A 121,896-nucleotide genomic window follows, 5' to 3' on the forward strand; every position below is an offset into this window, starting at 1 on the left:
TCTGCTTTCACAGCATAAGAAACCTGCCAGTCCCTGTGCAGTGAGGGCTTTTGCAGCACAAAGCTTCCACTTCCCTATGTCTGGTTCCTTTTACCTCTCCAGAAAGCCAGTCTGCCACTTTAATCACAGTTGAGCTGTCAGCCTGTAAATCCCCAACTCTGCACACCTGAAATGTGTTCACTGGTGAAACAGTGCCCAGGAATTTCCTGGCAATGGTTGATGTCAAAGGAAGAAGTTGCAGAGTTTGCAAATACCCCGAGGTGGCTGCTGCTGCAGTCAGTTTTTCCAGCGTCTGTCCCACATCCCTTCCCTGGCATCTGCCCCTAAAAGCCTAATGCAAATCTACAGCCCCTTTTACAAACACAGAGGGCCAGGTTATGCCCCTAATTTCCCCATTTTCCCACACAAAATACAAGTTCAGCCACATACCTTCAGACCTTCTTATGCTCTCTGCTGTTTCTTTACTTCTTTTCTCCCTCCATGCGCTCTCTGCATCCTCTTGTGGTGCTCTTCCCCCCACACAACACCTTATTTAACAGTCTTCTCTGGAGAGGAGATAAACTTTGTCTCTCCAGTCTTCACTCGGTGCCACCTGTTGACCTCTTGGTCTCTGGGGAATGCCACCAGATTTTCTCCTTCAAAGCACTTTAGGAAAGGAAATATTTCCAGAAACAAGTGGTCTTACTGATGCTGATCCCCACGGCGACCTCATGGCAAGGCCTTGGCTGCTATTGTCCAACTGGTCTTCAACACATTGCAGTCCCACACTGGGGCCTGATGGACCTGATAACCAACACACAGCTGGGAGCACGTTGAGATCTCTCCTGTCATTGCCACATTGTGTGAAATGGATTATCTCCACCCACAGCTGCAACTGCATGCAAGTGAAGGCCCCAGAGTGGCCCAGCCCCATCGCCCCATCACCATGCTCAGGTCTCTGCACCAGCAGGAGCTGCTTGCTCCTCTGCAATGATGCATGCCAATTTGTCAGCCAGAGGGTGTGAATGCAGGAAGAAAAACCTCTGATGCTAACAGATCCAAGGCTGGACATACAGGAAAAACCAAAATATCTCTTAATTACCTCTGTTATTGATCCTTTTCCTGGGCAGAGGGGAAGGGAACGAGCCTTTTGTCCAAATCTTTCCTTACAAACAGAGCTTGGCCACAGCATTTGCACACTTTGTTAAGTCTGGAGTTTTGTGATGTTGGAGTTTTTTCTCAGGCTGGCCTTGTCTGAACATTTTGGGAGCAGTAAGACTGAAACAGTTGCCCTCAGAGTCAGAAGAGACTCATCTGTATGAAATGTGTGTATGAAAAACTTACTGCACGTCCTTTTGAAGGGCTCAGAATTTTGCTCAAAGCCAACAACAAAAAAAAAAACATGCAAGTGAGCCATTTCTAGGGCTTTCCATACAGGTGTGCTGGCAGCTGTTCAACCCATAAGGTGGGCACAGTTGGTATTAACTCCAACAAATGCAAAGCAGCCTGCTGCAAGCTGAAAAAGTGTCGTCCATGATGTGTGGAGCTGTGGTCAGCTTGCACAGTTGGCTGCAAGTCCTGCTCCAGGCCTGGCTACAGACATGGTGGGAAAACTCACAAGAAGATCCATGCAGTTGCATTTAGGCTGGGAATTATATCAGGAATTATTTGTTTTTCCTCAGAGAAAAACAAGATCTTATTTCCAAGCTGTTAATGGAAACAGTCATGCAGTCTGAGGCTTTTAAAGAGAAAAAAAAAAAAAAAAAAAGAAAAAGAAGAAAAACACAGTTGTTTTGCTAATATGAGTAATGTTCCTCAGCATTTGTAATGAAATTAAGCTTCTGATTGCTTCTCCATCTAGAAAAGAGTAATTTCCACTCAAGAAGTGCAGAGAATAGCATTTCAATAGACAGCAATTCATCAGCATTGCTGAGACGCTTGCTTTTCTGCTCATTTCCAGAATCTCCTTCCAGTTTCCTTTTTCTACACACAAAAGGCACACCTCCTTGTCCTCCAGCTGATGCACAGCAGAGGACATGCAGCGAGAACAGAACAGGTTCCGGATTGGGCAGCCCAGCCTCACTGGGGATTGCAAGAGCCTTGGGAACAAACTCGCCAGCACAGACTCTTGGCTTTCGTTGGAGGAATACTGAGATGTTATCCAAACAAAGGCCCTCTGCTTGGGCATTCAAATTTGAAAGCATTTTGAAGGTTTTGGGCCAATTGATACAGCCAACACTAGCAAGTCTGTGGCACAGGCAAGACAGGAGTTTCTGATTTCCAGTGCCTCACATCTATTTTTAGTTCCAAAATCAGATAAACAGTAAGAATCAAAAGCAAACTGAGAGAGAACCTGTTGGAAAATAGCAGCTGTGTACTTCTGACTTTTTCCACAGTAGCTAGGCTTTAAGGAACAATAACAAAACTGCAGTGCCAGAGACACACAAAAAATAAATCAGTGATAAACTATTTTTACAGGCTTCTCATTTGGCTTTTTAGGAAAACTAAATTTTTGCATCATGTTCCCAAGCAGTTCCTGGCCATCTGAAGGCAGGAGCTGTGTTTCTTATCAGATGTCTCTTCTGCCTTGATGCACCTATGCTAGTTTTTGATGAGCAGTAAGGCTATCAGCCTGCTTGCCCTTTTTAAGCTTATTTTGCATAATGGCAACTTCTGCGTTCCCAGTAAATTACAGTAAAGTTTAAGCAGGATTATTTGACCTTGAGGCTTGATATTTTTCCTCATTGCCCTCAGTAATAAGACTACCTTTGGGTGACCAAGAAGCAGCTTTTAGTAGTTCAAAGACAAATGTTTACCTTGGAATAAAAAAAAAAAAATTGCATTTGTATTGTCTAGCTTGTGCAGGCATTTCAAGAAAACATATTCCTGGGCAATAAATTGGTCCCAAGCAATGGTAAAACAATGATAAAATCAATAAACAAAGATGTGCAAAATTTTCAGGGAAAATATGAATATTTGCTTAGGTTAGTCTACTACAGCATATATCCTGTGGGGAAAAAAAAATAGAATTTGATCATAGCTTTTAACATCTATCACGATGTGGATATATTAGGAAGCTGAATTTTCTTTAACGTTTCCTTTATTTGTTGTGATTTTAATGGTTTTTTTAATTTGTTGTGAGGAGGGGAGGAAGACAATGAATCTTTTGATCTTTAGACGTAGCGTAGACATACACAGAGTGCACTGTAGGTCAGAAAAACACACCAGGATGCAAACATTTATTTTAAGCTATGTTGTATTTAGGACTTTACAGAGCACCCAGGAATGGTTGGTTGCCTTTTTTGTTGCAGAATCACAGTATCATTTAAGAAAGACTGGAACAGGGATATGGCGAATCACCTTGAAACTGGACAGCAGCATGGAATTCATTGCAGAAAAAAAGCCCCTAGCACTCAGAAATGTATTCTTACGTCTTGGCTGACAACCTGAAGTAGCCCAGAGCCAATGTTTTTATAGACTCTGTTATCTTTCAGACTTGACCTAAAAGCTTCATAAGAAGCAAAGTTATTTAGAATAATTTGATTTATAAGTGATGTCCATAAACCACAACTTTGCCACAAGCAATTGCACAGTGACAAGCAGCACTGGCTATGCTGTCATTGGTAAATACTTTGCAAAAGGAGAGGACTTGTCATTTTAATACCAGCCTCCGAGTCAGTATATTGAAACTAAACCCTAAAGTTAAAAACAAAAAAACACAAGTTGTGGGAGTGAACAATTAATTACAGTAATTTTTTTTTTCCTGGAAATCAGAATAATATGCACAGGCTCTTATCAAAATTTGAAATAAGTATTTTGGAACAGGTAAGCTTTCTGCTGGTAAGACTGTGTATATGGATACTGTAAAATTGAAATTTAAGATGTTTCATATCATTTATATCTCTGAATGATATGTTGGAAGTTACAGAAAAGAAAAACAAGAGAGGTATAGCAAGACTCCTTAGAAAGGATTCCTCATGAATTTTTAGGACTTTTAAACAAGCCTTTGGCATTCTCTCTTCAGAATACTGTTTTCTCCCAGAGGGCTCAGATGCCAGGGAATCAGCACTTCCATCAAGGTCTGCAGGGTTCTTTCCATGGAAGACATTTGAAGAAAATGATCCTCAGCAGCACCAAGAAACATGCTGTCTTTGAACAAAGCTGCTTCTTGAGGCCAGACACAATTTGCTGACCTACTTTGGACAAGGATTTATTGACATCCTGGGCTGCAGCCTGCCTCATGTACCACTGCCAGGAGAGCTTGAAGCACAGCTGCTGACGGGACGGTGATTAATTTGATTGTCACCAGCACTGCTCTGAACATAAGGCTTTCTCAGGAGGCACATAAAAGGAAACTTAGTGCAGTCACTTGGATTTTGCTGCTAAGGGAGTGAGGGAAGCAGAAAAACAAATCCCAGCTCAGTTTAACAAGGCCAGCCCTTCCAGCTCAGGGCTCTTTGCACCGGTCTTCTGTCACTGGGTGAGGTACAAGCAGCCAGCGGAGGCTCACAAGTAATACACTGCACAGTTGGCTCTTCAGTGGGAATGAAGCCATCATTCCTCATCCAGAGTGCAAAAAAGACAGTAGGATCACCAGAAGCAGTATGTCATTGAGATGTCCTCACCAGTCTACCAACTGGTTATTTCAAACCACCTTGGATGTTTATACTGGTAGACACCACAAAGATGTGCTGTACAGCCACGTGACAAATGCAACATGATGAAAACTGTGAGTTTTTGAATTGTGATGAGCTATACTTTGTGCACATCAGTCACAGCCCGTGATCTAGGCAAAAACAGCATGTGTCAAAGGATCAGCCACTGTCAACTGGAAGTAATTTCCTTACAAGCTACAGAGGTCTGCAGGTGAAATTATTACAAGACTGCAACTACTTGGTGGCAACTGCAATGACAGTACAATGGAGACCTCTGTAATTTCTAACAAAGTCATTTACAATACTTAATCACAGGACCTGGTTCCTTATTAACTTGCACTTCTTGTCATCATTTGAAACCTCCCCAAAGAGACTGTACAATTTGCAAAATCATCTTCTCATTTAATTTCCTGGTAATGTTTATTCTCGTTTTGCACAGCACTGCTCCAACTGGAATACGATAGAAATGCTTTCCCAGCATTTCCTGCACTCTAACTTTGTAGCACAAAACTGTGTGTCCAAAGGCACATCTGAAGGAGGTACCGTGATGGCGGTCAGATGAGGTTTCAAAATCCTGTAATGATTAAAGGAAGACTCATAAAACCAGGCCAGTCCAAATCTCTTGATGGTGGAGTCACACGTACAGAAAAAGCTCTTCCTACAGAACAACCAGACATTATCCATGCTTTGGCTAAAGTTGAGAAGAAAACAGCTGACTGGCAAAGTAGTTGGGATAAAATGTTCTCCAGCAGCACCTACTTACAATGCTCACAGAGAAGAGGTGTAAAGACAGCCCTTTAGCCAAACCAGGTCTGTGGCAGGGCTCTAAGTTCAAGATGAAAATGGGGAACAGTGTCTTGGAAAATTACTACAAATTACAGACTCTTATAATAAATAAACATTTTTGCCATGGATTATTTCAGCCAACATGAAAACAAAAACAAAAACAAAAAAAGAAAAAAACAAAGAAAAAAGCCAGAAGGAATAAGACTATCTTTCAATAATTGTAATACCTGAAAGGCATCACATGATTACACCACTCAAATCTAGTCTAATTCATAAAAAAGTGGGATTCATTTTAAGTGTGAAAATACGTATGTCTCTATGACAGAGTTAGTCCATAGTGTTTACCACTTTTCCTAAACCTTTGAGTGAGAACTGCCTGCAATTGTATGAGAGAGGCTCCTTGTTTACCTTACTGGTTCGGATAACAAATTGGCTTCCTCCTGAAATTCATATTAAAAAAAACTATAATGCTGCTCTTTGTAAATTATTATCAAAAGATAAATCAAAAATCATTTTCCAATTAGAATTTTCATGATTCTTTTCACTGTAAATCTTGGGTTTCTCAGGGAGCAATTATTATGCAAGCAGTGATGTTCTGAACAAAGGCTTCAACAGTGCTGGATAAGTTCTACAACTATTATTCATTCTATTAAATGGAATTTTGAATTTATAGAAACTCCATCTCCTCTGGCTGGCACAGTTTCCTTACTACAAATTAATTTCCTGCCAAAAATGGTTTGCTTTTATCTGATGATCCAAAGCAGTTCCTTTGATAGAAAAGTAAAATAATTTAATCATTTATTTATTAAACTAACCCACAATTTGGAAGAGGAAAAAGAAGTAGGCAACTGGTTTCTTGCAAGTCTTCAAAGATGACGCACTTTGTTATAATAACCAGATACTTGGAGTTCGCTCAAGTTGTTACCATTTAAACATTAAGATCTAATTAAATCTTCTAATTTTATGGAAGATCTTTTGGCTGATTTCCCAAAAGCATGCAAGGCTCCTATGGAAAACCAGGTAATGGGAATCTGTCCAAGTTTTTCCCTTACAGTAATATGATTTGGGGAACACAAGCTTAGCTGGGGGAAAATATTCAAAGTTACAGTCAGTGTAACCACGTACAATAGCACAAATACATTAGACTCAAAATGAAAGGTGTGCATTACCTTCTTGATTTTACTTATTGATAAACATGGCACTATGTTTGTGTTCCGTCAAGTAGTGTTCGGTGGTGACGCAACATGGACTCTCTCCAAAGTCTGAATACCTCTTTAACTTCAATAAACAGTCTTACATTTTCCTACAGTCCAGTCTCCCCCACAAAACAGTTACTGAAAGTGACCTGTCTCCAATTAACATGTCTCTCTGAATCACGGCCTCACAGTAAGAACTCAGTGAGCTCAGCTTTTATAGAGCTGAAGCTGTCCTGCAGACAACACCGAGATTTGGCAAACACAAAACATGGGCAATGATAGCTAAGTGTGGAATTTAGTTCTTCACATTACCTCTCCTTCACACATCTTTTCCTTCACACTGCCTCTTCCTTTAACACTGGAATCAAAGACCAGAAACAGAACTTCTCAGTGGGCTGCTAATTCCCTGAACACTGATAAGACCACAGTGATCCATTGGTTATACAAACAACTTAAAATATATGTCATAACTAAACCAAGGCTTCGCTTCTACCTCTGCTTTGCTTTTCAGATTAAACTCTTCCTGTATGTTCTATAATCTTTTCTGTATGTTCTATAATCTAACCCTGCACTATGCCTGTTAATGTTTTTACATCTTGTGTATTTTCTCAGTTTACTAAAATTGTTTTTCAAAAGTGATGCAAGCTTTCAAAGAGATTAGAGGTTTAAATCTGCAAGGAGAGATGTAAACAAAGGGAACACCGCTTGAAAGAGAAGGTAGAATGTTTATATATCCTGGCAATATCCAAGAAGACACATAAGGTTAACGGGCTCAATACACAGCATTAAAAAAAAGAAAGAAAAAGAAAGGGAGAGAAATGGTTTCCCAACAGGTTGCCATCTCAGACTTCTAAGTGTAAGCCAATCTCCATTTCTCTTCAGTCTTGAAATGATTTGGCGATTGTCTACTTCTTGCTCTATGTTCAACAGATGAAAATCACAGAGAATAGAGCAGATGCTTAATTAAACTATTTCCTTTATTTTACATAATTTTCAGTTCCTGACCTTCTTCTGAATCTGTCTTTGCAGCATAATCATAATATAATCCTCTTTCTTCCACGTATTTCCTCCTTTCTGGCACTCTTAAGTCCATTTCATCCAGGTTCCGTCCCATGGTATCTTTCTTATTCTTTTCTCAGCAGGCTTAAGCTCATGAGTCTTGGTTTAAGAAGCTTCACTATGCTTCCTGGAAAGATCTGTTTCACGGGCAGTGTCCTATCTTCATCTATAGCTATTTGATTCCTACAGAATGGGTGGCAGCCATTCTAAGCACTCACAAGCAGGTTTCTGCTGTCCGGTGAATACTCCTATGTTTGAAAACTCTTAATATTACAGCAAAAATTGCTAGACTGTGTAAAACAAAATTGCTCCCATTATGATCACTTCAAGTTCTGTGAAAGTTTGTTGTTAAAACGGGTTGAAGCATTTAGCCCAGTCTCAAAAGGTTTCCTGCAATACTGGCACACCTTTGCTTTGTGGAAAGTTTACAGCACAGCTATTTTCTTGGTCTGTTTATAAATCCATTGCAAAACAAAAATATTCCACAAATCACCCTCCTCCAGCCAAGTTCTCCACAAAGCCAATTCAGTTCAAGTGTTCAAATTGCTGTCAATAGGAAGTGATGACAATGTACTGCAAAACTCCGAGGAACTATAACCAGATAAGAGCTTCTTTAATGGGTACACGCACTAGAGGAACTGTAGTAGCAGTCTGTAATAATTGTCACTTCTGATCACCATGGGAACCAAACAGAGGTCTGCTTTGCTGAAAACACATTAGTAGTGACTCACCTACTGCTTGGGAAGCATGATTACTGAGAATCACTAGAGTTGTGTGGGTGACAGAGAACAATATGCCAGTGCATTACTAAAAAAGCTGATGCCATTTCAACCGTACTTGGATACAGCAGATTCCTTTGCTAGAGATGCAGGATGAAATCAAGTAAATCACTGCTTTTTGTTTCCGTTCAATAGTAACAAACCCCCCCTTTATGTTCTGCAGTTTCAGCCCTGTGTGGCCTCTACTATGAGAGGATTTTGCCCTAGTGAACAATGTCCCCTATGTCACATTACAGTGGGCTTTACCAGGGTATTCACAACCTTCTTAGTGATGGATTTAATGTTTGAGCAACACAAAAGTTTAGCTCTATGTTGCATCCTCTGAACTGTACTGCAGGGTGGATGGCACACGCAAGATGAGCAGTATCTCTACCTGGGCCATGCAGAGACTGAGAAGTTGAGTCCTCACAACTAAGCTCCAGGTTCTGCACTCAGAAGAAAGCAAAATAAATAAACTGTCCCATTAGTGTAATTCAAAGGGCCAGCTGTCTTCCAGGTGGAACAGTTTGTGCAATGAGACAAAAATTATCACCTAAGAAGAAAGCACAGCTGTTTTTTCAGCAATGGCAAAGTGTGGTTCCAAACCTGTGCTTAGGAGGCCTAGTATTTTTCAAGATTCAGTTGTCTGACCTGAGATACGTGACTTCCAGAATAATATTTCTGCCGTTTGAAAGAAGCCCAAATTGAAGATTCTCGGATTATGAAGCCTGAATGCACTGTCTTTGCTAAAGTACTTTCAGAGTGCAAAGATACTTCCTCAGCTTTGGCTGGAGAAAGAGTGACAACGTGAAATAGCACTACAGCTCAGCATTTAAATGTTCCTTCTTTACACATGGTAATTCAAGAAAGTTTTGACAAAACCAAAGCGTATTCCTTAATAATAATAACTCTGCCGTTCAATGGCTTCTTGTTTTCTGTTTGCAATTCTCACTCTGAGCCATCAATGAGAGCCTAAATATCTTCCAAGGGTGCCATCAAAAACGCAGCTGTCAGCTGGCATATAGGGTTTCTTTTATGTTCCTCCTCCTTACAGAAATATCCATAGATTGTAAGTTTTGAAAGAGTATGCTCATTTCTCCAAGAAATGTCATGTGCTTTCATTAACAAAGGCTTAGGAAATGTTACTCACCATAGAGGAATTTTGATGAGCAGACAATCAGTTTCTTAAGTGGAATTTAGCCAAGACAGAATACAGTGCACTGTCATAAAGTTTCTACATCTCTGGGTCCTTGGGAAAACAAAACACAAGAGTTTGCTAATCTAAGGCGAGTCCACGGCCCTAGCTCTCCAGTTTGACAAGATCTACTACTGAGGTTTCAGCCCATAATACTGAAACATATGTCAGTTGATGGTAAGCTTTTGTGGTGATAAGATACAGAGGAACAAAAATACTAAGAAAGAAACCACCGTACCTCCCACACATTCAGAGGACGATCGTTATGAGTGTAGTTCTGCAGTGCGCTCACCTCTTTGTAGCTTTGCACGAGAAAAATCAGGTGAAGACGTGTAACAGGAAAAAGTTTCAACTGCCAACAAGTTTCAACTCCCTCATCTGTCCCATCACCAGCTCCCGGGAGTTATTCTTAAAGCCCACTTTGTTTTGTTCTCAATCCACACAAGGGACTTCAGATGTCAGTAACAGAACAAGAGCTGTTTGAATACAGCCTGGTCCATTTTTTCAGTGATTCTTCCCAGCAAGGGAAGGAGAGATTACTGGTGTCTTCCACTGGCTTTTCTAACTGAACTATGATATATCCTAGGATGACTGGTTTCTTGTTGGTTTCTGGGGGGATTTTTTTGTTTGCTTTGTTGTTTACTTTCCTTTGGGAAAGGCAATCATGGTTAGGTCAGACATGGGCCTTGCTGTTCTCTGCTGAATAAACTTGTGTTGTTCAAACCATTTGGATTGTTTGTGGAGCATGTGATATGGAAACTATATCCTTATGCTCCGGTAAGCTGGCAGGAAGCAAAACTGCACATTCATTACCCAACACTATTTGAGTTCTCATCAGCTTGGCTTGTAAGAACAGGAGTCTGCAGATGTAATTTGCAGACAATCATTCAAAATGAGATATTTTAACACCAACTCTTAATCTTCAAGTTATTTCAACTTGGTTCTAGGTTGAAGGGATCAAGTATGAACTGTATATTTGTCTTTAGGAACTGGAAGTTTGAGAGCACTGATAAGCAAAGCAGCAGAGTTCTTGAGAACAGAAGAAAATATTGCCACAAACACTTAAAAGGTGGCAAGCAAGAAGTATTTTTATATACTTCTCTTTACAGACTCACACTAACCAAACTTCTGCTTGTTTTAAAGCTGAAGCTGCAAGAAATCATGCTCAGTAATTGCTTATTTGTCTTAACAGGTATTGGTGAAATGGGCAAGGATTTCAGGGTTCTCAATGTTCCATTTGATGCCCAAGTTTCTGTTTTGCTTTTGCTTTTTATTTTAAAAGATGGTTGTTAATCTACTGTAATACGTGAACGTGGTGGGGATTTTTTTTTTTTTTTTTTTGGTGTAACATTGTGTCTTTTTTAAAAAGTTTGACTAACAAATTATGCAAAAAAGTTTTAATAACTATAATACTTGTTCAGCCATATGGAAACATGCCATCTCATCTGATTCATGTTTTGTGAAAAACCTCCAGGTGTTATAAACGCAATGAATTTTAAACCCCCCCCCATCCATAACTTCATACATTAATACGTGGAAATAATAACACCACGGATTCTGTTACTATTTGCCATATTTGAGATGACAGGAGATAAGCTGGAGACACAAAACTCAAATAGTGATCAAGCTCACTACATTTCAGGAGGACACAAGGCTGGATTTTAGTCCAGCTATCTCTGACAATACCATCACTTCACGCTCACTCAAGGAAATGTCACTGTAATATCACATAGAATGGAAAACATAACATAATAGTTTGGTTCATTCATGTTTGTTTTTTTTTTCACATAAAGCTTTATAAAAGAGATAAAGCTGAAGAAAATGAAAACAGACATACATATTATGATGAGATACACTGTCCTTATTTAAACAAATTCCCTTGAGCAATGTATTTTTAAAAGGTGAAAATTAAACGCTAGTATTTGTTTCAATGTATAAAAGTGATGGTAGTAATTATAAACAGCCCAATGGTCATTTGCCTATTTCATCCTAGTAAGTTTTCACAGCAAAAATAGTAAAATTTGCAATATTACCAAAAAGATGCAAATCTGTTAAATATATTACTCTGAAGTAAATTAACAATTAATTTATAAGAATCTACCATAGGAACTATTAAGTGGACAGTAATAATGATTTCCTATATAAAATCTATTAAAAATTTTTGGAGAAAATATATGAAGCACAGCTGATAGCTGATGAAATCTGCAATATGGCCACAGAGAAATAACTTGCAGATCATCAAAGTTAGCTCTTGTGCAGAAACATCCACCATGAGTTCATTAATTTCATTTTCCTCTGGAGAACAGCAGGAGGTTTCCATAATGCAATCACCATAGCAAACAGATTCAACGTTGTACTTTAAGCTTTACCCGTAGTTGGAACTTGCAACAGCTTAGGTTTTTTTGGTGCTCTGATCTGTCTTGCTCTCTGGAAGGCTATGTAAATATTAAAATCTTCAGCAGAAAGACAACTCTCTCTAAAGTACTGGTAACTGGTCTTTGCAGAAAACTGCCAAAAACATAAAAAAATTAGGGATAAAGAGATTTAGCTGAACTGGTAAAGCTACACAGCAACACTACATACAAAGCAGTTAACTAGGTGTCTGTTAGAAGCTGTGAGATTTGAGGACTATGCCCTCTAGACACACATGGACATAAATTCTTGGAGCTCACTGGAGACTTTGAAGCTTTAAAGGTGCTCAAACTTTTTTCCATAGCCCGAATGAAGGCAAGCTTTGATTTTGCACCAATGAAGTCAAAGAGCACTTTCAACTATTTTGAACAGCAAAAGAACTCAGATTCCAGTCACCAACCATAAATGGAAAGCCCCAACCTCAAGAAGGTGCCTCCACCTTGCTCAGATCAAGCATGATTGTGTTCTTGGCTCAGACACCTTGGCCAGGTTACTGAAATTAGTGTGATGACCAACTTCAGTTCTCTCTGCATGTGAGGGTAGAGCCCATGGAGCTTTAACTATTCACATGATTAAAAACAACCAGTATAGTTGTGTTCTGCTCTACCGGCTCTGCATCCAGCACCAAGACCAGCCAGAACCGTTTCTGGTTCTTCATCTAAATTAGAAAAGGGTTCTCCTTTCTGTAGGAAATGTTGGTGGCTTTATAATTCCCCCTCCACCCCAGATGAGCAACACAGTTCTCTTTTGAAATCTGTCTATGTTTGTTCAGTTCACATTCTGAATGGAAGATAAGCTTGTTTTGTTTTTCTTCAGACATGAATTTGTAAAGGACTTCTTTTAATTAGTCATTTAGTTGAAACTCTTAAGTCAGATCCTTTTTTCACTGTCCTATTCTGGCCAGCAGAGCACAAAGCACCACAGATTCTCTCCTAACAGGAGGAAAGCTCTAGTGTGTCACATACTGGGTGCCTCACGTTGATCTGCAAGGTGGCCCCAAAAATAGAGAAATATTTGACTGCAGGGATCATGCTGATTACATGCTGCTGAGTGCACAGTACCCATAGCAGGTCTCATACTGCTGCAGGGCCATCCACAGTGTGGTTGAAGGGGAGTACAAAGACATTCGATTTTTATTCATACACAAACAGGAAAAGATGCAGTTTCCTTGCTTCACACTTCTCATCAAGAAGGTGGCTTTACCCACTGCTTCGTTTTTGTCTGCACCACTGAGACTTGACCCTGGTTCAGCCCTTAGAAGTCACAGTGCAGCTGGAAACACAAGCAGGTGATCCCCAGACTCCTGACAGCAGCTCACGGAGCACCACCACCTGGTTTCCTTCCAACTACACATCCCAAACACAGAACAATAATTAAGCCATACTGACCTCCAGCTGTTTTGATCTTGATGTGTTTATTTCCTTCTAATCTTAATTAGAAAACAAAAGGTAAAGAAGGTTAAAACATTGTAACGTATAACTTATATAGAACACATTTAAACAAAGCATGCAACAGAGGTACTACTGTTCCAAAGACAGTTGCTATTATTATGACAAACAGTGTTATTTTTCTTCATTTTTTGTTTTGCAGCACATTTTGGAAGCTCCAGTCAGTGACTTAGCTCTGTGGTGTACATAAGTGACAGCAGCATTTTGTTGTATTAAATCTGAAAAATATTACACGATCTTATAAATATATTTATGGCTTGTCTACTAAGTATTTGTAAACACAATGTTTTATTTCCCGCTGTTTAAAAATATAGCATGGAAAAGACACAGTTTGCACTAGGTATCATTTAAGAACAGAAGCAAACCTGAAAGCAAGCACTCACTAACCGTTATTACTGAATTTCACCACAGTGCAAGTAAACATCTTCAAATCTAAAAATAGTGCCAAGGCTCTGCAAGTGCATATATCATCGCCTCTTAATCCTAACAGTATTTTGTTTTCCTTGAATTCACACAGCACTCAGAGCACAGAGAAGCTGTTCAGAAGACAATGTACCACCCTGGCACCATCTGCTCTATGATTCTTCAGCAGAAGTTGGAATGTTATAACTTAAACGGGAGCAATCACTTGGGTGATTATAAACAGCCCCACTGCCTTAAGAGAGCCCAATGCTGTTAAGTCTGTCTGAAGTAATCACTGATTTTTAAAGGATAAATACATCTTACTAGATAAAATTTAACCAAGAAAGTGGGAGAAATGCAATGCACAACCTTACAATACCTTTTGGTGCAGTTTTCGTCTGACTGGAAACCATGGCAGCCGCATCCGATGGCAGACCAACGTACACACCCCCATAGTTCCTGATATGAAGAAAAAAAGTAACAGACATCAGAGCTTAAGTGAAACACTTCTTCCAGTAGCATAAATGTCACACAGCAGTGTTACAAAGACCATGGATGGACAGAGAGGATGCACAACCACAGAAGTCCTTCTTTCCCAAGGCTGCAGGAAAGGTTCTTCTAGAGACCCAAGAGATAGATAGTCTGATATCAGAGCATAGCCCTGAGACCACAGAAGCACCTCCTTCTAACAATGCATGCCAACTAAACAAGACTTTGACCTCTCCTGATTAATAAATAGGATCTACACCCCCTTCTCAGGGCCATACTTGGAGAACACTGTAAGTAAGAAGATGCATAAGTGTATTAGATACTTTTGTATTCCAACCCTCTCCCTTTCATGACGATAAAGAATGTATTTCCAGCTCTGAAGTCAGTATAAAAAGCAGGAACTGATGCAAGGAGGTGGAAATGGGGTCCTTAAGAATCTCTGCCATACTTGGAGCTAATTACAGAGTAGCTTCTCTGACCCATTAGGTACTAAATGAATCACTTCTCCTCCAACTCCTGCATCTCTGAGTTGATTTCTGATTTGTTTGATGACAGTGTTGTACTTCCTTCAATTTCCAGCCCAACAGAGATCTTCCAATGATGCTAATGCCATCTGTGGCAGGGCTGTTGTGATGGCAGAGGCCCCTGCCCATTATGGAGCAGATTACTTACCACTGTGAGATATGTGCTCCTCTTGCTGAAAAGCTCCTTTCCCCAACACATTAACAGGGGTGACGATCACCAATTTTGTGTTTTGCACGAGATTTCCTACTCTTTTTTGCTTTGCTCTGATGGTGTCAGTGGGAATTAATATGATGCACATCCAACAGCAAAATTCAGTGCAGTCAATTCTAAATAAAGCAAGTACAGCACCTACCTCCTTTTGTCATCATCTGATACAGATTCTTCTGCTCTGTAACACCAAAAGACGTAAAACACATTAGCAAATAGTTTCTTTCAGATACTCTGACCATCAGGGTAGATTCAGGGGCAAATGAAGAACGGTATTACTACTGATCCCAGTTTCCTTCTGATCATCCACAATGCTATAAAGTACTCACAAAGGCAAAAAAAGGACAATTTTCCAATCTAATGTATGGAAGAAAGAAAAGGATTGAGAGCAGATGTAGCTTACTTGCCTTGATTCCTTCCAGTGATGCCTGAAACTAGGCTTGGGAGCTGAAGCTGGTAAATAAATATATTTCCTGATTGAGTCCCCACATAATGCACAACAACATAAAATCTCTGAACAAAACAGAAACAATTATGGGCTGTTCTTCCATCAACAGAGGACCAGATGAGAGTGCACATCCATGGCATAAGAACAAGGATGAAGAAAGAAACCTTCACAGTAGCTGTGCCACAATGTGTTCAGGAACCCCTATATAAAGTGAGGTACTGCTACTACTGAAGTCAGAGTTGTTTCCCAATCAACAAATTGCAAAATTAATCCCTTATAAATGGGCAATCAGTTTTTTTTTATTGTCTGGGTAAAATGGATAAGGAGTCACTGAAGTTTGACTACCCCTCCTTGAAATAGTGCCCAGTGTAATTGAACCAGAGCAGAGGATAAAGATAAGAAGGCAAATGTGGTTTAAAAAAAAAAAAAGAAAAAGATAAAACTGTCAATGTGATTCCTTGTGGGTAACAGTACCCGTGCTGTGCTCTCACCTCTGAGAATCACAGAACTGTAGAGGTAGGAAGGGACCTCAAGAGATCATCAAATCCAACTCCCTGCTCAAGTAGGTTCCCTACAGAAGGTTGTACACATAGGCACCCAGATGGGTGTTAAATATCTCTAGAGAAGAAGAATACATAACCCCTCTGGGCAGCTTTGCTCTCTGGCCTTCTTGCCAATGCTCTCTAGATGGGTAAGAAGCATATCCTCTGCCATCACCCAGCCTCAGCTCTCCTTTACACAGCCAGAAAAAAAGCAAAGACCCCTTTCCTTGAGAGCTGCATGAAGTTGCTTTATCACTCTGCCCAGCTCCAGCAGAAGAAAGAGGAAAGCATATGTTTATCAATGGGTAGGAGTGAGCTGTGTATTTTTAGTTTTTAAAAAAATGACCACGCTTTTAGAAAGGAACTTTGGGTGCCAGGAGATCACAATCAATCATTTCTGTTGAACCAACCAAATGTGTCACCAGATTATCTCATACAACTGGAAACAGTTTCTATAATCCAGATTAACCATTATGCAGAGAAAAGAATCCTTTTAAAGCACTGACAAGTTCGAGAGTGGCTCAAAGCCTCTAAAATGGAGTTGTAAGAATAACAATCAATATTGTCCAACAGGAAATTAATGTCAATGTTTAAAAAAGCTTCTGCCAGGCAACAGGGCTATTTTGTTCTGTTCTAGCAATGTTCCGTTATGGGGCATCACTGAGCAATTACTGTCATTCTCTCACCAAAACAAATTACCCAGGACTATGATTAAGCAGGCTAGGTTTTTTTAAACATTTTACTTTCCTACTTCTCTCTTAATAGCTACAAATCAAAGTCTGATTTTAAAATGCCTTTTCTCTTAAATTCTCACCAGCGAATATGCTCAGAACAGACAACAGTTCTTGGACTGGGTGATGGCTGGATTCAATCTGCCATACTGCTACCACTGAGCAGACAGAGGAAGAACAGAGAAGTGTTCAGAGGAAAATAAAGAAAAATGTGGACACTGACACTGGAAGAAGAAGCCATTTTCCACCTTTCCAATGGCTCATTTCAAAGCACGGGAATGAGCACTGCTCCAATTTACATATTACGCATTTTCGCACATCTCTTGCCTTCATAAACTGTAATCTCTAGTTTAAGGCACCATTCTGAAAGGTGCACACTAATTTCAAATGTTTAAATTTCTAGGAGCCAGCTAAGGCCGATGGAACCACTGCTGCTCATGCACCCATGCTGCATGAGCAGTGGTGGCCTCAGGGAGTGAGCTGCAATGGTGACACTCAGCCACATAGGAATAGGAATGAAAGGCAGTTCCCTTGGCTTCAGCAGCACACTAATTGCTGCACCTCCCAGGCTCACTCTCCCCTCTCCTCTTCTGTTAAGTCTCTAGCTTCCCCTTTTGATAAGGATGAAAGAAGAATCTAGCATAAAAAAATAACCTATAAATATCTCATTTTGCATCAAAGAGCCTCTATTTATGGTGTCCTCCAGGCAGAACAAGTTATGATATGCCTTTCTGCACCAGGAATGGACAGTAACTCAACAGCTGGACCAGACAGTCTGATGTGCTTTGCAGTGATCTGATGCTGTGCCACTGCACCTTCCCTTAGACACTGTTGATATCTGCTGCAAAGAGGCTGAGATCACATTTTTCAGCAGGTGACGTAGGTGGAGTCCTGCAACTGGTAGGCAGATTTAACAGCAAATTCACATAACAGCATCTATTTTCAGCTAAAATAAATGTTTCTTTTGGTAAGGATTTGTCTGTCCCATGAGGATTCCTGTCACTCTCTTAAGTCTGAAAAATATTCTTGGTCATCCAGCTGTCAGTTTTCACATCCATCAGTCCTGAGTCCACTTGACAACATACAAACTGCCATTTTTCACATAGTGTTTTAAATACAAAATGACAGGCATTCGCATTAATTCATCCCATCCACATTTTTCTTATCTCAGGTTTTATGGCTTCGTCCACGTTGACCTCCAGTATTACGCAGACTCCTTCTAGTAGTGCTCAGCAGTGCCACCAGAAATGACTCATTAAACTTTGCACAAGTAACAGATTGTGTCACTTTAGTTTCCCAGTATTTCTTCAGACCAAGGGACAGGGACTATTAATTTGTATTTGATGGATTTCTCCCCAGTATTTTGAAACAGGCTAAAATTATCGTATCCTTTCCTTCCTACTGTTACTAATCTTCATCTGAACCTAGGCACACTTTCAACAGGCATCACACTGTTTTGCAGTGTATACTTTATCCCTTCCAAGCTTTCCCAGATAGCACCACGTCCTTCCTTTAGAAGCATGGCAAGTGATTTGCTCGAAGCTGGCTGACAGGTTCACCAGTTATTTGTAAGTGGGAGTATACAGGAGGAGATCACATTCCCAGATAACACGCCTGTTTTGTTCTAACCTCAATCTCAAGAGAACTTAGCATGGACAATTACATTATCATCCTGATGTTAGTAGTGGAGCAACCCAAGGTCAAACATGCCCAATCTAAGGCCCAGAGGGCCAAGCAGCTTCCTTGTGGTCACTGGTAGGCTCCGAGCAGGATCCAGCCCTCCTCTGATCCACCCAGCTGCTAGAGTCCCAATGGGTTGCCCTCAGGAAACAAGAAATCTTCTCAATTACAATAACCAAACCTGTGCTCAAAAATGTGATAGAAGTGAGAACACACCTAAAAGCTTTTCTTGACCATAGTGAAATAATTTCTTTTTTCCAGCGTTCTACTTCTGTTGTAAAAATCTGCTGCTAAATATTAGGATGATTGATCTAGGACTTTTCTGGTTATACTGCTGTTTCTCTCCCTTTAACAGATCTGTGTTTCTAAGGCCTCACTAGAAGACTCAATTATACTATTACTCACACACGTTGTTCTGCTGGCCCCACTGTACTTATTTGTACTAAATAGTCTAAAGTTGTACGACTAATGGTTCCAGGACTAACTCTCTTTCTTGCAGACAGCACTAAAAATTTGGTTTTTTTCTAAGTTATCTTACTACTTTTTTGAAACTTGACAGATTATCTGTCACTAAGTATCAACACAGTTCTACATGTACCCATAGCTTCAAACACAGAAAAGTCTACTACATTCTTAATTTTAACAGTGCTTGCAGATTTTGAAATGTAAAACTATTCAAGAACAAAGAAACAGAGGCAGTTGTACGTAGTTGTTTAAATTACCTAAATTGCTTGAACAACACAAGAAGACCCTAATATAAATTGAAAACAGTGTTTTTGGATACCTAGGAGTGTTGAGCGCATGAATGCTGCAGGCTATATCAAAAGGGCTTGCTCATAAGCCTGCCTTTAGCAATTTGCTTATTGTCTGAGACTGAAAATTCAGATCACATAGGTAGCACAAATCTCAAGAGTACCTGTCACAACAGCATTCATCTCCCAAGTGAGACCCGTCTTTAATTCTAAGCCATGCTCTCTAATAGCAAGGACAAGCCTGTGCTCAAGATCTTCTCTCCGGGTATTTTTGACAGCCCTTATTTGTACACCAGGATTCTTCTGTTCAATTACAGTAGATATTTAAAATGAACTAAGTAAAACCCTGTTGCACAATATGAAAATACATCCCCAGTTCCTCAGTCTCAAACTCCAGAGGCAAATAATCATTCTATGAAATAGAAGGCAAGACCTTGGGACACCTTCTTTAGTGTTTCCTTTCATAGCAAAATAAATTTATGTCTGATTAAATCTGTCCCTGCACGCTTTGCATCAGCAAATGAAAAACAACCTGAGAAGGGCTAATCCTCTGCTGCAGCTTTTCTGAAAACCAGAAACTGGCAACAGGCAGCAGGGTAACAGAGGTTCAGATCTTCCATGTTTGGAGAAAAACAGGATGGGTAGGGCTGCCCCCTGCTCCTCAGCAGCAGGGATAAGAGACAGAAAGAGGAATGATAGATGCTGTCTTCAGTTCAAAGACGGCAAAGGCCATAACTTTCCCTAACAAATGAGGCCTCACTTGCAGCTAGTTAGGAAGGTGAGTGCTTTCAAAAGGAAGTCTGGATGGGTCACCAGGTCTCTGGCAAAGTGGGAACATTTGCCTAAGTTAAAAATCTCATTAAAATCTCCCACAGAGCTGAGCGGATGCTCATGTTTCACTTCATACAATGACATGCCCCTTTCAGAAAACTGTACTGGCACGTGATGGGGAAAAATAGTCTAAAGTTGTACGACCAGCTAAGGAAGACAACTTTCTCAATGGAGGCTGAGAAACAGAAGGGGAATGAGTCTATAGAATAGTAAACATGAGGTGGTTTTGAGGAGATGGAAGTTGTCACCAATGACAGTAAACACCTGACAGTGTTGATAATACACCAGGAACCAGATGAATCATTACGTGTGACTAAATCCAGTGTAAGACTAGCAGGACTGAAAATAAGTCCAAGGTTACATGTTTGAAAGGGCAGAGCAAGTACTTACGCATCTTTAGTAGTCCCTGTGGCACCTAGAATGAAAAGGAAAAAAAAAAGAAAGTATGTTTACAAGATAATGGCATAATCCTTAAACCAACTGATAGTACAATAAGCATTTTCCTCTCTGTCTTAAACAACTTCCTTACGCATACTGTAAAAGAGAGATACATATAGCTTTTGGTGATTTTGTCTGCTACAAAGTCACTGCTGCTAACTGAGCAGTTACTCCTAGATGCCTACTTATTTTGAACATGTGCCATTTGATCCAGCTGCAGATTCAGCACTGCATCTGTAAACACTGCTCCATTCTTCCTGCCAGACGAACACAGCTTCATAAAACAACTAGACAGAAACACTATAAACACTGGGACACAATCCACCCAAAGCTCCAGTCACCTAAACACATCAACCACTCCCTAATTCATCTTCATGTTTAACTAAAAGCAAAAAGACAAAAGCCACAATTGGGCTGCCTGATCTCAGTGATCGATTTTTTGGTGACTCAGAAGCTTCTCGCTGGGAGAGGCGCATTCACTCAAGTATGAACTCTTTCTCATTCCTCCCAAGTCATTAATGCCATGTTGCTATTACTGGTATGCCATTCACCTGAGTAATCAGCAAAATATTCCTCTTACTAATTACAATGGCTAGAGTAGACACTAGAAAACGTTTCACTTCTCTTTTTTCCCTTCCTTTCAGTGTTTAGCAGGAAGATGGCATCCGAGCTCACTCTGCAGAAGCTACAGTTATCAAGCCAATAGATACTAGGGTTGTTTTTTTTTCAGCTCTGCAACTTCATTTCTTGTAAAACTTTGTTTGCTGCTGAAAAATATCCGTAATGAACAAACACCTTTCACCTTACTCCAGTATGTGATAATGCGCCTTCTGCACCTTGGCTTCAAAACCAGAGGAACAGAACTTTCAAGGCTTGCATGGCTTTCCAGCACTGCCTACCTGAATGGATAGCTGGAACAGAAGGAAACATCCCTTCTTACTGCTAACTCTTGAGGATAATTTCACTCCTGTATCCCCTTTGCCTAGTAACACTACAGACTCATCTTGTATTGACCACACAGATTTCTTTGAGAGTCAGCAAAATCTCAGTTCTCCTGTATGTATCAGTAGAAACTCTTAATTAAGCTGAAGGATGCACCTCTATGAGTAGACAAGCTTTAACTAGCTTTTAACATTCTACCAGGCAGCTATCTGAGACTTTTGGCTCTGGAGGTGCATCTACATGGTATAACACAGAAACCCTCCAAATTAATTGTGTCCAGATGGAAGGCTGGCACTGCAGCACCACATGCAAGCCCGCTCTTGGCTGATGTGGGAAGATATCTTTTGCTACTACCCAGGCTAGTTGGCTCCGAGTCAGCCCAGCTGTGCGTCTCCAGGATACCAGCCTGCACATCGAGACAGAGCCCAGGCGTCCACAACAGCTCAGACAGCAGATATTTTGGGAAGTCTAATCACATTGCTGTAGGCAGCAGGATTTTTTTCAGTAGAAACAATTATTGTGTTCTGAGTCTGTTCTGCACTAGAACTACAACCTGCTTATTTTCTTACATCAGCTAAGCTCACTGCAAACAAACTTGATTTCTTCAAAAAGGCTCACGCTCTTTTGTGAAGCCTTTGCTGAGCTCTTGTCGAGTTCAAGCCAGGCTCTCAGCATTTTGGGTCTTGGTAGGACAAGGGGAAATGGTTTCAAACTAAAAGAAGGAAAATCTGGACTGGTTATAAGGAAGAAGTTTTTAATAAGAGTGGTGAAGCACTGGAACAGATTGCCCAGAGAAGCACTGAATTCCCATCACTGGAGACATCCACAGTCAGGATGGAAGGGCTCTGTGCACCTGATCTAGCTGTAGGTGCCCCTGTTCATTGCAAGGAAGTCAGCCTAGATGGCCTTTGACAGTCTCTTGCAACACAAATGATTCTAGGATTTAAATAAATTAAACCTTCCTTGCAGGAAACATACCAGAATTGTTTGATACGTAGACTGAGACCTTAGCTGGGTGGGAAGAACTGTCGGCCTACAGCACTGCAGCATTTCTGAATGTAGAGACACAAGTTCCAAACAATCATCAAGCACACTTCAAAGCCAAAACCATGCTCAATGCCATGCCCCTTTTCAGAGCATTACTTAGATAACTGTGCATCACCTCTCTTCCCACCAGCAGCATGGGAGCCAGCTCTGGACATAAGAGGGGTCAGCTCACGGCTGGAAGTCCACATGGCAGGCAGGCATTAGGGTACAAATATACAAGTACTCTGGGACAGAAGCTGTCTCAGACCCTTTAGCGTGGGGTTCATGTCTGTGTTGGAGAGCAAAGCAATGCTGAGTGCTCCCAATACCCAGCAACTGGTCCCTTTGGCATTAGGGACTGAGCCACAGCTGGAATTCCCTGCAGCTTTTTGAAATGCTCCTCACACAGAAACACTGAGAACTAAATATGATGAAAACAAATTCACTTCTTAAGAGGTAATTTTTACTGGCTTGCTTCCCTTCGTTTTTATAAGCACAAAGAATTATGTTACCCTCACCCCCGTTGATGGGATTCCATCACAGTTTCAGTACTGTAATTTCTCATTTTCACTAGCAGAAGTGAAAACAGAATGTAGTCCAAATTCACTTGAGTACTACTAAAGTGTCTGAATAGAAACCTGTTAGTGCTTCCAGTTCACAAAACATTTTCTTGCTGGCAGTGCTGTGCTTGAAGATGAACACCACTTCAGTTAGGCGACTCATAACTTTCTCTGTGTAAAAATTCATAAGGTTTTTTCACTGGGGAGCCTGAACAGCCCTTATACACAGTTTTTATTTCACAATGGACCCAATAACGTTGCACTTTGCAAAGACTTGTGTTTATTTTGAAGTCCAGTCCACTCACCCTCACTCCTATTACTTCACCAATATGTTTCTTTAACTCTTCCATATTTTTTGTAAGCAACACATTACTCCCGTTTCCCAAGTTCCTCCTGCCATAAGTTCAGTCAAAGTATCTTGTTTAGCAACTGTTCACAAATAGCTCTTCCACAACAGCAAGACTTAGTACTCTTGTAGCCATGACGATTTAGAAATATGACTTGAAAAAGGCTTTTCTGAAAGCTTTTCAGTTTTTTTCAATTACATCGGCTTGCCCTAAAGAAAGGCAGCACTTGACCCTACAAACCTTGTCTTCATCAACTCACAGTGGTTTTGCCATGCAGCAAATAGGCAAGCTCACTGTAGAGGCAGTAACAGCAAAGAGAGCTGAACCCTTCCTGCACCATGCAGAGTGACTGGGGATCTGAGGAATCATGAGAGGCACCGTGTTGCTCGCTTAGCAGATTTGTAAATGAGCAAATCCCAAAGCATCCTCCTTTCAATGAGAGGGGGTCTGAACTTTCAAAACAAAAGCAGGATTTCAGTAACTTCAGGGCAAACACAATAGGTGGTTGAGAGAAATTGGTAGCCAAAGAGTATATTCCTCCATTTTCAAACAATATTTTCTTGCAAATACTCCAAATGATAAAAAAAAATGCAATAAAATATTAAAAATCACATATACATGCATGCAACACATCTGAAGTTCTCTGTCATACGCTCCCTTTTGATTTGTGCCAAAAAACAGCAACATGGAACCAAATCCTAACATCACAGGAATTCTTTGTTGTGGGTGCCCCATCCCTGGAAATGCTCAGAAGCCAGGCTGGATAGGGCCCTGGGCAGGCTGAGCTGGTAGGCAGCAACCCTGCCCATGGCGTGGGCATTGGAGCTGGATGGGCTTTAAAGTCCCTTCCAACCCAAGCCATTCTGTGATGCTAAGATTCTATTCTGATCTACCTTTTTTTTTTTTTTTTTTTTTTTTTTTCTTTTTTTTTTTTTAACAGAAATTGATTACTTCTTCAGCTCCTCAAGCGGTACTTTGGTACATAGACATCACGTCCAATCAAACATTAATTATTTTCACAGCAGAATGGTTTCCTTGGTATTCCACCAACTTGATGTTAATAAGTCTGTTTAAACTTGGTGTGAAAATTCTCTTTCATCCTAATTTGGCTAATTTTAAGCTTCCCATAGAGTAACAGCTTGTCTGCCTATTTAAATCAAGGCTAGACTGCCAGCTTCTACGGAATGCCATAATTCAAGGCGTTGTCATTCCTACTACAATTGATATAGAAAAGAGTAGGTAGTTAAAAAATTCTGAGTGAAGCAATGCTAGTATGAAGGGAAAAGCCTTAATGCCAAAAAAGGGGGAATTAATGGGTAAAATGATGTATTTTAAAGCCCAGAAGAGCTGTTTGGATTTCCTGAAGCATCAGGAAATACCATGAAAGAAGGATATGTAAAGTGAAATAACAAAACATCACAAAAATTTTAAAAAATGATAATAAAATTATTTGTTATTGTTAATAAAAACCTTAATGTGATTCTTTTTTTTCCAAATAAATATAATCCACAGTTAACATTAAAACAGCTGGTGGTTCTAAGAAGGATGTGCACATATCAATTTGCTCAGAAGTCTCCATTTCTCAGCTGAGGAGCCTTTAAGCCTCACATCCTTTTGTCTGATGCCCTGGAAGGAAAATCTGAGCTCTGTCAGTTTTACTGGCATTCTGGAGTGCTGCACCACAGACAGAAATGTTATTCTAGATCATGAATATTAGTTTAGACCTTGCAGACCACAGGACTGAGACCTCCTCTGATGTAATCCTAGCCATGCAACACAGCTAATGTCATTAGCTGTACTATCATTATGTATATGACTGCTTGGAAAAAAAATCTAGCTGGGCTACAATTGAAATTTTACCCAAGCAAGAAAATGGGGACTGACGAAACCCAAGTCTACTCAGCTCCGTGAAGTATGCTACAACATTATCCTTAGTGGCAGAAGTATGACCAAGAGTATCACAGGTTAATTATATGTACCTCTAGCTTTGACATCACTGGCTGTAAAATAGTCGTAACTTCAGCATTAAAGTTGTAGCCATGCAGTGCAAGCCACATAAGTCATTTGTATTCATATTGTACTTATTGTTAAAATGTTGAGAATTACACTTTTCTTAAAAGGTCTGCAATCCCGATTGCCAACAGTGTGTCTTCTCCACATAAATCATTTTTATCAGACACAGTATGTAAGGGGTGCTAAACTGCAAAAACAAATTAGCTATCAGACAGCTAATGCCTTACTTCTGCTCCCAGCTGTTGGTGATTACAGAGCCATTGACTGCACAGTTATTCCTGACTTATATCAGTGAAAGTGAGAGCTGCATCTTGTGGAGAGCCAGACCTGTTTTGGAAAGGTCTGTCAGTGCAGCAACAATAATCACATTACATTGATCACAGATTTTATACGGTGATGTTGTTTTTAACCTGTGCTAAGCCACTGGAGAACTGTGGATTATTTCTAAAGAGTGTGCAAGATGCTGCAAAGAAATGCAAACCAAAGTATTTTGTGAGTAACAGTGCAGGCACTTTTAGCTATCCAAGAGCTGTACATCATTGAGAATCTTTTATGAACAGGCCAAAATCTGTCAAAAATAGCTACTGTTAAAGCAACAGTGGGCATTTATTTAAACATACACTGAGTTCAAAGTAACGCACTGCATAGTGCCACAGTTCATTCAGCGCTCGCTCATTTGTGTCTTGCAGCGAGCTCTGCAGGGTGGTGGCCACACCAATGGTACCACAACGGCCACCACATGGAGACAACAACCAACCAAAACTTAAACTTCCCTCCGAGCTGCTCTGATGGCTGCCACGATGCTTTCACCCAGCAAACAAATCCAGGCTGTGAGCACCATCCTAGCAGCAGAAAGCAACTTCAAGGCACGGTGATGGGGAATCAACAAGTGAAAGAGAATTCATCTGATGTTTAAGCAAATCCTACAGTGCATTCCTTAGAGATGAGGAAGGTCTCTGGTGTATAAACCTCAGACATCATTTAAGAGAAATCAAGTAAACAATAATGGTATTAAAGCCTCTCCTTATGGGCGCGAGGCACAGGACTGAGAAAGGCAGCCACACATCACAGTGCATCCATCCATCCATCCATCCACACACCCTGAAGCCCTTCCACCCAGGCACAGTGCCACATGCTAAGGCCAGCACTGAGCTCTGGCTATGGGCAGTGGGCTCAGGGCTGAGCCCTCGCGAGCTGCTGCTGCTCTGACCGCAGTTTTGCTGGGCGTTTTCAAGACGTTGTGAATTTAATAAATGTATCTGAGAGACTCACGCAGGGATTTAAATAGATGGCACTGTTTGCCGAGTGCAGTCAGGATGAAAAATGATTTATAAATGCTCGCCTTTATAACGAGGAGGTCAAGGTCCATTTATTAATTTCCATCTATTTTCCCCTTTCGCAGGGGCTGGGTGGAGAGGGGGAAGGAAGACACAACCGCACCATCTGCCCACACCTCCCCTGCTCTGAAAACAGCAACGCGCAAAGCGGGGAGTGGAAGGGGGGTTAAGGAAACCCCAACCTCAAGGCGCTCCCCAACTTCTCCGGCCAACAGAGAGACGGCACAAACCCATTTCCGAAGCGGCCTTACAGGGACGGCTCTCACACCCCTGCCGACCCCCAGCCCGGCCCCGCCGCCCCCCCAACCTACCCGGGGCAGCCCCGGCGCGCCCCGCCGCCGCCCCTACCTCTCCCGCCCGCGCCGCTGGCCGTAGAGTTGCCGCAGCCCATGGGCGCCGCCTGGGCCGCCCCGCGGTGCGGAGCCGCGCGGAGGGGAGCGGCGGCGGGAGGCTGCAAGCAGCGGGCGGAGCCGGGTGGGAGATAAAGCCGCTGGGACCCCTCCTCCTCCCCTTTTCCTCCACCTCCTCCTCCTCCTCCTCCTCTCCCCACCCATCGCCCCGGAAACCGCTGGCCCTGCTCCGCTCCTCCGGCGAGTTCCCGCTGAAAGCCCCGCACCTTCCCGGCCATCCTCGATAACCCTTTGGCAGCTCCGGGACACCCCTCATCCGCTGCGGTGGCACAGGGCGAGGCGGCAGAGCCATTGCTGCTTCCTCAGATGGTTGCTTTCACTGTTTCTCTTCTGACAGAAGAGGCTTCTGGTTGCCATTGGGACCCACTGGATTGGGAAGAGCTACAGATTCACTGTTACCCGCTGATACTAGAAGCACAGAGAAACACGCAAAATGAGTTTACAAACTCTACAAGGATTCTTTTCTGGGGGGGGCAGCCTGATCTGGTGGGTGATAGATCCAATGGTGGCAGCAGAAGGTTGGAAATGCATGGCCTTTAGGATCCTTTCCAATCCGAGCCGTTCTGTGATTCTATAATTACTTCCCTCAAATAATTTCTCTCTTTTTTTTTTTTTTTCTAACTCAAAACTTTCCATCCATACAGAGCAGTAAAATATTTTCAAACTCTGGTGATGTACTCTTGCTCAGTCATAGAATCATAGAATGGCCTTGATTGAAAAGGACCACAGTGATCATTGAGTTTCAACCCCCCTGCTATGTGCAGGGTCACCAGCCACCAGACCAGACTGCCCAGAGCCACATCCAGCCTGGCCTTGAATGCCTCCAGGGATGGGGCATCCACAGCCTCCATGGGCAACCTATTCCAGTGCGTCACCACCCTCTGTGTGAAAAACTTTCTCCTAATATCTAATCTAAACCTCCTCTGTCTCAGTTTAAAACCATTCCCCCTTGTCCTATCACTATCAACTCATGTAAGCAGTTGTTTCCCCCTCCTGTTTACATGGTCCCTTCACATACTGGAAGGCCACAATGAGGTCTCCCAAGAGCCTTCTCTTCACCAAGCTAAACAAGCCCAGTTCCCTCAACCTTTCCTCATAGGATAAGTGTTCCAGCCCTCTGATCATCCTAGTGGATGGACCAAGATGCTCCAAGAGCTCTACATCCTTCTTGTGCTGGGGGCCCCAGGCCCGGATGCAGCACTCCAGATGGGGCTTCACAAGAGCTGAGTAGAGGGAGACAATCCCCACCCTCTCCCTGCTGGCCACCCCTCTTTTAATGCAGCCCAGGATACTATTGGACTTCTGGGCTTGTCTTCTACCAGGCGTGCATGCATAGTCTTCTTTACCACATCAGCCCCAAAGCACAGAGACTTAGATTTTGCTGCAGAAAAAAATCTCCCAAAGGCTCACAGGCACATCTATTTGTTGGCCAATTTTCTGAAAATCACATAGAGAAAAACAAATTTTCAGGCTGAGCTTTCAAGTGCCAAGCATCAGCCCAAAGTCAATTTTTATGGCAGAGTTATGAAAGAAGAATGGGTCCTATGAAAGCAAGGCTGAGAGACATGATTAAGAACCCTCATCTTTTTATAATATGAAAACAAACAAAAAGTCCCAGCTACCCATGGTGACCATAAAGTTGCCACAATGTGGAATAATCTGTGAACCTGGTTCATAGATCCTGGTAGGATTTAGGACAAAGGCAATGTGGTTCTGTGTTCCCGGGTATATTGTTAGGGACTGTAATCAGCCAGGCTCTCCTGGTTCACTTAAAAGAAGTGCCCCAAGGCAAAACTTTCTCTCTAGGCAGCTGTATTGCAGGTGTCTCCTATTTCATTTGAGAAGACACACTTCACTTTCAACTCTTCCCGCACTCTACACAAAATGAATATTTCAGTTTATTGCAGAAAATCCTTCTAGCAAAATACAGTCACATAAGCAAGTTTGCTAAGTGAATGCTTTACATTAACAGAATGGAGTCTTCAGAAAATGCTTTCCATGCATCAGTGAGCTTTTGATGCCTGCAGTCGCTCATCCTGCATGCTCCATCCCCTCTGAGGAAGACTGGGAGATACATGGGTATGGAGAACTATAAGTATTTCAGTTGTAGTGTGAAAAAAAATTGCTATTCTTTCCCTAAATCAACCTCAAATGTACCCAATTGAGAAAACAGGTTGGTTAACTGGATTATCCAAATCTGAACATCCAGCATTTTTCTTTTTTTGGACATTTTTCTTAGTCTGTGTTTGACACGCAAACAAACGACTTCTGTCTGTCAAGCTGATTTTTGAGTATATGGATAATATTTCTTAAATCCCATAGTTACTTTTAAATCTCATAGTTAGAAAACCATCCTTATATGTACAAGAATGTATGTTTTCCTAAATTAATTTTATCTAATAATTCATATTAGAACATTCGCCCATGATTTTTTTTTTCAAGGAAAACATTCTCTTTCAAAAGTTTGTATCTCAGCTCATGCAAGTACTGAAAAAAAATAACACTGCTAATTACCCATCTTCTGGATTTTTTTCTATCAAAGGTTATCTAATACAGATTTTCTCAAAACCACAGGTGTCTGGGAAAAAACAACAACAACAACAACATTCCTCTATGAGAAGTTACCTTCCTGAGAATATTTTTTTTTCAAAATGATAGATTTGGAAAACAGGAATTAAGTAAAACTTTCCCACTTCAAGAACAACACCCAAAACATTTATCGAAGTTAAACAGCACAACCAGTTTGTTCTGATAGGTTCTCAGTTCCAGTGCTTTCAGGTTGAAATTCTAGGGCTTTCAGGACACTGTGGATTATGTTTCTTCTTGGACAGTTTCATGGTCTTATCACAACGCTCTTCAATAGCTACCAACCTTGGTTAGTTGTTTTCTCAAAATCATGGTGCTGTGTTGACAGTTGTTATCACGATCATTTAGCCATGGAAGTTGGCTAGTTACAGCAAGTAACAGCTCAATTTCCCAGTAAACCTACTGGGATGATTCCACTTGAAAAAAATCATGGTTGTAAACAAGCATGGTTTCTATATATTTAGCAATCCTTTAACAGATTCTCATATGTGAACCTGTCCCACCTGCTCTTCAACTCACATGAACCCTTGGCCACCCAAGCATCCTGCACTGCACTTCTCAGCCACATCTGATCTGAAGAACCCCTTTGTTTGCCTCAAGCCTGGCTGCTGCTCATTTCAACTGCTGCCTGGCTGTTCTTTGCATTAGGATAAACACTGAAGTGAAGAACCAGTCCCCCACTCCAAGTCATTCATGCTTTTTGTTCTTCATAGTAGAATAAGCAGCAAGGAATAAAGCCACCATTCACCCACACTACTACTAATCTGTCATACTGTAGTCTTTAGTTAGCAGCAGTGATGATAAACTGTCATTTCTTGGCTGCTGTTTCATCACGGAGTTAAAATACTCTGAAAGAGTATTCAAATTAAATCAAAATGATGGCTTCTTTTATTTAAAGAACAATTACAGTAGATCATGGAGGCTGAGTTCAGAAATAAATCATTTACACTCTTTAAATGAAAAAGAGCATGTATCAAGAACAGGAGCATTTTTCTTCCTAAGGCAAGATTTTCACTCATCCATCTGTTCCAGCTTTCATGGAAATCACAAATAAAATTCTCATTACTGTGCCAAATTAGTCAGACAGAATCAACTAAATCAGTGAAAGTATAGCATTATTTAAAACCTGGCACAACTGAGCAAGAACCATGATCATGGAGAAGAACAAGCAGATCACTGAGGGTAGGGCCATGAAGTGTGGAAGAAATGTGAATACTCTGTTAGCAAATACACCTGCTTATACAAACAACAAAAACTACAACAAAAACCCAGCTCTCTTTCAGTAATTAATTTTGTAATACTTCCTGAATGTGGGTATTGTTAATACTGATGAAAATCTACATGTTTTTTAAAGCTAAAAGTCTAGGACATATGATTCTTAGCTGTTTCACACAGTAAAATGGAGTTCAAGAGAGAATTTTTTAAAGACTAGTTCATGGGGAAGAAGTGTCGTAATTCAATATTACTATCTTTATTCTTCGTATGAGTGTCTGTTCCTAAAAATGCTGAAGTTTTAGCACACAGCCTTTGAAGAATTTGCTCCTGAGCTCAGTTATTACCTGCTCCCTGCAAGATTTTTCCTTTAGAGCCATAGGAATGATGCAGTTTTGGGCCACGTATCAGTCTCCGTAAACAGCTGCATCCATATTAGTGACAGTGATACGTCGTTCCAGCATCTGCAGTGCATTCAGGCCTAGGAGAGGGAATTACCAGCCTTGAAAATCTGATCACAGCTGAGCCATTGGAGTCATTTCTGGGAAAACTGGAGGAAAACAAGAAAATGCCAACAGAAATCTTTACTGGAATGCAAGTTCTGACTGCCTATGTCTAAGTTCTTCAGAGTCGCAGTCAGCTAACAACTTCACCTTTTCCCACTGCAGAAACAAACAAGATTTCAGTGACTTTCAATGAATACAATTCCAAATTCATGGACATGTTTTCCATAACTCCCTTCCCTTCCATTTGAAAAAGATGCTTGGTTTAGTGCTGGTTTAATTGTTGCTACAATCCACGGTAGGTACCCTTGAAACTAGCAGATGGACAAATGCTTAAATTGCGTATTCAGAGACAGTTGGCATTCTTTCTGTGACCAAAAGGTTGATTCATATGCTAGATTGTGTATTCAGAGACAATCTGGCATTCTTTCTGTACCCAAAATGTTGATTCAAATGCTATATTAGAAGTCTTGCAATGTAAGACTTTTTATATGCTATATTAAAAGTCTTTTAAAAATACAGAAGGTACTTAACAATGCTTCTTACCTCTGAGGTCACTCAACTGTCATCTTATGCTGCTGATAACAGCCAGCCTCCGTCCCAAATATCTACTCTGTGAGAGAAAAGCATCTTACTCTGCCCCTTTAATATGATATGCAGACAGAGTAATCTCATTCTTATGTATCTCACTACATAAATTAATTAGCAAAATGCAGCTAAATCAGCTTTTACAAAGAAAGGATCAGAAAAATAGAAATAAGAAATGGAAAAAGGCTGGAGGACTGTTATAGTGATCTTTGATATGCCTGTGCAGAAAAGCAGAGCATTCCTTCTGAAGTGTAGCAGATTTCACTTAATCCCACCGATTTGTACTTAGCACTTGCACCATTTGATAAGCTTAAACCACTAATTAATAGTGTGATACAATCTCATCTAGATCAGTGAGAGAAAACTCCCCCTGCCTCAAAAATGTCTGAGGAAAAGCACACTTCTCCAAAGAGAGGTGCTCTTCTCCCCCAAGGAGAAGAGGAGCTCAGGGGAGATATTATTGCTCTCTACAATGATCTGAAAGGAGGTTGTAGTGAGGTGGGGGTTGGTGTCTTCTCCCAGGTAATAGTGATAAAACAAGAGGTAATGGCCTGATGTTGTGCCAGGTGAGGTTCTGGTTGGATATTAGGAACAAAAATACTCTCAGAAAGAGCTGTGCTGCAGTGGCACAGTCTACCCAGAAAGTGGTGGAGTCACCATCTCTGGAGGTGTTCCAGAACCGTGTGGATGTGGCACTGAGGACATGGTCAGTGGGCATGGGGGTGATGGGCTGATAGTTGGCCAGGGTGATCTTACAGGTATTTTCCAACCTTAATGATTCTATGAATTTATAAACCTACTGATCCTATAAAGTCGCAAACTTTCTTTTCAAGAGAGGCCCCTTTGCACATAAGGCTCTAATTTTATTAGTATTACAGGAAGATGTTATCCCTCCTTTATTCTCCTTTCATTTTTGTGAACTTTTTCAGACTTAATTCTTCCTCTGAAGAATCACTGATGTAGATTTCCATTGCAGTGTTCCTCACACAGTAATTGGTTCTGCCATATATTGCTTGTGAGGCCAAATAACGCAGTCACTGCCTCTTTTTTGTATGTGGCATACCTGCAAAATGTAGAAATGGGAGATATGGCCTTGTGATTAAAACTGTCTTTATCAAATTCAAGTATTTACCTGCATCTGATTGTTTAACAAGTTGTGGCCTTCTGATACTTGAAAGGAGCATATGAACAGGAGGGGGAACAACTGTTTATGAGAGTGGATAGGAATAGGACAAGAGGGAATGGTTTTAAACTGAAACAGGGGAGGTTTAGATTAAATATCAGGAGGAAGTTTTTCACACAGAGAGTGGTGACTCACTGGAACAGGTTGACCAAGGAGGCTGTGGATGCCCCATCCCTGGAGGCATTCATTCAAGGCCAGGCTGGATGTGGCTCTGGGCAGCCTGGTCTGGTGGCTGGTGACCCTGCACATAGCAGGGGGGTTGAAACTAGATGATCATTATGGTCCTTTTCAATCAAGGCCATTCTATGATTCTGTGATTCTATGATCTTTTGAAGACCAAGATAGGCTAAATTTTGCCATTATTTTTACAATGGCTGTGTATAACTCACAGTGTCTATATATAATTCACACTGGGCAGGACTTTTAGAACTTGTCTGTGCCATTTTATTTAAAAAATGAGATTCTGCTTTAACAAATATTGGCCAGATTTAAAAGACAGAAGTATATGTCTATCAAAACAGCACTTCTTCCTACAAATGTGCATTTAGTACTAGAGGATGCTAATTATTTAGATTAGCTGCAGCTGATGTCATGTTATGCACACAGAAAACAGAAGTTGTTCATACGATTCCCAACATGGAAGCACGGTGTTTTAGTTTATTCAAAAAAGGACGATTATATTATTTTGCACGACTGACAAAGATCAAATTATGTTTTTAACATTGAATTTTAATCAGAATGTGGTTTTTGACAGACATAAAATACAAGTAAATTTTAAGCACTTAAAGGGCTTCTTTTTCTGCAGGATCTATGAGAGCAGAGTATTTGTGCAATGCAATAAAATAGACTGTAAGCAATCAGTGAGAGATACAGGATGTTCTCACAAAAGAGATCCTTATAGCATCTGCATAAAGGGGACAATGTCCTCACATTTATATTAATAGCAATGAAGACATTCATTCTTTTTCTGACATGAAATAAACTTCTGGACTCACAAGCAGAAGTAAATGGTAGAGAACCACAGAAACAGAGATCATGAATCATTTTATCTAGCTTCATTCATTTCAGGTTTAACAACTCAATGGAGACAACACACCAAAACCCAAGATGAGCTGTTCCTCAACACATCCCTGGCATTACATCCCAAAACACCACTGTTTTGTTTCACAGTACTTGTACATGTAAATCTGTTCAAAAATCAGGGCTTTTGACTCTGGAAATATATGAGATTTCATATAAATTATGAACTTAGCTTCAAATAACTGCTGTGGAGATCGACTTCTTTGATTTCTGATCAGTGAGCATTTACATTTTGGGGCTTGTCTTTGCTCTTCCATCCACAATAATAAGGAGTGGTTCTTTTGAGCAAAAATGTAATCTCTCTCATGACCACATGCAGCAAACCTGCCCTGAATGGCAATGCATGCCATCACAGCCCTGAAAGCCAACCATACTCTTCCTGGGCTGCATCAGAAGAAGCATGGTCAGCAGATCAAGGGAGGGGATCCTGCCCCTCTGCTATGCACTGGTGAGACCTCCCCTGGGGTACTGAATCCAAGTGTGGAGTCCTCAATACAGGAAAGATATGGACCTGTTGGAGCACATCCAGAGGAGGGGCACAAAAATGACCCAAGGAATGGAGCACTTCTCATGTAAGGACAGACTGAGAGATCTGGGGCTGTTCAGCCTGGAGAAGAGAAGGTTCTGGGGAGACCTGAGAGTAGCCTTTCAGTATCTAAAGGGGGGCTGTAAGAAAGAAGGAGGTAGGCTCTTCAGCAGGGTCTGTTGTGACAAGGTAAAATGGTTTCAAACTAAAAGAAGGGAAATTTAAATTGGATATAAGGAAAAAGATTTTTTGCATTGAGGGTGGTGAGGCACTGGAACAGCTTGTCAAGAGAGGCAGTGGATGCCCCATCCCTGGAGAAACCCAAGGTCAGGCTGGAGGGGCTCTGAGCACCTGATCTAGCTGTAAGCATCCCTGTTCATTGCAGGGAGTTGGACCGGGTGGCCTTTAAAGGTCCTTTCCAATTCAGACAATTCTATGACAAGCAGATGGTTTCACTGAAACAAAGCCTTTGTTTCTTGATGTAGTTTTTAAGATACTCAGCATTGCTCCCTTCTGCAATGCCGTGACACAGTGGAAAGCAAATGATATGCACTGTATACACAAGCAGTTCCATTCAGGTGAGGGCTGAAAAAGCTCTGCAGACTTTCTTTTGTCATAGATCTCTCTCAAAGCAATTACGTTAGTTTAAATGTTGATGAGAACATTTTCCATGACGTTATTTCTGTTCTCCCAGTCATGGGTTTGCATTGCTGTTCCTCTTGGGGCTTTTTTTGTTTTTGCTATTTCACACAAGTTTGATTTCAGAGAGTGAAAAACTAATTAGGAACCATGAGTCCCCCTCTAAGAAAACCTCATGAATATAATTAGATCCTATTGACTCTGTCTGCTGTACATGTTGTCCACATGCTTTGTAGTTTTCACAAAGACAGATGATTTCTGACCTAGGATCTTGTCAGCACTTATGTCTAGAGAGTATTTAAAGATAATGACTCTATGTGACCATTGAACTAAATGTTCTGGTTTTAAAAAGTGAAAGAAAAACAAGGATAAGCAATGTATTACCATAAATGAATTTGAAAGAGCTGGAAAACTATTTACTGATCCGGCCAACATTAATATGCCTGATTAATCTCAAAGAATTTGGCAGGCCTGATATACACTTTTACATTTGTAGGATTGGATCTATGTAGCCAAGCATACAGGTAACACAAAGAAACGTTGCAGGTGTTACAGAACTCCTGCCTCTAGCACAAATCTTAAAATAGGAAGCAAAAGGAAGGGCAGCTTCCCAGCTATGAGGCAGATTCAGTGGGACTTGGTGTAAGATGCTCAAGCAGTAGTATGTGGTGAACTGATTATGGCCAGCAAGCTGCAAGTGGCCTGGTGGGGTAATTCGTCTTGCTTGTAGCTTGCTTGCAGTGGCCTTTCCCCTGGAAAAATTCTGTGAGCACACAGAGATTTGCCAACAGGAAGCATTACAGCAACAGCAGCAGCCTGGCCTGGCTGTCACCCCTCCCAGAAACCACACTCTTACCCATGGTGTCAAACCCATACATCTCAGACAAGAAAGCCCAAGAGCTACAAGGTTATGACAGGTAGTAGCAGTAAGTGGCTTGCAACCTCTGCTGTAATCATGCAGCTATCTGCACCCCTTGTAATCCTGATGGGCTCCCAGGAAAGAAGGCCACCAGCATGCCAGAGTGACAATTGTGCTACTGGCAACAATGCTGCAGCATCTCAGCACACGCTCTGAGATCAGGTCCAGCAGGTCTTCTCCTCATCCAAAGGAGAGGAAAGGGTTCCAGTATTTATTTGGCTTTCTCCATACAGCTTAAGAGCTTCTAAAGGACTATCACAGGAAGAATAATTGGAAAGTCTGTTCTAATGAAGCTGGAAGCCTCTGAGCATTTTGGAAGAACACAGAGCTTGGTGAGATGGTTCCTGTTGCTCCAGATTGAGGTGTCCAAACCTTCTGCCTGGGCAGAGGGCAGCACTGCCTTCTCCTGGTATGGCTGCACTTGTTTATGTACCCATGTTCATGACACTGCCCTGGCACCCTGCCTAGAGGAGTCACTCCTCTTCAGGAAATAAACAGATTGTGGTAGCACTGCCCGTACAGGCGTTGCCTAGAGCTTCCTCCCTGCTTTCTGTCTCATCCTCTCTTTTTTCTGCTCTTTCTCTGCAAACACAAAATGATGTCCTGTGGCACCACCATGTCACAGAACCGCAGGGTATGACCCCTGAGTCTGTCTTCCCAACCCTGGCTCAAGCAGGACGCTCAGCACTGGGTACCCAGGACCACATCCAGGCAGCTTCTGAAGGTCTCCAAGAAGACTCCAAAGCCTCTCTGGGCAGCCTGTAGCTCTTCACTATCACAGCATTTATATACACAGAATAAGAAGACCCCAAAAAGCAAGCAAGAAGGCCAAAAGGGATACACTAATGCACTTCTAATAGTCTCCACACTTAAGATATATTCTAATATTGATATCTAAATTTTTAACTTTAAGTAAAACTAAAAGTTTTAACTTTGACTAAATCTGAATATCTCTTATCAATCAGTTTTTTTAGTTTAAGCAGGAGTGATGCCAAGGGAAGATGAATCAAACTGAGAGATCCAAGCTAGATAATATGAACTTTTCAACTCTGTCGTTCAAAACAGAGTGCAGGGCCTGGTTTGTTCAGATGGCCTCGTGATAAAGAAAAAAAGTCTGAAATCTGACTTTAGACACAATGACATTAGGTGCATTTGCATGTGCCGTCTACATTCATGTTGTAGTTTAAAAATGATCAAGGAAGGGCTCTAAGTAAGTATTGCTCTGAAACCGAGGTGGCAGCCCTACCTGCAGAGCGAACCTGCACTGGCAACACGGTGTTTTGGCCTCTGGTAACCCTTACAGCAAACAGATTAATCATTAACAATTCATAAAACAATTATATATCAGGCATTACATTTCTCTTGCTTTAATGTACAAAATTGTACCACGTGCACATTTATTTGACAAAATGCTTATTTTTCTGTATGCTACTTGAATTTTACAGCAAGATTTTTCTTGCTACCTCAGATACACAAACTCCATCAGATTATCACCTGGAACAGGAGAGATGTTTGCTATGCTACTTTAGGGAGCAGTACAGGTAAAAGGAGCCTGTAGCATCTGCCCAAGCACTGCAAAAACTGCATACAGAAGGTAATACTAGCTTAAAGAATTTCAGTACTTCCTTCTACCAATGAGCTGCCCATCCTCTGCTTGCTCCTCCTACCTGGAAAGCAAATACAAAATGGGAAAGCAGATACCCTTCAGCAGTCAGGCTGCAGATAAAGAGCCACGTGGACACCAGCAGAGGCAGTGAGTGATGGGTGGAGCGGAGGCAACACCTCTAGCAGGCACTGTCATCACAGGCTTGAGCTTTTGAAACCACGCTCTTATTCTGGATCTAGATGGAGGCTGCTGCTGCTGATTCAAGTACCTGGTTACATAAGGGAACTTAATTGTACTTAAATTACATGAAATTAAGTATGGCAGTTACACCCTTCACCTTTAAAGAGGTTTTAATTTGATCCATCCCACTCTCAAGTACATCTGTACATCTCCATCCTGGCATACTACTAATGTGTTTAATGGAAATAAGCAAAGCCATGTGTTTTACATTAACACAAAAAGCATGAGATCTTGGTTGCATGGCAATTAATAATTTCAATGGAATTTTATTTCAGCCTGGTATTATCTTGCGGGTCACACACAAAATCACAAGACACTCTCTCAGTGTCCAGGAGTTCTCATGTGCAATAGATGCCCTATTATTAATCTAACCAGCAATGTCTTTACATACTGTTAAAAATTGTTTTCAGATGCTTCTGGCACTGAGAGTAATTAGACTATCTTTCAAATACTTCATTTGCAAAAAATTAATTTGAAGCAATTTATTGCAACTATATATACACCCTCTGCATTATATACCTTCTGTATTTATACAGGGCAACTACACAACTTAGGGTAAACTGTTGTACCTCTGAAAGTCATCCGTAGTTCAAAGGTTTCTTTGTCGCTGTGTTAAATGCACAAATAGACTGAGCTGACTTAGCAAACATGTGACTAGCACATTACTGCTCAGAAATTTCTTGTAACATACAAGGTATGAAGCCAGAAAGGAAATATAATGCAATATGTTCTTTAAAGTTATAATGAAACATACGAAAAAGAAAACACAGCGCAACGTGACTAAGTCTGTAACCAGTCTAACTGGAAACAAATAATTATAGTCAGCTCTCCATTAATTCTGGGTGGATTATCAAATTTGAAAATAAATTAGGCTAAGGATGCAGAACAGCTGCCCTGTTTCCAAACCAGTCAATTAAGGTTGGCAGGGCTCAGTGACTCACACGCAGCACCACACAGATTCAGCATTACAGCTTCCAGCCCTGACGGGGCAGCTGGGTGGTTTGTTACCAACAGACATTCCTCACCAGCCTCAAACTAAACTATCACGCATAAACCCCCAAACTTAGGTTTGAAGACACACTGATTTCTGCCAATTAGCATTAATGTTGTAAGTTTTCATGTCACTTTGCCAAGAGATACACGCAGCAGGCAAATCTCAAGCTTACGGATCAATCCAAACTTTCTTCTTGCCTTTAAAATCTTTGCTTTACTCAACTATGAGATCCTTGAGCTACATTCAGGCTTTTGCCATTTTTTACCATTCCTACTCAGAAACAGTACAGTTAGTTCATGAGATGTGTTACTTCATCCTCAACACTCAATTATGTATTGATTTTATTTGATGTCACTAAGTCTTATTAGTTTTATAAGCAGTGCACATCAATTTCATTTTAGCCATTACAGGAGTTCCACCTCAAGCCTTCACATTCTAAAAGGCATTTATCTTAACCTAATCAAGTCATCTGTGGCTTTCAGAATGGGCATATGAAAATTCATTGGACTGCTTACTGGAACTGTTTTCCAACTCAGCTCATGCTTTGACAGGTTTTTGGAAATAGAAAGTACATTCCAGTGACTGGTTCTAGGTACTCTGTTCACTGCTTCCCTATTCTCTTTCCATATGTACAATGTTCACCATAAATATGTCTTCATGGAGTAGCTAAGAAAATCCTTCTTCAAAGCTATCAAGCTTTGAAGAAGTCAGCCTGAGCACAGCACTGGTAGAGGCACCATAGCGTGCTGCAAGCTGGCATGTACCAAATTTCTGCATAGTATGGCTACAGTGGCAAAAATAGTCAAAATCTTCAGTGGTAGCACAATGGATTATTTTAGCTATTTTAAAAACAACAGAGTTGTCAAGACTGGAGAATAATTCCTGAGATCTAATCAAACTGGCTGCTCGGGAAAATAATTTCAATTCACAGTAATCCAAGGAAAAGATAATTCCAACAATTCATAGGCAGAATGCTATTTTTTATTCAAAAACATCTGGACTGCACTGGGGCAGTGTAATAAAAATGTTCTGGTCGCTATCATAGAATCATGTAATCACAGAATGGCCGGGGTTGGAAGGGACCTTACAGACCATCCAGTTCCAACTCTCTGCTGTGAGCAGAGCTGCCACCACTAGATCAGTTTGCCCACTGTGCATAAGAAATCAATAAAGTGAATAGACCTGTAAGGAATGGCAAAGAAGAACGTGAGATACTTGCTAGTCACTTTCCAATAGTTACTGAAGTGCTTTTAGTTTTATTTAAGTGAGACCTGTTAACTGTCCTCAATTTTGAAAAGGTGACAACAGGATTCCACATATGACCCTTACACTAAACAAAGCCATCGAGAAGAACAAGATAAGATAGTTGTTGTGAAGGAAGACAGCATGAAATGAAAACACAAACCATCTTTAGATCTCGTTGGTGGAAGAACAACCTAATGGGGAAGAGCTGTTGCTGAGCTATTTCAGGACATGGGGATGGGAGGGGACAGAGAGAAATGAGGATAATTGTAACAAATATTTGGGAAATATTCCAAAATGCCCTGAAGCTACATTAGCAGATACAGATATATAAAGCATGGACTTCTCTTCCTCAGTGAATTTTAAATAATGTTTTCAAAATCTTTGAAGAAAGAAAAATAAGCCTTTAATACAGATTGACAAAACTGGCTCAGAAGAGGTCACGGATTCCTAAGTCTAATGCCTAGCTTCATATTCTATACACACAAAAAAAACCTCTGACTTCTTTGCACTATTCTAAAGTTCTCTGAACCATTATCATTATAAAGCCATACCTATTTTTGTTTTCTCACTGTGTAAATATATACTGTCCATCAAACTTGATACATTCAATCCTAGCTAGTGATTTGCATTACTGCTCAGCGTCTTTATTCAGGCAGGAGAAGGAGACTGAACGTGAGAACTCTGTTCCTGCTGTAGGGGCTGGAACAGGGAGTCCAGATTCACGACTGCTGGAGTGGAGTCATACCACAGCAGCATTGGCACATTGGGTTAAAGGTCCTATCACAAGCTTCAGAATTAATACCAATCAATGTCAGACCCACAGAAATACCTTAGCCACAATTGCAGGGTTCAGTGATCATTTCTTACATAATTAAAGAAAATGATCATCCAGCTGATTTGTAACATTTTTCTAAGACTGTATTTTAACTGAATCGGTCAGTTCAGTTCAGTCTTCTTCAACAAGAAGAGCTGTATTTAGCAGTCACCTTTCTTGCCATATAAAATGCTTACTATTGCTTAGGAATAACAGAAGTGGAAAATAGAGCAGGATTTAGATGCAAAGTGCGTCCACTTATTATAATGGCAAAACAGCAAATGCTAACTGTTTGGACTTCTTTTACAACTCAGATTGCATGATTTCTTTTCCAACTATTTTTCTTCTTTCAAAGGAGATCAGCAACATGAAGTATCTGGAGGTGAGCATTTTTTCTAAGAAGATAACTTCTCATTTTGCAGACAATATTTTTGTTTGCATAATCTGCTTAATAGGCAAGGCTCTTCAGAAATGTTTGGGTTTATTTTAAATGGGATTTTATTTTTTATTATCTTTAGTTTTGCCCTGAACCAAGTGGAAAAATGAAAGGCTACACATGGCAAGTATGGAGGAGTTGGACTTGATGATCCTTATGGATCCCTTATGACTAGGGAAATTCAATTATTCTACTATTCTAATTGATTTTCAGTTCAGGAACTTGAGACCGTTATAAAAACTGAGGCATCTAAAACCGGAGGCCACTCTCCAAAAAGTGAAGATAATGAAATACCCAAGGGTCAAATGACTGCTGCATTTGAATATACTAGACTTGGTATAACCTACACATCTGAAGAAAGCGTTTATGTTATCCAGCACATTTAAGACAGCAGTATGTCGGTAATAAAACCATGGCTTTGTACACAAATGAGCAGTAAAGGAAAACATGTTCCTTCCCATATCCCCCAGCAGAGGGGTATAGCTGAGCTGGAAGTGACACACCTGAAGCACTCCGCATTCCCTAATTCTGCTTGCAAGTAGTAATCCACAGATAAGAAGAAATGCAAGCACCCCAGACGAGGACTGCCTGTGAGCATGCCTGGCTTAGCCATAGAATCACAGAATGGCTGAGGTTGGAAGGGACCTGAAAGACTGAGCTCCACTCCCCTGCAGGGTTGCCATCCGCTAGAATGCCTCCAGGGATGGGGCATCCACCTCTGTGGACAATCTGTTCCACTGTCTCACCAGCCTCTCAGTAAATAATTTCCATCTAACATCTAACCTAAATCTCCTATCTTTTAGTTTAAAGCCATTCCCCTGGTTCTATCACTAGCACACCATGTTAAGCTGCAAAGAGGTCTCCCCACAGCCTTCTTTTCTCCAGGCTGAACAAGCCCAACTCCTTCAGCGTTTCATCACAGAGCAGGTGCCCTGGCCAGCTGAGCATCTTCACGGCCCTGCTGTGGATCTGCTCCAACAGCTCTGCATCCTTCTTGTGCTGGGGCCCTGGACCTAGACACAGTACTCCAGATTGCTCTGAACCCAGAATGGCACCCAGGACTCGGGGTGCTTCCCAGAGCCTGCAGGGACAGTACATTGCCTGAGCACAGCAGGGACACCCCAAGGAGCACTGCAACGGGACAGAGACTGCCAGAGGCCCTCAAGCCCCCAAAATGAGACACTTTTCCCCTCATTGCCATCGCGATCCTGCTCCCTCGCAGCCAAGGTGCATCTCCCTGAGCTGAGGGGAGGACCCAAGCCCCTTCTTGCTGTGTGAGGCACAGGGCCATGAGCGGAGCACCTGGGGCGGAGAGGAAGGGGCACCCTCTGTCTAGGAACTCCGGCACCACGCTCCCCGCAGCCCGCTGGCCCCCGAGGAGTTAATGGCGGCAGGAAGCCACCCCCTGCCAGCCCTGCCCCGTGACTCGCTTCCTCCCACGGACGGGAACTGGGAGGAGTGAGTGGCTGCGGCCCCGCCAGCGCAGCCAGCCGCCCTGACCCGCAGCCTGCGGACGGACGGACGGACGGACGGACAGCCGCGGCCGCCCCCGTGGGGAGGGACGCCGCAGCCGAACCCGGGGCCCGCCCACCCTGCACCCAGCCGCGTCGCTAAGCCAAGATGCCCGCCGTCGACAAGCTTCTCCTGGAAGAAGCTCTTCAGGACAGCCCGCAGGTAGCGGGAGCCGAGCCGGGCCGGGGGGCGCGGCTGAAGCTGTGCGGTGATGGCGGGCGAGCGGGCGGGGAGAGCGGTGTCCGCGGGCAGAGCAGGACGGCTGGGGCCGGGGGGCGGCTCCCGACCGGTGGAAGGAGAAATGGGTCGGAGGGGTTAGCCCGTGGGTGCGGGGGGAACAGGGATGCTCTGCGGCTGGTGGCAGCCCTGTGGCGTCGGGGGAAGGCTTTGACTTCCTGACAGTCATCTGTCAGGGAAAAACAGGTGATGTCTGCGTCTGGCAGGCGCTCAGGAAGAGGCTGGCTGTGGGCAGGTCAGGGTGCGACGCCTGTTCTCGTTTCCTTGGCTTTTCCCTCACTCTGCCCTATCCTGGAGGTGTGTTTGGGCACGGCGTGTTGCCCTGACTCCCTCCTGGTACGTGAGGGAACAGAAGTAGGCTAGTGGATGTGGCTGCCAGTAGCCGTGCTCCTCTGCTCCTTGTGAAGGGCCCCAAGGGCCGTGCATCAGATACAGGGGCTTCCCTCGGGGATAAGTGGGCTGAATCCTGCTGAAGGTGACCCCATTCTAAATGGGGCCAGGAAAGGAGGGCAGGCAGTTGTCACTCTTTCCTCCTCAGTCTCTGCAAGCTCTGTGCTCCCATGCCTGCATCTGCTCTTCACCGCAAAAGCGTCCCCTGAGCAGTGTGGAAAACCCATAGGAGAGAACGCGACATGTCAAGATGGATGTGGGCGTTCCAGGGGGGTGTGAGGCCTTGGGAGCTGACAAGGGAGGGTGGGAGGAGGGGTGGAAGAAAGAAGTAAGGGGAAAGGGAGAGTGGAAATTTCTCAGAAGGGTGGGGAAGGTACACTTGAGGTCAAAATGCAAAGCAGGCAGAGATACAGAAGTAGTGGGCGAAGCAAGGAAGAAGAAGGGCAGGGTGGGTCTGCATGGGTGCTGCTCCCAAGTATCCCAATATCGTAACTCAGACTCATCTGCTGATGGACTAGGAGGAGGAATCAGTAGGTAAACTGTGGAACAGATGGCTAAAAGGTGTAAAAGAGTCTGTCATGAGTCATTTGAAGGAAAGATTGGACTTGCACCTGTCAGGAGTTAATGAGTCTTAAGGCTTGTCTTGAGCTGTTCTTCTTAACCCATTTTCCTGTGCTTTCATGAAATCCCATCCTAATAAGAATGATTTTTATTAAATGTTTGTGTGTCATGAAATCTGAAAGCTTGTGTATTTTCAAAACTCAACTGGGAACAGCTTTGAGGAGCCTGATGCCTGCTTTGAGCAGGGGCTGGATCAGATGGCCTCCAGAGTTCCTTCTGAACTGAACTGTACAATGTTCCACTCTGTACTGAATTGTGCTAGATTTATTATGAGCAGTTATTAATGTTTTTAATAGCAACCTCCCCAGTGCATTGTGGAGCTGAAGAACTTGACACACAGGGTAGGTGAACTCATTTTCCTCTTCAGTCAACGCTTCCTTCGATGATTAAAAATGCAACACTGAGTGGAAGCTGCTGAACAAAGCACTGAATTGAATTTGGAGGTCTTAGTCTTTCTTCTGGCCTGAAGGCTGCTAACAGATCCTTTTCAATTACTGGAAGTAATGGGCTGTGCCTAAACCTGGCTGTTTGCAGGCAGTTTTGGCTTAGGTTGGTCATCACTTTTTATTCAAGTTCTGTAACTTTGGACAAGATGGGCACTGCTTAACTTTATGCCATGGTCCATTGTTGATAAAATTTAATTTTTCATACAGGGAGACATATTTTTTTTTTTCCCATTTTTTTTATTATTATTTTTTTGTCTCTTGAGTGGTGGACTTTACATTCACAGCTCTATTGGGTTCTTCCATGAGCTGGGTACTACAAGATCAAAGCAGACAGACAATCTCTGTCCCACGGAGCTTGCAGTGTAGCTGCTTACGTGATCATACCTCTGCATAAAGTGACCTGATTCTCTTCAGCCTTGTGCAGTCACTGACAGAGGGGTAATAAAATGAGGACATAACCTCACTCTTTTTAGGAAGTGCATGAGGTATGCAAATTGGTGCAAGGCAGAAGATTAGACCATTGCTGTTTCTTCATCACTTTTCTGAAGCTTGATTTTCCATCCCCCAGCACTTTTTTTCTGATTTGTCTCCAAGTGCTGACCGAAAATGGCCTTAAGAAATGCCTTAATTTTGAAGTGCTTGGTCAAAGTGTAGAAGGGAAATTTACTTAAGCTGCCATGCTAAAACCAAGGGAAATACTTAAGTGAAAATAATTTTTTTTTTCCTGTGTTTCCAGCAACCAAGATGGTGATGCTATTAACAGGGCCTCCAAAATTGTTAGCTTATACATGGATTTCTGCTTGGTTTCAGCAGCAGTGTCTGCCATTCCAGAACTTGTCAAAACAGCAATAACAAAAACTACAGATGCTGGAATTTTGCTGCAGTAATTTAAAAGTGTTCTTCAATATGAAATTTTCCAAGCTTAGCTTCCAAGCTGCTTAATAATTTATTGTTTTTATTATTTTTGATCAAAGCCCCAATAACTGAGACCAAGACTTTCAGAAATGCTTTCCCAATGCTGCTTTACCCATGTTTTGACATCTGAAAAACTGAATGTGCAAAAATTCAGTAAGATTTAGGAATTGGAACAACAGTTGGGTTTGTAAACCTTTTCCAGGATGCAGAAACATCATTTGTAGTCTCATTCGTATAGCAGGGTGGCTGGAATGGGGTGGTCTTAATGGTTCTGTCCAACCCAAACCATTCTTTGATCTATGATTCAGTCAGCTGCTTTTTAGTTTTTCAGTCTTAGCTTGAGATCGGCCTTGATCAACATTATATGTCAAGTTGTTGTGTCATTTTTACCTTCCTTCGTTTTATTTTTTTTAACCATCCTTACACCCTGTGGAGTTTATCTGCTTTTCTGATACACAGCAGGGAAAATAAGCGCTGTGTAGATAGGAGATAGGTTGATGGCTTTAGTTTTGCTGATTTCAGTTAATGCATTATTGAAGATGAAACTTTTAAAAGCAGGTATTTTTCAAAAGCAGTGTGTTTTCAATTACAGAAATGATAATTAAATGCTGAAAACTCTCAGAATCATACCACTGTCCCTGTTGGGAAGAGAGAACATTCAGGACAAAGTTCTTGAAGGATGCTGATTTTGAGTTTTTCAGGACCAACAACATCTTGATGGATTTGCAAAAAATAAGCATCTTGGGGAACTACTTCTTCTTAATGTAGTGGGGCTATTTAAAACTGTGTTGAGACTCTAAAATAAGTTTACCACATTGGTACCTGGATGCTTCAGCAGTATTAGAAGGTTCCTGTAATAGGAGGATGGAGAAAACGCTCACTCTGTCAGTAGTAAAATACTGGAGTTTATGGGTGCCCCTCAGGTAAGCAGATGAATCTAATTGGAGTAGTATGAATTAGCTGTGCAGATGGGAAGACATTGCCAGTTAGCATCAAACTCATTGGATTTACCAACATTAAGACCAAGGATGGATCGTGACTTTGTTAAAGGGGCTCTGTCACATCTAGTGACGTTACGATATTGAGTTGATCCGGCAAGTTCTGGAGCTCAGTGTTATTCTGAGATAATTTTCTTTCCCATCTGAGAAGCAATGTAATTCACAGTTCCCGATGATTCCACCAAAACAAGCCAAGGGGATTCATGTCTTTAAGATAATACTTATGGCTATGCTCTTTTTTCCCCTCCATTTGCTGCCAAGGCTGAACTGGCAGAATGGATAAAGTAGGGGGGTATCTCTGAACACGTGTACGCTTGCTGCTGTAGGCGAGCACTCAGTTTAGTGTGGTTATGTCCCCTAGCTTTGTCAGTGGCCCTTTAAGTGTTGCTCAAGACAGTTGAGAGTAAATAATACTCTGTAAATTACCTAATGGAAAGGAGTGCTTGTGATGCAGTCTGATGTTAGGGAAGTAAAGTGAGCAAGCACTGGTGTTTGACCCAGAGTCCTTAACGTGGTTTGGATTACTGTAGTCAGCAGGCAGATATTCAGGATTTTTTACATTCCTGCTTATGTTGGAAGGAATGCCTATTAGTTAGAGTTGGAGTCAGGGAATCAGGAGCTGGCCATAGCTTTTCTATCACTTTCCTTCTTACTGCCTCAGTTTACCTATTCCTATCAGAAGGACTAATTTCTACATGTTTTGAAATTCTGAATGAACAGAGCTATACAAAGTGGGAGGCTGATTGTTTCTGACTAATCTGTCTTTTTGCTACAACTTATTAAAGGAGTCTTTTGTGAATCTTTTAAATATTTTCCCTTGAGACTGAAATTGTTTGCTTTTTTTCTCTTTTGGAAGACTCGTTCTTTGCTCAGTGTCTTTGAGGAAGATGCAGGAACCCTCACTGAATACACAAACCAGTTGCTTCAGGCAATGCAGCGAGTCTACGGTGCTCAGGTAATTTTTCATTCGTTTTTCTTTTGTTATATGGGCAGCAGAAGATAAGTTACTATTCTGATGCTGTTATTTATGTGAAAGGTGCCAAATACCTGCACCTCTTGTAGCTTCGGGAGAGTCATGGGTGTTTTCCATCTGATGGTTCAGTCCTCTCTCACCTGGAAAAGTCTGAATGAAAAAAGTCTTCACCTACTCTGACTGCCTCCATACAGTTCAGAGAAGAGATACTGTGGTATGTCCTTACTTTACAGTATATTAGAAGGCCACCCTTTATAAAATTGCTGGCGTGCACGTAGACACAATACATCGACAGATATTCACACTGACCTTGGGCATCTAACTTTGATGCTGTGACTCACCATCTTAAAGAAAGTCTGTGCACATTGATTATAGAGAGAACATATACTTTGAGTCATACTGAATGTGAGTACCTGAAGTAGTTGGTGTGAAAAATAGGAGAGCAGGAGCAGAACACCACTTTTTCAAGCACTTACACAACCTCGGTGATTGAGTCCCTTTGAAAGTAAAACTTGTCACTCATATCCAGTGCTTCCAAAAATAAAACAAACCTGGGTGAGAGTGAAACTAGGGGTTCCTATGTGCATAGAACAGACGTTTCAAAGTACCATATCTAGGTCTTTAGAGATGTACCCAGTATGTCATGGGACTTGCGCAAGCATTCGTGTAAGTTGGGTGCCTGAACTCCTTAGAAACAACACTTCTCTTCTTAAAGCAGTGCAGCAGAGAATGTGGAAGGTGCTGGGGTTGCTGTTTGGACTGGCTGGTGGTATGACTTGGAAGAAGGAGCAGTCTGGCTACCTACATCATGAAGATGCAGCTTTGAAGTCTATGTGTTAATGTCCCGGATCCTATGCAAATGCAGAGCTGTCACAGACTTAAAGTACAGCTCAGATAGTTGGAAAGCAATAGAGCATATTGGCAGTGGTGCGAGAGGAGGCATGAAATCAACACTGTGAGTCAGTGATGGGTGTTATGGAAGTCTCACTGAGATTTAAACTTGTGGGCCTGTTGGGTGGTGGAAATCTGAGACCAAAGAGCAGGTGGGATTGGAATGGGAAGGAAATCAGAGGGTAAATAAGGTTTGATTTTTAAGTGTCCAGTTCGTGGACTGTGTCCCTATCCGCTGCTGATGCCTTTTTCAGATGCCATTTTAGGAAGTGGTGACCTGTGATTCACAAAAAAATGCTTTGCTTTTGTTTGCCTTTTCGTTTCCATCTCAGTTTTTAGTCGTCTTTTGCCCCACTGTCATTACCTCTCTCATTATATCGGTGCATTTGCCCATCTGTGCTTTGCGGTACGACTGAGTCTTTGCATTTTCCTGGCACTTCTTGGCCACTTCTTCCTGTGCAGCTCCTGCTTTAGCTTGATCTGAATATTCAGTCACTTAGGAATGTGTTGAGATGTGCGCCTTGAGATATTTCAACAGATAGCTGATGCCATTTGGAGTTGGGGGCACACAAGGCACACAACTGTTGTTTAAAGTCAAGCTTAGTAGGGGTGCACAGGAGGGCTCTCTGCACCGCCACGGGCTTAGGAAAATGCAGGTTTAGTAGCCTGTGATAAAGACTTGGCCAAGCTTGTTTGCTTAGCAAACAAGAAAAAGATCAAATTAATTATGTAAGTGTAATTATGTAAGTGTAAGGGAACCAAAATGTTTTTTCCCCCTGTCTCTGCTTTAAAAAGTCTTGGCATTTTGGTGTGAGATTATCCTACGGTTGGGATAAAATTCTGACTTTTAAATAAAAATTAAGAGGAATAATTAATTCAGCCATATGCTATGGTTAATTCCACACTGCTGTGTAGGATAACACTGATTTTTGACTAATTTTACCAAGCTTTGCAAATGGTGGCATTTCCTTTTAAGGAGCTGTTTCTGAATATTTCCAAAGAATACATGCTTTCAGATTGAATTCACATTCAGTTTTGGAGCTGCACACACCCTTTACTACAAAATGTTATGATTGCATTTGCATCAGAAGGAGAAATATGATGCCGAATTGGCCACAAAACGTGAGTGGGAGGTTAAGAAATATCAGTGTGTAATATTTCTTTTCTGCTTAATCACAACTTTAGGGAAAATATTTTTTTCCTGCTGCTTTTGTTAGGAGACTCAGTATCTGGGCCTCACTGGCTGCCTGTCAGGATGTGTTCCGAGCATCCTTCAGGGTTGAGAGGGAATGAGATTTAGTGGAGAGAGTGTAGAAGTTGAGAGTGGTGAGGAGACAGATTCTGAATTTCCTTTTGCTTTATTTTCCCGACTGCTTTGTCTTTGCAAAGTCGCTGCCATTCAGTACTCTTACTTCCTTATCTGTACAATAGGAATCACAGGGACTGACCTTCTCTGAAGCAGTGATAAAAGTTCTGCTTGCACAGCCATAAAAATGGCCGTGATCACAGCCGTGGCAGTTAGACTAAACACAAGTGGGTTGTACCCATCCACAGTACTGAAAAATCAGAGTTTTTTTGCCCCTCGAAAACAGAACGACAGTTCTAACATTGTAAATCATTTTCTTTTTGATTATGTTCTAAACTGTAAGATCTCCCAGATTTATCTCGGCCATATTTTCAACTTTTTTTGGATACGTTCTCTAGAATGTTGCTGTTTCTTTGTGATGAAAACTTGGCTTGCCATGTAATTCAAACCACTACTGCTTGTGCTCCAATAACAATAGTTGGTGGTTCTTAATGGACGCACTGCAGGGTCTCCGGGGACTTGCTGTCAATGCCAACTGAAAGCTGTTAATTACCCTTGTGGATACACACAGATATTTGTCCCAGGACACTGTTTTGTGTGCGTTGCCACAGTAAGTTTGCAAACTGACAGTGAAAGCTGCTCTAAGTGCTTGGATCAATGCATTTGAGAGGAACATGAGACAGAAGAGGTTTTTAAAAACACTTGGAAAGTAGGAATTTTTTTTGAGAGCTCCTTTTTTTTTTTCTTAATCCCTAAGTTTTTACTTTGAGCTACAAAATCCTGCTAGGTGCTGGGGATCTCACTTTTCAGAACGATACATATTCCAGCAGAACTTCATTTTGCCTGCAGAGCAGGTGCAGTGTGTGACTGCTGTGTTCTGAAGAAGGTCACAGGGACCAAATGTGTGAGCTGTGCTCAAGGAGCGAGGTTCAGATCTGGCAAAGCCACGTGTGTAAATATTGAGAAGTATTTTTATATCTCTTCTTCAAATAAACCTTATTGTGTTTCCTGCTGTAGTTCTGTTCTCCAGTTGAACCCCTGAAGAAGTCTGTCACGTGGATGGTCACACAGAAGAAGTGTTCCTTACAGGGTTTGTTCTTCATCCTTGCAAGCAAACGTCTGTGCTGCACCTGGCATTACTGCTGTCTGTGTCTGTGAGTGCTGTGCTCACTGTTCTGCTCACTGTGCTACCTGAGCAGCAGGTGATGCAGCTAGCAGGGATTGTTACAAAACTTTGCTTATTGAATTGTGTGCTGAGGTTTCTGTGATGGTGGTGGGCAGCTCACATTCCTGACTTCCCACTGCCATAGGACGTTTTTGTCAGAGCTTTGCCATCATCTCTGGTTTTTCATCATACTGCAGAAATGTGTGATCTTCACTTGACAAAACAAAATGCCATTTAAAAACTCTGGAGACTTGTTGTGTCTCTACAGGCAATAAGAAGCAATAAACAATTAAGCAAGTTAGAGGGGAATGGGATGGACTATTTTGTCCTTGGAAAGAGGTTTCATCTCATTATTTCTGACGGATCTGTCTAGATACTGAAAACAGTGGTGGCATAAAGGGAATCAAAATAAACCCACATTGCCTTTAGCAATATATCCAGAGGGAAAACAGCGTAGGGATTGTGAGGAGGAATTGGGTCAGTGTCAGTTGTCTCTGTGAGCAGTTGCCTTGTGATGGCAGTCGCATGGGTAAGGCAGCAAGGTGCTGTGGGGCTGGCTGCCTCTTGATGGCCAGATCCTTAGGGAAACTCTCAGCAGTTAGGAAATAGTCTTGGTTTGTGTGCACTGCTTTACTAGGTAGTGGGATGATCTGTCCAGGGCTAGTTGAAATAGTGCCATAACAATGTTATTTCTCTGCCCAAATTCATGGCACTTCATTTTTCAACAGTGCTCCTTGTTTCATCATCCTGACTGTAAATCAGTATATATCAGCCTGTAACTGGTAGATTATGTCAAGTTCTCTGGAACTCGTATGGATTTTGAGGTTTATTATGTCACATAGCTAACCCCAAGAGTTCTGAATTATTTAATTAGTTTGTGCCAAAATAATGAGTAAACACTGTTTCTTCCTTCTTTTAATTGCTTTAATTCTGGTTAAAAACAGCCGGTGAAAAAGCTGTGTTGCCTTGCAAATCTTTTGAAACGATAAACTTTGTTAGCATTTCAGTCTCAAACAGAAGTTTCAGCAGAGTATCAGATTAGACAAACACTGAAAAAATTACCTTCAGAAGTGACTTCTGTGAAATACTGTGTATATTATTATTGGTCCATATTCATTGTGGGTTTGCACCGTGAGGTCTATTCACCATATGCTACTGACAGGTAAACAGAGTGTTATCACATGAGAACTAATGTATTTACTAAGCCCTGGGAGTTGCTTTTAATACTTACGATGAAATTGGAGTTGACATCATGCTTGAAAGCAAGCCAGCAGCGCACTAAGAAGAGATCTGAGTGCCACAAGTAAGCATCATACATAGATGCCCTGCTGATAGTAGTTATTTTGCAGGGTACTGAAAAGAGATTCTTTCCATATTAACTAGACATCCTACGGTGGCTGCTTCTGCTGTTCTACAGCAAAATTTTGACCAGTGCCTTTCTTTTTTCCAGCTGTTAGATGATCCTTTGCTGAGTCGTTCATATTTGTGAGGACTGAACACCACGCAGTGACTCAGCAGCAGAGAAAACTGTTTTTTTGCCTGGTCTTGTAACGTGCTGGGCAGCCTGAGTGCACTGGTGAGGCTTGGCTTCATTCAGCCTTGGGTTCAAGTTTCCAAGCCATTTAATATGGAAACCTAAAAGTGTAGGGCTGTAACGTATACCAGGCTGCTGGAGAATTGTATTTTGTAGTTAGGTAATGAGTGTGTGTAGGCAGAGATGCACGAAACAGTCGTACCAAGACCCAGTTCTCTCTGTGCCGTGTGGTTTTGAAGGTAAACGTGCTCCCTGCTTCTGGAAGGGTGAGAGGGCTGCAGCTGCTTTCTGTACCTCTTTCTACCACTTCACTGTTTTTTTCTTCCCTAATTTATCAGACATTAAGCCCAATGTAAGCCAAACATTGCTCTGTTCCATTCTGTACAGGTAGGCTGAGTGAATAAACACCTTTTCGTTATCTTGTTTATATGAAGGAATGCTTAGCAGTTCTGCGTGCTGGTTACTTGCAGAGTTTTAAAAATGCCAGCTTTAGCTAGAGTAGGAAAGTAGCTTTGCAGAAAGCTTTATTATATTGGGATTGGAAGTAGACATGATGGAAGAGCTCCCTGTCTTGAGAAGTTAATTTATAGCTCACCCTAATCCTTTACATGACCTCAAATCTGAAGTCTGCTGGAAGACACTCTGCAGACAGTTGTCTGACTTGAATGTATTGGTTTTCTGAGTCTATTTGGGGAAAATAGAAGAAAGAAATTCTGAAAACTGACGGAGTGCTTCACTGATAAATGGTTAAAGCAGTGGAGATGTGTTACAAATGCATAATAGAAGAATCACACTCTCTTCTGATACTGGCAGCTTGGTGAATAAGAGTGATAATGAAGAGAGAGGAACCAGCCCAAAAAATCACGTGTCTTTACTCTGGCATGAGATCAGACACCAACAGTTGGACGTTTTGTAGCTGACTTGTTTGAAGGCAGGATGAGGCACTGAAGTAACCCCAGAGCTGAACTGAATGCTGTTTAATCTGTTGGTTTTTCGCTTGTGTTCGATTGGTGCTAAGTTCAGCACACCACTCCCATGACCTTACTGATGTGAACTGATGTCAGTGAACTTAGAAAAATGTATTCTTAGGGTTTGCCTTAGCATGCTAACTGAGCTTTTTGCTTTGTTTTTTAAATTTGAGAAAGCACGGGATTTGATCTCTGGTCATAACTGTTTGCTTGGTACCTATTTGTGCCAAACCTTTTGTCTTTCCTTCTACTGTACTTTTTTTCTTTTTTGCATTGATATTGCAGTGATGTTTTTCCTGGTGTGTACAATCATCAACTGAAAATTAATATATTTGTGAGGCCCAGTGCTGTTTAATTTTGCCTTCATGTAGAATATCTGGATTTCTGTTGAGGTCTCTGTTATGTTTCTGCCTGAAAGTATTACTTTGTCAACAGTCCTCCCATTCATCAGTACCTGATGAATTCTGAAATTTCAGTTGGAAGAGATGCTGAGCAGGCAGCTGGGACTGGGTAATAGCTTTTCTTTTGCTGTTTGCTGAATTTCAGTCAGTTCAGGATAAAGGAAGTGAACATTGCTGTAATTCTGTAGCAAAACATTTAGGAACTGGGTTGAAACCTATTAAAATGATTTCCCTGGATTCAGTGGATCTGCCAAGTGAATAAATGCAAATAGCTTTTAAGTCTTGAGACTGATTAGTAGTGGGAGTTGGGGAGGAGGGGGGGAGGAGAAGGCTGATTAGGAACAAATGGAGGAGGATTAACCAAACTTTCCCAGATTAATGTGTTTAGCAATGCAGTATTATCACTAGGTCAGCAGAGCAGTTTGCCTTCTTCCTGTTCCTTATGCAATGTGACTGCATTTTAATTTCACTGGCTCAACGTGAATTGTTTTACAAGTGTTTGTGTTGTGTGTGTGATGTGATGGAAGCACCTTTGCAAAGTCTGGCACGGTTGGGAAACAGGAGGCAAGACCTGGGATTCCGTCCTCTGTGTGGGCAGGATTGAGTAAAGGGTTGGTGGTGTTTTGGCACAGAGAATCAGTGCAGTAAGAGCCATCAGAAATGTGTCCTGCTGGCATCAATGGGGCAGAACTAATATGTGGCAGAATAATATGTGGAATGGTAGTCTCCAAGTCAGCCCAACTTTCTGTGGGGAAAGAAAAGGGGGGAAAAAAGCGTGTTTCTAAATGCAGATGATTTCAAAAGATTTCTGACATGCATCCAGCTATAAAAGTAGCACATAGCACCGCAGTTGCTGTGCGAGGACTTGCTGTTCTTACAGTTCTTACTCTGCTTTGAGGTTGTATTCATGGCTGAGATCCCAGTCTTGAGAACTTCTGCTGCTTTCTGTAGTCTTAAATTCAACTTTGGGCTCCAGCCACACGCACGCAAACAAGCACACCCTTTTCATGTCATCAGTCCACACGGAGAGAGCCTCCTCCTGTCATCAAGTCCCTGCTTGCCAGCCAGCTCCCACTCTGCAGGTGGCAGAGTTTCTTGGATGTTGTGCTGCCTGCGGATGGGCAGTTAAAGCTTATTCCCATCCTTCCCTGAGCTCTTAACAAGGCTGGTTAACTAGTCACAACATCCTTATCCATCCACTGGCTTCGGAAATACTTATGTGCCAAGTGGTTGTGTAAAGCTTTTTCATGTTAAAACCTTCCCATCTGTATAACCAACCTGCAGATCCAGCATGAATCCTGAGTATTGCTACTTAAAGTGTAGTGATTGGTCTGAGACAAGAAACAAGTTCTGATCCATCATTGTGAGAGTGGTGAGAATAGTCATGAGGTGCACATGATCTGAGTTTGGACCAGATTAATTCCAGCTCAGACCCTGTTTGTGACTTGGAAGGCCTTTGCTCTGCTATCTTCAGCCTCCTCTGAGTGTTACCACCACAGTGTTCTAAGAAGGTCAGAGTTGTCTTTCTGCTGCGCATTCACATACAGCTGCTGCAGTTAGTTAGGCTGTGGTAATGCCTCTTTTTTCTTTCTGTGCTCTTGTGCACACCTAAGCCTGGCTGAATGATTGGGATGAGCCTGCTGTCTGCATTAGCCCTCCTTTGTGGCGTGCCACGGTGGTGCAGGCACAGCAGGCTGTAGAGCAGTATGTCAGAGGTGGCATGAGGCCAAAGTTTCAGAATTTCTGGCCCAGATGGCTAGCTCTGCTTGCTCAGAGGGACACAGGGAGGGAACACACAAACTCTGTCCTAGTTTTAATCGTTTTCTGTACCAGCCCCAGCATAATGCTGTTAAAGCAGTTCAGAGATTGCCGTGAGCTCTTTACAAGCTCTACGTGACCTTCACACATTTTATTTCCCCCTCCAAATATGTAAAGTTTTAAATGAAAAGTGATGAGTTTTGTATTTTACCAAGGAAGAGAAGGATCTGTCAAGGTTTAAAGCAGACCTCATTTCCCCGTGCTCCATTTTACTTTTTTATTTTTAAGTCACTGCTAACAAATCAGGGCAATAGCAGTTTATATACTGGTGTTGTGAATATGTTAATTAGAAATTGGCATATCCAAATGCTTTTCTTTATTTTCCAGCTAGTTCAAACAAAATTATACATTCTCCCTACAAGTCTTGCTTTGTCTCACTCTTAAGGGTGTGTATACTTTCATTGGGTTTACCTGTAAGAATACAGAATTATGCACTCTTTTGTAGTCCTGCATCAACTTCAGGCAGTTTAGTTAAATTTTAGTACATTCCCTAAGCAGGAATACCTTATGGAAGGGCTATCTACTGATTCTCCTTGTTCTTATAGATTTGGGGGAAAGGTGACTAACCAATATGAATCATTCTTAGGATGTTTCAACAACTTACATATTTAAAGTTGTTCTGAATCCATCTTGCAAGAAAAAAATCCCAACAAATTGACCTCTATTCAAAGAGTTTAAACTTAAAAAGCTGTGTTGATTACGCCTTTAGTCTGTCTTAATTACTGCTTTTCTACACAGGCATTTTGGGAATGTTCATGTACAACTGAACATCAGTGTAAGTAGTTGCAGATTTGGTCAAGGAGCTGCTCATGAAATAGTATTAACAGCAAAGCTGCAGACTTTCAAGTACTTCTGTTAATATGTAACTTTTGTTTGTAGAATGAGATGTGTCTTGCCACACAGCAGCTTTCGAAGCAGCTCCTTGCCTACGAGAAGCAGGTATGTTCAACATCTTACCTTTGGTTTACCCTTCAGCACCTGCAAAGAAGCCTGTTCAAAAAGCATTCTTTCCAGAAGTGCTTAGCCCACAGGATTTACTTGATTTCATGTGAAGGGTTTTGCAAAATGCCCCGAGATGTTCAACAGTGTTAAGTCACTTCTCAGGATCTTTAAATATAAAAGAAAGAAAGAAACAGTGCAAATTATTAGTTAATGAATTTATGAAGATGCAAGCTAATTGGTTCCCACTGTGTGACTATTATTTTAAAAAGAGCCTAATAAGCATTCATTGCATGTTGTCTAAAACCTATTACTTTTGAACAAGAGAAACAGAGTATAAAGAGATGTATAAAGTTGCTATTTTTTCATTTAGTCGTACTGTAAAATTATCTTTTACCTATGTAGTAAAACACTTCTTATGTCAGTTTTGTTGATACTCACCAAAGGCATGTTTCTATTTTCAGCATTTTGCCTTAGGAAAAGGAGATGAAGAAGTGATATCCACCCTTCATTACTTTTCCAAAGTTGTGGATGAGGTAATTTGAACTGCCAGTATTCTGTTATTACAATGGTAATGGAACATTGGAGGCTTATTTCTTGTGGTCTTTTCCGTTTTGGTTCTGAACCTTCCCACTGAAGGTGAGATTGTGCCTGGGTTTTACAGAGTCATTTAAACAGAGGTGGAAAGAAGTGTAGTACTGCCTTTTAGTAGTGATGCTTTTAGCTCTGCGGGGCACCAGAGCTGGATCTGTGGCTTCCTCTCATCTGCTGTTCTCAAAGCAAATCTCAATTTACTAAATAGGGGGATTAGAAGAGAGTCTGAAGCACGACATGTTTCAGATAGACTGGAAATATTTTTAATTTCATTTGATTTAAAAATGGCATATACTTTTTCAAGCTTTAAATGCTTTAGTTTGACCAGAACTGCCCATGGATGAATGCAGGACAGTTAAAAATTTGAAGTGCTGTGCTCACCCCATGAATTACTCTAAGGATACAATGAGAAGAATCTTACAGGTGAAGTTTGCCCTTAGCCTTCTGCTGCGCATGTGCTCTCAGGAGATAGCTGAAAGGATCATTTACTGCCATGAGCCTTGTATTTGTCTTGTGAAGTATGAGCAGTTAAGAACTAGCACTTTCTCCTTCCTTGATATGAGAGAACTGCTCCCTTTGTGAGCTGAAACCAGAGAACCTTGCTGCTCAGTTCTTTCAGTCACATTTTCCCTCACAAGAGCCTTCTCCGTTCCTCAGCCTCCTTTTAACCCTGTAAGCTAGCCCGTAAACCTTTGTTCCAGATGTCCTGTCTATAGGTGTTGAGTTGCTCTCATTAAGGTCTGTATTGTCAGGTGAGAAAAGCTGACTTCATCCTTCCTAATCTGCCTGGAGGCCTTCAGAATGATACTGTGAGCAAGTGCAGGGATTATTGTGTCTGTATAAGGCAGAATCCCATATTAGGTGCTCTAGCAGTGTGATTGATAGTTGTCACAACCCATTTAAGATTCGGCATGCCATTGCTGAAACAAGAGCCTGTCCTTCATCCTAAACGATGTCAAACATGCTTTAAAATATGTCTTCATCTGCTGAATTTTAGAGACGCACAAAGGGAAGAACAGGAAAATGCTGTGAAAGTTGAATATTGCCCCTTGTTGTGATTGTGTCCTGGGCAGTCCTCGTGAATGGGGAGAGATTGTGGTCGCAGAAGTGGATTTGTTACTCTGAGCTATAGGGACTAACCAAAACTGGTCAGCAAGGGCAGACTACACATGCAATCTTATTTTGTTAATGACTAGAATTAATGGTGAAGTGCCCTAACACAGTATGTAGGAACTGGAAGGTTCTTGGATCCCTAGAAAACAGTAGGCAGGAATTAACCTGGGGCAAAACCCCCATCTGTCTCTCAAAATTATGCTTTAATCACTGAAGTACTGGTCTGTAGCCACGAGTGTCATTTTTCTACTAATTTGATCAGCAGCTGAGTTTTTTAGGTGGTGTTAAGGTGCTTTTGACATGAATTTCCAAAGGAACCAATGTAAAGGCCCAACAGCAGAATAAACCACTTGATGTTTTCTGCTCGTGGATTTTTAGTGCCTTGGAAAAGGCTTGGGTAAGGCCAGAACAATTAATAGTGTAGAGGCGTTCATCTGTGAAGTTACTCAATACCTGACTTGACCTGGGCCCAGGCAGCCCACTCTAGCTGACACTGCTTGAGTTTGAGCAGATGATATCAAGAGATGCCTCCAAACTAAACAATTCTGTAGTTCTGTGAATAGTAGTGATGCTTGGCAGTCTTGCTGCAATATTTCTGATCCCAAATGGTGGAAATATAAATCCACCAGAAGACCTGACATAATTTTTCTTGACGAAAGATTTGCTAAGAACTTTTTACTACTTGTGATTAAAGTTAACAAACATGCCTTATAGCCTGTATCAACACTGGCTACAGAGAGTTCAACACAGACAATGTGTGTTACTCTTGTTAATTGTGTTGTGTTTTAGAGCATTCCTCTGTTCTCTGTTTTAGCTCAATGTTCTCCATTCCGAATTGGCAAAACAGCTTGCAGACACAATGATTCTCCCAATAATACAATTTCGGGAGAAGGATCTCACAGGTAAGTTGTATTGTAAATTTTCATTTTCCTCTTGGTATTTCTTCTTGCTTATTTTGTAATAAGCTGAGGCACAGTTGTAGAGTCCCATATAAGTATTTGTTCTTTTTGATAATCCACGCTGAAGTTGTGGGGTTTTTCTTATTTTCCCTTTTTTCCCTGCTGTAGAATTGCATTGACATATACTTCTACTCAGACGTAAACAATGCAATTTCACCACATATACATTATGCCTTGGCTGGGTGAAGTTTGGAAATACACAACCTTGTTCTCTGTTGTGTCACTGCACTTTTACACAAGCATACTTTCGTTGATGCCAGTGACAATTTGGTTGCCTAAAACGGAGAAATTTAGCAGTGAATCTGGTTTGCAAACAACATTAATCCCTCTGCAGAAGTCTGGGATTGTTTGAAGAGCACAAGCAGGAATATTTGCCTAACTTCACAGTATAATATGTCCCCTCCCTTTTAAGCAGTTAGTCCTCTTTAAGTCCCTGCCATACACGATAGTTCCAAGTAACTCAGTTGCACGAACTTGGAAATTCCGTACTTAAACAGCAAAGCAATAGTGCAAACGTTGGGTGGAATTTCAAGAAACAAATTCTTTCAAGGACACTGTAACCTACTCATGCAGCAGGAACGTGAGTTCTTACTGCAGAATTAAAGAAAAAAACAAGCAATTCTCATGCTAAATTTACTCTCCTGCTTATATGCTTCTTAAAGACATCATGAGACGGGAGACAGAAAGCAACCCAGAACCCTGCAGCTAAATAGTGGGTAGTTTAGTTTTCTTATATCATAGAATCTCATTTGAAACTGCAGAGACATCAAGGTTGTTATAAAAATGGATGTGTTGTTCACAGTATAGTGTCATGAATATGTAGCAGTATTTGGATGGTAAGATGTTGGCTCTATAAAGGCTTTAACACCTCCTTAATGTGGCTTCAACCGATACAGTGAATCTGTTCCCATCTGTAGGGATTTTGTTCCTTGTTCATAAAAGAAGACAGAAAAGACAGAAACCAAAGCCTCAGCTGCTTCATAAGAAATAATGAAAGCTTACTTAACTTCCCTAGATGTCAAAATCTTATTCATTCTACCTGTCCATGAGCTGGTCACTGTTTTTCATTACCTGTAGAGAAGCGTTTTTGTTAGAGGACTGGTCATGTTGAAATTTCATCATAGGATTAAATGTGGAAACAGAGAAGATTACTGTGGTGGGGTTTTTTTTGTGTTTTTTTTTTTTAAACTTCTGATCTTGTTATGAATTGAATATTGTAGAAACCTTTAGGTGCAAGTTAGTCAGACCTGGAAGGAATTTGTATCATTCTACATTGGAATCATGTGGACGTGTTCTGGGGAGACAGAGCTGGCATGAAGCTGATTTGTGAACAGACTGTTACAAATAATCAGAGACCATGACGACATCCTACAGTTGTACCATGTTTCTTTTCACAGTTGCATAATGTCATGTCTTCTGAATGTGTTTGCTTTGTGGCCTTTTGAGAAGGATTTTGCCAGTTACAATGTACACTGAACATGAGCACTGAGAGCAGTTTGTACCCTGTGCTTCTCGAAGTTGAGTCACCTGAGTCATCTCTTCTACCTGCCTGAGAAACTGGTGGCCAATGTTTGCCACATCAACATCATAGGTGGCAATCAGATGTTTTGGATAACAACTTATTTTCACAGAGAGTAGCAAAAGAAGTTCCACGTTGATGGAGAAAATTACACACATGAAAGGGGCTTAGATCACGTGTCACTGGGACTGTGTTAAATTTCTTGATATCGCGTAAACTTTGTCAGGATGTTCAGAACTGCTGATAGACATGGGCTTTTTGTGGTAGCAAGCATAGTGAAATGGTGCTTCTTTGGGTAAACTACACTGACAGATATGGAGTCTTTTTCACTGTGACAACTTTCTCTATCAAGTAAACTAACTCAGCTCTTACGTTCCTGTCTGCCTGTTTGTTTGTCTTGCAACTGATCTGGTATATTATAATTTTGAAGACAGGCATGACACTCTGCTTTGAAAGGGTTGGAATGACAGGCATTAAGCATGCCATCAGTGATCTCAGTTGAACCAAGTGTTTACAGCAGTTTCTACTTTGAATATTCAATTTCTCTTTTTCAGAAGTAAGCACGTTGAAGGATCTTTTTGGCCTTGCCAGCACTGGTATGTTTCCTAGTTTCGTTTGTTTCTAATGATATGCACCTGTTATATCACAGAAGACATTTTTAATCTATGCACACACACATCACATTTCTAAAAGAATAATATTCCTTGTCTACAGAACATGACGTGTCCATGGCAAAGTATAGCAGGTTACCGAAAAGGAAAGAAAATGAAAAGGTAAAGAACTTGAAAGGGAAAAGGAGAAGTTTTCATCAACCGTTCTGTCTTCATCACTGTAGTGAATTCTCACATAAACTTATGAACTTTGGAGAGTTCATCAGTTAAATTCACAGTAGCTCTGGAGTACTGGTGATCTAGTTTGTAAGCAGACACAAAGCTTTTAGATGTGAATTCAGCAGTTATACCTGTTTCTCCAAGCTAGGCAAGTGTTGCTGAACTACAGCCCTTGCAGTCCAGAAGATCTCTTCAGGCAAATAGCCAAATGACTATAAATGGACTTGTATAGGCCTACTGTTTTACAGCCGATGTGGTGATGCTGTATCACTGGGTGCAATTCATTGCAAAGAGTGTCTCAAAGCCTTGTGCCTGCTATTTATAAAGCATCCCATTGTTCTACATCTGCCTGTAAGCTGTCACTTGTGGCACACCAAACTGTGTTGGTGGGGTTGCTCTACGTTTCTTCTTCCCTGCCCACTGGACCACTGTTCCAAAATAATGCCTCTATATGCCAGAAATGTGTGATGGCCCTATGCTGAGAGGGCTTCAGGTCTACAGGATGGTCCTTCAAAGGGTGTGCATTGCAGAACAGAATGTGATACAGCATATTATGAATTATTCATCTCTGTGTTCTGCATTTGGAGGCTTGGGTTGTGATCTGAGCTGCAAACAAATCTCTTGCATTGAGATCAGATCCAGAATATTAGTTGTGGTAGTTTTGTAGTTGATAACCACAGGGACTGCCCAAATGCTTAAGTATTTTTACAGAGCAGGGCTTAAAGTTGATTTGGGTTTTGGATTTCTTATGTTAGTTTCTCATCCTTCATGTTAATGAACCTTCTGTAATGAACCTTGTCTAAAGATAACTTGAAAATGATCAGTAAATGTATCCTTAGGCACAGTAATAATTTGTCAACCTACTTACCAATTTTTGTTTAGCATAAGGCAGAAGTGGCAAAAGAAGTGGCGAATGCAAGGAGAAAGCAGCATCTTTCATCTCTGCAATATTACTGTGCCCTTAATGCTCTGCAGTACAGGAAGAGAGTGGCAATGATGGAACCTATGCTAGGATATACAAGAGGACAGGTATGGACAATAAAACTACAGTTAGGCCTCTCCCTGGGAAAAGTAAAACACTGCAGCCTGGATTGATCAATTTACAAGAACTGACAAATGAAAACAGAGACAAATAACCCAAAACTTTATTCACCATGCCTGGGTTCTAACAGCTGTTTACATTTGTGACAAGTAGTTCAGTGTTTAGGTATCAAAGAGAGATACCAGTGGGGGGGGGGAGGGGACATACTGTACACTGGTATGCAAAATCTGCCTGGAGTTAATTCTTTCACAGCTTTCAGTGCAACAGCATTTACTTCTGCTGTTTAGTCAGTGTCTGCACAAACTCTCCTATGTAGCATTCCCCCTCCTGGCACATAACGCTCAGCATACTGATGAGGAGCGCACACCACAAGGAACAGAGCAGAGCATGCCCTGGAGAACTAGAAGAACAGAACAGTAGGGTGGACTGAGCATAAGGCTGGGAAATCCTGTGTCTAATCTTCATTCTGCCAGCAATTTGTTGTAATGGCTGAACACACATTTCTCAAAACTGTGAGATGAGGTATTAATACTGTGAATTTGACTCTCCAGGATGTTAGGAGGATTAATAAGCCAGTGCATTTTTGCTGGTAATGTTCTCTGTATAAAATAGGTATTTAATGAGAATTCAGTCACTTTTCCCACCATGGTAGTTGATTCTTTGTTTTATAATTGTTTATCCTGAGCAAAAGAACTGCACCAGTTTCCCTTTTGTGGAAGACAAACAACTTCCTTTATCTGGAAAAACTGCCATATCCCAGTGCTTTGTGCAGGAAAGTCTCAGGTTGTCATGGGAAAGGCAGAATGGCCAGAAGCCAGTTGATTTTGTTGTTTAAATCATGATGTTTAAATGAGAATCACTCTTCAGTTTTTAAACTGTATATTTTCTTTATGAATGATTCAAAACATGTGGCTAGTACTTCACATTTCCAAAGAAAGAGCAGAACATAAGGAATTTTTAGAAGTAATGGCTAATGTACAGGATTTACTTGACTGAAAACTGTCCTCAAAGTCTGAACTGGACACGCCAATCCCTCATTATGGTCAGTGGAATGCAGTGTTCTTCCCTCCTGCAGTAGGCTTCTGAAATAATAGGTGAAGCATTCTTGAAGAGAGTCTGCTTTCTCTCCTTTGTAAAGGGAGTCTGTGGCCAAGCATACACTTGCAGAAATCTGAGATGTGAGTAAGAGGAATCCTATGACCCAGAATTAGGGAAAATGAGTGGAATCACGAGTAGTGTTGTGTTAAATAAACTGCTTAATTGCAAGTAATTGTTTTGAAGTTTCTGCATTTCTTTCTAGAATAGTTTGCTAAATGTTACCCATGAAACTAATTAATTACACACACACACCACAAGCCATATTCGTGTTCCTAGTGTGCCCCAGAGCAAGAATCCAAGATAAAGCCTACATGGAACTGTGTGGCTGCGCTGTTGAATGCTGGCTGAGCCATACTGGCAAGGTGAATGCAGCTTCCTCAGTAAAAAGCACACTTTGGTCTTTGTGGCTTTATTTTAGTTCCTTTAGTAGAACAAAATCCGTGGTAAAACTATAGAACTGATTGCTCTGGAGATGTGTGCTAGCACAGCTACACTTCATCATTTTCCTGACTGGCTTCAGAGATTTCCAGGTTGGTCACTAAATCTAATGGATGATTCACATCCCATTCCTGTTGATAAGGTGACGTTGCATGCAGTGTGCAGTGGACTTATAACACCACAGACCCAATTCTGCATGGTGCCAGTGTGGGAGAAGGCTGCCTGTTCCCTCTTTGTGGTCAGTCAGCAAGTTCATTGCAAACATACCTTCAGCAGCCAATAGCTTATGTGCGAAAAAGGGCATACGAGAGCGTGGAAAGGTGCAAAAGAGAAAAGTACAAAGAAAGGTAACACGGTTGTTTTAGCCATTATTTTGCCAGCCCAAAGCATCAGTCACAATGGGATCAGTGTTAACGCAGCCCCCACAATCTGTTATGTGTCTGCCAGAACAGAGATGACTTCCAGTGTCCCTTCTTTATATTTTTCAGATCAACTTTTTTAAGAAAGGAGCAGAGATGTTTTCCAAAAGATTGGACAGCTTTTTGACATCTGTTTCTGACATGGTTCAGAGGTGACATAATACTTTTATTTCTTTTTGTTTGTTCCTTTGAGTTCTGAGTAATAGCACTGTAACCTTTCGCACGTAATAGATAGTGCCACTGTTTGTGACACAGGAGAGTGCTTCCGTGCTTGTGCTGCACTGTTGGATGTGCTTTGGTACAGCAGCAAGTGGAAAGGTGAGGGGATGTTTGTGAACATAAAGGAAAGTACTGTCAGTGCACTGAGGAGTATTTTTACAGTGTAGCCAGGGAAGCATTCAGATGCTTTCCTATACCACAGTGTCTCTTCATGAACACAAAAGCATGACATTTGGGCTTGAAATGGGTTAATAGAATTAATACAATGAAGGGAAAGTGCATTCTGAATTAGAGGTATTTATACTTTTTGGCTCTTCTGTAATAATAATCACAGATTGTTATTACAGCAACCTTCTGAATAAGCATTTAGGACTCGTAGTGTTTGGTGTTGTAGCTACACAGGGTAATTAAAGCTCCTTGCCCTAGAGACAGAACTTATCACATCCAGGCTGGGCTGTGTCAGCTCACTGCGTTCACCCTGCTTTGTTTAAGTACCTACTGCAATAAACTGCCCCACTTTTGTGCTTCTGCTCTCGAGATCCTTTCTTCCTTGTTCCCTCTCTTTGTCATCCTCTGTTCTAGTGAAGATTGACTTTAATTATAATTAAGTCCTTGTAAATGTTGTAAACTTTACATTTAAAACATCATCACATTTGAGAGAACGCTCATCATTTATTTTAAATCAGCAGGAACACTGAACTGAACTCTTTGCTTTATAGCTTCATACCTTTCATACTGGAGTGTATCCAAATCATTACTTACTCTGACTTGGTGGCATTTTAAATAATGCATTCTTGTTAATTTGAGAACAGTGCTATAAGTAATCTCCCTGTGTAGGAGACTGTCTTTCTCTAAATCATTTTTTATACCCTATAACTTTATGCTTATTTATGTCTCTTTCCGAGCTCAATTCTGAGTTAAATTCCTCTACATTCTGCATAGTGTTTGTACAATTTGGAGGGTGGGCTTTCAGCTCCCTTGAAGTAGTGCCCTTCATTAAGAGCAGGCACGTTGCCTGTGCCTTACAGGCACGGGGAGAATCTCACCACTGGATCATCACTGTACAATAAGCACTTGTTGAAAAGTCTGGCATCTGTGTTCTAGATAAGACACGACACTGAATGGAAGCAAAAATAGACTGCTATATTTGTCTGGGTCTGGTTTCGATGTTTTTCTGTTACACAGCAAAGCTGGAAAGGGCAACTCAAATGTAACTGGTGCAGTTGTGTGACGTCTTTGGAAAACCCCAAAGAGGAGCTCACGGAATTGTGAATGGCTTTGTGCAGCTAAGCACTTACTGACACAGGACATGGTTTCATAACTAAAGGTTATACAGCCACTGAAAAACGTGCTGCCCCCTCCTTTCCTCCTTTACTGCTGGGGATCACAAGGCCTCCATGAGTCAGCTCTGCTTGCTAATCAAACTGAAAGCTTTTTGTAAGATTTGTTTTCCTTTGGAACAAGCTGAGGAGAGCCACTGCAGATAGAGAATTTCAGCACTGATGTAGTCTTGCGTCTGTTTAAGCTGACTGTGAAACTGACTCTTCATATTTAGAAGTATATTAATCTATTTAGTAAATACTACTAGCAGTGTCAGAACACATTAGAAAGGATAAACTATTGGAATATTCTCACTAACCATTTGGGCTAGCTGCCACAAAAGTGTATATGGAATTGACAGCTTTTCCTATCTTTCTATCCTGAAGATAAGAAAGGTGGGCCTTAGGAAGAGGATTTCAGTCTCAGGAACTCCAAAGATGCTGGGGCAGTTTTGTTTTTATGAAATACAGGCTCTGTACAGCCTGTATCACATACTCATGTACTCCAGAAGGGCAGCAAATAGGGGTAAAAGATGCTTAAAGCATAGGTGTCCAGTCTTAAATGCCTTCTAAGGTGAGCAGTGACAAAAACTCTTATCTTCCTACCCCATAAGTTTTCCTAATATCCTAGGAACCTACTCTAGGGAATCTCTTTTAGCAGCAGGAGTGGAGTAGATAATCTCCACAGGTCCCTTCCACCCCTTATGTTTCAGTGACTGTGATAATTTTGGTAAAGTTAAAAAAGAAATCAAACATTTACTGGTATTGTTTGTCTGGAAGTCCTAGGACAGCTGCTGCAGTGTGGCCCTTGAGAGGTGAACTCATCCGGTCACCTGCTGAGAGCAGGACCTGCTTGAGCAGAGTGCCCAAGGCTGTGTCCAGTTGAACTTTGAGTCGCTTTCTATCTCACATGTACAGTATCTTGCTACAGCTTGTGTCCATTGTCTTTCATCTAACACTGCACACCTCCAAGAAGGGCTGCTTCCATCTGCTTCCATCTGTCTCCATCTGCTTTATTCTCTGTCACTAGGTTATTAAGCTAGCTCCTCTTCATCTTCATGTCATAAGGCTGGAAAACAATTCTACAGCCTTTTCTCATGTCACGTGCTCTGCTTTCCTGACTGTCTTGTTCTTTGTTTCTAATTTTCTTGTGCTGGGGCACCAAAACTAGACACAGTGTCCTACGGGAGGCTCACAAACCACTGGATAGGTGGGAATTATGACTTCAGTGAGCTGCTAACTGTACTATTGCTCATGCAGCCCAAGATGTAGCTGGCATGTTTTTTTTTTCCTTAGGAGCATGGTGCTGGTTTGTGTTGCAGGACCTTCGGTCCTTTGCTGAAATCTTTCTACTCACATGCCTCCTGGTGTTTACTGTTGCATGGGGTTTCTCCATCCCAGACAGGACTTTGCCTTTGCTGAACTTCACGAGGTTCTCATTTGCCCATTGGGCAGCTTGCCAAGGTCCTCTTTATACATTTAAATGGATTCATATATAATCTCAGCTGATATTTTTTGTTCATCTTGGGTCACAGATGTTATCTGTATCCTGCTATGAACTGACTAATGGTGGCTCTGAATTTGTTTTGTTTTGTTTCTCAGCATACAGGGAGAGTTGGATGTCGAAGCTGAAAAAATGAGGATATCCCAGCAGGACTTAATTTCAGTTAATGAGTCTGTTTACACCCCAGACTCTGATGTAACTTCACCTGCTATCAATAGGAATCTCATCCAGAAGGCTGGCTACCTTAATCTTAGAAAGTAAGACAGTTGTTGCTGCCTGCTGCTTTCTGTAATTGCTGACTAGTTGCTTTGTTATTGGGTTTTTTAGGTCTTCAAGACTGCTCAGATAATGATGCTTTAGGCTCCTGAATCGCTGTGGTAGCTTTATCCTTCAACTCCTAAGTGTCTCTGTCACCTCCGAAAACGTGTTTGAGAAGCTTAAACCCAATTAGAGGCATTTGATACAATTTCCCCGAAAACAGAATTTTACTTCTGGTTGAATTTGCCTTCGGGGATGATTTTCTGTGATTAGCTGGGTAAAAGTTAGAAGCCTGTATGTCTGGGCTCAGATTGTTCCCAGTTCTTAGGGCTCAGGAAAACAAACTGGTTACAGAGAACAGCTATCTTTTGTATTTAACATAAGTTTTCATAAGCCGCCTCCTTTGCATAAATACAAGTTTTATGGACCATACAAGTTAAATGTATGCCATACATAGAGTTACCTCTGCAGATTTTCCAAATAAAATCTTCCAGTACCTTTCAGAGGAGCTGTGTATACAGCAGCAAAGTTAGGGACATAGGGTGACCTGGTGTTTGTATCTGAAAAAAGAAGTTGATTTCTGTCTTATTTATAATATTCTTTTCTTGTTTTTCTTGTATTGGATACTTAGGATTTCTAGCAGCATTCTGAGTGCTGGGTTACAATATAACAGAAGGGATTTCATACAAGGCAGATAAGCTTTGAGATTCTGCAGAAGACACTTACAATGTCTCTGTTCCAAAATTGCTTGTGCTGCTCATCAGCTTGAAAATAAATACTTTTTTGATTTTTTTTTAATCAAGCTTGATAGTATTTCATGTTAGCTACCCAGTGCTAACAACTCATGTGTTCCATAACTAGGAGATACTGCAGAGAATCTTCTTACCTTGGGATGTTTAGAATTAGAAAACCCCATCCAGGCCGGATTGAGCAACTTGATCTGGTGGGAGATGTCCTATAGCAGGAGGGTTAGAACTAGATGATCTTAAACATCCCTTCCAACCTCAACCATTCTATGAGATTAATTCTTCAACTTAGATTAAGAATTAATCTCTGCTAGGAATAGGTGTTGATTTTACTTTTCATCATTAAAAATTTTGCGCGCCTGAACATAAAGTTCAGGGTACCTTTGAAGTTTCTTTAGGCCACGGGGAGTCATTTTTAAATAGTAATGAGTTTTTATCATTGCATCTTCTTTTTAGTAAAACAGGGCTGGTGACTACAACTTGGGAAAGACTGTATTTCTTCACCCAAGGTGGCAACTTGATGTGTCAGCCCAGGGGAGCAGTAGCTGGAGGATTGATTCAGGACCTGGACAACTGCTCTGTTATGGCTGTGGACTGCGAAGACAGAAGATACTGCTTTCAGATCACTACTCCTACAGGCAAAACGTATGAGAGACAGGCTCTATTGAGGACAGCCAGTCACACCTGCCTGATCAGATATTGTTTCATGTAAAACTTGCTTGCTGTAATAGCAAGCCTTTCTGGGTTTCTAGAAAGTTGTTAACTAAGAGCGTGTTCATTCCCGTCTTCCCCAACAAGTGTCTGAAGGGCAAAGGCAGCATCCTTTAGCTGCAGCCTGTTTGTGACTTTTGTTCCTTTAAAAATTAATGGAGACATGGTCTATTGACACTGTAAGACTGGGAGTCCTTCTGTCCACTGCTAGCACTGATACAGTATGTTTGAATTCTAGGGGTATAACTCTTCAAGCAGAAAGCAGGAAGGAATACGAGGAGGTAAAAATATTGTCTAAATGTTATCATTCTTGTATGAATGTGAGCGCGAAGTGTTCAGCTTTCATTTTTTGCCTTCTAGTGGATTTGTGCCATCAACAACATCTCCAGACAGATCTATCTCACCGACAATCCAGAGGTGGGAGATTGTTGCCATTTTTCAGTCCCTTCCTTACCATTTGCTTTACTGTTGTTCATTACGTGACAATGCATCCAATGTTGCTCTGTTCTGTTTTGTTTTCCTAGGCAGCCGCAATCAAGTTAAATCAGACAGCCCTACAGGCAGTGACTCCCATTACTAGCTTTGCAAAAAAACATGAAGCTCGCCATCCCAGGTACTGCACTCACTTTCATGGACATGAGACTGCTGCCTGCTCAGTCACACTCCTTTCATGTGGCAGCAGTCACCCAGGAGAAGGTCCTGTCTAGTCCCTGCCTTTACTATCTTATGTGTTCCAGCAAGTTCTTTCTGAAGCTACCTGCTGAAAGCCAGAAGGGATGCAAAGTGTCGAGGGTAACTTATTGTTCCACAGCACAGTAAAGGAACAACTTGTGATGTTGATAATACAGCAGAGCTCCCATTGTACACTGAAATATTCTTGCACATTATCTCAACTAATTCCTGTCAGTCCGTCACAGGAGGATGCCTCACTGTGCTGTCAAAATAATTGCTGTTGTTCTCATGTGCTCATTCAAGTCAGTCAGTCAGTCTTTGAAGAAGATGCAGGAAGAGATCTGTATGTGACACTTCTTAATTATCGCATTGCTTGTGGCCATAAAAGATCTCAAAAACTGGCCAGGATTCACCTGTTCAGAAATAAGTCCGGATCTCTGCTCTTTGAACTGGTCACCAGACTGCAAATATGGCCACCAGAGGGCAGGGAGGCAAACAGCAGCATGTTCCTGGCAGTCAGTTGATCTGCACTAGAGTTTAATATACCAACGATTTATTTGTTTCTAAATAATTGTAGCTATAAAAAATAGGACAGATTTTACATTAGACCTCAGTAATACTCGTTTATGTCAATGAATACTGCTTCAATCCACTTTGGATCTTGGGATAATCTTGTCTCCCTTCCAAAGCACAGATGTGGCACTGATTAATTTTTTTTTTTTTCCCCTTTTTAATTTTAGCCAGAATGTAAAGAATACAGACAATGGTAAAACAACTCCCAGTGAATCAGCTGGCATTCAGGACTCCACGCAACTTATTGCTCTTGGAACACCGATTCAGTTTGATATTGTACTGCCTGCCACAGAATTCCTGGACCAGAATAGAGGTGGCAGGTAAGGTCAGAGATGGTGATTTCTCACGTTAGCAGAGTGATTTTTGGAGGGGAGTATCAGGTGTTACAGCATTTATATGTGGTGACCAGAATCTATCATGATAGTTTCCATTCTTCTTTCACAGGCGTGCAAACCCATTTGGGGAGTCTGAAGATGGTAGCAAAGATGAGGAGGAAGGTCAGTGCTTCATTTTCCCAGATAAAAGCAGCCATGATCTCAGGCTTAATTCAGCCCTCTCCAGTGTCTCTTAATGAAAGCACGTGGCATCATGGAGCAGGAGCAGCAACCCATAGTATAGTTAAAGCTGGTTGTGTTTCAGAAGCCTGTCTGTTAAATATCGCTGCCTGTGAATCCAAACACTTTCCTCTTCGACAGTCCAAGCTGTATTGCAAATTAGGTTTATTTCAAAAGTTTACAGGCAAAAAGATTTGGTCTCCTTAGATCTGCTGGCCCATTGCAAAGTAGGATGGCTCACAGAGGAGCTATGAGAAGCAGGCACCTCTACACCATCAGCAGCAGCAGCACCTTGAGCCGCTGCAGGACATGGCAGTGTGCAATGCCTGGTGCCTGCTGTGTCTCAGCTGGATTGCCATAGCACAGCTGAAGTGTAGCATTCTTTGTGATGCTGCCACTTGAGGCAGCTTAAAACTGGGTCAGAGCAGCACCTGGCACATAGAAGGCAATGACCACCCACATGTTTATATGTTTATCTCTGTTTTTCCAAGGGGAAAGAAAGTGACTCCATCGATATTTCCAACTACTAGGAAATGGAAATAGCACATGAGAGAAGTTATGCCTTTTATCTTCCAGATTCGCTCTTGCAGCAGATGTTCGTCGTTCGGTTTTTAGGATCCATGGCTGTTCAGTCAGACAGCACAAGTGAGGTGATTTACGAAGCCATGAGACAAGTGTTAGCTGCTCGTGCGATCCATAACATATTCCGTATGACTGAGTCTCATCTCATGGTCACCAGCAAGAACCTGAGGTACTGCAAAATTGTCATTACTTATCCCATGTCAGTATGCTGTTTTCTTCATGAAACTTGGGATGAGGATTTTCTCCCTCTCCAAGAAATGCACCTTCAAGGGAGAGAGACCCTGAGATTGACTTCACTTAAAAGAATATCCTCCTGTCTTCAGTTCTAAGAACATCCTGCCAAAATGTAGAGGGGCAGTGGGGCTGTAAAATCCTATGAATGCACTGGGGAAAAAAAAAAGCATTGAAAGATTCTCTTACCTTACATCTAGTAACAGCAGAAGAGCAATGCTCTGTCCTGTTGTCAGTATTGTCACCGTAGAGTATGTTTGGACAAGATTTCAACTGGAGCCCATGTTCGTAGCACACATACAGCATTAGCTTCTGCTCACCAAACTGGTGATTCCAAAGGTCGATGTGACCAACACGTTGTACAGCTGGGAGTTGGTCTAGAGTTATTCTTTGCCATTGACTGACTTGAAATCACAATAAAACATTTGATGCCATGCATATGTTTCCTCACCAGTAAAACTGATACACTGATTGCCTTATAAAGCACCTTGATGTTACTGATAAGAATTGCTCTAAAAACATCTACTTTTTTTTTCCCCCTACACGCAATTACAGATTAATAGATCCTCAAACGCAAGTTACACGAGCCAGTGTAAGTAACTTTGTTTTGAATCTGCTTTTCTATCAGAGCATTGAATGCTTAGGCCCATGAGCCTGAGCTCTTGACCAAGCCAGCTACCTGCTGATTAAAAAAGGCTTTTATTACAATTTTCCAGTTTGAACTTGCCACTGTGACTCAGTTTGCTGCTCATCAGGATAACAAGAGACTCATTGGTTTTGTGGTCCACCTCCGTGAGACCCCAGGAGAAGAATCCATGAGTGCATATGTTTTTGAGAGCAACACAGAAGGAGAAAAGGTTTGCATAACGTTTGTTAAAATACTTTGTTTCTATGCAATACTACAGTGAAATAGTATTCTGCCTCTCCTTTTACACCCCTATTTAAGTTTGCACTGATACTTCTGTTTTAATCCTGATTAAGCAGCAAAACCAGTAACAAAAACCTGAACTTTACGCACATTTCTGATTTCAGATCTGCTATGCCATTAGCTTGGGAAAAGAAATTGCAGAGGCCCAGAAGGTAAGCATATCAATTCCTCACAGATGTGCTTGTTTTGCTGCATGTTTTTTTGCTTTTTCCACCCATTACTGTTTCATTTCTAAGTTAGAACTCCCATTCTTTTCTCCTTTAGGGAGGAAAAAAAAAACAACCACAAAGGTTTTCCATTTAAAATAGATGGCAATGTTACCCAGCCTGTTGTATGAACACATTCATGTGAAGATATGACACCGCTGCAGTAACATTTCCTGCATGTTTTCACCACTGCAACTGTAGAACAAGTTGGGGGAATGAGCTTTTAGTCACGTGCAGTAAGCACACTAAATAAGAACTGGGGTTTTGTTTTTGTTTTTAAAGTTTTTTCTCCTTGTTTTTCAGTAATTATAGCAGTGGCAGGTAAGAAAAGCTCAGAATAATGACATTTTTACTTACCTAAGAGGTGTTCTTCTGAAAGGGATTACGTTTCAAAACCTTAAGCCACAATTATTCCCAATAAAACCTTTATGTTAAATGTTGTCAAAAGGAAAAGAAAAAAAAAACAACATAAAAACCTCAAGTTGCAAAGCATTAACATGTGCTGGAGAAAAGGTGCTCCTCTAAAAGATTGCTTTTGCCTACTGAACTTTTGCTTTCCTTCAGGACCCAGAAGCATTAGCTCAGCTGATGAAGTCTGTGCCCTTCACAAACGATGGGAAGTTTGTGCTGCTGAACGATCAGTCAGAAGAGGATGGAGCCACACGTGAAGAAGGAGAGGAGTCAGAAGCATGAAGAACTCTTGTCGTTTCCTCCAGCCTGTATGGAAGCAAGGAGAAGCTGGGAGGCTGTCCAAGAATCTCTGTTTTTAAACCATCTGCGCACACGTGAGGCCACGGCTTCTGGCACCCGCTAGGGGGATGGCAGCATCTTTGCAGAGGTTCCTCGGGCTTTGCAGTGAACAACAGCAAAACTTTGGCCTTTGGAAATTTTTGCATTTGTGAATGTGTAGTGCAGAGGTGGGCCTGGGACACTGGCAATCTTAGGCAATGTTCCAGCATGAGCCCCTTGCTGCTGGCAGCTCAGACGGCACAGCTGTCAGCCACAAAGGGTTAACATCACTTCCGCAGGCTCACGGGGAGCAGCCTTCACTGCTGCTGGAATGAGCACGAGTTGTAAGCTGTCAGCTCCTTTAGGAAATGCATCAGGCCTAACTTCTTCCTGTAGTCAGTTTTTATAGTTTGCATGATTATGTGCATCTGAATGAAGGTTTAAAATGCACTATTTACTTTATTTTCAGATGAAGTTATTTTTAGTCTAGTTTTAAGCGTAACAAGATTTATCTTTTGTGCTAGCCTATTTACAGAGCAATTTGTTAAACACTAAATTTTTTCCTATTAATATAATCTATTTTTATATTGTGCCTGGAATAAGCTTACAAAACAAATCTAAGTGCCTACTCTTACCTTTACGGGGACCGCATTCACATTCCATCATTGAATAATGGGCAGAATGTACCCCCTTGGTTTACTGCTCTAAGTACATGTGGACATCAGAGGCAGTCAGCAGTGGGGCACAGTGGCCAAGCGCGGTTTTTTCTGTGGTTAGGGATCTTAAAATTAAGAGAAATTGTGGAGACAACTTGTAGGACAAGTAATTTTATAATAAAGAGTTCTTTGTATTCTTAACACGACAGTGGCACGCAGCATTGGAGCCTACCAGCAATCTGCAGTTTTCCAAAGCTGAGCAATAAAACGCTAGCAGGCTGCAGCACAAGGACTAGTTTCACTGCACATTCCTGACATTAGAAGCCATACATACCAGCTAAGAAGTTTAGATTTTCTTTCTCCTTCCAGCTTAACCTGAAGACATGAGAAGCTGTACTTGGCAAGAACAAATAAATGGGAGTTACTGAAGAGAGAGGTGGGGGAGGCCGTATGGGGCATGGTTTATAGTAGTGAAGATGGAACAAACAGCTGAAAATTTGCAGCTGAATTTGACTCATCTCAAGCACTTCATAGGAATGTAGGTTTTCTGTAAGCAATCTGTGCTAGGGCAGCTGGATGAGTACAGCTTGCAGTGTTTGACATGTAATAAATTCATTGAGCTGGTTTGCTGACTGTAAGAACCGTGGAAGAAAACTGCGGTAACGGACACAAGCATTCCCTCCTCAATAAAAGTTGAAGCTGTCTTATTAAAGAAATTAAACCCTCCTGCAGTTCTGTTACTGAAGACGCTAAGAGTGAGGTTCTGAAAATTACATTTATTAACAAGTTTTATGTACATTAGGTACTCTACTCACACACCAAAGAGACTGAGGTAACAAAATACCCTTCTGTACAGTGAGTTAGGAAACATGGTTACATTTGGTCCTTTGTACCTGAGAAGCTGAAAATAGCTGTTGTTGACAGACATCCGATGAAAACTCAAATTTACTTCCAATTACAGACTTCATTAGGACATCTAGAACCTACCCTCCAAGCAAAGCAACCCAGACATAACCCAGTGAAGCACAGGGCTGCTGGGACCAGCACCCTCTACACCACCAGTGACCAACACCTTTTGACCTCAGGGCAAATGTGACTCTGGGCATCAGCTGTGCTCTGCATCCCCTGTGCAGCCCTATGGCTTATGGCATAAAAGGGCTCTGCTCCATCACAAACAGGCTGCAAGGCCACCAAAGGAGCCACTGCCACCACTTCTGCCCCCAGCAGCCCTGGCCCAGGACAAAGCACACAGGGGCTGCGGTGGCAGCTGCCTCCTCAGGAAGGCAGACTCCTTCAGCCTGTTCCGTGCCTGCCTTGAAGGAAAATAACAGAGATTCATTTTACATCCCTGCAGCAAACTTAATCATCTTCCCTTTCCTTCATCACCTCTGGGAATTTCCAGTGAGCAGCAAAGTTCCATTTCGTTTAGAGAATTTTATTATTTTTTTCTTTTTAGATCCATCCTCATCTCCAGCCAACCCACTGGGTTCCATTTTGTTCCTATAATCAGAGCAGGAGGGTAAAGGCAATGAAAATAGCACCACAAAAATTCTGCACCCTTTCCAGGTAGTTGGGCAGGGGCTGGGGGGAGAATTTGATGTGACTCATTGACACAGGAGCACCATCCCAAACCAGGACCCACCTCGTTCATATTTCAGGTAACAAAAGCTTTCTGCATATATATGCTGCTACATGACAATAAAATGTAACTATAGTAAACTACAGTCCTCTATTAGCAAGAATAGCTCTATTATCACTGCACGTATTCATATGAATGTATATACTTTTGCCACACACAGTATACATTCAGGTCCCACCGTCCATAGGGGTTCTATAAAAATAGGCTTTTGTCTTTCCTGTAGAATTTCCATCACCAGAATGACACGAGTTGGTTCAGCACACATAACGAACTGCAGAGTGTTACTTAGCTGAGATCCCATCGGTCCAAAAATCAGAAGGGAAAATATAAATGTGGATTTTAATAATTAGAGCACAGGTCATGGCTTGACTGCATCTATCTACCTAGCACATCCATCCTGAAGGAAAACAAACGCTCTGCGTGGTTCTGCCATTGCTAGAGAACAACTGGAGCTTACATGACTTGAGGTGGGACAAGACAAGGATATGGAAATGCATATGTTCCTACTGCAACATGATGGCAATCAGCAGAAGCACTGAGACTGCTGTTCTCAGCAATCCTACTCCAACTGTTCAGTGCGGGCACAACTTGGTCAAAAAAGAAAGTGCACGTAAACTATGACCAAAAAAAAGCGAAAAGAAGCAGTGCAGAATTAGGGCAGTCTCCGCAGTTTTAACAAAAGTATGAACAAGGCCAGCTGATTTAAACAGCTTACAAAGCTTCTGTGTCAAGTTTTCAGAACCAATGAAAGGACTTTCTTATCAGTCCACTCTGTCCAGTTGCAACCAAAACGTTCGCCCCAGTTCTCTAAATACTGAACTCACCGGCAGGAAAGGATGAATCAAAGCCTGCCAGGAATTGTCTCAGCCAACCCATGGCCAAAGAGCGAGCAGGTGGAACAATCTGAGCCATTTGTATTAAAACATCACCTTTTTTCTAATTAGAGGAGATGAAAAAGACTGTCAATTAAGTACAGTTAAGAGGGCCAAAAAAACAAAAAATTATTCTCAGACTGACTAAAGTAGTTTATTCTAGCTAGTAAAACCTCAAAGTGTTTTATATTCCAGGAGATTAAAACACAACTGAGTCTTTCAATGGAAGTGGAATTCAGAATTCACTGTTAAGCTAACTTGAGCTACTTACGTCAGGAATCTGAGCAACTCTTGCACAATCTAAGAACCTCTGCTCACAGGCATTAACAGATGTTAGATTTTACACAGAGTTCTCACAGTGTTCAGCAGCTTCTGAAGCCTGCAGTGCAATTATTGTTAATAATCAGGAAACTAAGACTATATTAACGACACAGAGTGCAATGGACCTACAAAGGCTGAGAAAGACAGGGTTGAGGCTGAAACTTGCAGTTAGGCACAACATATTCATGAAGTGTAAGATCACTTAATGGTCACAGACACCCATCACACAGTGTCTGGTCATGGAAGGAAGAGCTGATTGTGGTTCTGTCTTGGCTCCTGACTTCCTTACTTCTGTGGATGCAAATCAGACTTTCAGTATGAAGTGAAAAAATAATTTATTACATTAATTTTTCTGCTTTTCCCTTTCTCTAATAAGGGAGGAAAAAGGAACAGGGGAAGATAAATGCCTGGCAGGACCCTGATTCCAGAGTGAAAATAACATGCTAATAATACAGTTTCATAGAAAAAAAAAACAAAAAAACAAAAAACACACACATTCATGAGAACTGCCATTTTGTGTAATAGCTTTAACATACATTCACAACCTACACTGTCACAGCTACAGTGTAATTTGTGACTACATCAAATACAAAAGGAGCATAAACATCTGGACAACAGATAAGCAACGCATCTTCCTTCGATTTTCTTCTTCTGGTTGATGAGATGCACGGGTCTTTTTTTTTATAAATGTTTTGTTAGAGATGCAAGCAAGCATCTAAAAATTAAAGATTTTTTTCTTAGATATGCACAACTGTAATTTAAAATAATTACCTCCAAGCTATATTTTATGTAGTTATTTTTCAATCTAGAGAAAGTGCTGTTAGTAACGTAAATAAATAACTCCTGAAAAATAGAAGTTTCTATAGGGAAAACAAACAAACACAGACCTAGCCCAACTGGGTGCTAGTATACTATTGTACATTTTCGGCTAGGTTTAATAGAAAAAGTCAAATGAAGAGCTTTCACCACTCCAAAGTGTTAGAGATAGTTATTCGAGTAAGTAATTATCACCCCCTACCAGCCACATCATTTCACAACAGGATCTGCAGGCGTAGAGTTGGAAAGACCTCCATTGCTTGCTTTAACAGATTCTTCTATAAAAATAGAAATCGGAGACATGGATTGCAGTTAACATTTGACTAAAGGCAGTAAGAACAAGATCTTAGCCTATGTACAGCATGCTGATGTCACAAAACATTTGATACACTGTAACCACGTATGCTAACTGCCCTCCCAGCACAAAGGATCCCTGCCCGTGTTTGGGGTGAGAGGAACAAGTAACTCCTGTCCTACACATCTTCTCCTGAAGAAGCCAAGGCAGTACATCTGGTGTCACCACAACGCTCCGAGATGGCTTTTTGAGTAGGACAGTTACTTGAGAAACTCCACAAATATAAAGTATGAATCCACACTGAAGACCTCCTTCTTAGCAAACTGCTTTGGCTCAGTGATCTGGGAGGTAACCATGATTTACATCCCTGTCAAAACTACAGAGAAAAACTACTTGCCAATCCCATTCTTTAACATACAGCTACAGTCAGCCGTGAGAGACCCAAAACTCTAAGCAACTTGTGACTGAACTGCATTTCTACATCTTACTCCTCTCATTTCTTGGAGAATAGTTTTCCCATACGCAGGAAAGTTTCCGGTAATTCATGAAGGAACGTACATGGCATGCACACAACTTGTCAAATTCCCATGATGCCCAAGTCAAGAGACCATAGCACAGATGGAGATCTCACCCTCTGAATGTAACTCGATGGTAGACCAAAACACTTCATAAACATTAAACACACAGAAGTCATGCATGCAGTATTTGCATTATCTGTCTACATAAAGTGAAAAATAGCTACCAAATGACAACTGAGAAAACTAGTTTATATTTCACATCAGCAAAGGTTTTGCAGAAAAGGCTGTCATTAACAAAAATCAGGAATTAAGTAGGTAAGTATGATGCTGAAGTCACTGAATTTAATATTACTGCAAGTGTGCAGTTCTCCCTGCCTTCAAGTTTTGTTCTCAGAAATCCATTTTGAAGTTTCACTTTTCCAAAGAAGGTCTCAGTGTGGTGCTCTCAACTCCTTAATCATCCTCAACCCTATAAAACTCCCTCAGGAATACTGATTCAACCCAATAGCAAGGAAGTGGCTATGGAAGAAGGCATTTGCCCTATGAAACAGACCCTCAAGAATCAAAGCACTCCATATGCACTCACTCACCTTCTCTCTCTTTCTTTTCCTGGTTTTCTTCCGCTGCAGTTTTATCTGCTCTGAAAAATATTCTTGCACTACTTAACGAAAAATAAAGGAGTTCAAATTCCTAAATAAAAAGATACAGAAGAGGAGTGTCAATGTATCACAAGAATGAATTCACATACAAATCAGCGTGACTCTTCAGAAGCATCAAAAGCAATTAGATGTCGGTATCAAAATCATTTCCCACTCATACCCCATTTACACCCATCTTATAGGGCACGAGTCAGCCAGAAACTTGAAAGAGTAACTTAAGTACAGCAGCATCACTGCCATCTGTACGCTACTGAGGCAGAGTGTGAGATTTGCAGCCACAGTGAAAACGTGGAACTGTTTGCCCACAGAAGCAAAGCCCAAGCAACCCATAATTTAAACAGCTGCATGCTCAATCAGTTACTGAACAAGCAATAACTATTCATAAACCAACACCTGCAGATATGTCCCACAGCTCCCTCAAATCAAAAGCAAAGGGGAGAGAGAGGAGGCATTTACACCTCAGTCAAACCTAAACATTCAAACACATCTTTCTTCTTCTGCTTGACAGCTGGTGTGCATCAAATGAACTCAGAGAATTCACACCCAAGAAATTTGATTCATGGTGTTTCTTGTAACAAAAATTTCCCTACAACATTTTCTCTTACCTGACCACTAAGGTTTCAGTTGTGTTAAGAGTTCTGCCTAGCAGACAAAGACTTCTAGCCAACCACCTTGAACTCCTGACTTACACAAATATCACAAATGCTTATGACACTGTGGCCTTCCAATATCTGAAGGGAATGTACAAACAGCAGGGGTTCGACTGTTATGAGAGTGGATAGTGATGGGACAAGGGGGAATGGTTTTAAACTGAGACAGAGAAGGTTAGGTTAGAAGGTTATATTAGGAGAAAGTTTTTCACACAGAGGGTGGTGATGCACTGGAACAGGTTGCCCAAGGAGGCTGTGGATGCCCCATCCCTGCAGGCATTCAAGGCCAGACTGGATGTGGCTCTGGGCAGCCTGGTCTGGTGGTTGGCAACCTGCACATAGCAGGGGGGTTGAAACTAGGTGATCATTGTGGTCCTTTTCAACCCAGGCCATTCTATGATTCTATGCCATCCCCTTCAGACAGCACACCACCTGAGTCTTCATGCTCATTTTCTGCATTTTTTTGCTAGGCAATGCTTTATGCTGTCTCAATGTTATTCATTCCTGATAAGCTCCTTCACAAAATAGCTACCAGAACTGCACTGACACAGAAGAGAAGCAGACCCGTGCTCTACCTGTAAGCAAACTTCCAGTCGCTTGTGGGTGAGGTTCATAGTCTGTAGTAGTTTTTCATCTTGATTAATTGACTGCACGTTCTGTTGCTTAGCTACTGCTCTGATTTCCTTCACATACTTCTCTCGAACAGATTGGAACCAGTGCAGCGAATCAAACTCCTGGTACTGATCCAACAGCTTCAGAATGTAAGCCACACCTACGGTCATTAACAAAACATGTGCCAAAGTCAACTTGCAATTTATAAAACATTTTGTGAGTGTTATTAATGGATCAGTTTAAGTCAATAATTCTCATGCAATTAGAATTCAAACTGCAATTGATTTTAAATTAAATCTAATGAGAAGAAAGTCATAATAAAGAATATCCAAAGATTTGTATAAATTCTAATCTACTGCCTGCAGCTTTGAAAGAAATCAGGGAGTACCAATGTATGACCAAACCACCTGCTGTCAGAACTAATTATTCCACGCTAAAGACATTCTGAGCCAGACAGCCCACAAATCCATTGTGCTGGAGCCAAGGCAGTCCAAATTTAAATTAAGGGAAATGGGAACTCACAGAATTAGAAAACTATTCCTGCTAACATCAGTTATACTTGCTTACTTAAAGACCCATCAGCATGATGCTGAAACTTACCCATTGCAAACCCATCATCAGTGAAGGCTGCCCCACTTTTGTTCTTCTTGTTCAATTTCTCCTTGCAACTGATTGAATGCTCTACAAAATTGAGGGTCTGAAAAAGTGAAAAGCTTGGAATCATCAGGAGATTTAACAGTATTATAAAATTTAAAAAAGATAATCACATGTCATTAGATACAGAAGTAGCTGACCAAAATGTCCAAAACTATGACATTTTTGCCTCTCATCATTAGGCATTTTTGTATGAAAAGACCCCAAAAACCTAGAAAAAGGACAAGCTTAGATTTTGGGAAACATTTGCATATGCACACGTAAAATACTTTCGAGTTTAACTGCACTGAAACACATTTTAAATGTAAAATGGACAGCATTTTCCTGAAACTGTACTTATGAGAAGGAAATCCCACATATGGGAAGGAAAAAAAAAAGAAGTTTGGGTCTTAACCCTTTCCCATCTCTCATTTCTATCACCATGATGAACTCATCCTCTCACAGTTCAAAACTTGCAACACTGCCATTTGAAAATTAGTTTCTTAATTGGTGCCCTTGTTTCAGCTGGAGTAGAATTAGTTTTCTTCCTAGTAGCAACTATGGTGCTGTGTTCTGGATTTAGGATATGAATAATGCTGATAACACACCAATGTTGTAGCTGTTGCTGAACAGTGCCCAGTACTTCTTGGCTTCTTACACTGCCAGAAAGGAGCTGGAGGTGCAAAAGGAGTCAGGACAGCTGATCCAGAATGACCAAAGGGATATCCCACACCACATGGCATTGCGCTCAGCAAGAGGAGGGAGACGTATTTGAAGTGATACTATTTGTCTTTCCAATAAACTGTTATGCGTGATGAGCCCTGCTTTTCTAGAGGTGGCTGAGTATCTACTTGCCACTGGAAGCAGTGAACAAATCCCTTGTTTTCTTTGCTTTTGTGCACAGCTTTTGCTCTACCTACTGAAATGTCTTTGGCTCAGTCAATGAGTTCTCACACTTTTACCTTTGCAATTCTCTCTCCTACGCCATCGTGTGGGAGGAAGCAAGCAGCTGCGTGGCACTGAGCTGCCTGGCAGGGTAAAACCACAACAAATAGGATGTCGTGCCATGAAGTGAAGCTGTTAAGACCACTTAGGCTTTCAAACTGTACTGCATCCACTCAGTTCAGCTTGACTCACAAGAAAACTCATTAACAAAGGCAAGTCTAATTGCAGTAGAAAGGGACGCAGTCTCACTGAAGAAGTTTCTGAAGTTACTTTTTGAGTGCTAACTGTGTGTAAAGATAAGAAACACATGGCTATGGATGAATGCTAACAAAGCCATGCTTGAAGCAATTCCATTCACAATCAGGAACAGGTTGCCCAAGGAGGCTGTGGATGCCCCATCCCTGGAGGCATTCAAGGTCAGGCTGGATGTGGCTCTGGGCAGCCTGGTCTGGTGGTTGGAGACCCTGCACATAGCAGGGGGGTTGAAATTAGATGATCATTGTGGTTCTTTTCAACCCAGGCCATTCTATGCTGCTATGAAAAAAGCATAACGTGATCATCAAACCTGTACCCTCTTTTTTCTTTTTTTTTTTTTTTTTTTCCCCCCAAAGTGCTGGTACACCCAGTAACACTACTCACCAGTGGGGGAACAATAATGTAGAAGTTCCTCAAATGCATATTCTTTGGACTGCGGAATTCAGGAGCAAATACATCCACAAGCATTTTAAAGTACTCCGTTCCTTCTGCAAAGTTACGTGTGAGGTCACTAAGGACAGAATCCAATTGCCTGCAAAGGACAAGCAATGTGCTACCTGCTTTCTCGTAGAAGTTTCTTTATTTAAGTAAAGTCCCACTCTTCATCCTTTGGCCACACCTACAACCCAACATTCCAACCTGATCCCAAGATTACAACCCGCCTCTACAGCCACCTTCCATCATGTAGTCTGATTTTATTTCCACAAAAACATCCCATAGAATAATTGCTTATTTTCCCCTAAGGCCCTAAATATCCAAGAAGCAGACGTCACATGCAGTGAGAAATACCTGTTAGCCATCAAATCAAATATATTATCAAGAAACCAGGTTCTGAAACAGGACTACAAGTGACACTTCATATTCTTTTTTTTTGTTTTGAAAGAGTATACTTCATTTACTCTACTTTCAGCAAACATTTTTGCACAAAATTAGTTCAACTTAACACACACAAAAGCAACCAACAGTTGCACTTACAGCTTTAGAATTAAAACCCTTTCCTCTCAACCCTGGCCAAGACCCCAAAGTTGATGTTAGGGTACCTCGCTGCTTTCTGAGTTTCTTCTGAGAGTCCTTCTTCTTTCACCAGCTCTTCAAAATTAACAATATCTTCCAGATCAGGAACAAACCTGAAAACTTACTGTTTGTTAGCATTACATTCAACTGGTTACATTCACTGGAGCATATACCATAATTTATAATTAAAATCGTCTGGGCTCAAACTACTTTAAATGATATCATTTCTGCCATACTCCTACCTGAGTGCCATTAAGCCCACTTCTCAACTCACACAAAGTTGTTTATACTTCTGCTTTTACCAGGCTACCATCTGTTCTTCCTAGTCCTTGCCCTAGGTAACTACAAATTTACTAATATTTGCAAGAAATCTATTTCTTGGTACATATGGTCACTAGTTTTCAATGACCTGATACAAGCACACAACTCTGTGGAAAGAAGCATCAAAGAAACATTAACTTCATTTTTAAATTCCTCATGTCTTGCTCCTTTTTCCTTTAACGTACCCTCTTGAAGTAATTAGTATCAGTATCATAGGTTGAAAATCACAAGGTTGGAAAGGACCTGTAAGATCATCTTGTCCAACCATCCTCCCATTACCACTGCTACCACAAACTAACCCATATCTCATAGCTCCTCGTCCAGGCGCCTCTTCAACACTGCCAGGGTCGGCGACTCCACCACCTCCCTGGGCAGCCATTGCAGTGCCTGGCCACTCTGAGAGAAAAAGTTTTTCCTCATGTCCAACCTAAACCTCCTCTGGTACAACTTGCAGCCATAAGTCAGTAATTACTGTTTTTTTTTGTTTGTTTGTTTTTGTTTTTAACTGTAGTTAATACTGACTTAATTAACAACTAATGACTTACATGTACAATTAGCTCCTTCACAGTGTATTTCCATGTAATTTTGAGGGCTCTCTGGCATCTTATGACAATGACTGACCAAGTCTGAGTTCAGGCTCTATTTCTGATAATTCCACTTCAAGAAAGGCATAAAAATGGACTTCTTAAATGTATCATGTAATCACATATTTATGGCAGATGGGTGAGAACTTTTCCAAAGAACATCAGCAAAAATAGGAAGTAAAGAAAAAAACCCAGAAGTACCTAATTGCACTGCTGCAGCAGTGAAGACCACCAGATCTTATCATTCGTACGTAGCCCATAGCATTGCCTTCAAAAACAAGAGGGAAAAAAAAAACAGGGAAAGAATTAATCTTTATTTAAAGAGAGAGACATAAACATACACCTACTTCAGAATTCCTACAATATCTGAAATGTAAGTTGCCACATGGTCTCAACAAAGAAATTGCTTTAAAAACCAAGCAAAATAAAATATTACACTGAAAACCAATGTCAATAGTCTGTCCAGAGGATTAGAACCCAAATCCATAATCTAGCTGTGTTGAGTTCACTTGCATGACAGCCTAAGGGCCAAATTCTCTCCATCAGGCACATTAAACACTTGCAAGTTCTCATCAGTCCTACATATCAACAGTATCCATGGCCAAAAATGCTATTACAGTGTCAAGCGTGACTTAAAGTTACTTCACTGGATACACAGCCTCTGCCTGAAAAGCACAAGAAGGTTTGGCTTCCTTTTCTGGGAAATACACTCAACCTGGATAGAAGTCATTTCCATAATAAAGAGGAAAACCTAAAGGAAACAGGCTTCTGTGCAAGCTGTCTTAATCTAAAATGTGTCAACATGCAAGACCCATTCCTGTGTAATTAGATGAGACTATTTATTCTCCCAGGCTACAGGAGAAGTCCATTCCATCTGACTAGAGTTGTATCTAGATTTTAGCTTGTGCTAAGAGTTCAGTTACTAGACAATGAAGTCCCATTTTCTAACATTCATTCTAAATGAATTTCCATTTTCTAACATTTATAACACTGTTTTAGATAACATTTCATACCGATTTGACTTATGAGTTGTCTGAACTGGTCAAGGTAGCTCTGGCCATCTGGAGTTATTCCAAGTTTTCTGATGCCTCGGTTGAATTTATCTGCTCTTTCAAACGGATACTAGGAAAATATATTAATTTGTAAAGAACTGTCAGAGTTGGCTCTCTGTAAAAAGTCTATTTTTTCATCACATCAATACATTTGTATTTACAGTGTATTCCATTCTCACGCCATAGCTTCAGCTTAGTTGTTTATTTTTTAATTATATGCGTTGCCCATCTCTAACAGTTTGCAAAAATCATCTGACTGAATCCCTTTCCTAATCTGGAGAATGGAGCAGAATCATTGCTGTGAATATGAAAGTATTCCTAGAAGAAATAAGCATCCAACATGCAAAGAGCCCGACAGCATATTTTACTGAACTATGTCACATTCATATTTTAAGAAATCTGTCTTTCAGCATAGAAAATTATACTCCAGTACCCAAATCTTAACATATTTGAATAAATGCTATGTCTTCACATCACCTTGGATTCTGACAATTGTTAAACATTATTTGAATCTCAATTTTAGTGTCCTCCAACAGACTACAACTGCATCGAATCATTGTTTTCAAGTCACTGATGGAATTATTTTTGCCAATTCCATGGTAAAGAAAATAATCATGGAAAAAATAGAATGAAACAAAGCCAACCCGAACATGGAAATACAAAACATTCAATTCTGCTAGGAAAAAAAGTTGCCATTTCATCTGGAAACACACATATAAATAATAGGAAAGTTCTCAAATGTTATGGCTCAGTGTACCTTCAAGCACACGAGACCATCACTATTTTTTTTTTTGACAGGTTACTCTCGAGTCTTCAAAAATTACTATACCTTGTGATCATTTTGATCCTTGACTTCCCTGAAGAATCGGATGTCTTTGATAAGCCTGGATTTGATATGTTCATCGTACATGAACTGGCTAAAAATATAAAATTTTTTCCTCAAAAACTGGTAAGTGAAGTTGACCTGGAATAAAATAAACAGTCAAACCAAGAAAGTTGTAAAAGCAACATGCATCTCTAGTGACCTCTGTTCTATGACTTACAAAGTAACTTGTATTTATGATAACGTAGGAAACTTGTCAATTTATTTCAATCTGCTATTCCCAACTTACCTTCCTAATTTCACTGATCTAAAAGAAAGAAAAAAACTCCCTCCTCCTGGAAGGCCTCCAGAAAGGGCAAAGGGACCAAGGAACACAGTAGCTATTTCAGCTTGCTGACCTCCCCACACAGCCAACTATTTTGCATCTGGAATATCCTGAAACTGTTCTTTTGAAACAATACAAACATTTGAAGTTGAAAAGGGCATCACACGTGCTCAATGTCTTCATTCAACTCATGGAATCTGTACAAACACTCTGACAAACCTTTTTGCTTCCTCAAAATGTTCTAAAGTACTCTACCATGAAATAAGAGTGCGCCTTCACCGTACACATCTCTATTATTTCTCGTGTCTGCATAAACAGCTTTACTGGTGATCTGAAGTTAATAAAGCACCAAAATTTGCATCACTAAGAAATGAATGAAGTAACAAGACAGTCTGAGTGACCAAAGCCCCCAAGATTATTTCACAAACAAAATCACTCACAGAATAGAGCAAGGGAAGTTACTTCTCACAGTGCAAAGAAGCATGAAAACCTTAAGGCCCTAACAACCACTTGCATAGCTTGTGCCACACTTTAGGTTTTGGCTTCAGTGATCATAGATCTTCCTTTGAGAAACCAAGTCTGTTGAAAACTGATGGAATTCATACGGCCACAAGGATGAAGAGCACGTTGTCAACAAGTGGCCAGGTTTGTAAGGAGAGCTTTCAACTAAGCTAAGCAGGGGAATGGGGTGAAGCTTTGCACAACAGTTAAGAGTCTTTGGATGCTGACCTACTAGGAACCAACAAGGAAACACTTGAAAATGTCTCAGAGAAATTTAGGCTTGCTCCTTTAAAAGCAGGATACAGTTGACAGCCTAACAGAAGCACCTCCATACCAACACACAGCATTGGTAACAAATAAGGGGAGCTAGAAGACGCTGTAACTAGAAAGCTATGATCTAATCGCTGTCACTGAAGTCTGGACAGACAAATGAAACAAACTGAAGCACTGCAATTCAGGACTACAAACTGCTCAGAAGGGACAGACAAGGAAGGAGACTTGATGAGATTGCCTTTTATGCCAAAAAAAGAAAAAAAGGAAACAAATAGATTTCACAGACTTGTCTTTGAAAAGCAGCAATGAACAGTTGAGAAGTTATAGCTGAAAATTTGAGGGCAAGCCAAAGGAAACATCATAGACAGTGCTCAGTATGGGCCACCCTATCAAGAGGAGGATGCTGACAAAGTTTTCTCACATCAGCTACAGGAAGCACTACACTTGCAGGCTCTGATCCTTCCTGAATACCAATATCACCCCAATATCTGCTGGAAAAGCAGCACAGCAAGCTATAAGCAGTCTAGGAGACTCATGGAGCAGGTCCCAAATAATTTATTAATCCAGGAGATAGCCCAATCAGAAGAGAAACATCATTGGGCCCACTGTTTACCAACACAAATCAACTAATTAGAGAAGTTAACATTGGCAGCTGTGTGTGCTTGCAACAATCATGTCCTAGTGAAATTATGGATCCTGAGGAGAATAGAAGCTAGGCAAAGAAAAAAGACAATTCCAGGCTAACAAACTTGCAGTTTAAGGAATTAGTGGAGGGGAGTCTCAGGGAAACTGCCCTCAGGTGACAGAGAAGCAGAAAAGACCAGTCAGCTCTGGACATTTTACTTACTACACAAGAACTGTTGACTCCCACGGATAAGAAACCAGGTAAGGAAGACAGGAGATCAACACAGCTGCATAATGTTAAACTAAAGTTTGGGAAGTAAACACACAGGCAGTGGAAAGCTACAGCACAGAGATGAACTTGGCAAGGCACGTCAGGAATAATAACATGCCACTAGGAAATGCAGGTGTTCAACCTTCAATGCTTTAACACTCATGAAATTTGCCTTTCATGCACTGTCAGAAGTGGTATTCGGAAATGCAAACAAAAAAAACACAAACTACCAGCTATGCAATAAATACTCACTGTTGTGTTCATGATTCCTGTTCCATGAGTTCGAATTGAGTTAGCAACGTGTCGAATATTGATAGTGTTCAAGTGTTTGTTGTTACTAGTTCTTTCAATGAAGATCTGGGACAGGGGGAGAGGAAAGTTATTTGCTATACCCAAAACTACTATGAAAAATTACCAATTTGGGTAGATCACATCCTGTTTTCTAAGAGCAGCTAGTAGGTGCTGATTAGGGAAATAACAAAGAAAATAGAGCAAGCACATAATGAGCTTTATCTGGTATGTGCCTCCAGTCCCTGGAATGCTGTGATTCAACAATTCACAGGTGCACCTAACTCTCTTCTTTACTGAGACTATAGTCCATTAATTGGCCCAAACTCTTCTGACACTGTTGGTACTTTTGGTCCTACTGTTTATCACGGCAGTGAGTTCCAACATCAAATTTAACAATGCCAGAAAAAGTACTTCCCTTTCTTTAAAACAGCTACTTATTTTCACAGAGGGTACCCTCATTCTCACATGAGGAAACCATAGAGTTGATCCCTGTACACATTTCATGTCATTCACTGCTTCAAACTCTAACAATCCATCCTCTTATATTCCTTCCCTCCCCCCCCCCCCCAAAATCATGTATTTCATACATCCTTTTCTAGCAGAAAACCTGCCCTGCTGCAGCTGCCTAGCTTCAGAGCTTTTGACATTGAGTGATCTTACTGGCACACGATAATCAAAGCATGTTTACTGAACATTTTCCACGGTCTAGATTGAGTATCCCCAAAGATCTTCTAAAGCAACAACAGCTACTGTGCAGTTTGTCACGACATATTCAGCCTGGCTTGTGGTCTTAAACGTACAATTTGCACTTGTCTTCAGCTGGAGCCAAATTCAGAAAACAAGTATAGAACGCATCTTACCTGATTATTCAGATTGTAGAGGTAGCGAGATACAAACACATGAATATTTCTCATGATTTCCAAAACATCCAGACCCTGAAACATCACATATTATCAATTTGTATCATGATAATTCTCAAGAACCACTGACATGCCTAATCACCAGGACTTAAAAGCACTACTTCTGCAGTTACTTGAAAGCATTTTAGGAAGCAATGTTTTCTGTTTTCAAAATGAAATCTCTCCACAATTTTAGTTCAGTGCCTGTAAGATGACGCACGGAGGAAAAAAAAAAGAAATTCAGTTCACATTTGAAATTTACACTTCCGCCTGTTTCCATTTCCAAATTCTTCTGAAACCAAGGGATGCACAGCTCTATCCCACAAACACAAATTTATTTTTAAAATTCTGCTCTTCTCAGATTTCAGGAGACAACTTATCTGTGTGTCCATAGAAACCTGGACAGTTATCTGTAAGGACATAAGCAGCTAGCTACTTTCTGATGTTATTTCATCCAATATGTCTAGAATACTAAGTCTGAAGTTTTATATTAACAGTGCAAGTCTGAAAACTGCTTTGCTTGATAATCCCTTGAATAACTCCTTTTTAGTATCGCTGTGCATAGAGAGGATACTGTTTAATCTACACATTTTTCACTTGTGCCAACGATTGTGCCAGGATTTTGTGGGGAGTCAGGTACACGTGTTTGTGTGTGTATTTTTGTTTTGAAGTGAAGCTTATACAAATGACTGCTAGGAAACCAATGTTGTGAAATGATTTAACTCTTTACAACTACATAATGAACAAACACTATTGGCAATAGATGCCAATAACAAAAGCCAGAAATAGAAACCATCAGTCACAGCACTTTTGTGCTGAGTAGATATAAAAAAAAAAAAAAAAAAAGTAGTTCAACATTGTCTTTCAATTCAGGAATAAAAAGCCAACTTGAGCATTAGAGGAAAAAAAAGAGGCTGTCTCTCTAAGAGCTTTCAGTAGTGCAAGTGATGATGTGAAGCTGTCTAAAATATCAAAAATATTACACTTTGGAGGGAAACAAATTGTACTTCTTTAGTATCCACCCCATAAACAGTGAGTGCCTATATCATTGACTTGGTATTAAACAGACAGTCAATATGACAGCTTAATGGAACAAATGATGCAGCATACCTGTTCCAGAGTCTGACTGGGAAGATGTGCTTCAGTCATACTTAAACCATAGCGCTGAGTTGCTAGGTTTCTCATTTCACTGTAGGTAGCCCAGTCATGTAGAGCCACAGTTGTTAAGTTGTAGAAGGTCTTGTCCAAATAGTGAGTTACATGAGCTGTAAACACATAAATAAAATGATCTAAAATTCACCCTTTCAATTTAGTTACAGAAGCAAGGAAAAAAGTAAAAAGATACACTCAACCAAATCACAGCAGAGGTGAAAGTAAAGATCAGGAAAATGTACAACAACTCACCTTTTATATCAATGAATCGATTGAAAAAACGTATTGGGTTGAGAAAGAAGAAGTGAGCTAGATCCTTCATACCAACTCTGAAGGGATTTCTGTCATCCAACTTTAGGTGTGTATGAACTGACAAGCGCAGGTCCTTCTCTATCTCTTTACATAATTTGTCCAGCAAGTGCTACTCAGAAACATAAAATTAAAAAATAATTAAAGAAAAATCATTCAGTCCCTTCAGAACTGCCATCTCCTTTCTAATATGTTCTCAATCTTCTCATCTTAAGAAGAAAGATTAGATAACCAGACCTCATTCAGCAATTTGGACTGATTTTCTGCAGAACACATAACATTTGCTTTTGGACAAGCCAAAAAAAAGCAGTTCAGAGGTTTCAGTGGGAAATCTGAACTTACATTTGCTCTCTGTCAAACATTCTTTATAATTCTAGGTATGTCACTAAAGAGGTCACCCACATTCATAGTGCCTCTACTACTAAAAGCCAGGTATATACGCTAAAAACAGTATTACACGTCAGGCATTCATACAAGCAGAAGCTGATCTGAGAAACTGCACTTCTCTGCCCACACAGCTGAAACTGTAACTCAGATTTTGCCAGCTTATATAATTTAGAGGGCAGCATTTTCAAGTTCTTGGACAACACAGATACTACTAATAATACGCTGTAAATATTCAAGCTGGTAAGGGATCATTGTCTCAGCTACCTAAATGCTTCACACCACCTCAAGGTTGCTAAGATATTTTTATACAATACATGAGGCCTGGTACAGTTGATGCCAGTCTAAAAGATACTCCAACCAGTGATGCATTCCATTTCCTTTTCAAATAAATTACCTCATTGAGCACTTCCATGATTTCTTTGTCATAGCACTCCAGAAGCACCTCATAAGATTCCAAATGTCTTGCATACATCATAGCAGGAACACAGTCCCTCAGTGCACTAAACATATACTGAGAAAAGAAACTTTTATGCTTAACCAACAGATTAACAGACACATCAACACCTCAAATACTGAGTACTCAAAGCTAACAAGCAAATCAAGCCCAACAGCATTCCCACTTTTATCAAAACAAGACTTCATTTACTACTACAGCTCCTTGTCCCTAACACGCCAACCTAAGGTACTTAGTTGCTGCTGATCTGCTCCCAGGAAGGTTGTAATTATTAACAATTTCATCTTCAACAATCTGTACTACAATCTATATGCTATAACTGACCATGGCATGCACAACAATGGGTCAGACCACTGATTTTAATTAGCATTAGTGCGACAAAGCGTGATTCACTTCTACAGCAAGAACTTAATACTGCAAAGAGAGGAGAAGTGGAGTGGAAGAAGCTACAGGTCAGTCATCCCTCACTATATCACAGAATGTGGTGTCAGGTGCAAACAAGGGCTTAAAATGCTCAAGTCTAGCAAAAAGTGTTAACTTCAAATTGAAGTGAGTGGAGAGAGACACTTTAAAGACAGATTTTTAGAGCGCTAACAGGGCTCTTTGGATTTTGAGCAAAAATTGTCTTTTCAACCTGGAGGACATAAAAACATTTCCTTGTTATGTGTAACTCATCTGAGTTTGGCCTTTTTTTTCCCCCCTCCCCACATTATTTTCCTTGTTTGCATACTAAAACTCTTTCCTCTACTCCTTCGAATCCCTCTCACTACTAGCATTATTACTTACATGCAGTCTAGCAGAGTCAACTGCATTTTCATACACATCATCTAAGTAGATTGGAAAGACTGCTCGATGCCAGTATAAGAAACAACAGTCACATTGTGCTCGAACTCTAGAATACAAGATTACTAATTAGACCAAGAATTGGAACAAGCTCTTTTTCTAACACAGCAATATATAAATATATACACTAGTGTGTTTAAGCTAAAAACAACTACTCTCCAAGCTGATTTTTTTTTTTTTTTTACAGTTACTTTAATGTTCCAGGTACAATGTTCTTCAAAAGCCCTTGAAAAAGAAAAAAAAAGTACTCAGCATTTCTGTTTTCAATTAGTCTATTTAAAAAGATATATCTCATTTGCAAATAAGGGCTAGTCAGCCTGTGAAAAAAACTAAGCCTTACTCCACAGCAAAATTTGAAATAATTTTCTTATTGCATGCAATTAGAAGCTTAGAAGCAAAACATATATCCTAAGCTTCTGCTGTAGACAAATAAAAACAGAAACAGGCCCCTTCTGATACAGCTTGCATGCAATACTTGCCCCACGATAAATTACTTTATCCTATAAGTCATCCATTGGAGGTCTCCATAAAATATACACAGTACAGATATTCACCTGGCTTTGAGATAGCTAACATTATACAATGAGTGCCCCTAAAATTACACCCACAGTAATAAAGCCACGGAACTGTGTGTGAATTTACAGCCTGGTATAATCTCAAAATAAATTCTTAAGGAAAGCCATCTGATGCCAAACGTAGCTATAGCAAATTTTATGTTAGAGAACTGACTATTTCAGTTTGCCTAACAGTCCAAGTACCAGTAGTTCTAAAAGCAACCAGATTCTACACATAAATGCACTTGCAGTGACATTTATGGCTATCAGGTGATTATAGCTTGAGTTAATAGGAAGGTTTTCATTTAACATAAAGCCTAACCAGCTTCATGTCTTCGGAAGTGACACAATTTCAAAATGATCAGAAGTATATTAGTCTAGCCAGCCACAGTTAAGTAATACATGACTTGTGTTTCCTACCCAAAGATTAGCAAGCTTCAGGTGTATGCCTAGAATTCTTTCTGTCCATCCCTGGTCTACAACATGCAAAAAATCACAGCATGCAGCCACCAGATTTTGCAACATGCCAAATGAAAAACCAGCTCCCCTGCCTTCTATGCATCATAAGTCACTGCCTACCTCTCCGTAAGTTCACTGATCAAGTCTAGTTTTTTCAGAACTAGCTGGAGGGGAAGGAGTTCTTCATCTTTGAAAGTTCTCTGTTTGAAAGAAAAAGGCTTTGTAAGATACAACACTTGGGATCTCTTTTCCAACCTAAACGTTTCTGTGATTTTAAACAAAGGTCTGCAATAATCACAGCACTCACCATCTGTGTTCCCACACTTAACGCAAGGGAAACAATCAGTCGCCTCTGTTTTGTGCTGGGCCCATTGAGGGTGTTCTCAGCCAACACCAAAGCAGAAAGGACATCCAGGCGTTGCTCACTGTACTTTTTATCAGAAATGACTCTTTTCTTTATGATGGAAAGACACAGAAATTAAGAGAAAAGTTAGCCCAAAAGCAATAGCTTACCTGCCCTTTTCAAAGTTTATTTGTTTACCATAAATTGGGTATTTCTGACAGCAAATCAGGTTTTGTGAACAGAGCTGAGTCCAGATTCACATACTGTTCGTTCAGGGGTATTACATAACTATAAAGTTGAAATATGGGTGTGGTGATACAGTACAAAAATACTGCATAAGCTGCACTATGACTGTATGATAATTTTTGTTCTAAGGTACATTAGAAGTTGGGAACCTCTTCAGCCGTATAAATACATATACTTATGTCAAGTATTTCACATATATTTATATACAGAACAGCTTTTTAGAAGTACTGTTTTGAGAGGAACAGATGTCAGACAAACTGAGATTATTACAGCCAAATTTCAAACACACCAAACAATTTTGATGTGTCTAATTTTGGCAATTAAAGAAATCTATTCTTAAAATTGTAATCTATCCTGTCTTACGTTTGGCTGATAAGCAAAATGTGTGTTAAACTCTTATCTTCCCATAAACAAATACGTACATATATTGGTGCATCACCACCAGACGTTGTTCTGCGTCACTGAGTTGAGCAGTGAATTTACGCTCTCGCAAGAGTCCTGTAAGCCATCATATTAATCACTGCTTTTCACTAAGTGGATAATGACTTCGTAAATAAAAGCCTTCTTGCTTATATTTGCATTCAAATGCTTTTTGAATGTAAACCAGAGATGACATTGAAAAAAGAAAGTCATTCTGAATATCACTAGAAACAAAAACTGAAGTGAATACAATGAGAATGCAGGAGTTGAGAGTAAGGACCCCAACTAGGCAAAAAAAAAAAAAAAAAAACCAAAAAACAGAAAGCCACCATTTGTGTTAAGTTTCCAGGATAAAAACTCTGATTTACTGGAAAGTTTATGTATATACCTATCAGTTTTGCAAAATCAAGAAAAATACTTCCACTTGACATTAAGAGTTTGAGTTTCTTTTATAAAAAAAAAAAAAAAAAAAAACCTTACATAAATATAACAACAATTAGAACTTGGGTTACATACCTTGGCTACAGAAATGGAATGGAGAGCCTGATACTGCAGATGCTGAGAAATGTGTGTCACAGAATCTGCCACAACCATACTTCGTCGGTAAAACATGTGTTCTATTGCCTTAAATCAGTGCCAAAACACAACAGTTGATGTAGTTATCAAAACTGTCACCTTCAGAATTTGCTTTTATGTTGGCTGATTCATCCACACATACAGACTCTTTACCTTTCAAAACGTATTGACAGTTGCAGTTGCAATTAACTCTCAGAAACCAAGAAAAAAAAAAAATCAAGCCATACAAGAGCATAAAGAGGTTTTGTTTTTTGTTTCAGGGTCATTCGTCTGAATAATCCAGCTCTGCTCAACAAAATTTTAGAAAGCAACTGCAAAGCAGACTATTTCCTTTTGGAAAAAGGCTGAATAGAAAATGCCAACTAAGGAAGCAGGTTACAAGTTACACCAGTCAGTTCTGATCTCCCAGTCCTCCTGTACAAACCCAGTCTTGAAAAAGAAACCATGCAAAACTACTTCCTCATTCAGGTTCCCCATTTCATCATTTCCACTCCCACCCTTTTTTTTTTTTTTCCTCCCCTTCATTTTAAATACACATGATATCTGACCAACAGTTCTCATCCAGTGACCTACCTTCAGAAGTTCCACAAGTCTGCACAGAGCTTTCACTGAGGTTTTGGTCATAGGTTTTTGCATTGACATGTAGAGATTCATCGTAGTTTTAATGATGGTGCTAAGACTATATGCATAAAGAAAACCCTAAAAATAAAGTAAGGACAGAAAAAAGTTTCTTTTTTCTCCACTACATATTATTCATACACACCAGACAATTAAACTTTTACCCCTAAAAGAGAACTCCCACCTGAGTTGGGAAGTCTGAGATGGATCTTAAAGCTGAAAGACCAAACCTGCCTAGCAGTTATTAAATAGTATGATCATTAAACTTTCTTGGAATCTTTCAAATTAAGCATAGGTCAGTAAATTAGTCAGTGAAGCTCTGTCAAGTTAAGAGAAATACTTAGAAAGTTTCACAATCACATATTTAGTCAGATTCACTTCTGCCACATGCCATATGGGTACGCACCTTTTACAGGTTTACTTAAGAGAGCATCAAATAAGCATTTCAAGTTTTAGCTTACTTCTAGTAACACGATGATCACAGAACTTCAGTGATTTTTTTTAACTAACAGCTTATACAAAAACCATCTACTTTTTATATCATTTTCCATATCACCACACTCAAAGATTGCACACCTGAATGAAGACATTACAGCGGTTAGAAAGATCTTCAGCAAACTTATCCATGCGTTGCTCTTTTGACAAGATAGATTCCATCTTTGTCATCCACGAGCTCACAAAGACATAATATGACTGCATATCTCTGGACAGGGAAACAAACAAACTGTGTTTAAGGAAGACTATCAGAATTTTCTATTTCCAAAGCCTAAATTCCTCTATGGGAAATACACTACTAAACATTTTTAGGTTCAGTCCCCAGAGCTCTCAATTCCTGAAAGCACCTGAATCTCATTATAGCATACATTTCAGTTATCTATAGATAATCCTTATCCTATCTATAGCTAAGGATTAGTTAATCTGTCCATTATAGCTGTGCAAGAATACCCCAAAGAGCCAAAACTTTCTGTATTCTCTTCTTTCAAGAGAACAACAGTTCTTTAAGGAGTACATACACTGAACTTCTTTAAAATTATATAGTGAATAAGTCTGCTAAAAATGTTTCTAAATAGTAGCCAACAAGTCCTCCATGAGTTGCTAATTGCTTCCCTCTAAGTTGAAATTTTTATAATGTATCATAACTTCCCACATCCAGGCCATTTCTTAAAAAGCATACTTCTCCATAAGATAATCTGCCTTAATTATACTAGTTATAGGAAGAAGCAGACTGAAACATAAGTAAAACAGTAGTGAAAAAATAATTTGCTCAAAGACAACATAGGCATGGAATTCATAGAATGGCTTAGGCTGGAAAGGACTTAAAAGCCTATCCAGTCCAAATCCCATGTCATGGGAGGGCTGCCACCCCCCAGCTCAGGCTACCCAGGGTCCCATCCAACCTGGCCTTGAGCACCTCCAGGGACAGGGCACTCAGTACCAGTGTCTCACCACTGTGAGTAAGGAACCTCTTCCTAACATCCAATTTAGTTTCCTCTCTTTTAGTTTAAAGCCATTTTTACCTTGTCCTCCTATTATGAGATTGTGTAATAGCTATCCCTTTGCCTCCCCACAACCCCTCCTCTGAAACCAACCTCCACATACAGGGTGAGAAGTAAACCTCTGAAATTCTAGCGTTTATTTCTGTCCCACCAACCAATTTCCACCCTCTTGGATTGGTTTGCAACAAAAACAGATCTCAGCCCTGTTAAGTCCCTATGAAGTGCAGAGCATTCATTGTTCATAAGACTGACAACTCAGAAGTTTAAACTCAGCTTGTAACAGATCTTTTGAAAGAAATTTGAGAAAGAAATGACTGGCAAGTGACACACACAACACAAAAAAGAAGCTGTTTGACAAGTACAATTTCACAGACCATTAAATAAGCAATGATGACATAAAGAAAATAAAAGCTTGCAGAGTAGAGAAGAAACCCCTCCATAAATTACTTAACCTATATGGGACTAATGTCCATGGACACACAGAAACCAGAGAGCCTTAAGGGGAAAAAAAAAAAAGGCAGCTCAGGTTACTAGACATTAATTTTAAAAAAAGCTTAAAGTATAAAAAAAAAAAAAAAAAAGTTACCTGAGAAAAATTAGATACTTAAAACCATCAAGAACTTTGTGATTTAGGTCAAGCAATAACAGTTTTTCCGAGAGCATGAAAAAACATTTAGCTCTGACCAACACTTTTCAAGCAGGATTGTAGAAAGTGCACCAACTTTTTTCTTGCTACTTAGTGTACTAATGTGTTTTGTAGCACTGCTAAGTTTAGGAAAGAATAGGGAAACCCACATGTTTACAAACAGCACAATGAAGTAATATTTAGGTAGCATACTTGGTAAGTGACTGAGCCTTCTGCTGTAAGAAGTTTTCCCTTTGTGTTTTAATTGTATGAATACTTTTCTTATCCAGAAGTTTGGCAGCAGCTGGTATCTTCTGAATCAGAAAGTTATCAGCAAACCAGATAATGTTTGCAGTTAACGTGATGGCTGGTACCTGTAGCCAAAAAAAAAAAAAAAGGGGGGGGGGGGGCATATTAGAAAGTGTAGGGAAAGGCAACAGCAGATAACCAGTTCTAAATTATCTGAAAAAGGGTGATGGAATGGGTAAACAAATCTTTCTTTAAGTGGATTGTGACCAAGGATCAGGGCTTATCAAGTACTCCAAAAGGAGGATCTCCAGGTAAAGAACCTTCCCTCATGGCAGCCAGCTCTTAAATGAGGCTTAGGGAGGTGAACTGCTTTCACCTGTGCTCCCTGGGCTCGCTGTGTCCCTTCACTAGGTGCTCAATCAGGCTGGTTCAGGCTATGACTTCAGAATTAATAAACAATGAATAATAAGTAATTACATGAAAACACTATGGCACTATGCACACTTATGAAACATCTGCTTCTCATGCCTCCTGTCAACCACAACAAACAATTCAGCTTCTTTTATATCTGCATAATCAATTTCAAAGTATAAATGATCATATTTTAAAAAGTCATCAAAAATGTTTTCCTCTAGAAGTCCATTAAGGACATTACAAGCAAAGCTGTTACCACTCTCAGTGTTTCCTTTACAGTGTTACAGAATTTAACCATTCCTTAATATTACCCAAAACTAAAAAGCCCTGATCACCTTTAACTTAGAGGGCTTTCAAAACATGCGTGCAACCAAGCCAAATCCCAGAGCATTTATTCAGTGCCACGATGTTCACACTTCAACCAACAACTGTTTGTCCTCACTGCCGTATTAAACTTGAGAATAAACATTTTAATGATAATTTTAAGTTATTTTACATTGCTGCTTACTAAGTATAAAACACAAAGTGACTGCACGGGCTTTAGACCGTCTTTTAAAACAAAGGAGAGAGGGGAGCATGTTGTAAAAAGGCAAAAAGTTTTGAAGTCTGTTCCCTGACTCCTTTCGGTAAACTGTGTTCTTTCTATTCCCAAGTCTTAAGCACACTACACAGCCAACAAAACTAAGCCCTTCATTTATACAGACTATTCCTTTCCTCTTAATTATTAACAAGAAGAGCAAAGCACTCACCTTTTTGCAGACATCCAGCAATGACTTGTAAAATTTCTTGTCTACGGTCCGAAAAATCTGAAAATGCAGTACAAAAAGGCCGCAGATGCCTACATATTTATCCCTCTGGTCAATCTCTGAAGGTTCACCTGCAGAAACACACACACACACACACACACACACACGAAAGTCCTTTTAGAAATCTACTCACATGTTTAGAAACAGTGAACCTGACAGGAGAAACATCAGTTTGCATTACCAAGTTTGCCTTCAACATTTGCAAAGGCTGTGCGAAGAGTGTGAGCAAATTCTTCAGCAAACGCGCTGTTCTTTGACACAGACACTCCACCATTTATGGAATCAAACTGCTGTTCTATACAGGCCTATAGAAAAAAAAAAAAATTTACAATGCTGTGAATTTCAGGCCTCAAAGATAAAAATCTGCAAGAGAAGAATCATGCTAGGGTTCATTGGTATATGTCATATCGTGCTTATGTGAAGTCACAACCTTACACTTCACGTGGATTTTGATATATGTTTAGGTTGTTTCATATACTAAACCACACAGGAAACATTAAAAACCTCTCTTACACTTAGCATTTAAAAAAAACTTAATGATTTAAAATTTCTGTCATGGGGCACTTATAAAGAAATCACATGATGTGCTGCTACCAAGAAACCAGATGCACATTTGTACTAACATTTACTAATGCCCATTACCTAAACAAGACCACCCTATGTATGATGCAGATCACGATCTCGTAGCATGAAAATACTCATAACCACACAATAGTCAAAATGCAAAAATATGAAGATTTTAGACTGTTTCTATAACTGTTATTATAATCTTCAGTAGGATTTCATTTGAGAAATTAGTCACGTATGCTTGTTAGGGAGGGGTGTTGGCAGGACAGGAGGGGAAATGAATGAATAACAGAATCTAAACCGATAATGAAGCTTTTGTATAAAAAGTCAAGATGAAAAAAAACCACATAGTTGGTAGCAGCATCCTTTGAAAGGAAGGGACAAATTATGTTTTATCATTTAGCAGTTTAGCTGTAACTGGAATTAAGTGGATCTATACATAGCCTGAATAACCACTATGAAAATTTCTGGATGAAAAAAGAATGTCCTTGAGAATACACAGTCCTAATGCCAAGTTTTCTGTGTTTCTTTCATTCTACACAACAGCAAGCATTAACTGCATTCAAGGCCTGGCACAACTCTAGCACGAGGGAAGCAGAAGGAAGGATCATACAATAGATCCACTATCTGGAACAAACCAAGCCAGCAAACAACAACAAAAATATACAAACACACAAACACACACGAAAAAGAAAATACACACAGACGTGTGGCATCCTATTAAAAACTATATTATAAACAGTCTCACTTTACTGTCAGTTTTCTCTACCATATTGGTGAACTTTAATTTTGTTACCTGAAATATCATTCCATCAAGCAACTGGCATTCCAGTTTCAAAAGCAACTTTTCAAATGGCTTCAGTTTATCTTCTTGAATCCCAAACTTGGAAGGGTTGTGATGGACAGATTTTAGCAGCCTGTAAGGAGTAGACATAAAAAGAATTTAAGATGTACTGACAGTTTATAATATCCTACAGTATCCTAATATCACTGTTTCGTGGAACAGGTTTTAATTGCCTGTATCTCTGCCCAGCAGCAACTCCAAATTATTAAAAACAAACAAGTCTGTTTAAGCCACTTACATTTAAACAACTACAATCTATTGATGTTTTCATTGAAATTGTTCTTTTTCCACTAATTTAACAGCCTACATAGTTGTTGATTCTTTACTTCTTGCTTTAGATAATGCTCTTACTCAAATCTATTCCAAAGCCTTCGATCAATATGGATATGAATGGTCTTAAGTCAGTTCTGCATAAAATAAGATTTCTTATCAAATGCATTTTAAACCCCTTGAACCATTATTCTTTTTCAAGATACTTACCACACAGCTTCTGGAATGGCAAACGTGAAATTCAGCACTAAAAACTTCCTTATGCTGTTAGAAGGACAAAATGGGAGCTTTGCCCTGCTCCTTCTTGAGGTTTCCAGCTAATGCACAAGGCTAAAAAATTCCATGTCCCCAAACTAATTTTTTTGAAAGAAGGCACATGCACATGCTTTTATCTTTTATGTCATGAGAATATTTGTCACACCTTCAGAGACACACCTCTTGTACATTGTCCAGTGATCCTTCAGAGTGGCATGATTGTCAATTATTTCATCCAGAGTGATTAAGACTGTCAGCAGTTCTCCCAGATGCTCATACATCGCCTGTTTGAGAAAGAAGAAAATGAAGTGTCTACTGCATGTGGGGCACTGCATATAAAATACCAGGTCTTTTCAATACGTGATGAGCCAGCAAGGCATCAGCTAGAGTTAAATCAGAGATTTCCTGGTTGCTTAAGTATTTAATATTATCTGTAATGGCAAACAAGGAAAAACAGTTTGTATGCAAGCACCCCCTCAGATTCATTGATCTGACACTGAAGATAGGATTTTCAAAACTAGCTAAAAGCAGAAGCACATATTACATACAGTAACAAAGCATGCAAACACTTCTCAGCTAGGAAAGCCAGAGTCTGACAGGAACAAAGTAGCAGCTCTTCCCAGGTAAAGGCCAGAAAAAGCTGATTAAGCAAATACAATCTGTAAAGGTGACTCCAGACTGAAAGTTGTTCTTGAAATTCACCTTCTTGCTAATTTTCTCAGGGTTAAGACAAATACATTAACAAAAAACAAAACAAAAAACAAAAAAAAATAACATAAGCAAAAAGGCACAAAATTATTCCCACCTGAAAATGAACTCCTGATGTCTCTATAATTTTAGGTGCATTCCTGTAAATAAAATAAGTATTTTAACATATTACTACTCCTTAGAACAGAGAATATTTAGCACCTCTGTATCAAAGAGTGTTTTTTTTTGTTTCTTAGAGTATGTTTCTTCACTTATACAGTAAATTCAGAAAATAAGATAAGCTTCCAAATATGATTAAAGCATATGATCAAATTTGGTACTGAATGCAAGGCATGTATCTGGTTTAAGCCACTGATTTCATCCAGTGCACACGTACTAGCAACAATTCCCAAGTCAGTTATGCTAAGCAGTCTTGACACAGTCCCAGGGCTCAAAAGTACAAAGCCACTTCACATACTCAGCCAAGCCATAACTAAGCTACACATCCAGCCTTTCTCACTCAGCACTACACAGAAAGTCTATCTTGTGCTGCAGTGTACGACAAAAATGAAAACAACCAATAACACTAAGAATGATGCTAAACTACTTGGGGAGAAATAGCAAGAGAACAGCAGGGCTCTTGATCTCTAGAGCTCAACTCAACAATCTGACTCAGGGCTCAACTCTCCTTTGAGTAGAAGAACTAAGCACAACCACGCTCACTAAGCTGAACATCACATGTTAAAAAAAAGACTGTTCTGTCAGAAATATATAACATGACTGGCAACATCAAAACAACCAGCAATCTCACCCGTAGCATCTTTTGTCTGAAGATTATAATCAATGTTGAATACTAAAGAATAAACCAGTGATTTCATAGATACCACTGATTCATTTGTGCAGCTTACTTGGGGCTCTCTCAGTCATGCTAAAGCAACACTGCATGCACAAAGGCATAAAGTCACATGGCAAGTGACAGTAACTTGTTCATCAGTACCAGTTCAACCACCAAGTTTAAGAAAACCACATATTTAAACATTGGATTGTGAAAGTGATCTGATTTCTAAGCTCTGAAAGCTCTGGTATCTACTATAGCAATCAAAAGAAAGAGTCTCGCAGAGGGAGACTGCAAGAATAGCAAGAGGATCTCTTGAACAACAAGATTAAGAGCCTCCAAAGCATCAGTCTATCTAAAAGAAAAAAAAAACAACACAACACTTGCATCTCATTTAATAAGAGCTTCAACTTTCCTGAAAATAAACTTGAAGATGGGTAATGAAGCCCAAATTTGTGCAACAAAGCATCCTTCATATTTCTAGATAATAATATTCCCAAAATAATCAACCCTTAGGCAGAACGTTTATATCATGTACATTTTTAAACTACATAAAAAGTGATACAGCATCTCAGGGAATAATTACTTGTTGCTGGTGTACAGAACAGCCAACTGATGCACTACATTCACCACCACTTCGTAACATCGGGTAACAAAGCAAGACAGCTCCTGAAATACAAGAAAATAAAAACCACATACATATATAGCCTCTTCTTATGGATAACATCATTACTTCCAAAATACAGAATATAAATCACTAAACTTGCAGCGTAAGTTGGAACTACAACCCTAATCCAAGTCAGTGGACAGACCTACAACAGGATGGGAAACATTATCCTAGTAATTAAGAGGTCTGAAAAAGGATTTGGGTTTAAGTCAAAAGGTTACTGTACAAAGCTTCCAGTATATCTTGAAATACTAAAGTACCAATGTGCACTTTTAGACAGAGAAAAGATTGAAGAAAACACCTGCATCTAACTTGTTTTCACAAGCTAGAGACTGATACTGAAATACCATATTTAATGTTAAAGGGCCACATTTAAAAGCTTATTGGGCCTTTGAGAAGGCGTGGAAAAGAGTCACCCCTCAGGAGCTCAATGTGCTTTAAATATCTTTTGTTGTTAATTTTTCAAGAGTTCAATTTATTAGAGACACTGAGAAGAGACTTAAAGTGTACAAGTACCTTTGGAGCGAATATTCAAATATCCCTAAAAGCAAAGGCTGTGCCTTTTCCCACTAGATTCAAGAGTCACACTCTGGAAGCTGGTGACAGACAAGTTCAAATTACAAACTAACAAAGAAGAGGGGCCCATGCATACTATAATAGTAATCAGCCATAGAATGCTGTCTTCAAAGAAAAAAAAATAAAAATAAAAGAACAGAGCCTTTGAGAGGGATGCTCAAGCAAAGCAAAACTTGAGCTCAGTTATATAGTAAATCATGACTAAAAAGAGCTCAACTCTGACCATAAAAAATTCTGAATTTCTATAATGGATTTTAACAAGGTACGCCTTGAGAAATGGGGTAAATTAATCTGAGTTTCTCTTAACCACAAATAGTATTTGCTTATTAATTCATCCTATAATCTAATCGGGGAGAAGCCTGCATGGGATGAGTCTGGCCAGTCAGCAGACAGATGGCTCCCAAGCAAGACAGCCCACACAGGCTAGCAGCCAGCCTGCTGTTCTTGCCAGAAGACAGGCTAACAGCTGAATTCTGTCTTTCTCTCCATCAAAAATAGATCTTATTTGGGTTTCTGCATTCTATTAGTCACCAGTTTCCATAAAACATGAAAGCGTCTTTACTTCTTGTATTGCTTGTAATGCTTGTATTGCTCTATCAAATGCAGCTGAAACCAGCCAACAGACTCCAGAAGAGCACATTAATAGACAATTGAGATCATGTTTCCTTGGGAAGGTGCACCATCTGCCTCTTCAAAATTTCCAGGCAATGGTCCAATTTAACAGCATTTTATCAGCTACCTAATACAGACAATTGTTAGTTTGTCAGGGCTCTTCAAATACCATCTTCTGCAAGATCAACACTACCTAGTAGTGTTTCACGACACTGATTTGATAATTTAAATGTTTTTACATAGCAAATTTTAGTTAATTAAGCTGTAAAAAAAGGTATATTGATGTGCAGAGAATATTTAACTCCCAAGTGTCAGTAAACCAGAGCATAGATGTTAACTCTGTGGAAACATTTCATCTTTTATAGTCTTTGGTTGTGTTTTTACATTGCCCTCAGGAAAAAGCTCATAACATTGACCTTAACAGCATTTTCCAGTCAATGGGCATATGTTCAGTTACTGCTGAGTGGGTCCAGAACAACACAAGTTGAAATAGACTGGAAAAGAAAAAAGAGTTCTCCTCATAGCTTTATCCAAGCCAACAGTCAGTATGGTAACTTTCCCTCTGGGATAATGTCCTGTGTCTGCCTGCTTTCTCATGCTCAATATTCAACAAGCTATGGTAGGACATAGACAAAGTGGGATCACAAGTAAGACTGCTGTGTTTATGTAACACTTCCACTATAAACACATTCAATGGGATATAACCTGTAAGCTCATCCTGTACTACAAGGAGCTTTGTATTTCACTTATGCTGAAGATATCTAGGCTGCCAAGTACTTTGCCCTCAACTTTTTATCTCAAAAAAGTCCTAACAGGGAGAAAAAAAAAAGTCTAGAAAAAAACCCCCATAATGTACAGCAGCCCCATCTCAGAACCACCAGATCTCACCTCAGTGAGAAATAGTTTGAAAAAAGAAACTGCCCACGTTAGTAAGGCAAAAAGGATGAAAAAGACAGGGAAAAACAAAAACAACAAAAGACATCCTAGCAACTGCATTTGGGCACAGGAAGACAGGTTGAGAAGCAACTTCATATGGCATTCAACCTACTAATGACTCAGTAAATAAGCACTGCCATGATAGAGCAAGAAAAGAAATTTTAACAATTCATTTAAGCATTCGAAGAGTTTCCTGTATCTTCTCCACTTTAACATTTCCTTCATTACAAGAAATATTGAATAAAAATGCATTTATGGAATAAAAGTCACTTAAGCTATTATAAAGAAAAAGAAATTGCAGAGCAGACAGAAATCTAAGATCACAGGAAATCACCAGAAGAAACACAGACCTTGTTTTCATGCAAAGTATACTCATGGCAACCAAACTGTGTCCAAAATGAATGTTCTTCCCTGAAAGCTTGAGTGTGGCACAAACAATTTTTCTTCCCCAGGTACATACTTTAATTTCACCTCCCAACAGCTACATGACAGTGTATGAACCATTAATTCATGCCCAGTTTTCAATGAAACTTGCTAATCAAAACTGTAACAACAGAAATCCTTGACCTTACTATCAAATGGAACAACCCCATATACTTACCCCATTCTTACTGAAATTTGGTTAAGAAATTCTAATTTCCTTGGACAAAGATTTCACAAATTACAACCTACCCTCTCACAAGTCTTCCAAAGTTTTAGACTAATGTAAACAAAAAAAACCAAATATGAGTAGATGAGCAAACCAAGTTAAACAGCAGCATTCTAAGTGAATTGTGGTAGCAAGAGACAAGCAGGTAAAACATAATGACAGTATCAAATGACTGCAGCTCCTTTCAGCAAGATGCAAGCAGGATACTGAAGACTTCTCAATCCACTTTGCAAATAAAATTAATATTATAATTGCTGTCAAAAATCAAGATACTCTACCTGCAAGAAGGAAACAAATCTTCCCATCTGTATTTGACAATCTCCTTCCACCATGCTGGAATCTGTGGCTTCAAAGACAAAGAGCTGTCACTACTTTAAAAAGGCTGCATTAGAGCTATTCGTTACACCCTGGAGCTCGCCTTCCAAATCAGGTATGTTTGTCATACAAATTCAGTGCACACCTACAAGCCTACTGGTGGAACTTTAAAAGCTTTTAATTTTGCTTCCTAAGATAGAATTATTTTGAAATTCCTTCCCCAATAGAATTGCTTTTAAGTTATGCATAAAGCAGGAAAAAAAGTTTCCATCACCTGTAAGAAAATAATTACGAAACTGAATTCCTTAAAGGAATATATCTTACAGAATATAGCTTACATAACTGTACATCAAAGTTTCCATTAAAAGAGGTTTGTAAAAGCAAGGTATTTACATTGCAAAGAATGTGTGCTGGCATGGTTATTAGCTGAAAGGATATATAACATCATAAATCAACAGAAAAACTGTGTAGCATACAACTTCATCAATAAATTGATTTTTTTTCCTATATGCTATCCAGCACAAAACAACTGGCTCAACCTTATGTCCAAAGTACTACATGTGTGACAAAGTACACTAATCAGATACTACGAGATCCAGCAATCACATCACCACATTAAAGCCTTTTGGACAGCTGGAATAGCTGTAGTACTACCTGACAGTCTTTTTAAGGAGATGATAGCTTAATGCTTTAGATTTGAGATTTTTCTATTGGGCCACTATGGAAAAAATACCTTACAATTGCAAGTTCATCCACAAAAAAAAAAAAAAAAAACACAAAAACAATAGTGTTAAAGAAAAGCAGCCTCCTGATTAGAGAGGTGATCATTCAACATGTACAAGGAAACTTCTAAATAATATCTAGTTTAAAGTTTCTGGTCTTCATAAAAATATTCCTTTAGAACAGTGAGCAAAATTTAAATGAGCCTCTATAACCATTTAGACACTGCATCCTTCCCCTTCATGCTTTCTATGCAACCTTTCCTATCTTGAAATTAGCAGATTATCCAAAAAGCAACGCAATCAGCTGAAGTTCCTACAATAATCCTCATCACTTAGAGAACAAAATGAAAAAAATGTTTCCTGCTATATAGAGAAGGCAGGAGCCACATGGTCGTAAATTCATGGCTTTACTACAACCAACTACAACTCCTGCAAAAAACAGTCCTAACAGGAAGTAAGTTGGTTGAGGATAATGTGTTTCCAAGTGAAATACAGGTATTCAATGCCATACTTAGAAAAAACAGCTGCTACAGTGTATAAACTCAGATTTCTGTGCACCTAAACACTAAATGTAATCTCATTAAGAAGCCAAGATGCTTACTGAAAAAAGTCACGAATTTCAAAAGCACTGCTTTTTTTACATCTCGTGCATTCTCCCACTATCTTCACTTAAAGGTCATCTGCCTGAAAAATGTCAAGTCCATATTCCGTACTTCTCACTTACGTCATGCTGCAACAAAACTTCCCATTAACATGACAACACTTAGTGCAGATAATCAGGCTTCATTTATAAAGTCTTAATGCCAGCTCTATTATCACAAAGTCCATTATTTTGTATTTATCATTTAGTGATATAGTGAAAGCATGCACCTGTAATATAAAAACAGACTTCCCGCAGCATTTAATACAATTGGAAGCAATGAAGCAAAACTACAAACTTCTCCAGTAAAGGGAGCTACTTACCTCCTTCTCCATAAAACAGGAGGCCATTATAAAATTTCGTTTCTGCCTATCAACAGAAACATAAATTTGTCTTTTAATAAATCAGTGGTCATGCTACAAAAGTTATTTAGACAGTATATCTTATTGCAAAATAATAAATCTTTATCAGATCATCAATCTTTCATACACGTAATTGAAGCTGAACTTACCTCATATTTTAACTTCTTGATTTCACAACAAAGGGCAGCATACACAGTTATTACTTTGTTTAGAACCTAGATTCAGGGAAAAAAAGCAGATTACCATCACAGAACTACAGCAAATAAAAATCCTACAGAGCATTTTTCATGTTTAAAATGGATCAAACAGATCAGTTTTAGATAAAATAAATTTCCCCCCCCCCTCTTCTTTTAACCATAAAGCAATTACCTTGTTTTCCGTCTTTATGAGCTCCAGTAAAGAGGACTGCTCATATGGCAAAAGCTAGAATTGATTAAAATAAACAAAAGCTTTAGAAAACACTTGTCAGAACCACATTTAAGCAACTAAGCAATTAGTGTAACTTTTTTACAGTTTAATCTCAAGTAAGGTCAGTAAAAAGAGCCAGTAATGGCACCTTACCAACAACCTGCGCTGCAGGAAGCCTTCTCTTTGCACATTCATGCATTAAGAACTAGCCACACTATATAGGATTTACATCAAATTACTCATAAAACTTGAAATGCAAAAACACAGTCATTATGGTGCACACAGAATAAAAACAACTCCGGAAATCTAAGAGAAATTAGGAATTCCAAATGCAGGAAACAGGAAGCATTGTGTGTATCTCCATGCAGGCACTTGAGATTTTGTACTGAAGTCGTCTCACAGCCGACAAGTTCACATATGCTCAGCACTACAGAGGCCCTACATGTAATCTGAATAGACGGAGGACTGACTGAGACTACACCTTCTGCACATACAAGTTCCATATGTTAACAACACTGAAAAGTACTTCTCACTTTTATGTCCCAGTTCAGTGATGAAAAATAGTTATGCTCTACAGGAAACTTATGACCAAAGAATAAAACAGTTCTGGAAGAAGAACAATTAAAACTGCATTGGATAGGCTTCTCAAACACAAAAGTCAACATTTTAGAAGCACAAAGGCAAGAAGCTTTCACTTATCAGGTTTGAAAGGAAGAAGGAATTAGGAAAATAACAGTTTCAACATGTATTAAATAGAAGCAGACCTTTAAAGCAATAGGATCAAGACTGAAGTCCCAAACATCTCCAACAGAGTCATCCAGAGCATCTTCAATTCTCTTCAGTTGAGATGCGTACTCCTCAAGAAATTTTCCATAATTCTTCAACTGCACTTCAGCATGGATTTCTGAGAATTCATAACATTGATAGTTACATAAAATGCTCTGTAAACTCCAATATCCCAAAGTTCATTAACGTTTTAATCTGTTGCTATTTAGCAAGTAGTACTGCATACCAAGTTTTGGTGCAGCATTTTCTTCTTGAAACAACTGCATCTTTGTAACACAAAGTTCTTACGTGTTGAAAACCAATATCCAACTCAGTGCCCATTTCAAATAAACCCCAAATATGAAAGAATAACAAACATTTAAGAGGCTTATTAAAACATATTTTTGAAGTGTACTTTTATTTTTAAACTAACATCTGAACAAACCTAACTACCACACCAAGTTGCAGAGCAAAGAACTGACTAACCACATTGCAGCATGGCAGATGATTTTACCCATCAGCAGAGCCAGGCCACAGACAACGATATTAGACATTTGAGGCACTGGGTGTTATCATTTTAGTCTGAGTAGAACTTGCATGGGAAGCAATCTGTCTTCTGCTCTCCCCCTATTACCTCTTAGTAAGTATTAAACTGAAAGCTGATGGTTTTCAATCATTCCCACCATATAGCAACTCACTACTTTCCAGCAGAATTTTTCTTCTGCTTAGCACCGAACACGGAAATGCACAGCTGTTCTGTCACTGATAGTTCCAAGTAGGTTCTTACACTCAAAAGGAAATACTCAGCTGGTCAAATACCAAGAGAAGCAGTAAGAATTAGTATAGCAAGTCTAAAGACAACTGAAAAGCTTCATTCACTCTATCCTGATACTTCCTCCTACACTAACGCACATACACAAAAAAGAAATACACAATCACTGACTTAGCTGCACAATCTGAACCATGGAAAGAGTGATCACAGCTCAGGACTTCCACGCTTCATAAGGAACTGCAATTCTTTCTCATCTGACGACTCAAGTGTCATCAGTGAAGACGTGACTTGACTGCATATCTAATTGCTTACAACCTTTTGCTTTTTGTTGAAAATAGCATTGCCTTTAAAATAAATAACCAAAGAACTTAAGTTAGTTGGATAACTGAATTTTGTCAAAACACAAAGACAACTCTGCAGACAGCAATCTTTTTAGCTTATGTAGCAGTATACATGCCCGTTTTGTGTTTTAGCAAGTAGGTTGTGACAAAAGCTAAAAAATCCTTTTATTTTGCAGGTTTTACCTCCTGCTCATCTAAGCTGTCTGTAATTGAGACAAATGGTAGTTGATGACTACTCTTCAGTAAACCAGTTTTGCTGAATCAATTACCCTAGAGATGTATTTTGGAGAAAGAGAAAATGTGCCTGAAGAGGTGCCCCAGCCAAGTAAGGGGAGGAATGAACAAAGGCAAATGAAGAGTCAAAGAAGAGAGGGACTGTGCACTGGGGAGTTGAGACTGAGGAGAAATGGAACAAATTCTCAACGAATGCGAAGCTCCTACTTTGAAACCAGCAGCAATTCAGCTGCAAAGCCTGTCCAAAATGCACTGTGAGCTATACCACACTAAGTTCCACATTAATGCCATTGGGTTCTGCCTGTCTTGATGGTTCACAGACACCACCAAATGAAGAAGACTGAATTTCATGCAGATAAGCAACAAGTGAACAAAACACTCTTTATCAGCAGTATGCCCTTCAGACATGGATTTGCAGCCCTTGTCATCACATAAATATCATCATATTTTTTCTATTCTACCAATTCACCTTCCAAATCCCTTCCAGCACATCTTCTAGAAGCCCTGATGCACTAAAGCTCTAGAACTCCAAAAGATGCAGAGCCCTGCAGAACAGAGCTTAACCTGCCATCCTGGCAGTTGCAGTACTTTACTGTTAGAAGATGCTGTAGAGTATGGAAACTTAAATTCCTGAAGCATGTTGTGGTATTCCCTCCTGTTCCTTCTCTCGTCACACAAAAGGCAAAGCTAAGAGCAGAAAAAATATTGAAAGAGGTATTGGGACTATAAGGAAGAATTGAAAAAAACAAGTCACACAAGAGTAAGAAACAGGCACTGCTGCTCAAATCAATTCCCTCGACTAAATAGGCAGCATATCTCAAAAAATCTCGCAGCAGCAGCACTTTCCTAAAAACCCACAAACTGTCATCTTTCCAGCAGCCAAAAGATGCACTTAAACCATGCTGTAGCTCAGTAGAGCTGATATCAGGTATTGACAAAACTAAATGTTGCCAGACATTGATGTGCCACCTCATACTGATTCTATACAAAAAATAAAAGGCAGGTGTGAATAATTTATCATCTTTTCTCTAAAGCAGACATGAGAGTGAAAGCTATCAGTGAACCCCCCAGATACAGGTAGGCCTGAATTGATTAAAACGGCGTCAAGCTGGGGGATTTCTAGCATGCATAACTTTTTTTTCCTAAAGAAACTGGATTACATGCAAAAGGAAAAGAAATCACATATTTTCTTTTTCTTCCAAGCCACAGACCCGCTTCACAAGACATATCTGTTTGCAATGAAGTTTGATTTAGTTTCTCCTCAGGTGATAAAATGAAAGCTTTTACAACTGGAACAGCATGAGGATATGCTTAGCAGCACAAAACATCCAACTTCATTTAATCTTCTTCCATAAAGTCAGCAGTGTCAATACTCGGGCAATCCATTGCCACAGCAGGATTTGCAAGTGCAGTGTCAATAAATACCTGGGACAATAATGTAAACTGGACTTCTACAGCATCCTATTTCCCCAGTTAGGAACATGGTGATTTCTAAAAGTTTGTGATACTCAAGTATACTCAAGCATAGAGTGAATAATGACAAAGCAAAGCAACACTTTTTTTCCAAGTGACTTTTTTTTTTCTGCTTTTCCTTGGTTGTATACTGTACTGTGAACTTCGCCACTGTTCACAGTCAAGATGGTGGTAATAGAGCACATCACGTCATAAAATCGTTGAGTTGGAAGGGATCTTCAAAGGCCATCTGGTCCAACTCCTCTGCAATGAACAGGGACAGTTACAGCTAGAACAGGGTGTTCATGGTCCCTCAAGCCTGATCTTGGGTGAAACAAGGGATGGGGCATCCACCACGTCTCTGGGCAACCTGTGCCAGCACTTCACTACCCTTACTGTAAAGAACTTCTTCCATATAACCAGTTTCTAGTTTGAAAACTTTTCCCCTTGTCCTGTCACAACAGACCCTGTACATAGCCTGTCACCTTCCTTTTTACAGCCTCCCTTTTGATACTGAGAGGATGTTGGGTGATGTAACATGGCTGCATGTAATGCCATGAACAAGTCCCACACAGATCTGATATTCTGAGCGAAAACCATACTTTGCACTCCATGGCTTGAGAGCTGCCAAAGACCTCAGCTCAGGAAAGCTTCAGTTTCTGCCAAAAAGACAGAATAACGAATAGGCTATTATTAATGGCACCACCCTAAGGTAATGCTGTATGTGAAACAGATGGTCCACGAGTAACACATTTTCACAGCAACACCTAGTGTCCTTGTGTCACTAATTTCACAGAATCATAGAATGGCCAGGGTTGGAAGGGGCCTCAAGGATCACGAATCTCCAACCCCCCTGCCACAGGCAGGGCCACCAACCTCCCCATTTAATACTAGACCAGATTGTCCAGGGCCCCATCCAATCTGGCCTTGAACACCTCCAGGGATGGGGCATCCACAACCTCTCTGGGCAGCCTGTTCCAGCACCTCACCATTCACTCTGTAAAGAACTTCCCCCTGACATCCAATCTAAATCTTTCCTCCCCCAACTTAAAACCATTTCCCCTTGTCCTGCTGTTATCTATCCTTTCAAAGAAACGATTCCCCTCCTCTTTTTAGGCTCCCTTTAGGTACTGAAAGGCTGCAATGAGGTCACCCCACAGCCTACTGTTCTCCAGGCTGAACAAGCCCAGCTCCCTCAGCCAGTCTTCATAGGGGAGGTGCTCCAGTCCCCTGATCATCTTCGTGACTCTCTGGACCCTCTCCAACAGCTCACTGTCTTTCTTGCACTGGGGGCTCCAGACCCGGACACAATACTCCAGCTGGGTCCTCACAAGAGCAGAGGAGAGGGGACAATCACCTCCCTGTCCCTGCTGGCCACCCCTCTTCTGATGGAGCCCAGGATACCATTTACTTTCTGAGCTGCAAGGGCATACTGCTGGCTCATGTTAAGTTTCTCATCTATCAAGACCCCCAGGTCCTTCTCAGCAGGGCTGCTCTCAAGGACCACTCCTTCCAGTCTGTATGGATGCCTGGGATTCCTCTTTCCCAAGTGTAAAACCTTGCACTTTGCTGTGTTGAACCTCGTTAGGTTCACCCGGGCCCATCTTTCAAGCCTGTTGATGTCCCTCTGAATGGCATCCCTTCCCTCTACAATTTGGCAGAGTTCAACACACAGCATGTATCTCAATGTGACTGCCATACACCTCTATTTAGGAAGTAGGTCAGCCGGCTCCACAGGCAGAGAACACATGGATTTGGATGGGGCACACACATCCACTGACAGAGCTCAGCACCACGAGGTCTCACGTATCTATTTTCTAAAGGTGTAAGAGAACACCCAGCTCCGTGCCAAACAGCCTTTATCGGCAGAAAGCACATACAACGCATTGATCTCAGCAGGCTGCCTCAGCCTGCCCGGGGGATGCTGCACACACGCGTGGGCACCCAGGGGTGACCGGGAGAAGCCGAAGACGGCGGTCCTCGCCGCGCTGGGGGCACAAGCAAAGCTCGCAGCAGCCCCCCCTCCCCCCCAACCCAAACACCCCCCGACAGCCACTGAGGCGAGCACGGAGCAGGGCCCGCTCTGAACGCGGCGAGCAGAAGGCAGGAACCGGGATGAAGGCAGGAACCGGGATGGGGGCCGGTCCCGCTCAGCTCCCACAGCTGCTCCCTCCTCTTCCTCACTGCCCGCCTCTCGCGATAGGGGCTGGTAGGGGTCTCCTCAGCCCGCTCAGCCCGCAGCCCCATTCCGTCCTCGCGCGCGCACACACACACACACTCCCGCCCTGCCCCAGCCCGGCCCTTCCGCCTCCCGCGTGCTCACTCTGCGAGCCGTCGTCGAGGCGGTCGAACTCCCACTCCGGGGACAGGGTCTCCAGCGCCATGGCAGCGCCGCGCCCGCCTCCCCTGACTCAGGCGCACGGGACTTCCTGCCCCGCTCCGCGCCGCACTCTGGGAAATGGAGGCGGAGGGCGGGGGGGAAAACGGGACTCCGGGAGGAGGCGGGGTGGTGGAGGGGTGGGCGGTGACGTGAGCCCCGCCTCGCTCCCATTCGGGACGCTGGTAATGTCAGTTAGAGGACAAAAGAAGTAAAAGCGCTTAGCGTGGCAGGGGAAGTGCTACTAGGGCCGCTTGCGGTGCCCGCAGCGATGACCTTACGTCAGCACAGTCTGTGCTATCAGCAGAAACGGAAATGGCTGTGAAGAGCGATGTGGGAGCATCAGCAATTTCATGGGGCTGAGAGCAACAGAAATAGCAGCTCCACGGAGAGATGGATCAGTAATTGCAGATCGTCCATTAAAGCTAGCTCTGTAATGCAGCCAGTCTGAAAATAGCACTGCTGCACTTGTTTTCTGGAGACAAGCAATCCGTCCTTTGCCATATCGATTAATTTTAAAGGGAACTAAGATCTGGCTGGTATGCTTGGTCTTGTCGGTGAGTTTTTAGCTCATTACAGCACATTTCAAGAGACCAGCTGTTGGAAATATCCAAACAATTTATCAGGCCGGTATCTCTGACCAAGCAGATTTTATTTGCGATTGCAGTGGCGGGCCTCCTGCACGCAGGAGAGCATGCAGAAAACAGCCTTACATCGTTTATGCCCTATTACTCGACGCTTCTCTCTTTCTCCCCTGGCTCCTCGTTGGCTGAGTACTTCAGGTTCACAATCTTCCTGACACTCAACTAAACACACAGATACTGGCGAACCATAAATTTTTGCTCGCTAAGCAAATCTCGCTAATTAGTTAACCTCATATTTGCTCATTCAACATTCGGTCATTGTTTCTGGACATCTGCTCGTCCTTGCATGGAGATAAGCTTGGAAGGAGGATAGGGCAGAGTATCTTGATGTCTGCCTGTTGCATCCCAGCCTACCCACAGAGCAAGGCAATCCAGCCTTGTGTGGAGGCCCTGGCTTCTTTGATGTTTGTGAAGTCTGTTTTTCTTTTGCTGAGGGTCTCTTATCCAAGCAGAACAGCCCCACAATGTGCTTTCTAGTCCATAATACTATAGCTATACAATTTGGAACATTTAGAAACTACTGCACTTTTGTGAGCAAGAAGTAATCACACAATTCAGCAACTGTATTTCTAAAGTGTTTAACTAACATATATGCTATTCCTACTTTTTTCACATCAGCTATTTCTAAGGACAAGTTACAAAATACGAACGCATTTTGCTCTACTTCTTCAGATCAATTCCCCCTTTTTAATATCTAACGCAGAAACAACATTCCATTCCTACACAGCCTAGATCTGGGAAAGAAGAGATCAAAACCAATTTTTTGAGAAATCATATGAAAAGTGTTCAGAGTATCTTCTTTTTTTATCTTTTTTTTTTTTTTTCCCCAGTTCTGATTAATATTGTAAATGACACCAAGTTGGGAGGAAGCATTGATCTGCCTGAGAGTAGGAAGGCCCTACCCAGGCATCTGGGCAGGCTGGATCAATGGGCTGAGGCCAATTGTATGGGCTTGAATAGGACTAAGTGCTGGGTCCTGCACTTCAGTCACAACAGCCCCATGTATTGCTACAGGCTTGGGGCAGAGTGGCTGGAAAAGCTGAGTAAAGGAAGAAGATCTGGGAGTGTTGAGGAGTTTGAATACAAGTATTAATAGGGAGCAGCTGAGGGAACTGAGGTTTTTCAGTCTTGAGAACAAGAGGCTCAGGGGAGACCTTATCTTTCTCTACAGTGACCTGAAAGGAAATTGCGGTGAGGAGGGGTTTGGCGTCATCTTCCAGGTAACACCAACAGGACTAGAGGAAGTAGCCTACAGTTTCACCAGGGAAGGCTCTGGTTGAGTATTATGAAAATTTTCTTCTTAGGAAGAGCGGTGCTGCAGTGGCACAGGCTGCTGAGGGAGGTGGTGGAGTCACCATCCCTGGAGGTGTTCCAGAACTGTGTGGATGTGGCACTGAGGGACAAGGTCAGTGGGCATGGGGGGGGGGGGCGGCCTGGCAGTAGGACTAGATGATCTTAGAGGCTTTTCCAACCTTTGTGATTCTGTGATTCTATGATCAGAGCCCAAGGACATCTGCTCTACTCACAGTCTTCTGTGTGAGGTTGAGCTATTGAAATGGGGCTTTTAATTCCCCAGTAATGTAATTGTGCAGGATGTTGGCAGCTGGCAGTGCATACATGTACCTCTGGGGACATAAGTGTCACACGAAATGAAATCACAATTTATACTTGACTTCAAAGATCACGTTCTGTCTACAGTCATATAGATGCAGCTTTTACTGTACTCAGTAGAGCAGCCATACATGCATTCAAAGGCAAGGTATGTCCTTTAGTTTTGAAAAGCAGAGCAGTAGAAAAATTTTGCTACAATCATCTACTTGTTGTGGAAACAAAATACTGCTCCTTTCTGTGGAAGACTGCACATAAATGGTTTGTCAGACTACTTTAAAAGTTTTTATATGTTTGTTTGTTTTTGGTTTCTTGTTGGTTTGTTTTGTTTCAGAAAAGAGTATCCTTGTACCACCTTCAGGGAATAGCTACTGACTGAAGAAGCAGGCTAGCTATTGCAAGGCTGTGAGATCACCAACACTAAGAGCTGGTTTGTTTCTGCAGCGGCCACGCTGCACCAAGATAACCATACCATAAGCCATTGCAAGACTTATTTTGATTATGGGAAAAGTAAAGTATTTGAGAATGAAAATTGTAGAACTAATGCATTTCTTAGAAAGAAGCAGGAGGCTTAATAACCCAAAAAAATCACACAAGTACATCAGTTAAATTTTATGACGGCGTTTATGATGCAATTAGTTAAAAGACTAATTGTTTTTCTTGTGCCTTGCTAGGTGGCAGTGTGTTTGTTGCCAACACTGAGGTCAAGCCCAGCTGCTGCTACAATTTCTATTTCTTCTTACTTGGATTTTATCCTGAAGCCTGTTGTTTAAGTGAATCAAGCATAGCTCAGCCCTGATTGATAAATTTACTGTACTCAATTCTCATTGAATGGCTTTATGCTGTTCGCAGAAGTGGACACTGACAGATTTTGTAAGTATCTTTTCTGAAAGTCAGGTAACACTTAGGGTTTTCATGTGTGCTAGGAAGTTTTTATTTATTACTGTCTTATAAGAAGTTGCTAAGATTGCTCAAGTATCTGTCAATATCTTTAGAAATTACAGCAGTCAGAAAAATCTTTAGACTTTGTTTAGCACAGACATTCTTGGAAGTCTGAATATTATTTCAAGAGGTTGAGAATGGATTCATTTATTTTGAACAGACTAGAGGGAGATTAAAAACCAAAACACAGGAGAATTAGCTTGGTACTATGACTGTTTTATTTATGCAGTGGCTAGTTGTCTATAAATTGGTAAAACAACACAGGCTTGACTGTGTGAGGTACTGAACTCTTTTTTCCTTTGAAACACAGAACCACAGAGTCATCCAAGTTGAAAGGCACCCATGAGGATCACAAACTCCAACTCCTGGTTGTACCAATACAGTTGTGTGGCATTTTTCACAGAATTTTTATGACCTTTGGTACTTAGTGGAAACCTTAACAATGCAAATAGGAGCCTTTTTTTTTTTTTTTTTTTTTTAATGGTGAAATGCATTCAGAGAAACTGCTTCTAGTGTATGCAGGCACATCTTCAGCAAGATTAGTATAATTGTAATTACTTAAAGGAGAAGGAATGTGGCTTGCTGGATCTGCAGGAATCCAGCTACGCTGTACATTCCTCATCTGTGGAACATTTAATGCTAAATTCTATGAATATCTTAAGTAAAATATAGTTCTTGCTCAGTTTTTATAGCCAGATTCTGAGAAAATATTTACTATCTGAGACTTGCTCTTTACGACTGTGATCCACAAAGATAATACTTATTCAAAAGTAGTTTCTAGCTTATTGTATGGAATTTGAGAGACTTCTGATAATATGTATGAGTAAGGCATCTGAACATGACAGTTCTTTCTACTGCTTAAATCAGTAAAATAATTCCCTTTCTTCTCCTAATATATGCTCTGTTTTGTTACTCTGGAAACATGAAATGTTAAGCGTTCAGTTTTAAGGGGTTGTCTAGATGACAGAAAATCTGTATTAGTAAACTGTGAAAACCTCACTGGAAACCACATGAGTTTCTAACCTGAGATTAATTTAAGGCTGAAATGGGGGGGAAAAAATTAAATCAAGTTTTGTATATAAATGTTGCAGAGAGAGAAGAAGAAATAGAAGCTTCCTGTGTTGGTGAGTGGCAAAACAAGAAAAGTTGTTGCTGTACAAAATTTGAGTTGAAACTTGTCATGCAATTAACATAGTTAGGGAATAACCAGTACACAGCCTCAATTTATTTTTTTAACCACTTAGTGTTTCAAACTGGATGAACTGTAAAGTACTCCTGAGGAATGTGAGTCTGAACTATGACCAAATGTTTCTTCATTATGAAAAGCCCCATCAAGGCTGATTTTCAACTACAAAAAGCCTGTTCAAAGCTAGTTTAGCCAATTATTGACCCGCAGGGCATGATTTTCAAAAGAAAATAAATTCTGGAAGATTGAGCAGCTTCCCAGGCAGTTCAGTACGTGTGTATACTCAATGTACTGTGGAACACAGCCTTCTGCAATGGTCTTGCCAATTCTTGATTATATCTTTAAAGACACTCTCAAAGCAGAGTAACTTCTTCATGATAGAAATCATATTATGCTCATCTGGATTTGGTTTAACAGCTGCTGTGTGCATTTCTGCACATACAACCACGTTTTGCTTTGTAAGTGTGCTGTTGAACAAAGAAGTTTAACTTAGGAATAATATTTGTGTGTCACGTTTTTATACATATCACTCTTTTTGTTTGTGCCCCTTGCTGACATATTTCTCTAGAAAAGTAGGTAATGGAAATAATTGGGTTAGGGGGGAAGACCATGCTGGAAATCTTACTGAGGATAATAGCAATTTTTTTCAAAGTTAAATTTTGGCTTTAAGAACCAGGAAGCAAAACTGGAAGAAATCAAGAGAAGAAAACTCAGTGTTTAAAATGTGTTCCAAATCAATTGCAAAAATCTACAACTGGTATTATCAGAGCTAGGATCCTTCCCTGGATTAACAAGAAACTTTGATAATTTGCAAGCTACTATTGCTCATTCTGAGACAGGACAATGTAGTCATTTTCCAGGTGACAAAACAAAATCCTTGTGAATTGGCTATGAATGTTTATACTGATCTCTGAAATTCTACATGGTCAATTTACTAAGCAGGTTTTAAAAGCTCTGGTGTTTGAGTTAATCAACTCTGATCACAAGAAAGAAGCAGATGGTATGCAGATACCATCCTTGTATGTGATTTCAAACCTTCTTCTCCCTGTCTTTTCCCTCTTCATTACTACAAAATCTAAAGTAGGTCTTGAACCCTACTGCCCTGCTATTCTTTATACTGTGATTCCACTGACAAGGGACACCTTCTCCAGTGATTTTTCCTTTTTGTCACCCAACATTTTAATAGTTCGTGGAGTAAAGCCATGGTAAATGGAGATATAGGCTCAGTGGGTTTGGCATTGTGTTTTGGAGACCAAGATGTGCCAACTAATTAAGGTCCTAGTGTATTCTGCATGAATTGTTGTATTTGTGCTGTGGGGGTGTAAGGAATACAGCCATAAGTCATTACAAATTGCTTATCTAAGAATACAAGGTATTTTGCCGTAAGGCTACATGTCAGCTGCTAAATGCCAGGTGAATGGTGGTGTAGTTGGAGAGGATTTGGGACCATGAACCAAGATCTGGAATCTCATAAACGTTGGTAGTGTTTGAATTCAGTTCCAAACTTCACAGTATGGAAGTGTTTTTCATGCCAGCGTTTACAGTAAAAGTTCTTTATACTCTGTTGTTTGGAATTTGCATAACTTGTTCTAGACTTACTGCACATCATTCTTTTTAACCTTTGGGCCACAGATACTAGAAAAGGAATCACTTGTATAAGCACATTCCTCCTTACAGTGGGACTTTTTGATGAATTCTGCTAGTTTAGCCAATTCAGTTTTCAGTATCTCAAAAGAACTTAATTCCTTCAGTTGACTGTCCCATCATCTAGTAAGTCACCACATACTCTGAATGAAGGCATCAAGTGGTGTTCCTCATGGGTCTGTACTAGGAGCAGTCCTGCTTAATATCTTTCTTGATGATCTTAATGAGGGGATTGAGTGCACACTAAATTTGCAGATGACGACAAGCTGGGAGGAAGCGTTGATCTGCTTGAAGGTAGGAAGGCCCTACAGAGGGATCTGGGCAGGCTGGATCAATGGGCTGAGGCCAATTGTATGGGCTTCAACAGAACCAAATGTCAAGTCCTGCACTTCGGTCACAACAGCCCCATGCATTGCTACAGGCTTGGGGCAGAAGAAAAGGGTCTGGGGGTGTTAGTGGACAGCTGGTTGAACATGAGCCAGCAGTGTGCCCAGGTGGCCAAGGCAGCCAATGGCATCCTGGCTTGTAGCAGAAAGCAGCAGTGCAGCCAGCAGGAGCGGGGAAGTGATCATTCCCATGTACTCAGCACTGGTGAGGTTGCATCTTGAGTGCCGTGTTCAGTTTTGGGCCCCTCACCACAAGAAAGACATTGAGGCCCTGGAACGTGAAAAGGGCAAGAAAGCTGTAAG

The 121,896-nt window shown here is 40.7% G+C and overlaps 3 protein-coding genes and 1 long non-coding RNA gene across 6 annotated transcripts in view; 1 reads left to right on the top strand and 3 right to left on the bottom strand.

Annotated features, from left to right (window-relative positions):
- Positions 1-569, bottom strand: part of LOC122190300 — a 5,689-nt gene extending 5,120 nt beyond the window's left edge. Inside the window, exon 1 of the long non-coding RNA XR_006182104.1 lies at positions 430-569. This is a non-coding gene — a long non-coding RNA (uncharacterized LOC122190300). The remainder of the gene's footprint in view (positions 1-429) is intronic.
- Positions 570-11,183: 10,614 nt separating this feature from the next.
- Positions 11,184-27,185, bottom strand: CUNH12orf75 (chromosome unknown C12orf75 homolog). Of its 2 annotated transcripts, XM_042890010.1 has the most exons (6): positions 27,107-27,185; positions 20,486-20,510; positions 15,257-15,292; positions 14,270-14,349; positions 13,429-13,464; positions 11,184-12,136 (listed from the first exon to the last, which is right to left on the bottom strand). In XM_042890010.1, the coding sequence occupies exons 1-6, from the start codon at positions 27,147-27,149 to the stop codon at positions 12,105-12,107; spliced, it is 252 nt and encodes an 83-aa protein (XP_042745944.1). In that variant the 5' UTR covers positions 27,150-27,185; the 3' UTR covers positions 11,184-12,104. The 2 variants fall into 2 exon arrangements, with proteins under 2 accessions (XP_042745944.1, XP_042745942.1); XM_042890008.1 differs by lacking the exons at positions 11,184-12,136; positions 13,429-13,464 and adding an exon at positions 13,494-13,706.
- Positions 27,186-43,305: 16,120 nt separating this feature from the next.
- APPL2 (adaptor protein, phosphotyrosine interacting with PH domain and leucine zipper 2) lies at positions 43,306-75,469 on the top strand. The gene is made up of 21 exons (XM_042890451.1): positions 43,306-43,413; positions 47,715-47,813; positions 56,794-56,853; positions 57,318-57,389; positions 59,375-59,462; positions 61,593-61,634; positions 61,753-61,811; positions 62,751-62,897; positions 64,935-65,017; positions 68,006-68,164; positions 69,368-69,556; positions 69,861-69,903; positions 69,983-70,039; positions 70,147-70,235; positions 71,035-71,187; positions 71,312-71,364; positions 71,998-72,172; positions 72,790-72,826; positions 72,951-73,091; positions 73,267-73,314; positions 73,933-75,469. Exons 1-21 carry the CDS (start codon positions 43,360-43,362, stop codon positions 74,059-74,061), a joined length of 1,977 nt encoding a protein of 658 aa, XP_042746385.1. The 5' UTR covers positions 43,306-43,359; the 3' UTR covers positions 74,062-75,469.
- A 40-nt stretch (positions 75,470-75,509) lies between these two features.
- Positions 75,510-115,244, bottom strand: WASHC4 (WASH complex subunit 4). Of its 2 annotated transcripts, none has more exons than XM_042890449.1 (34): positions 115,130-115,244; positions 110,007-110,146; positions 109,204-109,257; positions 108,984-109,049; positions 108,796-108,841; positions 107,074-107,141; positions 103,942-104,024; positions 102,639-102,681; positions 102,014-102,117; positions 101,261-101,381; positions 100,079-100,202; positions 99,841-99,968; positions 98,642-98,802; positions 96,884-97,010; positions 96,263-96,388; positions 95,630-95,737; positions 94,412-94,558; positions 94,225-94,304; positions 93,035-93,140; positions 92,189-92,305; positions 91,351-91,519; positions 91,057-91,211; positions 89,908-89,982; positions 89,009-89,113; positions 86,769-86,903; positions 85,901-86,009; positions 85,089-85,155; positions 84,009-84,095; positions 83,353-83,500; positions 81,736-81,832; positions 81,099-81,295; positions 79,805-79,904; positions 78,604-78,679; positions 75,510-77,876 (listed from the first exon to the last, which is right to left on the bottom strand). In XM_042890449.1, exons 1-33 carry the CDS (start codon positions 115,188-115,190, stop codon positions 78,612-78,614), a joined length of 3,522 nt encoding a protein of 1,173 aa, XP_042746383.1. In that variant the 5' UTR covers positions 115,191-115,244; the 3' UTR covers positions 75,510-77,876; positions 78,604-78,611. The 2 variants fall into 2 exon arrangements, with proteins under 2 accessions (XP_042746383.1, XP_042746384.1); XM_042890450.1 differs by lacking the exon at positions 75,510-77,876 and adding an exon at positions 78,082-78,300.
- Positions 115,245-121,896: the final 6,652 nt, after the last annotated feature.

This window comes from Lagopus leucura, unplaced genomic scaffold (genome assembly GCF_019238085.1).
Source record: "Lagopus leucura isolate 7727_CA_CO unplaced genomic scaffold, USGS_WTPT01 Super-Scaffold_100159, whole genome shotgun sequence".
Lineage (NCBI taxonomy): Eukaryota > Metazoa > Chordata > Aves > Galliformes > Phasianidae > Lagopus > Lagopus leucura.

Bases quoted from the DNA above. Each gene is read 5' to 3' on its own strand.
- APPL2 (XM_042890451.1), top strand. From the start codon at position 43,360: ATGCCCGCCGTCGACAAGCTTCTCCTGGAAGAAGCTCTTCAGGACAGC. The intron at 57,390-59,374 runs GTAATTTGAACT...TCTCTGTTTTAG, and splicing joins TTTCCAAAGTTGTGGATGAG to CTCAATGTTCTCCATTCCGA. The intron at 62,898-64,934 runs GTATGGACAATA...TATATTTTTCAG, and splicing joins TAGGATATACAAGAGGACAG to ATCAACTTTTTTAAGAAAGG.
- WASHC4 (XM_042890449.1), bottom strand. From the start codon at position 115,190: ATGGCGCTGGAGACCCTGTCCCCGGAGTGGGAGTTCGACCGCCTCGAC. The intron at 94,559-95,629 runs GTATGTAACCCA...TCCATCATAAAG, and splicing joins ATTCCATTTCTGTAGCCAAG to AAAAGAGTCATTTCTGATAA. The intron at 89,983-91,056 runs GTATGCTGCATC...GTGATGTTTCAG, and splicing joins CCAGTCAGACTCTGGAACAG to GGTCTGGATGTTTTGGAAAT.
- CUNH12orf75 (XM_042890008.1), bottom strand. From the start codon at position 27,149: ATGGGCTGCGGCAACTCTACGGCCAGCGGCGCGGGCGGGAGAG. The intron at 15,293-20,485 runs GTAAGTACTTGC...TTGGTGTTACAG, and splicing joins ACAGGGACTACTAAAGATGC to AGCAGAAGAATCTGTATCAG. The intron at 13,707-14,269 runs GTATTGTAAGGT...AATATTTTTCAG, and splicing joins GACGAAAACTGCACCAAAAG to ATTTAATACAACAAAATGCT.